This window comes from Pempheris klunzingeri, chromosome 14 (assembly GCF_042242105.1).
Source record: "Pempheris klunzingeri isolate RE-2024b chromosome 14, fPemKlu1.hap1, whole genome shotgun sequence".
NCBI lineage: Eukaryota > Metazoa > Chordata > Actinopteri > Acropomatiformes > Pempheridae > Pempheris > Pempheris klunzingeri.
The window spans coordinates 1,936,870-2,081,048 of record NC_092025.1 but is presented as its reverse complement, the minus strand read 5'-3'; the positions used below and the strand labels follow the sequence as shown (position 1 = coordinate 2,081,048).

Sequence of the window (144,179 nt, the reverse complement as noted above, 5' to 3'; positions counted from 1 at the left end):
CAAGTTACATGTGTGTTATTTCTTATGTCAGTCCTGAGTGTTGACTTTAGAAAAAGCAAAATGATTCACCTTGTAAAGTTTTTTTCAGAAAAGACGAGGCTGACTTTTCCCGACTGCCGTGACAACCACTTTATATCGTGAAGGAATTTTGCCACTTCATCAAATTGTGGTATTTCCTCTCCTGTTGTCAGAGTCAAAAGCCTGCCATTTTTATTTTCCTTCAGCTGCCCTCTCTTTTCTCTGTAAAAACCAAAGTGTTTACTTTGTTCCAGAGGAGAAAGGTGCCAAACGAGAGCTGTATGTCATGTCCTGAGTAAGCTGCGTTCGGGGGCACATCAATAGGAGACTCCTTTTGCACTGTGAGAAGGTGTCTGATGAAGACCTTTGGCCACAGCAGGACTTTGGTTTCAGGTCAGGCTGTGGACACATGCTGCCAGGAGCTGAATGGCACCCCACCCTCCTCCAGAGACATAAGGTCAGGGAGCAGCTACATCAATACACCCTCCTGACCTCCCTCCTTGACCCCTGGAGCACCTCACGTCTCCTCCGTACCTTGGCCATCAGGGCCACGAGACTCGGCAGAGCTGCATATGTTTCAGGTGTCATTTACAGAAAGACAGATAGATGACCGGACACACAGGCAGTCAGGCTTCGTCCTCGGTTTTCTTCTCAGTGGCTGCGACCCTCAGCGGGGTTGGCCTGGCTTAGGCTGACTCTTTCTTTGAAGCCTCAGGGGACCGGGCTGTAAATTAGGCTTTATTGCAGGGAAATGGATGGGTCAGGTACCTGCTGTGGCCTGTCGTTAGCCCCAAGACAGTCTTATCAGCTTAGACTCAATCTGGGCTCTCAGCTACTGCGGATTACATTTGCAGCCACTCCTGTCTGCCTCTGTGCCCCTGCTGTAGCAAAATGTCCCCTGCTGTTGGTGAGCAGAGTGTAAAGACGCATCTTCACAATGGATCCCAGTGGAGCAAAGTGAGAGAGCTGCATGGGATTATCTCGTCCCATTCAGGAGTTGTTTGTAACCTCTCAACAAGACATGCCTCCCTTGAGTGTTATTCATCCCTGTTATTTACCACAACTTTACAGGAAACAGATTAACTGCAGTAAACTAGGCTTTGATTTGATGTTCTGTGAAAGTGGGCAAAGCAAAGCACTCTAACTGCTTTTCATTGTGTGCTTTGAAGATACGAAGACACAGTTAAATCTGTAACACATATTGTTGGAAAACTGATACAATGTGACTCACAAAAGAGCCTAAAAAGCTGCCAACAAGCCCACTCGACCCCATCTGAATACTAATTTTATGATGGTCTACTAAGCTGTTTTTAAAACATAACATATCATTTTCTAAACAAAAAGTTACAGTGCTAAAACAGAGCGCAGCAATAAAAATGTGGTGAAATAATGAATTATGACATGAAATTGAAAAAAATAGTAAAGAGAATAAAACAATTAAGCTAAAAAAAACAAAAAACAAAACAAGCATCGTCAAGGATGTCAGTAAACACTGAGCCCACTTGTTGTTGGAGTGGTGCTGATAGACTGCTGGACTCTCAATGCTCCACAGAAATGGTGAATCTGCTCACAGCTGGAACACATTTAAACAAACTGTGGACAATGGGGAGACAGCTCCAGGAACATCTCTGGGAAAAGAAGATATTATACTTAGCATTGTGCTTTCTCTTTGCCATGCTTCCAAATCTAAAATTGTTAATAACACTCCAAAGTTGTGGTTTGGTTGATCGGCGCTCCTCTCGCGTCATTTCCTGTTTGTACTGAACAGTAAAGAATGTCACTTTATTATATACTAACAACCAAAAGAGCAAACCATGGACATTAGCGCATACTTTACAGTGTTAGTACAAAGTGTGCAACTGGGTCACAGATCTGGAGTTTCACCCAAAATGGCCGCCAGCACATGGTGAACATGCAGCTTCTCTGTGGCCTTGATTCTGACAATTCTGCTGTTCTCAAACGAATTCTTTGCTTCTTACGTCGTCCTTTGGGCCCCCAAAAAACTAAAAGAGAATCTGTTAATGATTTACCGAATGGAAAAGGACACTATTAATGATGAGAAACCACTACGCTAAGAACTCAGAATCATGGGTGCGTGAAAGTGTGGTGAGGGCAGAGTGTCAAATTTCAAACATTCATCAAACATATTTGCGTTTGCAGAAATTTAACAGCTCCCATTCCCATTTTGGTGTCAATGCTCAACACATTCCAGTGGAACAAAGACAAATTGAATGGACACAATAGTAAACGTCTCAGGCTTTATCCGTTCTGGTTCATTTTCTTTGGCTAAACATCTCACATGCTCACGGCAACACAGTGCCAGCCTGCTCTGCTGTGACCTTCTGTTGTACAGTCGACCTGCAGCTCAGACCAAAAGAGGAGAGCAGACTCTCCACAGTTGTTGCTGTTTATTTGGAGAGGCTTTGTCTGTTTTCCATTTTCCTCCCCTTTTTCTCTGAACAGTTGTCAGATAATGCTGCGCTGCTTTGCTCTGAATAAAGTAATAACTGGGTGAGCACGGCCTGTCACAGTGTCCGGTGCAGAGCTCTTGGCTTATAGCCATCAGGGCCGAGCTACTGTGTTTCTTGTCTGCCCATCATCTTCTCTTCACAGCTATTTGTCCGACCAGCCAGGCTGCTGGCCGTCATCCAGAACAGATGAAACTAAAGACCGAACAATATAGACAATTGAAAGAGAACAGGGACTGTAAATAATAATGAATGACACACAATTAGTGGATCATTAGGGCAAAAACATCCAGCTTTGTTTTCAGTGCGCTCTGAACTTGAAACACACGTATCAGAAAAGGCATCCTCTGAGAATGTTTTATTAGATTTTGAGAAATGGTGATACATGAATTAATTAATAGCACAGAATGAAAACATACCAAAATCTTGTTCTCATTTACTTGCAATTAAGCTGCCAGCTTTACTCACATCGGTCCCTAATGCATGCTGGAGCTGTCAGCCTACTGATGGATAGCTGTTTAAACGTGATCTTCCATAATTAGCGCAATCCAACCCACAAAAGAATTGCTGTGAAACACTTCACACTCAGCTGAAACCCAACAATCTCATTTGGTTACAGTTTGCATGTTATAAACAGCTGTCAATCAATTGTGCAACAAAAGGCATTTGAGGTAGTCTGTTGTAAACACTTTCAGCTCATCTCACACTGAAAATAAACAGCTAAATAGTCACCAAGTGCAGACTGTTTGACTTCACAGGAATATGGACATCATTTAGCAGATTTGTGGTTCAGATTGTCTCAAACAATCGAACATTTCCTATAAGAGACTAATTATTCTCACCTCCAGTTGTGGGAACAGATCAAAGACAAAAGGTGGGAATCACCGAAAACTACAGACAAAACTGAATTAAGCAAGTTATCATGACAAAGGAATGCTGTGGCGCTCTCTTTTCAGCAATCAGCTGCTTTTTGTAGTGTTTAGGACGGCTGTAAACAGCTCCGCAAAACACATCTATTCATTCAGACTGAGCCAGAAGGACTCCTCCCAGTGCAGGTTCCTGCTCCTACAGATAGATATAAATATCTCCAAGACACAACGCTGAACAACACAGATTAACATACCAGTATCATGAAAGTGACTGCTGAGTCTCACTCTGGAAAATAATGTTTTAGGGTTTAATTAAGGGCTACAAATGATTGGTTAACGCAATTTAACAAAATACTGGTGATATTTTGAACACAGAGCAGTATGTGGCAGCATGGAATGAAACTGAGTACATTTACTCAAGTACACAATCTTGAGTGCTTTATTTTATGCTACTTAATAGTTTGACTGTAATGCAGATAAACAGCTTTAGTTAATGTTTTATCACAAATGTTTTAAGCACAAGATCAGCATAACATGCTATAGATTGAACTGCCAATCAGTATTCGAAGTGTTTACAAGTTCATCCACCTACATCATTAAAATGCAGCTTATAAAATGAATGATTTAATTATTACAATAATTATCCAATCCAATAATATAGAGCAGATTTTTGTTTGCTAAGTGAGGATGACTTTTAATACATTTTGCTGATAAGTCTTTTATTCAAGTGAATATAGGACTTTTATTTATAACATCCTGTGGTCTTACCAGCTTTACTTAAAGCGACTACGATCAGTATATCTTACTCTTGTTTTTTTAAGACACGTTTTGTAACAACTGTAAGAACAGAAAAGTGTTTCAAGGATTTAGAAAACACGGCATCCCACTTCTACTTCTGCCGACTTCTCCTGTGTTACCTGTCCCGTTTTTTCTGTCTAGCCACTTTACCCAAAGACCCAGCGCTGTCTTACTTTAGTGAAGCTGACCTTGACCTGCACGGTGAATTCAACTATCAGTGTTTTAGGTGGCACAAGGATAACATTGTGCAGGTGTTTCTCTCCTCCTGAGTATGAATCATCTCACCACACACACATGCATCCACACGGATGACTGAGCCGTGCGGCTCTTCCGCTAAATGCCCCCACTGTCCTGCTCTGGAAGGACTGAGGCAGTGTGGCCGAGGACTAAAATAAAAGTCAACTCTTTCTCCCCTGACCGCCGGTGAAACCACAGGCCTTTTTGCATGCTGTATAAATGTTTTGACATGGGGAGGCCAACAGGCTTTCTCCTCTTATGCTTATTAAAATTGTAATCGTCCGTCACTAAATATGTATAACGATGAGCACCTTGAGGCAAAAAGGATGGAATTATTTGCTTATTTGACTGCTAGCGCTGAATGTGCAGCGGAAAGCCCTGTCACAGCTCAGGGGCTATTGAAATGGAGGTTGGGGATTCAAAATATACTGACCTCATATTTGACTTGTGCTGACCATAAGCAGGCATACAAATCATGGCCTGAACTAAGTCAACAAACGGATATCTGGGTTTATTTGCGTCTTACTGTGCAGTGCACTCAGAGCTGATACCTTTACTGCGTTATGGATATGCTGACCTCACACTCATCACTGCTTTCTTTAGAACATGATTGACAGCTGGGATGGAGAGAGCTAAGATGGATATAATCAGGAGGTGATTTGTACTGGTGAAATGTTGCCTGAGCTCAGTTATGCGTTGGCCTCTGGGTGCCCTGAGGGCATCTTGGCTCTTTGATGTCCCACACGCCTTCTGTTTGCCTTGGTGGGTGGGAAAAACAAAAAACCAGAGTGGGCCCTTGGGTGGCTTGGAGCAACAACACTAAGACGTTGTTGGTGTTCAAATTTCATGGGCGCTTTTTAGCAGTTATTTTTTGAAGCATACCTTTAAAATCACAGGATTCTGCATGATCGCACCGGCTGCCGCAAATTCCAGCTAAAGATTCAAAACAAGCCAGTCCTTCATTAATATATAATAACCTATAAATGGTGTGGTTTGATATATTTGACCTAACTGTATTCTGGATTATGCAGACCCTTTTAAGTCAGCCCTTTCATGGTTGAAGTCAAGACTAAGGTTTTGAATCCAGTAAAGGGTTTAGTATAAAAATATTTTGATTTGACTAGTGGAAAAAAGTGTTTTTAATGAATAATATCTCCATTATAAGCATTTTTTAATTCAAGCAGGAAAACATCAAATCTAGGTAACAGACTAGAGTGGAAAAAGTGAAAAAAGGATAAGACGTTTATTTTGTCTTGCGTCTCTCTTTCTTGACATTCTTCACTGATTAGAGTCCAAGCAGGAATCATCAAAAACGACAGTGTTTCACTGTGGCAATATCCTTAAAATCAAATTTCTTTAAATTCACCACATACCCTCGAGTCCCCCCAAACCCTGCCTGTTTTTCTGGTTAAAATCTGTCTGTCAGTTGATGGTTATTTATGGCGCCGCTGACCTGTGTGCTGGATAATTAATAATAGTCTGATTCATCCCCGTCCAAATGTACATGGCCTGCTCTGAAGGAGGACACAGCACAGCTCAGCCCAGAAAATCCCCCGTGATTTAAAGCTCCCTGAGTCTGTAGCAGCCTGCAGCTCTGTGTGGACAGAGGCAGCAGGAACACAGCCGCTCACAGAGCTCCTCCTGGAATAATTACCCCATCGCATTTCTGTCAGAGGAGACAGAGCACATATTGTATGTGACATGTCGTTATTTGTGATAATGGAAAAAAGGTTGAAGGTAGCATGTGCAGTGGTACCTGTTTAAGCCCTCCAGTCACAAATGTGACTGCATGATCTTTTTCATTTATGGAAATAAATATGTTGTTGAAGTTGTTGGCAGGTTTGGGCATGATTTCAAAGAAAAAATAGATGGTCTTAATTCAAATCTATCGTGTGTGTGTTTATATATACGCTATGCTATTCTTAAAGGGTCTACTACTGATATTATTATACTCTTCCATGTATATTTTCCTCTTGAGAAGTGTAAATTTGTTAACAGTCTCAATTATGAGGAAAATGAGACCATGCAGCGTAAAAAAAAAAAATGTGTCTAAGATTCCAGATTTCATGACGTGATTGCATTAAGCAAACTAAATCCTGTTGATGTACCTCCTATTCTGAGGGAGCTCACTGCTGAGATGTCAAACCAAAGGGAAGATCTGATCTGGATCAGTTGCTGATTTTCTATGGCATCTTCTCACATCTGGCTAGAGTTCTTTGCTATGGCAGCACATGCTTTGGTCTTGTGACCCTGATGTCTACAATGAAACCATCACAAATGCAATGAGAAGGAATTGCTTTGATGAGATAATGGCCTCAATCCATCTGGTGGATAACTCAAAGGCCACAAACGGCCCCGTGTACAAAGTACAGCCCATCCTCACTGCACTGAATGAGTCAGTTACAAGTCATGTCATATCCAAAATGGTTATCGGCGGGCCAGAGCATGATACCTTATCATGGCAGGCATGGCAGGAAATTCATCTGAGGCGAACCAATCCCGTTTGGGCAGAAGTTCCTCCAGGGTGTAACTTTGTACATGACAACCTTTTCACCTCACTTAGCCTCCCTGATGACATGGCCAAATGAGGTTTTGGATGTCTTGGCACTCTAATCCCCCAAAAATACCCTGTGGAAACTCTGAGGTCCTCACTTAGGGGAAAAGGTACAGGTACAATAAGGTCAAAGACGTGTGCACTCCTCACACTGTGGTGCTGAATAACTGTTCTTTAGAGATGTTGGTGCCAAATTTGACGTCCTGGACTTGATCTGTGTCCCCCGGTCTCCAAAAAAGATATGGATAACTAGGTCCTGACCATGTTGGCAGAAAATCTTCGACTGCAACAGCAACACAGGATTCTGCAAAGGATTGATGGGAAAGCTCATTAGCCCGTAAACACGAGGAACTGTTTCCACGGGTACAGATGGTGTGACAAGTGCACTATGCATGCATGTGAGAAGTGTGAGGCTCCTCTCCACAAAAAGAGCATCAGGTGTTTTCATGGAGAATGAAGAGTAGCCGATGAGCTGTGGTCTACTGCTTACTCAGGTTTGTTGAAACTGTTTTATGAGACTGTGAAATAAGTAGATTGTTGTCAGCGCCATATCACAAGTTTATGTCTGCCTACTCTGTCATTCTGCATGTTTCTGAAACGAAAATGTGTTCAGTTGCTCAGTTACTTCTCCAACTTGATATTTCTGTATTTGACCAGGCACTTTTTATTTTAAAAGGACAACATTGTCAAATGTTAACCTACTGACAATACAATAAAATAAAAGAAAAACATTGTTCACATTTATACTGTTAACATGTAAGTTTACTGATAATACAAAATGAATGCCTTCCTCTTACAAACACATGCTCACACATGGTATTATATTCTATTTTACTTGGTGTTGTTTTAAAGTGTCGGTTAGTTTCCATATCCTGGCTCCTGTCTGTCAGAAGTCTGTCTGTCTGTCTACTTCAGATGAGTTTGTTTCTATTATATAAGTTCAAACATTGTTTTACATGAACAGTTCTAATAAAGTTGTGAAGTAAATTCGAACCACATCTAATCTTTATATGTTTCATATGTTACTGTTGGACAAATGACATTCCAAAGTTATTAATATTTGTGCCAACTTTCAGTGTTGTTTAATCTGAAAATGTGGTAAATTCATGTCTCATTAGATTTTACTTTTGGCTAATGAAACAATTTTATTAGTTTTATCTATAAACCAACAGTCTTCATGTCCTCCCACCATCTCTAGAGGTGAAGACCCAGCTGATTTACGTTATTATGGGTGGAGATGTGATTAAAATGTCCCCATAATGACTGCATAGCTGGAATTTGTGTGTTATTTCACTGCTTTCTTAACGAGGGCCGTTATCGGCACAAGCGTAAGGATGGATCCCGGCTGACTTTAGACTTGGACGCTGTAAGTTTTGTTGCGTTTTAGGCTGTTTGGTTGTTTATTTGGCAGGTTAGTCTGTTGAACTTGGCATTAGTATGTTGTATAGCTAATGTGGCTCCCTGTTGGACACATCAACAGAGCTGACGTAGGGGCTGGTGTGTGGTGCCTTCTCCTCTGGGAGCTGATGCAATGGTTGTGGGCCTTAAAGACAGGAGGCTGAAAAGAGCAGTATGCTCATGCTGCGTATCCACAGCATGAGAAAAATAATGTGACCTGAGAGATTTTCTTTGAACATTTAACCAAAATCGTGATCTAACCCTAATCTGAGCAAAGTGCTTTTGTTGCCTAAACCCAACCACAGACAGGAGTATGGACACAAAACCGGGACTCTGCTGTCGCCATCCTGCACTTTGTGCGCACACCATGCCCTGACCACCTCTCTGCAACTCCAGCACAGTGTTTCCTTCAAAGAAACGTTGAATATAATCCAGGCAGTGATTACGATTGTCACCACAACATAACTATGAAAACAATTTAGTAAGATGCTTGCTCATGTGGGAATTCTTGAATCCTTAATTTTGTCGTTGGGTTTCTCTCTAATTAAAGTTTGGTCTAGACCTGCTCTTTATGTGAAGCGTCTTGAGATGACGCTGTTGTGAATTGGCGCTATATAAATAAAGATTGATTGATTGATTGATTGAGTAATATACAGATGAAATTTCTAGGAGACATGGTTGGAGGACATGAGGACAGATTTAATTTCCGCCTTGAAAAAGACAAAATGTGCTTCTCTCTACCCAGAAGTCACCGGGGGCTGAGCGAGGGACACCACACCCCTCTCTGACTACACACTGGCAGATCTGGTCTATATCTCAGCCACTGCTGCAGGTCACATCCAGACATGACCTCTTCTCTTTCCTGTAGCCGGTCCCCCAAACGCCATGTCAGGCGTTAGGTGATACCTCTTTCTGGTGAAGAGAAAAAATACAAATGGAAGGAAAAAAATGTTGGAGAACAGCTTCAGAGGGACCATATTAAAAAGCAGAGATGCTACAGAGTGGAAAATGTCTGGCTCTGAGGTAGGCTAGAGGTGAACTGTTTTTACAGATTGTAAAAAATTTGCTCCCCATAACCTTTTCTTCATGGGTGCTGTCATGTATCTTCAGTATTGGGACTAATAATACTGCAGCTTGTAAATAATTCTTAAAATGGTGTTGGGTTTTGTGTATTCATTGGACCCCTAACTGCCTTTTCCTTAAAGATTTAAACGTGTTCCTGATAGTTCTTACCTTTATTTATTCAGGTTTTTCTGAGCACACATGCTCTTTGCAGCAGCACTGTGCTGCACATGTTCACGCTGTGAGTCAACTTGGACTTGGAGTCAATGCCTTGCTTGAGGGCATTATGTTCAATGCTCGGTGTGGAAGGGAAGAGCTCTCCACAATGACTTAGGAGGACACTTTGGGGCTTTGCAGGCCTTCCTGTCAAAAACCCACTTGTCAAACCTTAAACTAATACCTCCATAGGAATTGATTTTTTCAATAAAAATGGCCATAATTTATCACAAAATCCGAGCTCCCATCATAAAATCTAATATTTTGAACCTTTATAACACCCTTAAACTGACTGCAGCTCCAAAAACGCATATGGTACCAATAGCTAACATTTTTCCAGTTCCAACTCCAATCTGAGTTGGCTGCATTTCTAAGTGAGGAAAGAAGGCCCGGAAATATTCCTAAAATATTCGAAAGCTTTCCAAGACATTCAGTGTTCATGATCCCTTGGATCTACAGTGCAAATCTGACGCTGGCCCCGCCTGACATTCAGCCTGAATGGACATCTCTAGAATTGTTCGTAGTGATGTTAGATTGAATCCAAATTCTTGTTTCTGTATGATGGATGTGCATTTGTGCATCGGAGCCAGGTTAATTTCTGACTAGTTAATCTACAGTGAACCAAAAGAGGTGTTCGTGAGTTGGTATACTAATGGCAGCTTCACAAAACCAATGAGGTTCCTTCAAAGAACCTGGCTTCTCATCACTAAATCTTTGACAAAAGCAGTGATGTGGGTTGCGAGTCAGAAAAAACAAAGCTAACAGAAATCAAAAACAAATGTTTGAATACTTTCCTCCATGAATTCTACTGCTCAAAAATGCCAAAGTGACATGAGGTAACCAACCTCTTCTCGGAATTCTGGGAATGCACTCAGTGCATGTAAGAAGTCTGAGTCCCATTTCACCTTTTTGATTCACTCTCACTGTTTTCATCAGCATCGCTTTTTACCTCCTCGTACTACCTAACCAGCACCAGTTAAAGTTAGCTAGTTAGCAAACATAGTCAAGAATACTGTTTCAAAAGAGCCTGATGTATTAAGAATAATGTATTCACATTGAGCCAGTGGCCAGAAACAATGAATGAGTCGTGCTAACGTTGCTTCATGCTGCTTCATGCTCCTGGTTGCATTTACCATATTAACATTATAATATGTCAGTGCTGTGTTCGCAGCTTGTTTCTGCTGCCCCCAAGTGGCCAAAATAAAGTTGTTAAAGGTTTGCAGTGTGTCAAGTGTACAACTGAACTCTTTAATATTTTACACTGATGGATTCATTTGCAACTGGTGGCCAGTTGTAGCGAGTCTAGTTTCATACAGATGGCTGATAGACTGGATATTCTCTTTGGACCCATTCTGGTACACACTCATTCCAGTTTTCTCACTTAGGGATATTTGAAATATCAGCATGCAACATAAATAATGTACAACCCTCTGACATGTCGATTGTCTTTTTTTCTCAGTGTAAGGACTAAATAGAAAGGGGCACAATGGAGGTGTAATGAAGTAGACAGAAATTGGCTGTGAAAATCTGGAACAGGAAGAAGACTATAAAACGTAGTGCCAATGGATGACCTGTTGAAAAGGCATTCACATTTTACAGGCTTTGACACTCCACTTAGAAGGCCATTGTTTGTCTGTGAGAGAAATTTATGCTCCCTTTAATGGGTTACAAAAACCATTGCTCCTACTCACAGACCAGATGTGATTAATGTTAATACACTTCATGGATGGGGACCAGCTTTAAAGAACCATGCGGGCTTGTCTCTTTGAGGCAATTTCTACAGCCTGAACCTGACCGAACCTGAACATCCCACAGATCAAAGTCTTAGCGCTTCCCAAGGTTCAAATGCACCAGGACTGGATGCTAAAACAAAGTAGCAGAAAGCCATCAAGCATTCTTATGCCCCCCCTCGACTATTCCTTTTCATGCCAAAGACCAAATGAAGTTGCATATTGACATGAGATTTTACCGCATACCACACTTATTACACTGAAGGTCCTGTTTAGAAAGCCATTCGTTATGGCACCAGGTCCTTACTGACTGTAGCTGTTTCTCAGGATTCTCTGTGTTCAGAGAGCAATGCCTGCTTCAGTTTGATCAGCCTGCTCGAGCTGCAGCCCTGTGGTGTGCTCCATGCCAGCTGTCACTGGAATGACCTCTAATTATCACTGAGCTCCAGGCTTTAATGTCCTTGTGAGTGGGTGTGTGTTTATGTGTGTGTTCCAACTCTCTCCATAGCCGAGTAAATACCCTCCAGCAAGAAGTAGCGATTCTGATCAAGGAGCACTGCTGTTGGCTGTTTGTGTGTGTGTGGGCATGCATATGTGTATACATTGTTTGCATGCCTTTGTGTGTGTGTGTGTGTGTGTGTGTGTGTGTGTGGCACATAAAAGTTAAAGGCTGCTTCATTAGTGTTTACAACAGAGCGGAAAGTAAAAAAGGTACAACATTTTCCCACCTGTAACCAAAAAGGCGGCGATGCTGTTTTAATTAAGGACTGGATATTCCGCCCTCCCACACACTGGCTGTAGGTGCGGACACACACACACGCATCCATACGCCCACACATGCCTTCCACTTGTTGACCTGCGGTGCCAGCCTGATCTCGTCATTCTAGCAGCCCATAAAGGCAGCCTGCAGTGTGGACAGCCCCTTCACACTCAAGGGTCCTTCTCAGATCTCATTACACTGTATTAAAGCTAAGCCCACCATGTGTTCCCACAGTGGAAAATCCTGCTGTTCTCATTGTATGGCTGAAAAACCATTCATTCAATCTCCCCCATTTTACGCTGATACAATCTCTCATTCCTGTTGTTCATAAAATCAGTGAGAGCGCTCCAGGAAGATGAGACACCCGCTGCTTGGATGGTGTTCCTGCACTAGCCTATATGAGCGATGAACAGGCCCAGAGGGCTTCATCTCATTGCTCACAGCAGGAGGAGCTCAGCTCATAAGGTTGAGAAACGGTTTGGAAAAAAAAGCATGTGAGATAATCTCTGAATGAAATCTCACAGGATGTGAAAAATCCAGCCGAGGCTGGCAGCACTAAATCAAGACAGAAGGGGCTTCATTAATTTGCTTTTTTGTTTTTCTCCCTGTGTCAACGCTGGTATTTTTAGAGCAAATGTGGACTGGTCCATTCAACAGCTGTGACCCACCTGGGATGAGTGTGTGCATGTATGTTTGTATGAGGGCGAATGCTGTTATTAGTTCATGGTCACCTTCCCGGCTTAGCGACCAGTGACGGCTGGGTGGGATGTGAAAGGGAGCCAGGCCACACACACCCCATACGTGGCTTCGATGTTTATGACCCTCAGTTTCATCCCCAGTTCTATGGATTACAGTCAGTGGCACCCAAACGGTCTGGTTAGTATACAATGTTAGCAGCCACATATATTGGCCTGTACAACCCCCCCTGGGAGAGCTAAAGAGCTCAGGTGGCTGATCCTCCTCACGCTGATACTGATGTGTGATCTGATACTGTGGGTTTTTGCTTTGACACTGAGCTGCACAAGGCCAAAAAATGTCAAGACAGTGTGTGTACAACCCTCCTTCTGCAGAGCGGGATCTGGGATGGGGAGCCCCAGAAACTCTGCTTCTACAAAAATAATAATAACATGCTCCTTTGTAGCTCCCTCCGTGTCGAAATCCCAGCCTGCTGCGATCACAGGGGCAAAAACGAATTCCTGTCTGGAGATGCCAGAAGCTGTTAGTCTGAGCAGCAGTGCTCACTTGCTCAGCTCGCTCCAGTCAAACCAGAGGGAGGGAAGATGAGCGTTCTTCTATACAAGGAAGTGCTGCAGCCAGACTAGCACACAGAGGGGAGGTGAACATGTCTGCAGGCTCATAGTGATTAAATCAGTGTAGGTGAACAGAGCTTAGGTTAGCAATGTAGCAATACCTGCATAATGAAAAAGGTATTCCCTTCCTTCCTACAGTCATACAACCTCTCTTTTATATATACTCTCCTTCCCCCTTTCTTTTCCCATACTTTCTTCTTCTACTTTACCAATAGTTGTTCAGCTTCTTTAGCCTCTCTGCTTCTACCCTGTTTTTTCCTCCCTATTCCTTTGTTTGAACAATGTTCCTTCCCTTTTCTCTTTCTTCTCTTCTTCTTTCCCACCTTTTTCTTTTGCCTTTCCATTCCTTCTTTCTCTCATGCTTTTCTAGCCCACTCACACTGTCATCCTTCCGTTGTTACCTCCTGTCTCCACTCTTACATCCATTCCTACCTACCTTTCTCCTGGCTTCCCTTCTTTATTCCATCCTTCCTTTTTCTTATTTTTCATGATATTTGTCACCTCTCACTTTCCCTCCACCTTTCTCTCGCCCCCCCACCCTTCTGTTCTCTTGTATGCTGTATCCGTACAGTATTTCCTTTTCCCTTCTTACTTTACTTTCCTCTGGCTTACCTTCTTTCTTCCACTCTTCTCATCTTCTTTTTCCCTTCTAGTATTGTTTATCTCTGTATTCTCCCCACCTCCAACCCCCCCTTAACTCTTCCTTCCCTCTTTCCCTCTTTTGCACCTCAGACAGTGGAAGCCACTTTGTACCTGTCTGATAAAGTGACGTGCAGGCACAGGGAGGAGGGAGTTAGAGTTGCACACTGAGCTCTATGTGCACATTGTGACAGCTCTTAAATGTAGCTGCCTCTGTAGCGACAGGCTGCTGAGCGCTTTGGTTGATGGGACACAGTTAAAGTTACAGCAGCAGATGGAAAAGCATTACAGAGAGGCATGCAGAGCTACTTCACATGCCCCCCGCCTTTGTGCAGCAGCAACATATATATTGCCGAGGTATTAAAAGCAGAGAGTCACATATATCTTGTGCTCAAACATATCCTTGGCAAACAGGAAAGGGAGGCTCATAGTTTTCCCATGTTGCACCTGGGTGAATTTTGAACTGTCCGCACTCATTCACTCCCCTTCCCTCTTCATTTGTCTTTTCCTTTTATTTTTCCTTTCTCAGCCCAATATTTGACACCTCTGAGCCGCAACAATTTCAGCTGATTTATTTCCATTAGGTGCAAAAGGGAGTCCCACCTTGAAGGATGTGCGGCACTGGGGGGGTGGCAGCTAGCGTGGTGTTACACCGCAGGCCCTTGCGGTTTGCATTGTTGTCCTGCTGCACTGACATCATTTGACATTCATACCTACCTCAGACACTGCAAAACGGCTGATCTTGTTACCATTCTGCAGGCAGAATTCAAGAAGAATAAATCCTCAGCTGTGTAAGAGTTTATAAGGCTCCCTGGATGTTATTTATCCCTGTAGCCAGAGGGAGATCCCATGTGAGTACAAGGCATTCAGGGGTTAATGTGAAATCCTCCTTATTCCCCTCATACAGGATGATTTATTCCTCTGACTTAAGTTGTAGCACATGTGTCTCGCATAGACAGAGCAGCACATCGGATATGAATGCTGCCCCTGATGCTTTGGGGCTCATTTGTTAGGGGTCCTAAGGGGTCAGAAATAATTTCTGACCCTACAATCAGCTAAGTCTGCCGGCCGTGACGCATATATAAGTTGTTGTACTCGCTGAATCCTAAAGGTTCTTTGTGTTGTGCAAACGGCTTCAACTCAAGGACCAACAGCTGGCGAGCTGTCATGCTAACAACCATCCCAGCATGCACACAGGCAGAATTTGAGAGTCATCAACTGACAAAGTGTTGCGTTAACACTGGGAACAGGCAGCAACCGGCCATTGTACAGTCATCAGATCTGTTATTTAATCAGGAGAGGGTCTGGATGTGACCGGAGGCTACAAATCTGTAAGAGTCATTAAGGTGAGCAGCAAAGGTTAGCAATCAGGATGTCAAAGCCTTGTCGAGCCTTAAAATACACCATTGTCCCTCCTGTATTTTCACCCTCCTTCACCATTGTTCATCCCCTTCTCCAGTATCCACTTGGCTTCTATTCTTAGCTCTATTGTAGCTGGGATTACGGTGACATGTTGTCTATTGTGGCTCTTACAGCAGCTACAGCATCCGTTGCCGCAGGACAGCCATCATCAGTCAGTGCAGGTTACAGGTGTCATTCCACGCACAGCACACCGGGATAATGTTACACACTGGTCTGATGAAGGTTGTTCCCAGTGTTGGATGTTTGAAGGAGAGTTTCTGTCATTGGCTGAGAAGACACTTTGTTTTTGTTCAAAGTGGTAGTGCTGCTCATTCTGGATCAAATGTGTCAGGTTGAACTTGTGACATTTATGAGATCCTCAGAGATTACAGAGGACGTGAACATGTCATTTGGTGTATAATGTTTTTGTGCTTTCTGTATGTGCACTTGAAGCTCAAACACCATCTCAGTGACCACCCAACTGTATCACAGTGAGGGGGGAGGACAATCAGGAGACACCTACACTGAAATATATGTATGAGAATATCATGTCTACTGTATATTCTTGTAATCACAATGGTTGTTTTGAAGTTACTCCAGCTGACCCCCGCCACACATCGCTCCACATATGGCAGGAAGACGATACAGAGCAGATGAGGAGAAAGCTGCAAACCCAACATGTGATTAACTTGTCTTTAAGAAGGAAAGGTATAATTTCCCACCGCGCAAAACATATCAGGGGCCAAAGTCGGGTCAATCTGTCAATCAAGTAACGTAGCCTCGATGCAGTGATCCTCACTGGGGTGATCAGGTGGAATATTTTCATACTCCAGAGCAGTTTGACCCCTTGTCCCATACTGCACACCATCTGGACTGTCTGTGTATTTGTTCACCTGTAATGTAATACTTCCCTGCAACAAACAGGTGAAGTGTTCCTCTTCCTGTTTAAGAGCCTCTGTTGTCCAGTAGGTTTATACTTTCAGAACCAACAAACAGAGCACACATCATTTCATTCTTCAGAGTTAATCAGACAGTTTTTTGAGTAATTCTTTTAAAAAGTTTGGATCTGTTAAACACATCAGAATGAGGTAGCTTAAAAGGGAGGAAGGTTTATCAGCATTAGGAATGAGTGACATTTTTGCCATTGTCTTTCCCTTGTTTGACAAAAGTATGGTTTTAAAACTAACCACTTGTTTCCCATTACTTTTTAAAATACATATAAGACCTTGTAATAATTAGCTGTGACATGATGGGATCACTTATGTTCAGTTTTCTTCCCCTTTAGAGAACATTTATTCATACTGTGCTTAGATCATCTGTCCTTTTTAGAAATGAGTGCTGACCGTAGACGTGGTAGGATGGTCCACTCATTAGTTTGTGGACTGTTGTTTGGAAGCCTCAAGTTTGGTATTTTGGCCATCGCCATTTTGTTTTTGAAACCAGAACTGACCTCTGATTGTTTAGGATTAGACATGACCTGTCTCTGATAGCAACTGAGACCATCAACCTATCAGGAAAGTGTTTACTGAGCTAATACATCAAGTGAGAAGTAGCACTTTCGTACATTGCACTTGTAAGTGCTGAGACCTAAACGGCGTCTCACGTTGTCTCACACGTGATTCTTCTTGTGGCCACAGAAATACAAGTGAAAGTTCAGCCCATTTGACGGCAGTTTTGACCAAAGTCATGCAACTTTATGCAACTGCAGTTTGCCTTGAACTGGCAGAGAATTTGCATTGTTTCCTTTTAGGAAGGACTTCCAGTTCTGATAATGTACATATGCCTCCAATAAGAGGTGGTGGGAAATGCGGGTGGGGGGCGGGAGGTGGGGTCAAAGTTGACATTGCGAAGGCCACAAAACATCAGAAGATGGAGATATGAATCTGGCAAAGTCAATATTAGTTAGATAGGGGATTTTCAGACTTCTAAAGGAGACATCTCTAGATCAATGTACCGACCCTTGGGGCTTTTAGAGTGGCCCCCTCCACCCTGCCCTGCCCTCATCCCTCCTCTCTTTGACTCTGCCTGCACTCCAGCCTCTATCTCATCCATCTCATCTGCACCAGTGCTGTTAGGCTGCTCCTGCTCGCCCAGCTGCCTGCTCAGGAATCCTCAAACCACCTTTTCTCTGAGCTCCCCCACCCCTGCCAAGCCCCATTCAGTCCACGAACAACAAATAACTTACCTTAGCTGATAGATGGCTCACTGTGAAACCCAAGATGGAAGCTTTTATCTTATCTGCAGAGCTACTGACAGCTTAACGTCATTGGAATTATAACAAAGGTGAAAAAAATTGGCACAATTGGTTAAAGACAATATTTATTCTGTGCTTGCAGATGCTAGCTGACAATACATGTTTTTTTTTTATCTTTAATTCTACATTACACAGCACTTTGAATTAGGAATAGACATAGACATACTGATCCTTTTTAATATATTGGTTATAGGAGCAAGGATGGAGTTATGTGGGCTCTTCTCCAAGTCTGCCATAAAGTTGAACTGTATGGTGGTTTCTCAATATGGTATTCTTTGAAGTCTGAAAATATTTCTTTTATTTATTAGTCCTGCTCTCAGGGCTCCAGCTTCACCATGAGCCCCAACTTTTGATGGGTTTTTTTTTTCAAAACTGCATCGAAAGCTTTAAATTCTCTCAGTTTACAGATACTGGAGCAACTCTGGGTCCCATTTATTTTCACAGTAGAGTGTATAGTCTAGGCCAGAGGTCGGCAACCTTTACTATCAAAAGGGTAATTTTTGCCCCCTCTCCCACCAAATAACATTCATCTGGAGCCGCAAAACCTATTTGACCCTTAGAATGAAGATAACACCTCGTATTAAGTTTTACATATAGTTATACTACACTGTTGCCCATATAGTTGGAATAAAATGTTTTTTTTTACCTCTTCTCATGAAATGATTGTGACAATGTGATTAATTCTTGATAAATAAAGTTTATATCTTCTCAACTTTATTGATCAAACTCTTCCAAACACATCACAGTGAAACTTAAACCACAATTAACCTTTGAAAACTCAGGCTTTAACAAGATTGGGGGTATTGAACAGTGTATATATAAAAGAACTATAGTTTGCTGCATATATGAAATTATAGAACCACAAAAAGAAATCTGTTGACATTTTATTGCCGTTTTTACCTGTTATACTAAAGGAAAACACCAAACTCTTATGATCCATTTGAGTCCTCGCCTTATTTGTGGAAAATTAATAATACAAAAAGTAGTCGACTTTGACATAAATAAAACATATAGCTGCAGCCTAATAGCTTTAAAAAGAGTAACATAAAAATAGTCCAGCTTGTATCTTCTGTTTTTTTCCTCAGCCACGTACAGCAATCAACCATCGAGCCACTTCTTGAAAGTATATTTGTTCTGAAATCGCTCTTTTTTGTTCACCTCCAGCTTGGTACTTTTCAGCAAATGCTGTGTGCTTGTTCTGGAAAAGTCTTTCAACGCTGCATTTTTTGTTGTTTGCAAATTTCTCGCCACATATCAAGCACACAGGTAAGCCAGCATCGTTGGCAGTGAAAGCAAATGAATCTGTCCATGCAGAAGTATACTCTCTGAGACTTTTCTTTTTTGGGATTTATCCATCTTTAGCTTAGCAGGGGGTCAGAAACTCAGGATCAGCCACCTGAAGGAGGCAGGGAGAGGGGCCGGATGTAGCTGTACACGAGGGATGTGATGCATATTTCAGTTGACGAAATATTAAAACACGTTTTAAAAGATCAGTATCACAGTAACACCCTGATCTCCAAAATAAGAGGTGTTCCCCTTGAAAGAAAAAATAAATATAAAAATCCCCTGTTTTTTTCCATATTATTGTATTTTTCAAAGCTAAAGGGAGCTCATGTAGAGGGGCTCCAGAGACCTCTGGTTTAGGCGAATGTGTCCAGCAGAGGTTTACTAAACAAACAGAGCACGGCTGCCTCAGATTCATCTTTTGTAAGATTCATCTTTAACGTGCTGCAACCGGAAGTTCCACCAAGAGCAGATCATCTACATGACACATAGCAGTTATGTGTGCTGAATGACTGATTTAGACCTCAAATTGAATATCCTATTGTACAGTACACAGTATAAGGTTTAGAACAGACTCACTGGTGTTAGATTCCTCTTCTGTAACATTTTTTCAACTAAAAGAGGGAAGGCTTTCTAGACACTGAACTCAAAATGTGATGAAGTAAAGCTGACAGTGGTTCCTAATTAGCTGTAACACGATCATCTTTCTGAAGTGTACCTAAGTTCCATTAATAAGGCCTTCTTATATTTGGGGTCATGCCATGAGGGTCTGACTCAAACTGGAGGCAGTGCAGTTGTATGGTCAGCATCCTAATCCCCAAGGCCAGTGAGATAAGCTCCAGCTCATAGTTTTAACAAACACCAACATACTGTGCTGTAGATGCTGTAATTGGCACTGAAAAACATCTTCACACCGTGAGTCCATTAGCTAGAGAGGAGTCCCATCAGCAGCACTCCTTACAGTACAGTACACTCCTGCCACCTCACAGTGCTTACACTACTTAATCAATGGCCTGTGGAACAAATGAAATGTATTTGTGTGCGTATGTTTTGTGAAGAGAGGTGGAAATATCATCGCCCAGGTGACAACAGTTGAAATGAGGAGGAAAGGGGGTGCCTCTGGCCACCTACAATGTTGTTTGCCTTCTTCATCGTTCTCTGTCTGTAGATACATTCCTCACTTGGTGACGTATTTCCCTACAGTTTACTGGCTGTGGTTACAGTTTTTCTGACAGCCTTTTTCTCTGTTTTTGTGTGTGAGGTGTACAAACATAATGAGCCCTGACTGTACTGTTAATGGGAGCGTTTTACTGTAGCAGGGAAAGTTGTGGGCGGGGGAGGGGTTGACCTCCGTATGGTTAGCAGGCACACGTGATCGTAACAATCAGTTTCTCAATCAATATTCTCCAGTGACACATGATCACCAACGGCAACCTGTTACTCTTCCACAGCCTTATATGTGATCAGCTGACTGGAGCCTCTCTGTTGTACTTCCTAGTACCTTATAGAAGATTTACTATAATCACTATCAATCCACTCTACTAGAACATGATCCGTGTGCACAATAAGTATGACATATGGAAATAAAGTTGAAAATGAGCAAAGTGTTCCTTTAATCTAAAATGAGTTACTCTGCTGCATGAAAATAAGCACATTTGCTTTTCTGCAGCCAGTGTCTACAGTACATTTGTCATGCAGCAACTACAGCACAAGCACCCAGTGTAGTGAGCAGCCTGTGTAGACCAACGGACAAGCAATCCACACTCTGACCACTTGAATCGGTTTCCTCATTAGAATCTAATCAGACTTTAATATGGCTCAGTGTTGTTTTACAGTGCATGTGTGACTTATGTGTGCCTAGTCGGTTAATCAGTGTACACTTACTTTAATGTACTCTTGATAGATTGAAACGATTTCGCCCCTTGCTCCGCCGCTTGCCATTTCAAAGTCATTAGACATCATTGTTATGATAACCAGGACAAAATCCTTGGAATGGCAAAGGCCGAGGGAACATTTGATTAAATGCATCAATCTCTATTTTGGAGGCCATACATGGAGTCTGTGCTTAATACATACAGATGAACAAATGAAACCTGGTGCACTGCTGGTACAAATTAAAGGGACGTTTATCCAACTTATCAATGGAACAGACGTTATTCACTGAAATAAGGTGCTTAGAATATGAGTAAATTTCAAGGTTTCAAAAATGTTATTGCTCAGCCAGATAGTTCAGTATGTGTTACATGAACGCTGGTTTATCACGCCTGAATAAGAGCTTTGTAACAGCTGCATGGCACACTGTGCACTATTTTTGATTCGGCCATTTATAACTGAAAAGTATACCTTTGGGTTAGCCACAGGCAACCCGTGTTTTCTCTGTGCGCTCTCTGACGTTGCGTGCTGTCTGTTATATGTACCACTCAGTGACATACGCTGCCTCTGCATATGCTTTGCACCGTCAGTCTGCTGATTAAAGCGTGGTCTCATCCAATCTGCTTTTCTTCAGTTAAGCCTAATATTGTGTAGGAAATTCCTGATACAGTCTTCAGTTCAACCACTGTTCCACAAAATGTACAATGTTGCCTGTTGGCATTGTATATGTAGCTTATCTCATCCTTCCGCTCCCCGCTGCTGGTGATAGGCAACGTACCAGTCTACCTTGGCACAGCAAAGCAGGAAAAGTCACAGGAAATATGGTCATATCTGTGAATGGTTCTGTTTCATTCCGTATCTTTTAGATATGCCATCAAAACTGGCTCACTGTCCTGCCTCGCAGTTGTCAGAGCATGTAAGCTAAAAGGATAGCACGCATGCAAGCTGCATATCCATCCACTAACAAGTCAAAGTCCACAGCCATGCGAGCGGCTCTGTGACACCCATACAGTACGTACAGTAAGTAAACCTCATGGCGGCGGAAAATCAGAGGATCACTAAAGTCATTAGGATTCATCCTCTGTGGATCATGAATGGCTGTCCAAAGGTACATCCTGTGGCTGTTATTTCAGTCTGGATCAAAGTGGTGGCCCAACGACAGACTGACAGACAGCACTGCCCCCCCGAGGGTTACGTTACCAGTCCTTCTGTCAGGTGTGACCAAACATCCTAAATCCCAAACAGACTCTTTAAAAGTGGGAGTGTTCCTTTAAAGATACTATACGCACGAATAGTTTGGATGTTTTACAGACTTTATGTTGTCAAAGTAATTTCTTCACATGGACAGAGCCAACAATAAGGAACACCAAAGAGCGAATGTAAAATATTTCCAGAACACAGCAATCTCCAAAAAACACAGTCATTTTCCCCTGGAGGGCTGGATGATTACACAGATTAAAGTAACACTATCAGACATCTTTAACGAAAACTACAATAACATAATAACACCCTAAAAGGACTCACTGTATGTTTTCTTAAGCTTAGTCGAGATGATATTGTCTAATATGTCTTTCTTCACATTAAAAAAGACTTTGATACTGTGTCTGATTTCAGTGTTAAACCGGTAATAAGAGTAATGTTAATGGCGTAATACCACCGTTTCATGATAGGGAGGCTGGGTATCCATTTCAAGGGCCACTAATGGACTACTGGTGTGACAGAAGAAGCTGAGGAATGTTCCAGATCTCCTTTCTGTCTACATGAGACAGAAATACACGGACACTGAACAATAGTTATACTGGCTTTAGGAAATAAAAACACCTCTTTTGCACAATGTGAGGGAATACACATCCAAAATGATCCTGGGTCCTGAGAATCGACGCTAATTTGAAAGCAGCTGTGGCTCTGGAAAGGTGGTGGAAAGGTCTAAGCGACCAAATCAGCTGGATTCCACTTACATAAAAGTTTCTTAGTATTTATTATTTTTATCATTATTGCTATTATCATATTTGCGTTGAAAGAAGTAGAGTGTCACAATCATCTGGCAGGGAACAATGGACATTTGTTTTGGTTTTAATCCGTCTACCAAGCTACACTTCAATTCTATATTCTATCAATATCTATATTCAATTCTATCAAATATAACTTTTTTTAATAAAACAAAAACTCATGTTACACAATCATTGGTGGTAAATGTGTCATAAATGCCATCGTCATTACCTAATAGTGAGCAAGAGGTATCCATGATACATCCTGCATTAATTCATGCATTAAATCATCATGAGTCACGCATTAGTTAAGCATTCCTTAAGTCAGGGGTGTCCAAACTTTTTTCACCGAGGGCCTCGTACAGAAAAACATCCAAAGGGCTGCGCCACTCACTAGAAGTGAGCTATGCTGCTAACTTTAATCCACTAGAGGTGATGTATATAGCCTCACCTCTAGTGGATTAAAGTTGGCAAAATCAATCAAATGTAGGTAAATTCTGCTTGATAACTGAATATGATTCAAGAAAAAAAAAGCCTCTCCATTAGTGCCCCCCCCCCCACCAGCACCAGCATCAGTATCAGAGAGGGAAGCTTGAAATAGTCTGTGTTAGAGCCCTGGTGCTCAAATTGACAGTCTTACCTCCACTTTCTTGTCCCTCGGCGGACACCGTAGATTCCTTTGCGCTCACCTGTCCCAGCTGGAGCTCCATCCGTCGTACCTCCACACAGCTCGTCCCATTTAAGTCCCATCATGCCAACTGCACCTGGCCCAGCTTCAAAAACATCCTCACCCGTCCTGGTGCTCTTTAGACTGCTAACATCCAGCAGCTCCTCCATAATGCAGAAGTGATCTTCATTAGTTATTAGCTGTGCTCTCATCGCACACCGCGTCTCAAACTTTCTACTCTCACTTGCTCTCTCACGTTTCCTTAATTCTGCCATGTTGGGTCACCTGTAGCACATTTCTTCTTCTATTACTCATTTTATGGAGAAGCTGCCTCGTTCAAGATCGTTACTCCACCTAGTGGTGAGACTAAGAAGTAGAACACAGTCCAGGGCAGGTTCCATGTGTGGGCCGCATTCCAATACATTTTTACAATTTCCTGCGGGCCAATGAAAATTGGACCACGGGCCGCAGTTGGCCCGCGGGCCGTAGTTTGGACACCCCTGCCTTAAGTATAAGACTTGTATCCTTCTTATAATGTGTTACCAGAGTAACATGTGTCTCTCTTTCATGTTATTTGGTGCACACAAAAACCTTCACAGTCCTGTCAAGCCCCTGATGCAAACCTGCCTTTCCCTATTTATACCAGAATATTATTAGGTCTTGAATAACAACATTTGTTTGGGTTCGTCTCCAGAGGAAGTTGGTTGGGGAAGGTCAGGGTGGTTACGGCTGTTTGTCAGTGCTGCTGCAGAGCTGGAGCCCTGGAACTGATTTCTGGAAGGGTCTTCAAAACAGAGGCCTGTCATGTTTCTTCCCCCCACTGAAAAACTAGACCACCAGGCCCTCTGGAATAACACGGAATGCCTGGAGCAAAAATAATCCTCCCCATATCACACAATAGGGGAGTATGTGGATTTTGTCTCCAGCACAGCTCTGAAAAATGTGCATATCGATAAGAGCACTGCCCTCTTTATCATAAAAAACAAGGATCCAGGCTTCGCTGAGCAGCCTCAGCCAGCTATGTCTCCTGTTGCATTCATCACACACATGCAGAGGTAACTGAAACCATACTCACTGTTCTGAGCAGCATCGTAATTATACGCACCAGCCACAACAGACATGTTATGGAAACTAATTGTTCCTCAAGGTGCTCAAGATCCAGGTACTCAATGATCAAATCCACTTTTTGTACTTGCTGTGAGTTGTGAATGTGTATGAAACTGTCCCAAAGCTAACAAATAAAGAAAATCTGAAACTAGACCCCTGACCTTGTGAGAACAACATTATGTTGTGGTAATTTTACACGTTATTAAGCCCATACTGTGTGAATTCTCTTGGCACAAGCACATGAATAAGAGTAAAAATGAAAATGGGTAAAATAGTAGAGGAAAAAAAAAGCCCCCTCATGGTCCCCAAACTGTCTCACTGTTTCCTGGCTCGTCATGGACGTGAGCCCGGAGAGAAAAGTGAATGTGCTGAGGTGATGACGAACAGGGGACTGACCCCGGTGGCAGCTGCTGTGATGTTAGATGAAATATGGATATTTTATTGACGGACCAAACTCAGGGTGGAGGCCCATCAAACACCCAGAGGCACTGGGTGTATTTATAAGAAACACTGTAAAAAAAAAAACAATGTCAAATAAATAACAGCAGCACCAAAGCCCATAATAAGTCTGTTGCCCTGGTGTATGCTGAGAGGTTTACATGCACTACATGCTATTCATCTTAGGTTGACCCTAGTTACAATAGTTGGTATGTTTTCTCCATAGCCACTTCATTTGATCCAAATTAGAAACAACTCTTTGGCAAAACTCAAAAATTAAAAAATCGTAAACTGCAAGAATAATGATGAAATAATTTTAAACTGTTGGAAAGCTACAACACACGCTGAATGAGGAACGGCATCTGTGAAGAGAGAGAGCATCCAGAGGACAAGCTCAGAAAGATCATCACAACGGTCATTAAACTGAACAGACAGCTGTGAAACACTCCATAGTTAAGGTGTGATTTATATCAGAAACAAAATGGGAATATTTTGGTCTCATATGAACCTCAGACTTCTATTTTCTGCACAAAATAAAAGATAGCTGTGCAGACCTGTTTTCCACCTGATAACCTCACCTAACGAAAGCAGCGTATCTGCTGACCACTTCATAAATCTGCTGCTTTCTTAGTCTTTTAAGCTTGATTGAGGCACCTGGTCAGCTAAACAAAGACCGAAGCTATTAGTCATTAGGACATTAACATTTGTTGCTTTGATGATTAAGCTGCTGGCTTCTTAACTATCAAACAAAGTCCAGATCCATCTGTTTATTTGAGTAGATTCTCTCAGACCACAGCCTGTATTGTTTTGTGAGGAGAAGGGTCCTGTTTCATTTTAACATGGCCTATAGTAATATGGAGCACATGTTAGCAAGTGACCACTCACACAGCTGGACAGGAAACAGAACATTTTGACAGAGCCTGTTATAAAAGTCATGGGATTAAAAACATTTTGATCAAACTCCCATAACTTAAATATCTGTGAAACAGCACATCAGGTCAGGTGCACCAGTGATAACACAGGCACGCAGCTCATTCAGTCTTTGCGCTTTGCTAATTTTCCACCCAGTCTGATAGAGATGTGTTCTTGAAGTCGACAGATGTAGGCTGGCTCTCAGAAATCTCCTCAGATTCATCAGAGTAAATGAAAGCTGGCAGCAGACGCTGAACATTTTGAGTAACTGGAACTCATGAAGTCATAAAATGGTGTGTGTGTGTGTGTGTGTGTGTGTGTGTGTGTGTGTGTGTGTGTGTGCGGGTGAGTGTGGGTGTGACATTAAGCAGAGTGATTTCTGAGTTGGATAAACTGATATGAAAGACATGAGAGACATGAGCGTTATTCCACTATACACCCAAATAGACAAAGTTGTTTTGTCATGAAACACCATTCTGTTTTACTGTCTGCAAATCCACCTTGTGATTTACTGTTGAGAATTTCTCTCAAAGCCATGTGATTCATCTGGAATGCTGTGTGTAATGTGTATACTCCTACGTACGTAAAATAAATAGCCTGTGGCAACTTAAGTGACATTTTTATAGAATCCAAATTGGTTCCAAGATTTTGTCTTTTATTCATTAAAAGCGCAGCAACATTTTTAGGGGGTGAAAACAAGCAGACTGACTCCATTTCGAATATGACAAATAGGGAGAGAAATAAATACCAAAGTGGATATGGAGCGAGCCAGCGAGGGGCTGAGCACAACAGGAGTCCACCAGTGGCATCAATTAGCAGCATGTTCCTCTGAGCCGGCCAGTGTGGCTACTGGAGAGCGCTGCATGTTGGGAATTATGTTCTTCTCATGCTGCTGGACGAACCCATTGCTCTCCTAAAGCCAATACAAAAGTACAACAGACTCTTTCCTAAAAGGTTAAAGAACTGTACTTTTGGACATTGTTCCTTTGGGTAATAACAGCATTGAGCTCACATAGTTAAAGTGGAAGCAGACAACTTATCACGATAGGTAAAGGTTGATTGCAGAGTGTACTGGCAATAGATTAATGACACCATCAGCGTTTGGACTAGTTCCCTGTAAGCCTCACTGTCACTATGCAGTTCTCCCTGGAAAATGAAGGCTGGATTTACGGTACAAAGGAAGAATGTGAACCATTGAGCAACCAAAGCAGGAAGAGGAAAGCACTTTTGCTTTCGGTGCGTCGCCATGCCCAGTAAGTAGACACTGCAGATGGTAGAACAACCAAAGTAATGGAGTAACTAACTCTAGCAGGTGAAGAGGGAGAGACATTTTTCACTTTAATTGGTGAGCAGTCAGAGAAAGAACCTTAGACAAACCCTCAGGTTAGTCAAACATATTTGGAAGCAGAGACAGTTGGCTAGTTGTCATTTGTATGTGTGCTGGGTGACACTGGAGACACTGACAGCAGCACTGGAGAGCTTTAGCTAACGTTCTCCACATGTTTCACTTAAATGATATATCTTCCTATTGTTTCTACTGAGGCCTCACACTTACAGGTTTTTTTTTTTTAGTAAGATGCATTTAGAAAATATTCAGCCCAAGTCGGACCAGAACACAAGGCATTAGGAAATAAATCTGACACACTGCCTGTTACCGGGACCTTTTGGGTTTTGAACTCTGTTGCCAATTCACTTTAGAGGTTAACACTGGCATGACAGTGACCACACATAGTTTTAATACTTCTTATTTCTCTGACTATTTCTTGCTTTGTAGACTTTGTCGAGGGTGCAATATTGTCTGCCAGCACCAGACTGGCTGACATTTATCGACTGTTACAACAGCCACAGTTTGGAAGAGAAAGAAAAGTCTGTGAGTCCATCAACAGACCAGCTTCCTGTGTCAGCGCTCACCTACTGTACTCTCTGCAGTAGGATCATCTGACCGCTTGTGTTTGCCTCTTTGGACTTCATTTCCCAAATCTCAGCAATTAGCCTGATGCAAACAATGTTATTATGAATGATGTAGGCCAAAACTACAACAACAAAAAAAGACACACCAGCATTATCTTTGAACAGCTGCAGGTTGTTGATCTTCATGTCAATAGTGACCACATGTGAATTCTCTATCCAGTACAAAGTTTATTCCAGTTAAGGGAATTCTTACCTCTGGGTTCAGCAAGTAACACAAGTGCATGAGCTCACTTGGTTTCGGGTCAAAAAACCAAAGTGACATTCTCTCACCTCCTTGCAGTGTCCTGCACTGGCAGCGAGCGGCTCAGACACTTCAGCATTAGCCACTGTTGCTATGAGGTAATGCACGATGATAAACAGATCATAAATGTGTTTGTTCCTTTTAGGACTCTGAAGATGTGGATGAGAGTGTGAGGCGTTCAGCCTTGTTGATAGTTTCATCATCATTTTAACGTTCCCCTCTGGCTCCCTGAGCGCTTTGGAGGAGTTTCGAGGCCAAGGTGAAACGCTGGGAGCTCTCCCACAATGACTAGAGCTGCTGAGTCGTGTTTCCACACAGAGCTTTGGCAAGTTTGAGAGGAAGACCAGAGACTATTTGTCAGAAATTAACATGACATGTTGATGAACGGTTTTGCTGACAATTTGACCGCCAGATACATATCTTAAACCAGCTCTCAGCTTTGGGAAGTGACGGTGGTTGGATAACACTGTCCATGAACACAGATTTAATATTTGAGAGGTGAGAATGTGTATTCAAGTGAACACCAAGAGGGAAGAAAAGACCTCAGAGACTCCGGGTGAATCAGTCACTGTTTCCAGGCGTATCAAAGCTGTTTGTGCAGCCAGGAAGAAATTCTTCCTTTCTTCACAGAAGAAAGCTTTTATCCTCCACCGAAGCCAGGAGGCTTCAGTAACTCTGCAGGCAGGAGCGTCCTACCTGCTGGGTGGATTTCTGGAAATCTGGAAAGGGATGGTTGGCCCTAGACCCCGCTCTGGAGATCTCACCTCCGCTACTTAGCGCTCAAGTGGCTCTCCTTCACACCACACACACACACACACACACACACACTCATTCCTCTCCCCTCTTCCACTTCCCCTCGCTCCTTTGTTTAACTGGTCTCACTGAGAGACAATGAACATCAGATGTGCGGAATTGCCGCTGGGATGGAAAGGCCTGGATGCACCTGTGATGTACAAGATGACACAATTACACACATGACAACGTAATTAGCACGAGGAACCCAGAGTCAACTTAACAACCTTGAAAATGTCCTCAAACTGCTGGTATGTCAGCGATTATCAGGGACAGTGGCCATGTGTGTCCCATTATCACATGACTGAGGTAGCCCAGCTAAGATGTGGCCCTGCTAATTGGTGCGAGTCCAAACAGCATCATCGCTGCCATGCTGAACATTTAGAATCTAACAGAACACTTAGGATGTAAATAAAATGTAAATAGAAAGGGAAGCAGGTCACTTAGCAGGTTAGTTAGTAGGTACAGCACTGAGATCAAATCTAATCAAGCACATCAGACAGTAAGAACCTGTTTACTTCATTATCCTACTATGTTTGTCATTAAACTGTTGGGTTTCATGATGGGTGTTCTTTGTAAACGTAGACCGATATATCTTCATAATAAGAGGACTTTTTTAACACAACACATGTTATTAATACTGCTTCAACTGAAGTGTAACACAAATGGGCAGAAAGGCAGAAACATTTAAATAAAAATGACACTGTGACCTGAGTGTGACTCATGTTTGTAATGGTTGCTATGGGAATAAAGCTGCAGAAGCAAACCCCCGTGGCCCCGTTGAGGGTTTGACAATAAACCAAACATCAATAAACCAAACCATTAAAAAATCTACACAACTGAACTGAGCCCACGTCTACTTATGGTCCCTATTTATGGTCCCTTAGATGCCTGGAGAGGTCAAACTCTTGAGTAATGATTAAAGAATTATAATTAATATAATAATAATTGATCAATGATGATTAATAAGATAAGTCTAAAGCCATGCTAGTAGCTCTGTGAGGCTGTAGTGCACAGGGGGGGTTGGAGCTAAATGTAAATGGCATCCTCATGTTTAGCAGGTATAATATTTACCATGTTCACAATCTCAGTTTAGTGACATTTGTTATTTCATTTGTTTATGTTTTTATTGTGCAGCTGACAGTTTTAGTGTCCACAGTTTAGAACAGCACTCTGGAAACACCTTCAGAGCCTGTTAAACACCCTTCAAACGTTTTAAAACCTTTAGAGAAACAGATGCTGCAGCCCTGTGACTCACTGATGCTAATACATGAGAGTGTGGACCGACCATCTGACAGAAACATCCCACTAAAGTGGCTATCATGCACTGACTACAATGAAAAGATAAACATTTGTGTCGCATTAATATGTTTTCTTCATTATTTTTGGTCTCGTTAATCGTCTCATGACCCCTCAGATTAATCAGTAGATTGCTGCCTTAAAACATCACTTCAAACCTACTCAGCACTAAACCTAACTGAGTTTCAACAAACTGGATTGATGAACTGACAACAGGGCTAACGCTCTGTGGATGAACTCTGATTCTGACATTATTCTTTACACTACTTGACCTTCAGATGTCTGTGAGCACCCACAGGTTCAACGAAACACTTCAAGAGTAACTTCAGTGTTTTTAAACCTGGGCCCTATTTCTTTATATCTTAAATCTAAATGACTTTTTGGTCCAGTAGATCACCTCAACTGGCAGATAAAAAGGCTGTAATATAATCCTTTGGGAGAAATGTGCCTCCACTAAAAGCATTTCTTTTTGCTACTCAGGTTGTTATTCTGTTAGTATCTGAAAACATTACAGAAAGGATCCCTGCAGAGATAAAACCTGGAGGATTCTTCTTGTTTAACCACAAACAGCTCTTCAAAGCCACCAGACTCCATTGACAAAAATAGTAATTTTACCTCACAGACCATGGGAGTGCTGGTCTACTGCTGCCTTGATCGGTTAGTTCGTTTGTGCCATTATGTGTTACGTAAAAGTTGTGTTGTGTCCTTTTTCCAAATACATTAAACATAATTAAATTGTTATTTTCTTAATGGAATATCATTCATCAAAAAAGTGGAAAAACTCATTCCATTGACACCTGGAGTGTTAAATATAGGTTAAATAAGTTAATAGTTAAATAGTTAAATAACAGAGATGGGTATGGTGGGAGCACGATCACGCTGAAGCAATTTTCCAATAATGGTTCGATATATGCAAACAACAAGCAGACACCAGTGGCATTACTTTTTACTCTTTTCCATGTCTTCTCATCAGATGCCATAAACTGGTGTGTAATACTTGGTAGCTGCCCAGCAGAACATTGTTGTGTGTGAAGACTGCTGCTCAGCCAGTGTTTGAGTCACGAGATCAGGGCCATGAATAAATGCATGGCTGTACCTCAAAGGCACACAGAGAGCAGGAATCATTCCCAGAAATAAGAGAGGAGAAAACATGATGTTATCCATGAAAGAACATCTATTTCCAAACATGTACACCATACAGCACAATGGCTGCTGCACAAAAGCAAAGCATCATCCGGCGAAAATCTAATCTTTCCCTTGGTGCTGTGATATGCCTTTTCTTATTGTTTCCTATTGTTCGCTGTAGGGGGACTGCTGTTAAGGCCCATTGTGTGCTGGGGGAGTATTCCCCTCTTCGTCTGTATGTCAGGTGTCAATTACGTCATTCAAACTTTCTAAAGGTAATTATAGAAAACCACAACGTCTTCAAGCACCAATTTACCCCGAAATCCTTGTACGATCACGATGACATCAGTTCTCAACAATCAGTTTTTAATTTCAAAAGGTCCATAATAAAACCGTCAAGGTCATTATGATATTATTGTTTTACCCAGAATTCTGCACTCACAGCACTCCAATCCTAATATTGATATTGCTGCAATGAAATCAGCAGGACTCTACTGCGTTTCATTAGGCTGTGCAACTGGAGCATGTGGGGAGAATAAGTCAGTCCTATAAAAGTTTGAGTTTGCTAAACGGCTGGGAAAGGTTGAGGCTCACGGTTAACAAAAGAAAACACTGGGAGTGATAGCGAGGTTTTATAGCTCAGGAAACTGAAGAGGTGACTGGGATTTCATCCAGGCAGATAGTCTTGTTTCTGAGATGGCTTAAACAGCTGAGCCGGGTCACAGCACAATGCTGACCAGCCAAGTCCGGGACCAGGACGGGTCGAGGTGAGCGGATCTACCGGGGCCTTGTCTGGGCTCTCAGACAGGACACCAGAGCTGCCGCGTCTCCCTCCGCGCTCGTAACGCAGTCCCTCAATCCCTGTATTATGACCATAATCCAGCTATAAAGAGTTACAGTCGCAGTATGAGGTCTCCACTCGCTAATGAATGAGAAAGTACTTTGTGTCTTTGTGCTGACTTTAAACCACAGAGTTGAACACCGGCCAAGGCTGATATCTGACTCCTGCCCTCCTCTTGTCCCTGTGACGAGACTTAAATGTGGGGCATTCATATCGGGACACAGGCAGTTTAATGATACATCCAACACACGGTCAGTGAGGGTCCTAAATACTGGAAGCAAAGTCAAAAGGACATTGTTTTGCTTTCTTCCTGAGAGGCAGATGAGGAGATCGACAGTAGACAGCAGCCTTAGCTTAGCACAAAGACTGTAAGAGGGGGCAAGCAGCTCAGCTGGCTCTGTCCAAAGGTACGAAAACAAGAATCATCAGTGAACATTAGTCAGCAGAACGGTAAGTCACTGGTCATATCAGTTTCATCTCTGACATGAGGAAAGTGTTATATTTTCTCTCAAAGGTCACATGATCTCACAGGGTGAGTACTCCTAATGGAACTTTGTAAAGCACTATGAGACACTCTGTTGTGATATTGGGCTATACAAATAAATTGAATTGGAAATTGAATTGAATTAGCAAGAATCCATTACTCCTGAATAAAAACAACCAACCAGAGCAGGAGCAGTCTCTAGATTAATTAATTGCTCCAGAGCTCCGTCCTGCTCGCCATCTGCAGTGATCCAAAAATCACAAGATGGCTACAGCCAAAATGCCAAACAGTGGCTACATCCATTTCTTATTAGAGTCTGTGGATAAACGTGACTGAAAGGAGGAATTTACACTTACATATAGCTTCTTTTCCTACTCCAAGGTTGTTCCCAAGTGAAGCGTGATAGTTCTTAACCTATACAGTATACCGTAACGCAGACATACCCCTCATGACTCGTCTGTATTCCATTTGTTCACAGATTTCCAAAAATAAACGTACAGCGCATGCCATTATGCCTGACATGTAGCAATGAAAGGATTACAGTAAATGAGTGACACCCACAGTAATAATGACAAGGGATCTACTGTGTGACGGAGACCAGGTAATGACAAGGGTATAGAGTATCACTGAGGCCTAGGAATGACAAGGGTACGCTGAATGACTTTGACCTGGGACTGACGGCGTGTCAGACGATACGGCTGCTGTATAAATGAGGTGCTGATGGATTCTCCTCTCTGTGCACACTGTTAATCCTACTTATGATGTTGGCTGAGATGGATTCTTCCCTTATCGCAAGACAGTCGTCAGGATTAGATGGATTGGACAATTCGGCCAGTGACTATATGAATCAATAATCAGAGTAAATGAGGGCACGGCTGTTGGGGTAAAGACAGAGAGTAAGGGTTCATTCATTACTGTCACATCGTACACATACACACATCGTGGTGTAAAGCCCAGAGGTCCAGGTTTAGACAGCCAGCGGTGCTGGTTTGGCTGGTGTGTATTTTGTGAGGTGCCTGTGATGATGAACAGTACAGCAGACTATAACATTGCAGCGGTGCTGAACTCTTTAAACTGAGCACTCAGCTCAAAATAATGAAGATGGCTTTGTGAGAAGGAAACGAGGCCTGCTTACTCTCACTCTCGGTGCCTCGGTTCTTGTTCTCGTAAACTTTAAACTACAATAATAACCTGCAAACGATCAAAGTTTTAAGCCACGCACCTGTGCAAAGGCACATGCCCTCACATGGTACGCTCCGAGCAGCTCTGGCTTCCATGATGGCACAAATGTCCTGTCTCTGGCTGTTTGAAATGACATTCCCAGAGGAGCGAGCGCCGAGTCCCTCAGACACCTGTAAGGGCTTAGCTGTGACCGCAGACAGTCTGCAGAGCTTACAGGACTGCTCTCTGTGAATCTGGAAGGAGAAAGTGCCGCAACAGATTCAGCAATAATCTGCATTATTGAAATTCTTAAGAGGACAGACAGGCAATGATATTAAAGTTTTATTGCCACGAGGAATGAGCTACAATATATTTGATAGTATTCTGCCTGAAAAAGCAGAGGAGGGATGTGAATTACAAGCTCACAGTAGGCTTCAAATGCTCAAAGTTAGTGTTTCCGGCGCCTAATGTGAACAAATTGATACATTACCTGGAGCTCTGACAACAAAGTGACACGGTAATACCAGCAGAAAGGCTGGATTTTACCCAGCTAAGTGCATAATGAGGCAAAGGAATGCAGAAGGGCTTATTTCATTAGAAAAGGGGCTTACCTCAAATTATGAAGGCACTGTAAGGTTAGTCACACGTACAGCCACACATGTACATATATGTGAGGTCTCTGGACTCTGTCTGGGCAAGTGAAGGGAAAGAGCGTCAGTTGTTGTGGCCAACTGACTGAAGCCGCTCTAGTTCAAAGTGAATAATGTCATGTTAGGAATCTGAAATAAAGCAGCATCCTGTGAAGATCTTTCGAATTTCATCTGGTCATAAGCATAAAGTTAATAGGATACTAGCCAAACATCCACAATCACTACGGTTACTCCTCTTCAAGCTGGCTAAAGTACAAATTCTTGTAGAGAGAGTAATAACACAGAGTCAAGGACATTATTTACCGCGCTGCACCTCTGCTCTCTCTGAGGTCAGTACAATATTTATTAGGCAGGAATGCAAGGTGCAGCATGTCTCTAAAACCTAAATAAAGAAGGAGTCAAGAAGAGAAAGTTCAATCTGACAAAATGAAACCGAGCTACATGTAAAAATGAAAAAACACAGAGAAGTGTAAAAGTTGAAGAGCTTGTACCTGCCAGACTGTTTCAGACAGTCCAGAGGAGGGTGCACCTGGAGTCTTTCCTCCCTCCTCTGATGAAATAGTGGTTTAATAACAACCCACAGACGTATCTGCTGTTAATGCATCATCACAGGTACAGGCCTGTGGTCCAGTCACACAGGTGTTTTCACTTATTTTACCTGGTTAGATACAGTGAGGAAAGCAGGACAGGTCTTTTCCACAGGACACATCACAACCCAGATATCTTTAGGTTTGGTGTTCATCAGAGAAAAGGAGCAAATTGATCTCATTTGATCAGTATTTAATAACTGATAGTTGCAGTGCAACATGGAGTTTGTGGTGTCCTCTCACACTGCTCTAACACCTCGACCCTTTAGTCTGCACAGAGGCCTGATCTAACTGAAAACACCTGTGTGGGTGTGCACAGGTGTCTTAGTTTAATTATTACTTCTATCATTCACTGAAACAGATACAAATTCGGTTGATAAAACAAGCTATTGTTAGTTCCTGACTTCTGCTGGGTAACCTGTCACCTCATATAACTAGCAGATGTTCAGAGAAATCTAAATCAATCTGAAAAGAGGTGAAAAACCAAACTACAGTCGCATCAACCTCTGTTGTATATTGTGTTTAGTGCCAAACAGCAAGTGCTAGCATGTTAACATGCTAAACTAAGATGGTGAACATGGTGAACATGGTGAACATTACGACTTCTCATCATCATCATCATCAGTGTGGTAACACGGTTGTTGTAAGTATGTTAGCGTGATGACATTTGGCATTTAGCACTGCGTCACAGAGCTGCTTGCATGACTGTGGACTGTTTCTGGAAGCACCTCACAGTCAAACTCAAGCACAACCGCACCGATATAAAGGGAGGCAGACCACTCTTCCAGGGGGCTACATACATCCATGCCATTGGACTGCAAGTCTTTAATAACAAAAAAACCCTCCATACAAAAGTATATGTACATGGTCACTTACTGAACTGTAAAGTAGTTTATGGAAATGATCGAATATGGTTCATCTTTTAGTTTTAAATACATTACTTCTTAACAGTCAGCAACCACAGTGCTGCATCTGAAATGTGAAGTGGGCTGCCGGTGGAGAGTCCATCTTTGTCACAGCGGGCGATACAAAGCAGCTGTCAGCGCCAGGACCCAGACACTGCTTATGATAGCAGTCTAACATTTGACAATATCAATGGCCGCGTCCCATGTGAGTGGGGAAAATAAAACTAGATCTTAATTTCCTTTGAAACGGAGCACACACACGCACACACAGTTGTGGAGAGACATAAATAATGCAATAATTGAATACCAGTGCAAGAAAGCATTCAGAACATGGGGAAACAGGACAAAATCACAGACAATGGGATCAAGACACTTGCTATTAACACTTACAGTAGAGCCTGAGTGGGACATTCCAAAAGAACATAGACACAGAGTTTAAGTTTTGGTCTACTGAGTATGAGAATCAGTAAACGTATCATTAACATTTATGTTAATATTGATGGGATACATTAAAATTGAGAAAAGAAAAAAAAAAAGGACATGGAGATGGACAGAAAAACTGCACTGTATCCCTGCCATGTACTGTAAGCGCCAACCTGCCACTCCTGTGATCCACACCTTAAGACCTGAAGAAGGAGCTCGACCCCGTGTGGAGACTGGCGGTTGGGCTGAACGGTTGCAGGGGAGGAGATGGCGTCTGTCACAGTTAGAGAGTCTCTGATTGGGCCACTGATTCCACCTCTCACCTCACTTTGTGGTAGCAAAAACCCCGTCATGCTCAAAGGTCATTGGTGGGATTACTTGAAATCTACCTGTGGTTGTGTGACAGTGGTTGCATGCTGATGTGAAGCCCCGACGCACCCACACATACATACACATCACGCCCCCCCTCCTGCGCACACCCACTGTCATGCACCCTGAATGAAGGCTCGGGAAGCATCTTATCATTTGTTTGCAGGGTCAAAGGTGTAAGTACTGGGACAGCGGGCTCTGTCACAGAAGATGATTCACTTTGATAGAAGCAGTTGCAACCACGATGTGAGATATTAATGATTCTATAATTAATAAACTCTATAAAAACTCTCCAAGGGGTGAAACAACTGATGTACTGAGACTGCACTCTGGGTGTGAATCTTAAAGGCAGTTTAGAGGCAACGTTTTATACAAGAGGTTAAGGGCTGTTATTGCAGTAAGGGCTTGAAAACAAAATGTGAGTGATGTACATTGAGTCATTTGATATTAATGGTCCCCTGGTATGGAACAACATACTACAAGGCCAAGCAATTTTGTGAATAAAAATATCTGAATAATGGTTCATTTTTCCATCCATTGTTAAAAAATACAGTAAGGGTGGCTTCAAAAATAAAAGTAAAGCTTACTGTCCCAATACTTGCACATTTAACTGTATTTCATTTAAAAGATTACTATGGAAATGTTTACAGAAGTGCAAATTGGTCTTTATTCCAGAATAGCTCCTATTATTTTTGATGCTGCGATAAGGGTGTGGAGACCCCACCCTTGTCCTCTCAGTCCCTGTCCCTGTCTTGTATTTATCCAAACCCCCTGTGCAAGTTTTTTCATGCCTCCTTCTCTCCTTAGATCCTCTGCTTCACTTATCAGAGTTTTTGCGCGGTCTGCGGAAGCTGGACATGTTCTCGCTTAGTGCATAGATGCGCCTGGAGAACTCCTCAAAGCCGGCGACGTCCAGCTCGCCCAGCACCTGTTCGTCAGACTCCACAGCTACTGCGTGGTCCACAGAGATGCAGTGGTAGTCTTCCAGCCGGGCCTCATCTGCTAGCCCTAATCCCAAGCCTATCCCCAACCCCAGGCTTAAACCAGGGGCCTCTGTGCCCATGATCTCCTCAGCTTGCTCCACAGAGCAGCGCAGCTCTGGGACCAGGCCAACGGGCAGCTGTCCTGGTACCAAAGAGCCATTCATGGCACCTGAGTGCTGACTAGTGGCCAGCGTGTCCTCACCGGTGTCCTCACCAGTGTCCTCACCAGTGTCCTCACCGGTGTCCTCACCAGTGTCCTGCACTGTAGAAGAGTTGGGTGCAACTGTGCTACTGGCCGGCTGCTCTTCAGCGTCTTCTTCTTTATCTGCTTCAGTCTCTTCGTCAATGCTTTTGCGTCTCTCCACCTCCACTGCTGTGTCTCCGCCCTCCTCCTTCTCTTCCTTCTGCTCTCCCTCTTCGTTGGCCTCTGTAGTCTTGGCTAGGTTGAGTGAGGCCATGCCTGCATCAAGGGAGGAGGAGAGGTGTTTGGTTGAAGGTGAGGGCGGTGCCAGGCCAACTGGGGCCTGCACCTCACCCATGGCTGTGTTGTAACTGGGTGGAGGACCTGGCTTGTACTTATCAGCCTCAGAGCTTGCCCTTTTCCTCAGGCCTCGGTCCGGGGAGCTGGTGTGGCAGGGATAGCCTATGTCAGAGGCAGCAGACACACCGAGCTGAGCCTTTGTTGGCACTGGGATGGAAGTAGAGACATGGTGGCGGTCACTGTGAGGAACAAAGAGAAAGAGAGAGAGAGGGACACTGAATGAGGGAGGACATAAGTAAAAGCAACAACGATCAAACTACTTCTATGCGTGGTATCAAGATTCAAGATTTAGACTGGGACGTCCTGAGGGGTTGAATAAGACACCAAGACGCCATTTGGAGCTGGTTCTCCATTGATCTCATTGACACCTCTCCACCCAAAGTGGATGCTCCTTTCCCCTGATCTAGGAGAGAGACAGCTGCAGCTCTTTGTAAATCACGCCACCTTACAACATTCAGAAAACATTTGTGCAGCCTTTGAGACTCCACTCATGTTCTGCTGGCTGGAAGCACGCAGCAGGCGTCCACCCAAGTATGTCAGAATTTTCCTCTATAACAGATAACAGACCCGGGATCTGGGACACCCCGCCTTGCCCCAGCACTGGAGCCATAAATTTACTTAAATGGGGGCCTCACTGCTTCTTCCGATAGACAAGGCCAAGATCCCCGGACGACTTATCTGCCTGCTTAACGTGACCATTCCTCTTTCTCGGGAGCCGAGGCACTGCACTGTTGGGGGTCAAAGGTGAAGCAGGGCCTCCTTGTGCTCTCTAGAGATTCACATGTGTTGGACAAAGCAAACAAATCTCTGCTTGTTCAGTTGGACATGCAGTCATAATAGATGTCCTTGTAGATTTTCTCCTGTCGCTTGGCCCTTGGCAAAGGTTTCAGCATCAGTGACATGAGTGCTGTTGACATTTGTATTTACTGTGTACTGGCTCGCTGTCTAATGGACAGTTCCACCACCAAACACATGACAGCTTGTAAAAAGTGCCTTGAACTTGACCCATGCAGACACCCTGCAGAGGTGGTCCTGACAGGGTTCACAAGCAGGACATTCTAAGAGTGGGGAAGCCTGTCTAGTTTTAAGAGAAACTTGTCAAACTTCAAAGCGCCTGTGATACAGTAAATGAGAACCATCCACGGTATGAAGGTACAGTGTGTAACCGCTTATGGTAACAACCTGTAAATACTGTACCTTGTGGCTAACATTTAAGCTAATTGGAGGCATACAGATGTAAAATGTTGGATGGTCAACCAAGGTCAGGCTTAAAAAAACAAAGGCACGGGGTAATGGCCTGATGCTGTGAGGGTGTTCCTGTGAAGTGGGTAGAACAGGAGAGGGACTGTGCTTTACTTGGCAGTGCGAGTCCATCAAAACACATCATTTAATACAACTGGTTTTAGCTTGCCCACCTAACGAGCACATGGTTAATTCTGCAGAAGAGCATTTTCGTGCAAAATGGAAACAATGTGCTCTTTAACACCTAATTTTCTGGGGAGACAAATGAGGAAGAATGGACAGAAAGAAGCTAAATGATTTGCCATCTCAAATACTTATCGGTGACTTTCCAAATGAAACCATCATGTGCTCTTTGGAAGCTAGTCCAAAAATTCAAAACCTGATTCGGTAGACAGGAAGAAAGACAGATGTCATGAGAAGTCAATTATCATTTAGGTAAGTGGAAAATGTGGTTCAGACTCTTTGAAACATAATACAGGTTTGGAAATCGGAGAGGACCGGCATTGAGCGAAAAGTTTAAGGTTTCCATGCATCATTTATAACAAGCTAATAAGTGACTACTACGTTTTTAACTGGAATGAGTGATGTCCTTAGGCTGATTAGATGGCTTTGATTTTAATTTTCATCAGCCATTTTCTTCCATTCCTCCCTCCAGCTGGCTTTCTCATATATTCCATTTGGCCTGATTTTAGCTGGCCATCTACGCCACAAACAAATGTATTATTGACACTGGCATAAAATCACATGGTCATAACGTCATCAAGTCTTTTTTATAATGAGGAATTGTGCATGTGGACCATGTTATTTTGTGTGGTTTCCAGGTTAGGTCTACATTTGTTCTATTATTTGTGTCAAGTAGCAGCGTATGAGTAACAGAGGAGACTGGGTTTGCCCATGAGGAATTCAGCCAAGCGAACCACTAGTAGTCATAACAATTTTTTCTTGAAACATTTTAACGGTTATACTGATGACATGTTTTTTAATGCGGGCAATTAGGCTACACATGTACGGCCCTGTGAGCATATATGCTGAAGTTTGCTGGGAAGACGGAACTTCTGAAACACATTTCCTAAAGTTGTTTGGAAAACCTGGAACTTGTGCAGTGTTGTCTACTATATGAACATGGCCAAATGCTTACATCTCATGAACTGTGTGTCACATTATTGGTACAACAATGAGTAAGATTTTTCATATACATAAACATTTATTCTGCTTCCGTTGTGAAATGCCCCTCACCTTGCATCAATCATTCTTACAAGTAGTCCTTAAACTGCTTTTTGAAAAAAGGTGGCAATGTGTGTCCGACAATCGGCCCACCACTTTCAGAGAGTCCAGAATGAAATATCTCAACATCCATTGTACAGGCTGCCATTATCAGGGCTCTACGCTAACGTTTTACCCAAGGAGGACATGTGCTCCTAAACAAATCGCACACAAAGTAACTTAGGATCACAGTGAGAAGTGTTCAGGCAACAGAGTTTATTAACAAATTGCTTTTTATTATTTAATTGGGCACTGAGCTGGGCAATATGGCTTATGAATAATGTGTCTTTATTTTTAGGCTATGCCACGATATAGGATATAGATCCCTATAAAAGGTAAACAAAAGGCTAAATAGTTATAGTTTTATAATAATAAATATATAATAACAACTATAATTACATTTTTCAGTGACAATAGTAACTAGACAGTAAACTAGGTTAGCACCACTGGTAGAAAGTAACTAAGCACATTTACTCATGTCTGTACACTGTACTTGAAATTGCATGAGAAGAGACTTCATACTTTTTACTCCACTACATCTCTATGACAGCTTTAGTTACTTTTCAGATTATTTCTCACACTCTTCCTTTCCAGTGAAAAACCATCTGCATCTCCAGATGTGATTTTGAATGTTTCTTATAAACTGAAGACTGATGTGTTCCTTTCCGAGCTGAGAAAATTCTCCTCCTTCTTAAGATAAGTAAACTATAAGTAACCCTCAGCTGGAAAATGCATTTCCCCCGTGAAAACTTTTAGAAATGTGGGGTTCTCACAGACATATAAAGTAGTAAATATTAGCTCAAGCTTTAACACCTACTGCAGGAAAATGCAACATACACATGAATGCAGCAGTAATATTAATCATATGTAATAGTAAAACACTGACAGGAACATTTTACTGCACTATGACCACTAAGTACATTTTGCCATGACATTTAAACATAATACTGGCAAAGTTTTACCTTAGTCAGGTGAATGCAGAGTGCAGAACTCTTACTTATACAGTATCAGTAGTAAACTAATGGACCTGAATACTTCTTCCATCTCTGGTCAGAACACCCACAGCCTGAATGCACCTGTGTGTTACCTTGTAGATAACCTGTGTTTGGAGAATTAGCAGTGGAGGGAAAAAACGCTTGTGGTAGGTTGTAATCTTTACTCACACGCTGTGCTTGTAAATTATTTTTCTGATTTGCACATATCTATTTTTAGGGACAAATGCGAGCGAAATACTTGCACTGTAGAGCCCTAATTATATTTGGAACGTATATTCATGGATCCAGAGGATCAACTCTAATATTTTGGTGGTCCCCTGACCTTTCCTGAGGTGCCACCATGACATTAACATTTGTGGGTTTCACATGAAATGTCACAACAACTTCTCGGCGCATTACCATGAACCTTGCCAAACACACTCAGGATGATCTGTTATGACTTTGTTAATCCAATAACTTTTCAGCTGGTGCCATCATCAGTTAAAATTTAAAATGTGTTGTATACTTTGGTTTATGACCATCAACCTCAGTGGTACACAGTAAACATTATGTCATCATCAGCACCTTGTCACTGTGAACTTGTTGAGACAATATTCACTCTTGATTTGTTGCCGGGAAACCCTGAACCATGACACATACATAAACTGACGACCACCCGCTAGATGAAGAAGCCCACTAGAAGTTGTTATTGTGCATGTAATGATGCTATTGACCACATCTTTAGCATCTCCTCATCTCCTCTATATTTCTAACTTTCCATTGCAATGGCTTGAGCTTTGGGATGCCACTACTGCAGCAACAATAATTGTATGAATAATAATAACAATAAAGAAGAAGATTAAAATACTCCATTCAATTGATCCATATGAGGAAAGTGCCCCCTGAATGGACACATTAGTAAGGAGGAGAATTCTACGACAGTGGGCTCACATTTCAAAATTTCTGAGCAGCTGGGACTTCGTCTAAGGCATTCATGACAAGCAAAGTGAATTCATGACAGCAGCTCAACATACCATACAGATGGGAAAAAGGCCTGCCTCATCCTTAATGTATGATACGCAGCTGTGTAGTTCCCTCCATGGGTAGCCTACATTACCCACCTACGGTAAGTCTCATTGCGTCCCAGTCTCTCTGACGACAATTTCACTGCACACTACAAACGCTGCTAAGAGGCCTCTGCCTAAATCATCAAGCAGAAAACTTGCAAGCAACATGCCAAGCCAGAAATAGCCTTCACTCCTCCAAAGCTTTTTGCCTGCTCTCTTCCTTTCCACTGCTGATGTCAAACCTGGCATATTTCAGGCCGACTCAGGAATTCAGTAAGCTAGACCTTTCCACTGTCCAAACCCCCAACAGGCTTCGCAACATGCTCCTGTTCATATCCAAATCCTGTGAAGGATCCATCATTTACGGCCAAAACAAACAAAGGCAGATAAGATTGGGTTGTCTGATGTGGTTTAGAGAAATCCCCGTGAAACTACAAGATTACAACCACAACATTACTAAAAATTTGATGTGCAATATGGTGAAAGCCAAGTTTTCTTTTTGCCTCTTTTGTCTAGCCTTTGAAGACAGGGAATCACCACAGCACAGCATGTGCAACACGATCAACAAGCTGACAATATGCACACCCTCACAGCATCTGATATATTACATCTATTACAATGGTAATGATGTTTGTGTAACAAAATACAACACTGATATAAAAGTTAATGCATTGCAAATATGTAATATGTCAAGCCTATATGTGTTGCTCCTGTTTTATGATGGTTAGTGTTGCAATAGCATAGTATAATACTGTCCACTCAGCACTTTGGCTACATTTTTGGTACTTTACAAAGGGTGTAGCAGGAAGGGACTATATTATCCCATTGAGAAAAGGTTTCATTCAGGGTGGAACTCTACACCAGCACACTTTAGTGAACTGGACACATACGTTTCAAGAGTTCACTCAAAGAAATGGTTAATGGGCAGTCATCTCTGTCAGCGCTAAAAATCAACTGCTCTTTACTGTCCTCTTATTGCTACCTTGCTAGTTTGTCTCTATGTACCTGCATGTGTGTCTTTTGTACCTGTGCTTCTGCTTTGCATCTTCAAATTAGTGGTGAATAATGCAGCACAATGCTGTTGTATTTTGTTCATACTTCTATTAACATTAATATTACTCATTTCACTGCTTTGCATGTCTTGTATCATGTGCTACTGTGTTGTATGTTTTATTTGTACCTCAAAATGTAGTATAATAGTATGCTGCGAGACGTTTTCTTTATGTTTTATTCCCTTATTATTATTGCTCCACATGCTTAAATGATATCAATAACTTATGGAACATCAATATTATATTCTTTTTCAGGAGTCCTTCTTAGGATTTTGTCACATCTGACTACAGATGAAAAATAGCCTTTTGGTTATCTTTTGCACATTTGCAGCATTGTTTTTAATGTGCTTATCTCTGATAAATACACCTGTAATAATAAAATAAATAAGATACTGTCTGGGGCAGTGAGCTTAGCTTAGCATAAAGCACCTCTGAAGCTTACTAATATAAGCACCATATCTTGTTTGCTTAATTGGCACAAAAAACAAACTGTAAAAACAAAAAGTTATATCGCTTCTGAGCACAATGACTCCCTGTTCTGTTTTCATTCTTTATGCTAAGCTAAGCTAACCAGTGGGCCACATTATTTGGCTGAACAAACTTAGGTTGCTCTTGTCATCTGTTTAAAAAAGCTAGTGATGAGCTGTATTGTACTGTACACTATTCTTGTAGGGTGTGTGGATCACATTCATACATACACATGATATTTCCAGCTTCAGTCCACATGCCATTTCCTGTATGATCAATTCTGTAGCACATCGTCTGCTCCTTGCTAACAGACAGTATTTTTGTGTCATTCCTGTGTACTATCATTATGAGCACAGTACTTCAAGTTCCTTCAACTTGACGCATTAGTTTGGTTGGATTACGTCACCGGGACACATTGATATGTATGTACTCATACATTCATACTGAAGACTACTACTACTAATCAGCTGTAAAACATTGCTGAGGTCAAAAAAAGTACTTAATATATAGTACAAAGTACGTTCTAATAACATTGGCTACCATGTTATAGTAACTTTGTTAGAATAATGATGGACTATCACAGGAACATAGAAGAAGAAAATATTCTTGGTTCATCCAAATGTTTATGTTAGAGAAATATATTTTAGATGATATCCTTTTATATTTCACTGATGAGACTGCAGCTGTCTAAATATCACAACCCTTTGTATACATCATGTAACACAAGGGGACTACCGTGGTTTTGCTAACTTTTCACTCACTATGGGGTCTTTGGGGAGGCTCACATCCTCCAGCTGCAGTGCTGCATTGATCTGGCCAGGCCCTCTGCCACACCTTGACTCCCCTCGTGTACATAGTCCTGCTTCCAGGCATCGGAGCAGGATTAGAGCCCTGTGAAGCTCTGCCAGGCCCTCAACGGATGTGGAGCGGCAAATGGAAGCATGTTGAACGCGTTTGCTTTGATCTCAGCAGACTGTACAGTTTACAAAGAGTTGGTTTCTGGTACTGTCTCTGTCTGCCCCTTGGTAACAGATTCACCATTTTTCCGCTGTTCCTTATCCTTCAGCAGGATTTTAAAAAAAAACTATCCTGGACATTTTTCACCAAAGCGGGACTGTATATATTATGACATGTTATGATATGTTTCGGAGACAGTACTGTTTGGAAATGTATAAAGATATTATCAGCAGCTCACCAAAGGAGCATCATATAGCCCACTGTGAAAAACTGACATACTTTGTACTACACACTTTTACACTCTTACATGCACTCTGCTTTTCTTCAGTTTTTCCACCCAGTCTGTATAAAATGTCCAAGATGAGACCACTATGCATAGTGTGGGTCTTGGCACTTTGGGAAAGCTTCTCCCTACAGACTGGATGCATGCTGAATTAGTTCTACACGGAGGGAGGAACTATTTCCAAATCTGTTCTGGAAACGGTGCCCTCGGTCATATCCTTCATCACATCATCCCTGTTTGGATGCGTGTAGGGAAGAAAGAGGTGGCAAGGAGGGGTGGAAGAAGCAGATTAGCCTCTCTCGCAGCCTCTCTCACACAGTCTATAAGATAATCACCTGCAGCTGCCATGTAGCTTTATTCATGCATCCATATTTCATAAGTTGGGTCCCAGCACTGGAAACTGTAACTGAATTTAGGCTTTTTCAAACAAGGTGGAAAGGAAGACTGGAACTGATACGGGAAGGAAATCATGCAACAGTGTGTGGAGAAAAATCTGTGCATAACCTCCTCATTACAGGGCATTGTGAAAGAGTCACCTCCCCATCCTTGCTGAAGTTACGCTGAAAGTGCAACATTGATGATTTTATGTGAGGAGGGCCAGTTTAACCACTGTATCTAAGCTTTAGTATACTTTTATCACAGTTTTTACCTCTTAATTGTTTCACAGAAAGTTTGATATTATTTCCTCATCATGCTCTTTTTGTCTAAATGATACAATTTTGCAAATACATCCTGACTTAAATTTCATCCATTCATCATTATGCTGAAACTTTCAGTGCAGTGTGTCTTGCTTGTCTGAATGTCGCTTTTCAACATAGGGACAGATCTCTATCACAGCGGATAGTTGAATGAATAAACTATTTCTTTATGGTATTGCTAAATCTATTGCCTTAGCAGCAGAGCTCTATATTGCATGACAGCGCAAATGACTGATTTAAGTGTGTTTTTAAAGCTCAGTGCTGCTTGAGCTGATGAGAAAGGCAGCCTCTTGCTTTTCAGCTGATGACTACTGACTCAGTACAGGGCAGCTTTTGTTCCTGTCCCTGTGGTCTCGTTGTCATTCAGGAGTGTGACTGCGGCAAGCCACTGTAGAACTTTTACACTTCCACCTCCACGTCTTAAAAACCTTCCATGTAGGCGTACACACACATAAGTGTACAAACATACACACACACCAGCACACATAGCTTCAGGGTTAGTGGACCCATGCTTTCATCTCATCTATCTTTGGGCCCTTCCACTTCCCATTAAGAAGGGGGGGCTGATTTGAGAGCTCAGGCTTTTCATGGCTTCTTTCCTTTCAAAACAAAAGATTATTCAATTAATGTGTGTAATACACATTTTCCCCTTTGCTGACCCTGGGAGAGGAGTATAGATCAAAGACAGCTTTCTCTTTTATAGGGCAGTGGAGCTGAAGTCTGGCGCAGACCAATTCCCAGGTTTTAGTGAAGGGTTACTTACAGGCCATAAGACTGGTGAATGACATAGGCAGAGATCTAAGCATTCCACTTCACCGAGACGAAGTGGCTGCTGCAAATCTCATCAAACACTGCAGTTTTGTACTGAATCATACGAAGGGGAGGTGTATAGCATTCTGAACTTTTAAATAACAAAGCCATCTGATTTCAAATATTAATGTATTAGGACCTTTACTACAGACCAATATTGTTGGTGTCTACTAATCTACTTTTGCTAAAAGTTTATGAGAATAACTTGAAGGAGCGTGAAAGCCCTCGAGAGTAATACATAGAGCAAGTGAATAGATTCTGAAGCATAAAATCTATTAGTTTAGGGATACTTACCAGGGAACCTGTCAAGGACCATTATTACTATTATTTTTACAAATAATTTCCCATTAGTCCTCAACAACCCAAAGGATTGTATGTATGATGACAAATCCAGGATATATATTTCCATTATTACTATTCTTTTAGAGTTAGTTAAGTAAGATAGTTAAGATAGTTTAAAGCACGGCGGCTTCTGTCAAGCAATTGAACGCGTCTCGCCTTGCTGCAGAAACAGACCAGGGAACGAATCCTTTGTCAGGGTGCCAAGAGATACAGCTGACACTGAATGTCATGAGTCTAAAAAAAAAAGGCAACTGCCAGAGAAAATCTTTCCGGCCACTGAAAGTGCTTCAAATCTGTTGTTGTCAGTCGTCTTATAATTGGGCCAGTGTTATGTTGTCTCTTAAGGTGGTGGGTGATTAGACCACAGAATGAATAGATGCTGTTTTGATGAAGGTAACGAGCATCGTGATGAACAAAATAGTGACATACAGTGACAAAAATTATCGAAGAAAAGTATGAAGCTATTCTGATTATTTCAAAGAATGTAGAAATATAGATATTTTACTTTGACACACATACTTTTATACATCTTTCTGGATTCAGTGATATGAAGAAACATTTGAGGTGTAAAGTGTCTCTCTGATTCTCACCATCGGACCAGCAGGCCATGTTCCAGGAAGTTCTTCAAGTTGGGTAGTGTCTGCTGCAAGTCTGGGGTGGTCAAGCCATGTTGATATCTCAGCTGCAAGAAAGGGGAATACAGACTGTATCATTAACCTCAAACAACCTACCGCATCGTACATCCTACAACCCTACATATAGTGTGTGGTGGGCTAGCACTACTGAGAATCAATTAGACACGTATGCACATTCTCCGTGTTTGGATGTCGTTCAGAGAACAAAGAAATACCACCTACAGAAAAGGTCTGAAGTCTACATTCTTTCACCATGACACATTTCTACTCTCCCCATCAGACTATTACTCATCTGGACACACAATAGGCATCCTTCCCTGATAACAGGCATGTGCGCTAATATGTAAGGTGTGTGGACAGACAGGGGATGAGATGCGGGTGGTAAAAAAAAACCAAGCTCGCTGGTAAAACATCTGGATGAAATGGGGCAAAGCAAGCACATTAGAAACCCCATTACATTCTCACATGATCTCCTCCTCTCCCTTCAGTAGACTTCTAAATTTGGCCTTGAATATTCCCTCCCTTGTACCACAGTGCTTTATTTCATGATGATAGAATCAAATCCAGTGAAGAAAAAAAATCAACAAGGCCACCTTGAAGCTCCAGCTCTGGTGCCAGAAAGATCTGCTCCAACAGTTAAGCGATGTCACAGCAAGCCAACTCTTGTCCCGGAGAGTTTATTTAACCTATATTAGTGAACAGCAGAGGAGCATCATGCCGCACGTCCAGCGTATCTCTCGGAGGCCCCTCTGTCACACACACCGACTGCACCAGCTGACATCTGTTTTGTTTCCACTCGGGTGCCACAGCAACCACGCAGATTTTTACATACACACTTGTGGTGAAGAGTTGAAGAGCACATGATCCTGACACAGCACTCACCCTGGATAACATACCGCTTTTTCATATATGAGCACATAATGAATCAGTGACATGGTGATAAAGGAATCTCAAAGAAATATATCTTTGAGCCTCAGAAGGCAACGGTCACATGTCCTTGTTTTTCCATTTGTGAGATTTGAGACAGTTTAGGAGGAGAGAAATGGTTTTCAGGATGTCAGCAGCACTCACAACACATCAGTATCTGTTTTCTTGTGACAAATGCTAGAACACTGATTCAGAACCCTGACGTAGTAACATAATGGCTCTTGTACAGCTTGATTAAGGGCTAGAGGAGTGCCATAGTGGGGGTGCAGTATGTGTGTCAAATTTCTACTCAGCATAAAACAGCTAAACCTCGTTCTGTCTGCACAGCTACCAGATTAATGTGTAAACTGTGTGGTATAAACGGTGCAGTGTGTGTATGACATGTACTCAAGTATTCACGTGTCTGTATCAAAGCTCCACTATGTTTGTGCATGTGTGTGTTCTGGCCTCAAGTGGTCTATGTCTGTTAGGGGAGCCACAGAAACAACAGTCATGACAGTATCAGAGGAGGCCTTTATCAAAAGGAGCTCATACTGAGGGAGTCAGACAAGGGGTGTCGCCTCGAAACCCAGCTGGTGATGGTAGGGTCCAGAACTTAGTAGAACAACATAGAGATCTATTCATGGCTCAGTAAACCTCAGGGTCTGACCAAATGACGGCGTTGCGCTGTCCACAGGGTCGGCTGAACGGAATTGGGTTTGAAACAGTAGGCCAAGATCAATAACACCACCAGTTTAGAAACAGAAAGAGCATAGCAACTTCGAGTAGGGGGGCTTGCTTGTTCTGTGGCCAGATGCTAAAAAGATGGAAATCCCAATCTCATGGAAATGTCACAGCTATGGTCTAAAGAGCATGAATCAGAGATTGTGAATTACATATGTGCAAAGAACAAATATTCTGGCTTCATCAAAGGTGCACAGCGTTTGTTGGTTTTACTGCACTACACTGTGCTGCGTTTGCTGGACACACTGTTAGAAGACGCAACAAAACGCTGTCTTTCTATTACTCGGCCTGAGCTCCGAAGCGTGTGTGATAACCACACCGCGTGTCTGACGGGAGCCCTTTGTCAAATTACACGCCTGTATGTCTGAGAGTGTATGGGAGAGAAAGAGAGCACGAGTGTGCTTTAGTATGTGTGTCTCCTATTGTTTTTCTTACGTGAAAAGATCTGGATATGAGCGAAGACAAGAGAGTGATGGGTGACATCACCGGCTTGCTCCGGGCGCACTTCATTACTTGTGGGTGATTCAAAAATGGGAGGAAGTTGGTGGGAAGCACATGTGTGGATGTTTAATATTTCTGTGATGAATGTGACCGGTCCAAGATTCTTCATAATGTATGCCTCCGACAAGCCAACAAAGACGAATTCATAACACCACCAGTCCACATGTTCACTCTGGTAGGCTTTTGCCAAATCTCTGCCAGTGGGCACCAACAACACTTGAGCTAAGTGTCTGGTTGGCAGCCGTGCAGAGCCACCAGCACTGGATGACTGCTGCTTCACACTGTCTTTGTAATGAGATATGTTAAACACATTCATACAGTTTGGAAGACTGAATACTGCAGTCCTTCAGCTGACTCACCGCTCAGCTAGCCAGACTCTATCAATATTAATAAACCAGTCTGGCCCTCCCTGGTGGAAGCTGCATTAAGTTTCTCCTCAAAGTGCACTGTTGTTGTGTGTGTGTGTGTGTGTGTTGCTCGTGGCCTTCGTACTGGGAAGGCATATATCCTGGATGCTGGCTGTGGAATATGCGACCATCCACCCCCTTCCTTTTTTTTCTGCTCACTTGAGACAAGCAGAAAAACATCAGCGGTGTGGCCGTGTCACCTGGCCGAAAAGAGAATGTTGTAAAAGAGGCAGAAATGTGTGAGGCAGCTTCATGGCGTGAAGCTGGGTGTCATTTCCAATTGCCGGCGCCATGAAAGCTTTGACTACACAATGGAAACAAACAGCTGAGCAGGAAAGTTTAGATTCTGCTCTGTAAACCCAAGCTGGTCTTTGGGAGTGTGTTGTAACTGATATGAGGCAATATGTTGAAATTGACGTGAGGTAAAAAACAGAACAAATTGATTTCTGCGGCACACAATGGTGATGAAAATTTGTGCATAATTTCCACAAGTCCACAACTCAGTAAAATGAGTATGTTGGAGAATTTTTAAACATACATGCCAACAAAAAACAATCTCTGAGTGTTTCTAAGTCAACAACTCCAGACCAGATCACAGAAATGTTCAGAATCAATCCATTTGAGACAGCTTGTCATTTCTAGTTTCCCTTTCATACATCATCGTGATGAATGCTGGTGCAGCCCTTTGCATGCCTCTGCGTGTGTGTATGGAAGAGTGCTTTCAGGCTGGCCACGGGGTTCTTTGTAATGGGGCTAACCAGATCGTGGTGAGAAATTCTCAGGGCCCATTGAGGACGGTTGAAAAGCGAGAGGAGTTAGAGGGGAGGAGGTGGAGTGGGGGCACCCACTGGGGCCCTTTCACACGATGACATAGTGAAACAGATCTGGCCAAGTCTCCTCGTCGCCGCTCACACCTTTGTGCCTGGACACTCCCTTCCCTGTTTACTTATTCAACAAAACCCACTCAGGGCTCTGAAAACCATGCAGCTAGTGTAGCAGGTAATCAGTTAGTGTGACTGCCAGGTTTGGTATGACTGTGTGTGTGCAAGTTTGGAGGATGAGAGCAACTGAACTATCACCTCTGAGAATTTGGGGACTCATCCTCATCCATCTCACAGATAAAGTAACAGCCCAAAGAATGCTGCAGTGTATACAGACCCAACCTGCCAATCCACTCGAGCAGTGACCACACATAAACACACTCAAACTGACTAGAGCTGGCGGGAACCAGTCAGTTTACAGTACATGCCACCCATCATTTGGCAAAACCTGCTTGTTTGCCCTGAGCTCTGTACAGCTGCTAAACAAACACAGCGTGGCCTATGCCACGTATTACCGTTTCCCAGAGTTTGTCAGTACTAATCACCCTCGAGTCAGACAATGAATGTGGGCGGGCTGCAGAGAATTTTGAGGTTGATTGCTGATGATGTGGTGTAGGAGGGTGGCCCAGGTAATAATGCACACCTCCTCCCTCCCTGGCTTTTATGCTATGAGGTCACCGTAGGAGCCTCTTGTCAACACAGACATCTCAGCAGTTCAACCGGTACACGCTATTAGCATAGTCTGACAAGTGGTCTTCCATCGTCACTGGAGATGGGCAGCGGAGGAAGTCTGGGACGCAGGATATTTTCATCAAGAGCGTTGCGTTTCAGGTGTCAAGAGGTTTAAAGTCTCCAAATCAAATTCTGGAGTATCCTGTGCATGTCTGACCTGCATCACAGAGAATTACCCTTTGATTTATAATCAGCAGGCTTGTGTCCACTGGGGTAAAAATAGAAATGGTTATTTTACAGAGTACATAGGTTTTACATACTCCCTGGGGAAGATAATCAGGGAGCTCATTAGGTCATATGACAGCTTGTTATAGAGGGGCTAACCAGGTGTTCCTCCCTCCACCATCCCTGCGGTCAAACTGTGGACTGGATACTTCAGCAGAGACCATGGGGCTGACACAGATATTAGTCTCCATAGACTATAGACCTCATATGTAGAGACGTGGAGCTATGGGAGATAACCTGCCACTAACAATATTTCAGGGCTGTGCCTCTTCTGGTCAAGATGACTGATCAGACTGAACAGCTTACATAGCAGTGAATAAAAAACAAGCTGTAAAAACAAATAATATCACAAGAGCTGATTGATACTGCGGCAAAGCAAAATATCCCGCAACAAATTAAGTCCATTAACTAATTGCAAGTGTGTAATGAAGCAATTCCTGTCACTTTTATCACATTTTATCATTATCACCAGGAAATGTTATGAGGTGTGTGTGCTGTGTTAATTATCAAGCCGAAGCTAACAGTGCTTGAGTGACCTATACGCCAAACAAAGTGGTCACTCAAACCAGTTACTGCAGTTCAAACAAAACAGACATTATGAATTTGAAAAAAAAGTGAAAACTGTGTTCAACTTCGTGTGTTGGAGTGATACGGGTGGTACCATTCATGGGCGATTCCCAAATTCACAAAAGTTTTAATACGTGCAATTTCAAGTGAGACATGCAATAAAATGGTCAATAACCAACAGTTCCTTGGCTTGTGAGAGCGGCTTTTGGGCATCTATAGTATCCTCTGGAACTGTTTGGCTGCTGCATGAAAACCACAAACCCCACACAAAGTTCATGTTTTATTCACAATTAAGCTCAAGCTATCAACTCTAGCCAAGAATTTGTCTGCAGATGATTCCTTCACACTAGACTGCAAGTGCCAACTTTCCTTGTGGCAGCAGGTGATGTTTTACTCCTTTCATTATAGTGGTCATTAAATTTGTGTATGTATGTTCTTGTGTCTTGTAATCCTCTCATTATCTCTCTTTGTTTTCATATAACCAACTCACACAGTGGCATGTCAATCCAATTACTTTTAGTTTTTGTTTACAGCTCTGCGAGCCACACACAAGCTCAAGACATCTTTTTTTTATTTTTGCCAACAGATTTGTTGTTGCCAACTTTTCAAGTCTAGCCTTGAGGAAATAAACACCTCATTCACCTCAGTGAGCTGATATGGTGCAAACGTTAGAACACTGTATTTACATGTACTGAGACTTCTATATGATCTATTGTTTTGACGTTTCAATAAACAGTTTGACCCGTCCAGAAGAATGGCGTTATCTTTCGCAGCCAAGCTGCAAAGCCAGACCTCATACGTTTTTGTGTTATACAGAATATTTATTTTAACAGAAAACCTCCAATATAACAGAACTATGCTTGACTATTACTTTGAGCATGAGGAGAAAAGCCATTCTTGATTTGTTTGCCTTGCAGCTGACCCAAAACTTGACCAAGAGGCTCATGCACACCTTCAGTTTCTTGTAGTGAGAGGGGCCTGGGAGGAAATGGCTAAATGCAAGAGAAGAGAAAGCTCCCGAACACTGGCATGAACTTTTTTGCAAGGCTCGCTTGCAGTTAACCCAGTAAGTGAAAACTAGGTAGTTACCACTGCAACTGCTCTTTAACATTTCACTTGAACTGTACCTCTCCCTTTGTAGTGGTAGTAGCAATGAGCAATGGCCAATAAGGAATTAAATACTTGAATACTGGAGATAATTAATAAAATTGGCTTTAAATCATGGGTTTGAGGAAGAATCATTAAGAAATCCAGTTCCCCTTAAACTCAGAACAAGAGTGAAAAAAGGCAGCCATTAGTTAGGTTCATGTCTTCTCTCTGGCCGCTGTAAGAGAAATGCCAGGAACCAATTTCCTAAGACATTATTTATTAACATGAAGGTTGAAAACTTACTTAAAACACACACGGAAACATTTACTGAAACACATGTAGCCAAAACAGTAATGATAGGGGGTGAACATTCTAGGTTAAAACATAAATACAGAAAGAGACTTTGTGGAACCACTAATGCTGTCCATTGTTATATGTAAAGGGTAGATGTGTGCATTTCAAGCAAAAATACTAGTCACTGTATTTTAACGACTATTAGAAAATCATGGCCCATCCATAGTAAAGGTCTCTGTTGAAATTAGAAATATGGTGTGAGAACATGCTTTCTGTTGTATCAGCTTTTTCTTTAAAGTATTTTTCTCTACAACTTTGTTTGAATCCCCCACTGAGAAGCTCTTTCTAGCTCACTGGTGGATTTGAAATGGTTGATTATGCTTGCTACAGTGCGGTGCTTCTGTGATTCCGCCCATCTGGCTTATCGTGAGCACATAATAAAACTCACTCTGTACAGCCCTCACTCATCCACTAAATAAATTACAGTGCCCTGGATGCATACAAAATGGCCGAGACAAAATGGCTGCAGATGGAAGCTGTGACACGAAGTGAAAGAATGATTGGAACAATGTTTTACGGGAGAACGAGAACATGAGAATAATATGTTAATTCTTTTCATTTCATGTTCATGTGTATTTATGGCTATCCTTTGCTGTTGTTCTCTGACCTGTTGTTTTTAGATTATATACTTGCAGCTTTGTACTAGACAATGATAGATAAAACCTCACATGGTGCAATGGGAGCTCAAAAACCTCAACAATCATGTGGTACAGCGTGGAATATGAAATCCAACTTGATTAATCACTGCAGCCTTTCATGTGTCTCAATAAATATACAGAGCAGGGCTGAAAAGTTGTTTGAGTCTGGCTAGAGTCATATAATTCATTCGCAACAGAAATTCACTTCCCTTAAACTCTGAGCAGTTTTCTGGCCTTGAGTACGTGCCACGGTCATCATCATCCAGTCTTTAAGCCAAACTTGGAATCTGGATTCATAAACACCACAAGCGTTTGCTTACCACAGAAAATACCTTCCCACATATTTAGAGTGGGAAGAATCCCTGCTGTCTCATACGTGACTTGCAAAATGATTTCTTTATTTTTGATGCTAAATTTTGAGTTAGGATTACAATTATTATTTTTTAACTGTCTCGTTCTTCTATTATCTGAAATTAGCTACATTATAGATGTTGATGGCTAGGGAGGGGACCAAATGGTCATAGAAATTATTGTTTATCCAAATCTCCTCCCTCAAGTGTTCCAAAGGGCAAATGGAAAGAGAAAGGAAGGATCAACAAAGTATTACATTATTACGTCTGCTATGTGTGGAGTTGTCTAAAAACAGCAAGATGAATTCAATCCAAAATAAATACTTGGAAGAATAAAAAAAAAAAAAAAAGCTGTAGCTGTGTAGTCCACCAGTGACACAAGATTTCCATCGCCAGCAGTGTGTGTGCTTTGCACTGATTGGTCAGAAGTCTTTCAAGTCATTATCAGATTTACTGTCAAAATTACAGGAATGGTGACTGCTTGATAAACCTGTCAATTCCAGAAATGTGTCAACACAAGAGATTAAAAATAATAATAGACGCCAGCAGTCCAGGGTTTTTCAAATAAATTAATTACACACTAATTAAATCAACCATCTTGACAATAACCTTGATTGTTTATGATGGATGTTAAATTCCAACACAACTATTTTTATATAGGAACTTTTAGTGGTTGTTGGAAAAACAGATAAAGAAAGAAACTTTCATACTGTAGTAATCAAAGCCCATTCTTCTGCTGAGCAGCCCTCAGTGTAAACAAGGAAATGTATGAGCAACAGCAAGAACTTTCAAAGGCACAAGCCTAGACTGAGATGGAGCTAATGGTTAACAGCTCTTTGAAAGGATGTAACAGGACTGTGTCTGTGTATCAGCCTCTATCATCTAAAGGTGTGCAGCTCAGGTTAGAGGCCTGTAATCTACAGCACATAAAATATTCACCACTGTCTTGCACAGGCAGGTGAGCAAGATAATTACAGCACAGCTAAAATTAAACATCCAGTAAAAGAATGTTATTTGGTTTTTATGTTCCAAGTTAGACAGGATGTTCTAAAAGAAAAGAAAAGAAAATTTGGTGACATTGCTGGTGAACTATCCTCCCAAACCTTTAATACCATTTTGTGTTACAGGCGGGAAAACTCAACATATGTGCAAGGCTGAAAGCCTTTCCCTTTCATAAACATATCCCCGCCTCTAGACAACGACATAGATAGTAGAGCAGTATGCTTAAGATTACGATGTTTGACTAAGTTATTAACTTTAGCAGCTGCATTATCACTGTAAGAACTAAAGTAAACCACTCTTGTGTCCATGTGAACTGTCTCGCTGCATAGTTCATACTATATGTTTAGGTACTTCCTAGACAGGGTGAAATGTAATATTCTTTGTACTTCCTGTCTCTGTTGCCATTTCAAACAAGCGTGTAATAAAACAGTTTTTAATATTGCATACTTTAAGCTCTTCCACTTCATTTAACATCCTTTAACTCTACTCTCCATCCTTTCTGTCTGCTACACACTGGTAATGTAATACAGGTGTGGTGTATTCACTGTGCCGAGTCCCATTCAAATGCAGCCCTAATTCAAACCAGATTCTTCCGTCGCATTGCTTGTTGTTACACTTTGCTGAGTATCATATTGCCACCAAATTCAGTCAACAGATTTACATAATTAGGCTGTGAGAGATGAATAGGAAATTCAGTTAGGGAGACCACCGGTGGCAAGAGACCAATGTTAGTCTCCTCTGACCCCAATCACTGCAGGGAGGGTCAGAGGTGGGTACTGCCATGCCTCCACTCTTAATGAAATCCCTTCATGATGTGGTTATTTAGTCTGTGTATGGGCTGGTCAGTGGAAGCCAATGAGTGTTGTGTCCTACAGTGACACCTATTGGAAGAGCAGCCATCCTCATGGATCATTCTGCTCCTCGGGGCTAATGACCCCACCACTGTAACACTGGAGCCAGGCTATTGCAGTCAAGTAATCCAACACCCACACGGGCTGACCCTGTTTGTGAAGTCACAACGCTGAGGTCAACTTCCTGTTAGCAGTATTGGCATGCAGCACCATCATCAATCCTCCATGGCAGCTCTCACAGGGACTCCTGGTGCCTGGGTGAGGCTCTCTTAGGAGAATATGCTAATTCAATACTTTGTAGTTTCAAATTCAAAGCATACGGAGCTTGTTCTTCAGGGAAGCCACAAACGTTTGTGGTCTGAATGTTGAATGGTGCCAAACAGAGAAGGGCAAGAGATGTGTGATGGGTGACTGGAGGCAAATGGAGGATAGTCTGAAGTGAGCACAGGTCTCATGTCCTCTCCTCAGCAAGGAGAGATACATTAGTGGAGGAAAGTGATCTTGAACAAACAACAAACTTTGCCCTAGTTGTAGTATGCCTTGAATAAATAAGGCTGACGAATATAGTCATTAAAACATTTAATTTTAGCCAAAGACTGATCACACTCATTTTATTATTTGGAATAAAAGTGTTGTGGTATTTTACAAGGGAAATCTTTTTTTATATGTGTGTTGCGTTTCCACAAGGCCCCTAGGAAAACAGTAGGCCAGAGAGGAGGATGAATATATGGTTTGTGGGCAGGTGCCTATCCTGGCTTCATGCTGCCCGCAATTTCTCTCCCTTCCACTCCTTGTGAATGGGCATATTATTTTCTTTTCGTTTCCTCTTTATTTTGTGGATTGCTTTGCGACTGAGATTTTCTATTAGTATTACCACAGGATTTGGGGTCACATGGAGAGCCTGGGCTGGCAAACTGTGTACATTCCTCTTCATCTGTCGGAGTTACTACCTTTCAAATGTATTGCTTTCAAAGTCATGGCTGTTGAGAGCTACTAATCCAAATGTCTGCTTACTTTAGCCGTCTATTTTAACAAGTCAAAAGTGTGAGTGAGCCATAACAAGAAATGAAGAATGATATAATAACTGATGTGGGACTCAGCTTGGATGTTTCTTGCTATTCCCCACTAAACAACAGCAAACATTTCCATCTGACAAATAACATCATAAACCCCTTTCAGTTTACTTCATACAAACAGTTTGTCAAGTATGAACACACTCTTGATGACAGTAAAATGATCATGTCGGGCCTACAGTACAACTGACTGGCCAACTACTTGCCCTATCAAAACAGTAACCAGAGAGCCCCAGATTAAAGCTCAGAGATCCAATATTTCAGAGTTCAAAGGGATTTCCAGTCAGACCCTGCTGCTATTCTACCAGGATAAAATATGCAGTATCAAACTGCTCTGTGGAGGTATTTGGGTTGCTGAGGATAAAAGGTATACATTGTAAAATGAGAGGTCTTTCATATATCCATGGTGAAGGAGTTAGCAATGTGTATCATCTGCAATATGCATTTGTTTATTGACTGTACTATTTATGCAGACAGGGCAAACTGCAGATTTGAGCAGTTTTTGTTTTTGTGTGTATCTCCATGTAGACTCTTCAGGATAAGGTTATGAACATATTAAACATTAGCAGGTCCCCTAGTTGTAAGCTGACAGATCAACCATGCCTGAGCTCCTACAGAACAGATCAGAGATTGTGGTCAGCTATCCAATAGCCACGGGCAAAGACAAAGTCCACATTATGCTTTAGAAAAAACTATTATATGAGAATATTACACAGAGAAAGTACAGCTTATGTGAAATATGATATAAAAAGTAAGCACAATTTCACATTTAGAAACTGGGATTTCAGTGATGCAAACAGTGACTTTACACTGTAAGATGGCTGAGTGCTATTCTGCCTGTTAAAGGGAACTAATAGCTGGGGTTACCATTAAGGATATGGTGACAATGTATAGACAATGGATGGATGGATAGTAATAAACACATTAAGCCAAGTAAACTTGCTGTTGTCCAGTCACAGGAGTCACCCGGTTAATTTTAAGCAAATTATGCTGTCAAATGCAGCAGTGATGAGAAGGGATAAAAGGGATGAAAAATTCAAAATCAGCATAATGGTACAATAAACAAAAGAAAATAAAAAGTCTTCTCTTTCTTTTGCATTGGCTCCAGGTTTCAAATTGAAAATGCCACGGTATGGGAAGAGTGTAGGCCGTGTCCGGTTTACTTTGGAGAGCCTAGAGCATTCTCTGGTCATCTGGGTTTGTTCAACTGTGACCCTGCATAGTGTTAAGGATGTTAAAACATCTTTTTTTTTTTGGCACTGCCAATACGCTGCAGTGTTTGGAACTGAAACAGTCATAGCCCAGTACATCAAAAATTTCTCATAACGAATGGCTGATTTGAATCTGGGACTTGTCCATGGAAGATTACAAAGACAAAATCTACTGTCTACAATATTTGATTTTGCTGTGTGTTTGCTGCATTATTTGTTTTAAATAAGATAAACAGGTGTAATCTGTGAGAAGACTGGTGGTTTGCAGCTCGTAATGCGCTCAGACTGAGTACTGTCCACAGTTCAACCCCCTCAACTTTGTGCTTGGTAATAACAGCTCACAGCTCGTAATTTGTTTGCCTATGATACGATGATTAGATTCATCTGCAACACTTCCTCTCCAGGTGCTGCTAGCCCCCATGTGCCACAGCGAGACTAAAATTATGCCGTAATATATTTTGATACGATAAGCATAATAAAAACATTCCTTCCCATTTAAATTTCTTCAAAATCCCCGTGCAGTCAAATGATAATAACCCATAACACTACTTTCTCCTAATACAGATGTATGTTATGAAGGTCCACTTTGTGTGTTTCACTTCTCTCCAAACTGCAGAGGTTTTGATAATAAATAAATACCTAAATGGCTACATAGATTCCTCTAAAATGTGACCTTATTCTCAAGGAACCATATTCGATTAGGACTTGAAGAGAGAGGCAGAGGAGGAATGATGAACAAGTAACAAATAGCTATTGTGTGGTCACGTTTATTTTCCCCCACACTTTTGGTGGCCAACTATGTGGATTGTTCCATTAATTCAGCATGAGGGAAAGAGTGTGAGGTTGAATGTGTGGTTTCTAACTCTCTAATGAGCTGGAAGAGGGCCACTGCAGAATTGAATTCAAGGTTAAAGTGAAATACTGGTCAGTCCAGCTCTCTCGCAACAGCCAGTTCATATGAACCAACTATTACCAACTGCATGCAGCTTCAGAGAAAACAGCTGCTTAACAGTACATGATCTGTCATCTCATCAGTAACATAAAAACACAAAAAATGTTATGACAAAATAAAACCAAAACAACTGTTCACACAGCACCTCTCATCCATTGGATTTATTGATCAGTGTATGGCTAGTCTGCGTAGACTGGCTGAGGTTGTCAAGGGGAGAGATCCTTGTCAACAGGGATGGCGAAGATGAATTAAAAAAACACTGCTGACAGGTGAAAGTCTCCGCCTGCTTGTTTCCCAAAAGAGTAACTATGCGCTCCAAACTGCTCCAAACTGCTCTGGCTGTTATAATGGTTGTGAGGCCAAGGCTCCAAACACATAAAAGCCAAACACATGCGCTGACATAATGTAATTACAGCATGTGCATTTGTGTTTATATTTGTACTTGGGTGCATACTTAGCTACGGCAGGGTGCCGTTGCGGTGGACAGCGTCCTAATTACTCTGAAAAGTATGGGCCAACAAAGTGGTTGAGACATGTTTCAACCTAAAAATGGGGTCCGTTTCCATGGGAACAACGACAACAGTATTGGCAATAACTTGTCCATTAAAACTTTAGTGATGCCTGCTTTGCGTCATAATGGTTGAGAAACAACCTGGAGCGCAACAACAAACACAAGAGTTGAGTCAAACTGAATCTAAATATATGACTAAGCTCACATTTCACTGGAACTTAGCAGAGATTTTCCTGTGAAGTTAAATCCAACGAACTACTACCTCATTAACATATAAATAATTTTATAAATGCCCAACATATATTAGACAGCTTTCCATGCTACTGTTGATTTTGTGATGCATATGAAAATGTATGGTCAAATCTTGTGTATTTTAAACCGTCTAGGTCCGGGTATGTTCGTGCATCTTGTCTCAAGGTCACGTGAACAAAGTCTTCATACATACAGCTAATATCTTCTAATTACATATAGTTATTTTGAGTCAGAGAAAACAACTCATCCCAATCATTTTCAAGAGTTAAGAAAGAGAACCACCTTGCAGCCTCTGTTTTTTGAAGCTGGTGTTTATTTAACAGCTGTTTTCATGAGCCACTTTTCTCCAATAACTGTAAAACGATTATTTGGCCTCTGGGACAACAGGCCTGGGCTCATCGCAGACGCTTCATTAATAAAGACAAAGCTGTGGCTGGATGGTATAGATGATGACATGACAGCGGGGACACCCCACCTATATCCTCTCTTCCTGGCAGAGTAATGGAGGCTGACATTGGGGGTGATAAAGAGACACAAGCCTAATGAGGTGAGACTTTATTTGCTGGAGAGGAGTGTTGCAGCGACTGACATTCAGAGAAAGAGACTAATGCGGAGATTAATATGACAAAACCAAATTAGGGGAAAGAGACATTGACTCTGTTAACTTGATGAGTGTCACTGAAAGAAGCCTGTGGTCCAGAACCACTGCGTTTATTCAGATGAAAAGCTGCCGATTGCCCAGAGTCAAAGAGCTGTAATGAAATCCACATGGCAGCAGGAACAGCTCTGGATAAAAGGACTAACACAGAGCCAGGATGGCTGAAATTTTTTCAAATACTGACCAGATGGGGCCAGCATTGTTTTATTCTAAAAGCTGTTTAATGTCACTGAGCTGCAGTAAGGCCTGCGCTCATGAATGAATACCTCCACTCCCAAACAACCATATGACAGCACAACGGGTTTGATGAATTAACAAGAAAAACAAGTTTTTCTGAGGTTGCTGACATAAAATATACTTGGTCTCTGCCCCGTCCATTCCTATGACAACTTGGTGGAGGCCCCAGGAGCTAATCTTGGCCAGTCCAACAAAAAGTCCACAAGCAGAGCGAATTCTTTCGTTTGTATGCCTTGGTCCAGTTTCCCTCTACTTTACTGAGAGAAAAACAGAATGGATCCAAAAACTGCAGATATTTTAACACACAATGACATAACTATGATCAAAGGGAGAGATATAACCTCCAGTGAAGAAAAAATGGCTTGCTCAACCTGAAAAAGACAGTCTGGTAGTTTTTTTTCTCTTTCCTTTCATCTACTGAGCAGTTAGTTTCCTTCTAACCTAAGCCAACATTTTTAGATATTACCATAGAAACATGGCTGTTGAAGTGGAGCTGAGATAGAGGAGATATCTGTAAGTGAAGGGATTTTAGAGAGGCCTTGGTGCTCAAGTAGAGTGGTAGAGCATGAAGCGAGACAACGGTAGAGCAGACTCCAAACAATCAGGTCTCAGCTACAAATTCCAACCAGCTGGAAACTGCAGACGCACTATTAAGTAAATGATGGAGCAGAGCAGCCAACACTTTCCAAACACCCAGAATCACAGCAAAGCCCTCGTTTTCAGAGCATTTTGTCCACAGTCTGACGTGTGGGAAGAAGATATGCTGAGACGATGATCATAACATGATCTTGAACTTGATTGGAAAAGATGGTACATGAAAGCAAATGAATCATGCCACTTGATCATCTCTAGACCCGGACCTATTTATCCTGCTATTATAAAATATACTATTACTATACTACTACAATTTCCACCCCGTCCTATGACGTCTTTGCCCTCATCAATCTCTGCAAATAACATAACATTTTGGCTTGACCTGCCAACCTAGAGACACCGAACATCGGTCAAGGCTTAAATAACCAACAAAAACTGAGTACTTTGACACATATGAAGTACTCTCCAATCACTCACCCCCTTTCTCTGACACATATACACACAGACACAGGATTAACATTTACTTTCACCCTTATATTTAGTGGAACTGGCTCCTATGGTACCTCTTTGCGGTGATGGACAAACCTGGAACTGCCAACCACAAAATGTGGAAATTCAATTAGACGAATTTAAGTGTTTCATAAAGTCATAGGTGGCTGTCCAGAGGAATTCCCATAAAACCCTGGAGCTCAGGCATAATCGCAGCGCGCTGACGGCCTCACTACGCATCCACACCCAAATCTGGAAACCACAGAACAGTGACATACACTTACAACTGCGGTCTGAGACCTGCTTATAAATCACAACTTCTGGCCGTCGGCAAGATGACAGACAACAAAGACCACTCTCTGAATTGTACTGGTCAGGACTGAAGCATCAATCACTTCAGCTCTTCTCTCTTATCAAAAGCAGAGCCTGCAGGGTAGTGTTAAGGCTTTGCAAGCACAGCACCTCGGATACACAACTGCCTCTCCACAACCTCCCTTATACAGAAGTATATGGTAAATATCAGTTTATGGAAAAGGGTGCTCCTTCTTCTGGTTGTAAAAAGGGTCCCACCAACATCTCATTCTGGCCAAGAAGTGGCACTGGATACAAGCTGTAGCTACCAACAAAAATGTGTGATGGAAAACAGGGACCACACAGTAAGGTTATGAAAACCCATGGGCATAGAGAGGTGTTCTGTAAGGCCTGGGTTTGGTTAATAGATAGCTTGAACAAGGAGTCTCAGAAAACCACAGGACAACCAAACCACTGGAAGCTTTTTTCCCCACAGGCTGTTTCTTCAGGGCAGAAAAGCAGTTCTTATCTAAATGTAATTTCTCAGTAGTGTTTCTTCCTGTAATAGTGCAGGGAGCTGGACAAGTTTCTCCTCACACATCTCTTGCTTGGCCTGGGCCAAGACACATAAACCACGGAATACTCCCAAATCAGGTTTCAAAACATTTATCAGTTCAGAATGGCAGTAGTAATTATTGCTACTTCTGATTATGAAAATTGGAGGACATATACAGTACGTGTTCTGCAATTAAAGGACAGCTGACGATAATTCACATCTAATTGGTAATAATTAAATGCAAACAAACACCCTTTTATACCAATCGTAGTCTAATAGTGTCAGTCCAATACATACAGCCAACAGTCCAAATGAGATACAAGAGCGCTGTAGGCTTCCGACTACAACCTTTTGACAGATCTAATCTTAAATCCAGCACCATTAAAACAGTGAATTCCCTCTTCTCTACTCCTCTTTGCATCAATCACCGGGGGGGGGGGGGGGGGGCAGACAGCCATCGGCCTACTGTCTCTGCTCCTGTCAGGCTGTTAACAATCTCACAATACAACTCGCAATTTAACCCACTTATAACCTGCCAAAAATAATTTCTTGCTTGAAATGGGATAAATACAGTACACTAATGAAGTGCTTTTTACTGTCAGCGGAGTACAGAGATCTTGTTAAAAGTGGCACCTTAATGGCGTTCAAATGCAAAACACATTGTCAGGCACAGGGTCTATAACTTATCCTCTATTAGATGTAAGGGGATGATTATCCAACATTTGTACAGCATGTGGCCATGTGGGAAATGACGCTTGGAGCATACAGATTCGGGCTATTCTTCACCGGTCTAAAGCAAAAACAGACATGTTTATGGCTGGGCCTAAAAGAGAACTTCACTTGGTGCCTCATTTTTTCTTTCCACCTTCCTGTTAAGGGTGAAAGTGAGGTATATTACATTGACTTGGCACTACGTTTTCTGGTGCCTGTCCTGCCCATTATGCGTTTTATCATATCAATCCCTGTAAAATGGAAAACGGATGTGGCTGTTATGGAAGGATGAAGACAATGAGTGGCAGCAGGCCGTTGAAATGGCCTGATTACTTCCAGGCTGTGTCTGTCTTAGGGTTGAGATGGTGGCAGAGCCTGGGGAACCGTGGTCCAGGGTTCAGATAAACAAACAGCGTACAGTGGGTTACATTATGATTTCTGAACATTGAGGAGTCTGTTTGTTGAGATGAGGTTTCTGCAGAGGTGGCTGGACAGAAGAATGACTGCTGTTGTTTAAGGGGGACAGTGGAGATGTAATCGCCTGTTTTTCTTTCTTTTTTTTTCAGGACCGTTCTCTGGAACGCACCGAGAACTGAGTCACGAACCACAAGCCTCAGCAGGGCAAGGAGAGAAAGACCAACAGGCTTCTGAGGGGAAACCTGGAATAGTTCTGTCTAAAAGTGTTCCAGTTCTCAGAAAGACCCTGCTGAGAAATCGGCTGAAGCTGTAATTTCTGCTCTCATTCGAGGGAATTCAAGTAATAGATGAGTGAAAAAATGGCGATAAATGCTGCAGATATGAGCAGATAGAGAGAGAGCAGAACTTTTCTCCTGGGAGGAATGCTTTGGATCAAATAATGGATCCTTGTCAGTGATCTTTTTTCCCATAAAGAAGTAGGCTCAGGGTAAGGGGTCTGACACATTAAAGCTATCACTGCTATTTCAATTCAATCCCGTCTGGCATAATATGGTTAGAATTTGAATATGATTGATGGAAAGTTTGCAAAACATGTGGCAAAAGAAACTGAGATTGGAGATCTGTGCATTTACAACTATCTACTATATATCACAATAGGATTTTGATATCCTACATTTAACTGTTACACAATCACTCAATGTACACAGTCGTTTCTGATTCACAGGCTTGTGGACCGACAGAGAGTAAACACACAATTGCTTTCAGGAATGTCAACTGTGGAAAAATTGAGATCATGTGCAAATATGGTACGCCCATTGTTTCACTAGAGGGAATCAAGTAAATTTACAATACCCAGTTGTAGATATTGTACCATCTCCAACATCCGCATCAGAGAAGAAAAGAGATAAAGTAATAGGTAAGGATAGTTTACTTTGAGGGAATTTTAACTGCCTTGACAATTTGGTGGAGATGGAGCGGAGTTATGAGGTTGAAGGGAGCTGTGTAATGTTCACTTTTTGCACGTCTTTGGTTGGGTCATATGGTTTTTATCCAAGCACAATTACGTGAGCTAATATCCAGAAAGGGCTATGCCAAGACTATGTCGCATCTCTTTTGACTGGGGTCATTAGGTTTGTCATAGAGCTGAAGGACGTCATGGCAACTTTCGAATATCTGTAATTGTCAAAGAAGAAATGGATGAGATAAGAGTGAGCAGAAGAGAAGAGGAGGCGGACGGGTTTGCTTACAGTCACCTCACCATTACACATACAGTACATTTCCATATTCCTTTTAGATAGCAAACAGAGACTGCTCTCCAGCCAGCTCATTTTTCAGTTACACGTCATTCAGACTTATGGTTAACCTCAGTTTCAGTGGTGTCAGTAGAGGAAAATTACAATTTCTCTCGTTACACTGTATTCAGATCAACTGTTGTACAGTTGAAAGTAGGGAAACCTTCTGTACAGTTTGCATTGGGGCACACTGGCCTTTTGATAACACCATGTAACCACTGTAACATTCTGAGTCCAAATGTGGCCCTCGCTGAATGTAACCATGCATTTCCTATTAATGTGAGATGTTCAACACAGCCATTACACATGAATATAATGCTAAATGCTCCCTTGTTTACAATTAGAATTGAATTGATCTGTATGTATTGACCTGCTACATGTCAATACTCAGTAATGCAGAAAATAAAGGCAGCACACCATTCTGTATCTACCACTTCCATGAGCAGACTGTAACCCAATGGGAAACACTACCTCTTGTTTATTATTAATGTAATTTTCAAGAAAAAGTTATTCTTGCTGGAACCTACAACTTTTCCAAATAGCTTCACCAAGAATACCTCCAGCCAAACAGCTCCTGTTCCGCTTTCTGCCACCTCCACTAACCACTAAACACATTAGGCTCACCCATGAGTCATAGTCGTGTTTTATGAAGCCACAGTTGCCACTCTTAATGGCAACAGACGCTCTGACGTATGCACCAGACCACCAGAATGGCACTTTGGCTGCAGATCATGTTGTTATAGACTTGGAAGGTGGGAGACTGCTGGCAACTTTCCCCAGTAGACAGAAATAAAGGTGAACCCGGAGGTGACCTGGTTGGGCCACAACAGATTTGCTGTGTTTTAATTCCCAATACTAGGTTTCCTGTGCCTGAGGCCCACAAAATATGATACGCCAAGCTTAGTGACTGAGAACTAATTGTTGTACCCACCTCCTCCTCCTAAAAACGTAGAGATTTTCTGTAGCATCCGTTGTCATCTAATCAGCCCCACATGGCAATTTCACAACAACATACACAGAGAGAAAGTGAATGCAATGCATGCCCTGCCTCCAGACAAAAGGCTGCTGGTTTTCAGCTACACAAACTTGACTAATTTGTCTTTGTGAATGGAGGAATGGCAGGTTTAACATTTGTGAACCCCTGTGGATGTGCACTTCAGGCCAAGTTACATACCTGTGGCCAACTACTTTAAGCAAAAGAAGCGGCCAGATGCCATTCAGTTAAGCTACGAGAAAATCGCATTCTCTGTAAATCACGTTCTGGTATGGGTTCAACTGGGCCCACAGAGAATATATGCATCTTAACAAAAATGTCTCCACATAAACATGAGAGACTTGCTCAGGCGTTGCAGATTTTGCAATGTTTACTGATTGCACAAGAAATAAGAGGGAGCTGGAGAGAATGGCTGGGTTTCAGCCCAGACATTCCTTGAAGCCTTTCTTAACTTCACCTTGTCAAAGGAATTAACTTGAAGTGACAACATGGGGGTGTGTTATCACCACACATCCAGGGTGTTCCAGGGTGCTCCAAGAAGCCTCCCCATCCTCGCTCCTGGCCTCATGACACAAGGCCTATAAAAGCAAACTTCTCCCTCTGCTACATCAAAGCAGGGTCAACCTGCTGTGGCCCTGATCCTTCGTCAGCTTTCCTGTTTCACTTTCAAACACAGCCACGCAAGGCAATTCAATAAGAGATGGACGGCTAATGTCTCCCACCAAGGCTCTAGTCAGTCAGCAAACCAGCCAATCAGCCAGTCAGTCGGGTCTGCTCTGAAACCAGACCTCTGCTTTGTATCACAGAGCCAGACATCGACCAAGCTGTGCAGTGGCTGCACGACACACCTGGCTCAACCAAGGGGAGACCATTAAAAGGCACAGAGAAGAAAAAACTGTCTACTGCAACTCAGAGTTATTATAGTTTTGTATTTTTCACTAGTTTTTATTCTTTATTTTGTTTTTAATTTTTGCTTTCAATTCAGTTTAGTTTTTATTTTTCAAAAATGCTATGTGATATGGACAAATGTGTCTGAAATAAAGTTATGATGATGATATTAGTGTCAGTATTTGTTTTTATTAGTTGTTTTTTTTTCTAGTCCTGTAGACATTCCAGTTGCAGCAATGCCTCATCAGGCTGGTGACGTTGACACATTTGACCAAATGACAAGTGTAAGACAAGTGTTTTATTGACTATAATAACGTTACTACAATTGAAATGCTATCTGTGGCTAAATCATATTAGCAGGAGAAAATCCAGGCTCCATTTGTGGGGGTCAACAAGACAACCCTTTCCAAATAAAAGCTGCAATAAATTCACAAGAACCATACAGCAGAGCAGGAGTGAAACAAAGTCTCACTGATTAAGAGGTTTTAGAATGACATGGTTAAGGAATCTTATTAGATTTACAAGGAGAGGCTACATGTAGCATGGAGGAGTTCTGTTGCTTCATGCTTTTGCCAACTTTAGCTTTTAGCTCCAAAATATGAACATGTGTGATGTGAGATCCAACAAACTCAAAGATCAGACTCAGAGGGGTACACAGTCTAATGCGGTGTGCAGAAATAAGCTGAACTGGGATGGGGAAGCACTGTTTGCGGTGGGTTCCACTTTATCAACTGTGACATGTTTACCACTTCTTCAGCTTTGAAACAATGGCTTATTATCACTATCATATGGAGTTGGACTGCTCATGTGGCACCGCTCTATCGCTGTGGAGTCAACCTGATAACTCATCCTTAACGTGGTCGTAGTCAGGCACACATGGAATGCATAAGACAGGACTTTAAATGAAAGCTGAAATTTCATCCTGTAAAAATACCGATGCCCTACCAAGCTGTTAAAAGTAGTGAATGTTAGCTTTAGTGAAAATAAGAAAAAGAAGTATGGTCCTCCAGGTGACCTTTCATCTTTACGCTATCCCAACTTATGGTACTATGAGCAATTCATTTATTCCTATGTGCATGTGCTACATTTAGTTAGCTGCGCACCCTTTCAGTCACTAAGATTCACAGAAACACCCCAACACAGATGTTACATGTTCACAAATACTAGACAGAGGTATGTTGGCATTTATCAATTTATTCCATAGATTGCTCTAACAAAGTTATCGAGCCCTCCTCACATGTGCCCACCTGTGTTACAGCTGATGGTCTACATCTGCTTTCAAAGCTCTACATTTCAATCTTTCTGCATTAGTTTTCATGGACATCGGTGAAAACGTCCATCTGTCTGGATCTCTTTTTTCATCTGCTGTGGAGCTCATTCCTTTGAAGCAAAATTTATATACTCTGGTGTTTTTTAAGGCAGACATTTTTAGACGAGTTAAACCTTTGACTTAAAGAATATATTCTAGTCTTGAACAACAGAAAAGGCATCTCTCCATGCAAAAGTATCAACAGTCTAATTAAACTCTCAGCAAGAAGGAGTATGCAGTGCTATGTGTGATGGCACCACATGGTTATGGTTCATGAAACAGAAATATCAGAATGCTTAGTTCATGATATGCGTCTTTAATAAAAAAAGATTATGGGTGAGGGTTGTGTGAGTTGAAAGGTAGGAATATGTATTGAGATGACTGTGTGCCAGATATTACATGTGAAAAACATTAAATAGTGTCAACTCTCACATCTCTCTATGGTGCATATATACAGTGCAGATATGTGCAGTTCATATTAAAGTTTAGAAGCAAAAAAACCTATATTTTATTTGAATATTACACCATCACAATAAGATACTATTTTCAATGGTTTAACAAGCTACGATAGTTTACTGATTGTTCATATGTGTACATTTTATCTATAATTTTGCCATCCTGATTGTCCATCACGTAATTTTACTCTGTTGGTCTATTCTGTGCACACAGCTTTCTGTTCTGTCCTGTGGGATGGGTCCCTCCTGTTACTTCCTCAAGGTTCTTACATTTTTTTTTTCCATTTGAAGGAATTTTTGGGGAGTTATTTTTCGCTGTGGGCCTGTGGATAGACGGTGTCAAATAAATATACTGTAGAGATCGTGAAGCCCCCTGTGGCATATCTGTGATTTGTGATATAGTACTGTGTAAATAAAACGGAACTGACTTGACTTAATGGAATGAATGTCTGATAAGATTTTGGCAATACTCAACAATGTGCACTGAGCTAACAATGTACAATATAGTACCAACCGTGAATAATGGCTTCCATTTTGGAATCATTGCACTGATATTACTTGGAACTATATCCAGAGAGACTTTTTCCAAAACACAACAGGCCACTGTGTCTTTCCATTTGGTGGTTTCAGAGAGCACTTATTTTCACTTGCTGTCCAAAATGTTTTGCTTATCTGGCTTATTTTCTTACTCTTAGACTCCAGTGGGAAGATGGCAGACATGGATATTGGCTATCAGCTTGTGGTCTTGCATTAGAACTAAAAGCTCCCAAAGTGCAGTGGTTTGAAGTCAGCCACCTGCTATTGCTAATTGCCCCATCTAATTCAGTGAAGAGGCCCTTCATTCCCGCCTGCATGGGGAGGAAAACAGGGAATGGAATGCCAATTGTTTAAAGTTAGTGCTAAATGTCTGAGATGAGTGGAGGGAGTAACCCAGGTCAACACATTAGGTGTACTTTAATAAGCACGGATAGGTCAAGAGTTCAACCCTCCCTTGAGGTGTTTGTCTTCTGGAGAGTTGGAGAGGGAAAGAGAGTGAGAGTGAGAGAGTGAGAGAGTGAGAGAGTGAGAGAGAGTGAGAGAGTGAGAGTGAGAGAGTGAGAGAGTGAGAGAGAGTGAGAGAGAGAGAGAGAGAGAGAGTGAGAATCCAATTTAGTGCATCAATGCAACTTGTGTCCCAAATGTCAATTGATGGACCTCCATATAACCATGCCACTGGCATGACTAAAAACACATCAGCACTAGGCGACACATTACGATGAACACGGGCACTGTAACAGTGCAAACATCATCCTACTGAAAGCATGTATACCTGTGTGTGCACAACAGGTTCCTATGCACTGAGTAAGAGAGGCAGCAAATTAATGCAAGAAGCAAGAGAAACACTTTAGGATGGCCGATATACAGTATTAACTTTAAACAACTGACTGTTGTTTCACCACCACAGTGCCTTAATCAGAGAATATCCAGGTTCAAAAACGTTTCGACTTGAGACTTAGTAATGTAATTAATAAATGTTCTTTTCTCAGACGTTTACATTGACACATTACAAGCAAACATTAGTGCACTATATGTGCGTGTAGATTACCTGGGCAATATTCTTGTTGAGTAAGTAGACACCATATTCAAAATGAAACCGCTCTCCTCTGGGGTACAAAGGAAATCTGTGAAAGAAGAAGAAACAACGCGTTACACAGGAACAGGTGATTTACTCCATTTGATTCATCAGACTTTAGAAACAAACGTGCTCAGGCTCTCCAAACACACAACTAAGCACAGTCAAGCTTACAACAACATTATATCCATACTGTGTATCGCAATATGTGGTCTATCCATGAGAAAATGTCAATAAAGAACGGTGGGATTAAAGGGGGCTTCCATTCTCATTTATTCATTTTACTTTGAGGGATTCAGACTACTGTTGCTCTGCGGCTCTGCAACAGGCAATTGATTCTTCCTGTCAGTCAAAGTGGCTGTTCATGTAGCCAGCAGTGTTTACAGTCAGTAACACTTGCAAATGGTTGAGGAAGCTGGATCTGCGTCTATGATCCCACCCCACACACGCCACCTCCGTACCTTGTTAAACCTAAATATCAAACAGGAGCGGAGGCGTCCAAACAGCCTGCCCATGTGCCTCTGAATGGGAACAAAGAACTTTCCCTTTCAGCATGGTGGGAAAGTCCCATCAGTGCCAGTCAGATGTCTCACTTAGGACTACACAGGCAGTGGTCATGAAGGATGGGGAGGATAGCCCTAGGTAATGGGGTAGGGTAAAGTGGGCTGTATGCTGACATCCAGAGTGGTAAAATTCTCCTTACTAGGACTTAAAGACACATTTATCCCTTCCTGTCACTATGTGCTCATGTCTGCCCATCTCTCACTGAGGCAGACAGAGTATTTTGGCAAACCACTTCCATGAATTGAGCAGAGCTTTGGTCTGAAAGAACACACACAACACACTCCTGTTTGCATCAAAACACTTGTGGCGACCTTTGTTATCTGCATTCATATCTTAACCCTGTCTAAACTTTATCTCTAAATGCTTCACCTTAACCTTCAGAGTAATCCCACTATTAACCTCTCACCCAAACAGCCAACAGTGCTCTTCCAGAAGTGGGAGGAAAATCTTTCTCTCACTGCTCATTTCTGCACATGAAATTGACATCTGGTCTTTGTAAAAACAAAAATCCAAAAACACACACGTGAGATGTGTGCAGTTAGCATATAAACAGCTGTTCCTTTTTTGTTGCAATAGTTGTTGCTGCCAATGTCGAAGGGAAATATTATTGTAAAGATAAGTCTTTCAATCTGAAAACGAATTAATAAAGCTAGTGTTATTGTCTGAGGCCATATGGGGGAGGCCCACGTCAAAACAACAGCACAGAAATGTGTTTGGAGCAGCAGTTTGATGCATGTCAGTGTGTCGGTGTACTGTAGGTGTGCATACAAGGGTATTCTGATTGGCTGTGTTATCATAAAGACAATGTGATTACTAATAGAAAAAACAAAATTAATAATGTAGGCTCTTCAATGGGAGCCTCAAAACAGACTCAAAATGTGGCACAAACACTTCTAAAGGGTTTTTAAAAAGTGACTAATATACCATCCCATGAGATAAGACAGTGCTGCCAGAAGCAGCTGATGTATTCTGATGTGTGAGTCCCGTACAGTATGTGCAGGCATGTGTTGAATGCTTTGCACATGGGTGTATGTGCATGATGAGTATGCACTGGTGAGTATGAGCATCCGGCTTACTCTGTGTGTGTGTGTGTGTGTGTGTGTGTGTGTGTGTGTGTGTGTGTGTGTGTGTGTGTGTGTGTGTGTGTGTGTGTGTGTGTGTGTGTGTGTGTGTGTGTGTGTGTGTGTGTGTGTGTACCCCGGGGACTGGGTCATGCTCTTTTGTTAATCCTGTGTGAGAGCAGATATGGTGCTCTTCAGCGCCTCTTACTATGACCTGTAGGTGCCTGAGGCAATGGGAGAATAAAGCAGAAAATACAGCGTTGGCACTTCACTGGCCTCCACTGTCAACTTAGATCACGTTAACAGCGCTGTAACCCTGCAGGTTAATGTATTGATTCAGACGACCCTGTGGTATTTTGAAGGTTAGATTTAATTCAGATGCTATTAGAGACAAATCTGATGACATTTATGTTTCAGCATTTCAGCTGTAAAAGCATTTTCTCTTAATAACATGAACACGTCCAAGGATTTTCATCATGACATCTTTATTTCTTTTATTTGGCTCCACTTCATTTCTTGCAAGTTTTGCTTTCTCCTGCTCATATTGGAGTCTGTTGGGAGATTTCAGAAAATATTTTGACCTAATGCTCATTGTAAACACCTCCTCACTCACACATTACACTGCAACTCTGGGAAGTTAAAGAAGTAAACCCTTAACAGATGGAGATCCTCCTAGCCACAGAAATTCTCTCACTCTGCAGCCTGAGGGCCACACAGCGGCCCACTTTTTGGTCCTCCATATCCCCAACATGCAGCCTGGGCCCAAGGGAGAAAGTGACATGCCACAGGTCATATCTCAGCAATAGGAAATAACTACCAGAGAGGGGAAGAAAAACAAAAAAGGCATTCCCCTCGCATCGCTGGCATTTCCAATATCACTTCCCCACATACAGATAGGATTTGTTTGCTGATGAACACCCGTGTGAAGGAAAACAGAGCCACTTCCAACACACACACGCAAACACATGAACACACACAGGCTCCGTCACAGCAAAGTGATTAATGACCGCTGTCCACTGTGTCTGAAATCACACTGGAGAGACTCCGGTTCACCAAACCCCAGGAATTCCTCCCGGGGACGTCCAGTAAAGTTAAATATATCATTACACAGCAGCGGGGAGGATCGAGGGAGGAAGTCTGAGGACAGAGGGAAGGGAGGAGGCACCAAAAGAGTATGTGATTCAGTTAGCACATTTTATTATTTTATATTCTATCTAATCTGACCAGCTTTGTCCCACTGAGATTGTGACTTATCAAAAGAGACCATAACAAGAAAGTGCTCAAAGCAAGAATAAAAGAAGTAGACAAAAAAACAATGAAAAAAGTCAATATATGAAGTCACATGAATTAAACATAAAGCAACTGCTAATAATTTATTTTGCAGTCCTAAAAAGTCCCTTTTTTCCAGTTTTTATCTAACTCAGTTCTGAGCTACGAACAGACATCAGGTCTGCTACAGCAGTAGAAGTGTATGAGGTGCATGTCTGGGAGAGACATAAGGAAGGACAGGGAGACAGAATGCCATTTTAAATCACTTAGCCAGCGGCTGCAGCATAACTGAAGCTATCCTCTACACTAAACAGGATGAAATAAATTACAGTCCTGTAGAAATATGTTGGCTAAAATCAGTCTGTCTGTCAATCAGGATGAAGGGCCCAGAATAAACAGACGCAAACCAGAAAGATTCCCTCACAGGCTGGAGGAGTACTGCTCCTAGCACTAATTGTGCTCCCACACTGGCTCGCACTGTAAGAATTCGTTTGTGTTTTTTTAAATGAGGTTGTGCTTTTTTCACCTCTTGCACCTCGCGCACAATGCCGTTGGTTCTTTTGTTTAATTTTGTTGTACAAATAAATCAAATCAAATCATCTTTATCTCAGCAGTCCTCCTCAGATTTCTTCACTTTCCTTAATCAAGCCGTTTCTTCCATCAGCACATCCCTCTCCTGCTCCCCTCAGTGGCAGCTCTGTTGAAGGGTCATGTCCGCCACACTAACACAGCAAACTGAATATGACAGGCACCGTAATCAACAAACCCACTCACTTTAGCGTCCATTTAAAAGACTGATTACTGAAACATGAAATCTGCTTTCATTTAGCTAATATTCAACTGTGCGCACTGGACAAAAAGATGAAAAAGAAATGACAGTGAGTTGAGAGCAGAAGTAAATCTGTCACTTTTCCCCTCCCTCTCGTAAAAAATGCCCCTCTCTTTTCTTCTCATCTACCCCTCAGAGCAATCTCACCACAGGATAGTTAACGTGCAATTGCCGGCTCTGTGTGTAGACACAAAAATATGTAATTAATAAGTGTGGAGCCATGACATTGTAAAAAGAATGCTGCATCCCACAGGAAAGTCCCCTGTCTTTATGAGTGAGAACATATATATATATGCCCTTGGCCTGCCAGCTCTTTAACAGCAGGGTCGACACACAGACAACCTCAAAATATAAAAGGAAGGACTCTTGTTAAAAGGAGGAAACAACCAATAAACATACAGCTACAATGATGAGATGAAATAATAGGACCTTTTTTTGCTTTCTTCCTGTCTATTTCTTATTCTAAAACACTACTTGCCCTTTTCCTTTATTCCCGTCGAGGGATCTTTTAATAGCAGGATGAGTTGTAATTCTTTCATCTTCGAGTGATCGACCACCACGGCTGTCTACACTGTCTGCCTGGACCGCAGTTGGGGGCCCCCCAGCAGGTGTCAGCAGCACATGATGTCTTTTATAGCCTCCGGTTAAATGGCCACATTTGTGGGCTGTTTGTGCAAAGAGAAAAGGTGAGCTTACTACAGCCCACAGACTCTCGTTAAAGCTTTGTGTATGGATTTTTCTTTGTACATACAACTCATTTCAAACTGACACTGGTTTGTGGAGTTTGACAACAATGAGAGAGCCAACCTGGAGGGCACTGAGTCCATCTGAACTCTGTTTTTTTTGTGTTAAACTCCATAAGAGAACAAAGGCCACAAGGTCATTAGGTGCTTCTTGTACAAGAGTATTTAAGCATGTTGTAGTATATTGGACTCCTCTCTCTCTTCCCTCTTGGGTCCATTATATTACACGTAGGAGTATAAAAGGAGGACACAGCTATGCAGGTGGGTGGTCGTGCTCAGCTTTATCATGGTTCATGAGAATACGGTGGGAAGAGTCCTAGTGACTGGCTGACCTGCTGTAATATATACACAGGCTGAGGTCTGCACATGTGTTGGCTTGCCTGTTTAGACATCCTAATTAATACTCCAAATGTGCAGAACAACAGTTCTGGCTCAGATGTTGGACACAAGGCTTGGCCAGTGCTTACACCCCTGCTTTAATGGTGGGGGTGGGGTGGGGTGGGGGGGTGCTTGTGAGTTTCACAATGTCTTTAATGTGCAATTTCAGACAGCATGGGACCATAAATCATCTGGGCCTGCTTTTTTTAAAAAAACACCTGCCTTGCAACTGTCAAGGCTCTAATGGCAGTGGTTACTATATAAATCACAGCGAGCTGTAATTTTCAATATCTGAGAAATCATTACACTGAGCATCTGTCAGTGAATGCTGTTTTAATGACCACTGCTGCACTTAAGACCCCAGTATAACCATTTCGCCATCTTCGTCTATGCTGTTAAAACACCTCCTGAGTGATGTGGCGGTTCCTCGCTCTGTCGTGCTGGGTTTTCATCACGGCTCTTAAGAATATCCAGGAGTCCACTGACCCTCGCTCCCAACCCCTGCACTCTCATTTTTATTTTCCTTTCCTTTTGTTTTCTTCCGTTGTTTTAATCACAAGGAGAGGGGGAGGAGGGGCTCAATCTGAGCAGCACCCTACACAGTATGCACTAGCCGAAAACTTAAGCCAAAGTAGATCATCACTTCATTCCAAATGCAACTTTAAAAGAAATGTTGTGCAATCTGACCCTGAATCAAAAGATCACAACACCTATATAGGATTAATAATACAACACCATGGCAGTCTCAGGTCAACACCAATTTTCATGATCATAGCTGTGCTAACAAGACTGAGAGTCTACAGCCATGCTAGCTGCTCAGTGAGACTCAGTGAGACTGACATCTGACTGACTGACTATCTTAGTTTAGCATGTTAGCATGCTGACATTTGCTAATTGGCAAATAAACACAAAACACTGCTATGGCTAAAGATAATGTCATTTGTTTTGCAGGTATTTAGTTACAAAGTGAAGGACTGGACCAATTAAAATCTGACGATGGCACTAAATGACAAGTTCAAGAAATCACCAAAGTTACTACAATTCAACCCGAGTGGGGCGTGAATGGTTGTGTACAAAATCTGATGGCAATCAGTCTGATAGCTTTGAGACATTTCACTTTAAACAACAAATGTCAACCTCATGGTGGAGCTACTGGTAAGCAGAGGGATCACCAAAGTCAATAGGGTTAATCCTCTGGGCCCCATTAATGTCTGTATAACACTCCATCTAATAGTTGTGGAGATATCTGGACAAAGTGGTGGACGTATCAACCTGCCAACCAACTACTGGCTAAAAAGAGAGCAAGAACTGACAGTGATGTAAACACGGCTAAAAGATTCTTTTTTTCTCTCCATCTATGAACAAGAAAACAATACGATAGAAGTTCTCAGCTAGCTGGGCCACTCCCTTCAACCTACAGCATACCTCAGAAAGCCATTCAGCACAGATGCTTCTTGTTATCTTTTTAATGAAGTATGGACAAAGACTGCCCGAATAGGCTGCGCAACAGCAGGGCTCCAAGATGAAGGGCTGCTTATGCATCTAACCTGCCAACCTCGAAGAGATTCCTTAACTTCTTCAGAGCTATTATAAACACACCATTCCTGCTATTGTCCTTGAGTGATTTAGCAGGAAACCTCAAAGGACAAGTAAACAGTCTGTCCAGTCCCAGTGTACCTTTGTAGTTGACATCCAGACCTAAATAATGAGCTATTTGTTGGAATTTGATTCAAGCTCTCTGGCTCCCAAGGTAATCACCTCCTCCTTTATCTCCATGAAGAAAACAGTAACCACGACCCAACATGTGGATATCACACCACATAAGAAACACCATTTATTCTATAGATCTTTCAGTGGAATGTGTAACTTTTTAAAATTGAATTTATCTTTATTTTAAGAGTGTGATGAAACAATGAAGGCAACACATTTAAAAGGAGGAGAATGTTGATAAGGTGCCAAAATGCAATCGCACAGATCTACATGTAACATGTATACATTGCAACATATATACACACTTCAAACTCTGTTTTGAAAAGTGCTGTATGAATAAAGTTTTACTTTTTTACGTTTTTTTTTTACTTGGTTTTATAGATACCTACTCGGCATAAGACAGAAAGAGTGTCTAAGCATGTAAACTTGGGTGAACTAACCCTTTAACTTTTGGTACTTAATCACCATAAATAGAAGAATAGAACTGAAAAGCTTGACTTTCGTGTGCATGTACACCTTCCTGTTCTTTTCAGCAGGATGTTTAACCAGCCCTGCAGCCTCACTCTGCTTCCCCCTGCCATTGCTGTGAAGGACAGAGTAGTCTGGGTGCAGGACCCCCTCTCCTGAGCACATGGTCCATGTTAAGAGACATGAAACTGCTGAAGCCCCGGAACAATAACCTCTTTTCTTGAACCTCACAGGTTGCTCTCATCTTATGCTGGCCTCCATCCCTGGCATACACATTCACTAGCTCCACCAACAGTTTATTTTGTGTTTGAACCAAGCCATAATGTGTAAATCCCACTTACATCCATTTTTCCTTTAGTGGACGATAAATTAAAAAAAAAAAAAAAAAAAACCCAACAAGATTTGCCTCAGTACTTTGGGCGAACCACTATATGAGGCAGTGCTTGCTTTTTAATGGCTGGGCTCTGGTCTCAATCAGACACTAGACATCTGGATTGCATCTCCCTAGTTCTCCCCCAAGCAATCAGAAACACTGGAACTGGGCTCTCCACAGGACAAAATGTGGGCTCAACATGTCGTTAGAGTCCACTGATTTCAGAGAAGGTCTCTGACAGCGAGGATGATGATGTTGTGATCCCAAAACGCCAAGTCATAGACGGTGCCAAACAGATCAGCCATATCCAGACTTTACTGTCAAGCAGTCTTACAGGGCCAGTTCAAACTCTGGCCTACGCCAAAGTGCTGGAGGGTAACACAGTTCAGATCAACACATGCCATGACTGCTTTTCCTGTGGCTACACACTATGAAATAAGGCAGCTATTACATTACCCTGAAGTGGAAAGGAATAAAGTGATATTAGCCAAAATCAAATCTGAAATATATTCAAAATATGGGACATATAGTTTTCAGTTTTTCTTGCTTAACTACACTCAGGGCTCTGAGAAATAAGGGTAGGCAGCTACTGAAATCTGGATCCACGCTGAACACTGCTGCAGAAAGAGGATGCTGAGTCTTACTTAACCCTTGTATGGTGTTCGGGTTTGTGGACCCAATTTCATCCGCTTTCATGTTCTTTATCAAAAGAAAAATGATACGATTCATAATTTTTTCAAACTCAGACTCATCAATATGAGCCAAGGCCAATGAGTGTGAGTTTGTATCATTTTGCTCTTGATAAAAAAAATGAAAACGGGTCCCATAGACCCGAACACCATACAAGGGTTAAAGGATGCATGGATCATCTCAAAAGACCATAAAGATTCATCACATTGCAAATGCGGGGTTAGGACAATTACCATTTAACAGGGGCCTACAGTGCAACATGCAGCTACAACAACATAAGGTTCCTATGTGCGCTCCATTATAATTGTGCCTGCTAATCCAACCACGCTCTGAGAAACTGATCCCATGCCACCTCACTTATCACCATTGGCTGCCTCTTTCCGACACTTTAATCACCCATTTTTGTACACTTTTAGAGCTCAGCTAGTTGCTTTCCATCTCCCCACACATCATTTTGCTGTGTGTCTGCAGCCCGCTGGGACCTTGGGGTCATAAACGTGTGTGTGTGGGGGATGCGGGGTGGAAGTTTGCTGGTAGGTTTGGTCTCACTCAGGGACACCTAAGGGTGATGCTTGACTGTCGTGTCCACTCAGCTTACAAGTTTATTTTTTGTTGCTCAGTGCTGGTGTAAATATCCTGCATAGTGGGACTGGAACTGGGTAAAGCGACTCCCAGTGAGCCTCTCCAGCTGTGGTCATGACGTAGTTACCCAGACAGAGAGATGGTCGCTCAATCACTGTGCTGTCTGATAACTTTAACGGACATTCTTTCTGCCAGCTGGTTGTCTTCTTAAATATGACACACATAGATGTGAAAGTGTCAGTGCTTATTTACACATTATTCCCATGTGTCTCCACCGAGGAAGAGCAGTCACTGGACTGAGAGCCCAGCACAAAGCCATACTGGTAAACACAGGAATTCTTTATACCTACAGTTTTACACCCACAGATGGCAAATGTCTGCCATGTTGCTCTATGAGCAGCTAAACACTGAACAAATGAAATTGTGTGAACAGAAACAAAAGAATGGTGAGGCTATGCAGTGCTTTTATAATGACCTGATTTAACATCCCCATGTGGTCTGCATGTCTTCTCCTACCAATTTAAATAATTTGCTATAATGAGCCTACTCCAGGTTTCAATCGACCCCTAACTCGCTCCTTTACAGCCACCTGAAAAACACAGCAGACTGCTCACCATATTTCACACATACAGAGGCCCATGAGTGCTTCCAAAATGCCCATATTAGTTAAGACCACAAATTATAAACAGTCCATAGAAAATGAGCAAAACTTCTTCACATAAAAAGTCATTAAAAATAAAAAACAACAAGAAAAGGGACTGAAATATTCTGCGGTTATCAACCAAGGTCATGTAAAGTAAAGAAGAGTAAAGAGCTGACGAGTGCAAGCATAACTCAGGACTTTCATCTGTGTTCTCCTCCAACTCTAAGGGAGCAATTATATTCACCCACATCCATGGCTACACTGCTGTTTATAGCATAATCTTCCTAATCACTCTCCCTCTCAGTCTTGAGGGGGGGGTCTTGCATGTGTGGAATGTCAATATGCAAGTAAGATGCATACCTGGGCATGTGTGTCCCAAGCGTGCAATTACCTGTTATAACGCAGTGGGGTTTTTCTTGTGACTTGATGCATAGTTACAAGACCATAACATAGACAAATAATAATTTCATTACATTGGCCCTTGCAGTAATTACAGTGCCTGTACAACTCGTGACTTACCCAAATGGCCCTGACACAGCCCCAGGTGAGCGTGGATTGAGTTTATCACTTGCGTCTGTCTATGGCAACAATTCAATCATGAATAGTTCTTGACTCAACAAAAAGAATAGAATGCTGTGATGATAGGAAACAAAGTGGTTACGGCCTTAGAGTGTGATAGAGACACTGGCACTAAATGGGCACTCTGTGATTCACAGTCTCAGTAGAGCTTCATCGTGGATTCTCTGAACAACTGAGTAAAGGTGAATTTGTTAACATGGGCAAAACATCACAGCTTTTCATAGTATTTCATATTTTGATCTGTAACTGAATCCAGAAGTCAAGCCTCACAAGTCAACATGTCAAGGGTGACGGGTTCAGTGACTTTCAAGGACCTCATGATCATTTCCCCTTCAAACATTTAAATCAGAAATAAAAGAAAGAACTGGGCACTGCACCTAATTATATTAACGAGTGAAGGTCGGGTAGGCAAGCATGGTTGTGGGTGACAAAGCACTTTCCAAATAATGCACAGTGCATGAGAGCACATTGGATGCCCTTGATATTTTATCCGATCCAAATCCTCTTGGAATTGATCCGTTTTTGCTTAAAGACCACCAGCTAATGGAAGACAAGACACTGTTGTACGATGCAGCTGAGGGGTGTGGTAAGGACAAATACGATCCATGCAGTTGTTACTGCAGTCACTATTACTTATCCAAGTCCAAGAAGACAGACACTCTGACCAAGACATGTAGCTGAATAATGGACAGTTGGTGTATCAGGTCACACGTGTCTGTCACTATCTCTGCCAACATATGAACAAACACACACTCTCACACAGAGATGTCCAGCCCCCTCGGAGGTGGTAGATTTACTTTTTTTTTTTTTTTTTTTTTTTTTTTTTTTTTTTAAATCGAGAAGTTACTCAGTAGATGGTAAGATCAATCTGTGTTCTTAAAAATATGCACTTCATACATGTCGGTGGACATTATTATTATTTTTGGACAGCTTTCTATTATAGTTTTTGAGAGGTCTTGACAATCTTAAGGTGCATTCTGAAGGTTTCTGGACTACTTTAGCAATTTACAACCAGCATAAAAAAGCAGAGGATGTGGATCAAGATGCTCAGATTAGTAAAGCATTATAAGCCTCTCTAGAGCTAAGTTACAAATATACATATATGGTACTACTCTGTATTGATCACCTGGAATCCTAAATATAGGGCCTAGAGAATGACGAGGCATTTGATGTGGCTCTTATGGTCTGAAAGATTACTAAAAGTGTTATAAACTTGGTGGAACTAAAAGAACAGTGTGATCATTAAGGGGTGATAATGACCTAAAATAAGCATTCGACAAGTATTCTAGGTCTTTTTATTAACAACGTTAATCACTTAACAAATGTGAAACACTTTTTGAATCTTGACTGCTGCAGCTGGAAATTGGCACAAGCTGAAATTAGTCATTAATGTCCCTCTCATTTAACAGTCATTCTTTTCCTGCGAGTATTCAAATTAGGTCCAACATTTTGCACAGTAGCTGCTCTGGAGGCTAAAAGCAAGACTTTTTTGTGAAAACAACAATGTCTTTTCAACAGGTACATATTAAATTGAAAAAAATTGTGTATCAAAAGTGTATTTCTGCCATAGGCTGCGCGTTTCAGCAATAAAGCTGAAAAAACAATAACAAAGTTATCCGGATGCGGCAATGCAGCAGCCGCAGCCGCTTTCGAACTTCACTACAGTTTTGTTTTAATAGTTTTTTGGATAAAAGGACACGTGAAAGCTGTGGTCTCACGCCTCTAGTTTCTCCTTGTGTTTCTTGTGTTTTCTCTTCCCTGGTATCTAATGTTCTTGTTTCTCTCTGTGTATCTCGGTTTCTGTCTGAAGTGGGTGCGGTGCTTCATTCATCTACACTTAAAACCTGTATGCAGTCAGAAGACTGTGAAATAAAGATAAAAATAAATACATTTGCACGTTAGATGCCATATGCTGTGGAGGTGTTAAGTTTTTAGTGCATATGAGAAATAATTGCCTTCTAAGCCGATATCTGATTTTAGAGGCCTTGATGGTTTTGAAACTGCTGCTTTGACTATGGCCTGGGTTTTGTCATTATTTCTGTAAGTACATAGGAGAAATCTGCCTTTCAGGCTGGCAGGTGGTTTTGATGGCCTTGATGGTTTATTGCAAATCTGTATTCAAAGTTGAAAAGTTGCTTTTAAACAACAGTAAACAATATAATTCGTGTTGATTCCACATCAACTCAGTGACTTTGCATGTAAAAAAGCCATTGATACAAGCGTCAGCATTAAGAAGAGTTAGCCTACTTACTCTCTCTCCTTCTCAGTGAGTCTGTCAGTGATGGTGTCCTTGATGGAGGAGCGAGAACCCTTGTGGATCACCGGATACCTAAGAGGGACCTGCAGGAAGCACGAGATCATCAAGACCAGGTGCGATGTGTAACCCAGGGCGACTGCCACGCTCCCATCATCCTTTGCTACAGGACACAAAGTAAAAAGAGATTCCATTAATCACACATTAGAAAGAGTTCTGTTGAACAGACGGGAGATGTTGTTAATCCATCAATGGGCTTTTAAGGTGATCTGCATAAACACACCAGAGTCTCTACGCCTAAAATCTAATGCAAATTTAATTCAAAACAGATGCATCTCAATCACCCAAAAGTCAGTATTGCATTACATTAAGAATTTCAAAGCATAGAGTCAGCAATATCTTTATTGTTTGGAATGTACTTTCATTACATTGAAAAATAAATTGTTTACATAAATCATGTCCACATCTTGTGAATCCAAACAAAACCATAGAAACATCCAACCAAAGACAGCTTGGTGACCAAGTATTCACAGGAAGAAGAGTAGTTCATTCATGTGGGAATGTGTTTTGAAAATGTGGCTCAGCACACACAGTACCAAATAACACTGGCTGCAATGGGATACCCATTTTCATTCTGATATGTGCTTGAGAAGCAAAAGCATCACGTTTAACTATCCCCTCTGAGCCCAAATAACTTGAAGGCTGGAAAACTGGATGCCTCTGTGAACATTTCAGAGAGGGAAAGACAGAGCAAACCATCTCGCTTTAAGTAACAGAAATGGTTTCAAGACAACACGCTAAGTGGTTTCACATTCTCAAACAGCAGCAGGACACTGCTTGAGGCAAAGACCTAAAATCACTGTGGTTTTTATCTTCATGCTTGGAAATAATGGACTATGGCAATAGAGAATGGTCGACACAGTAATACAGAGAGCCTGCTTTGTATTATTATTATTATTATCATTATCATTACTAAAATAACTGGGGGTGAACACTGGCCTGGCCACTGGTGTTTTTGGATGATGCTACATACTAACAGGAATATTAGGTCAACTCAGTGACATGCAGCTATAAAGGGGCACCTTAGGGTGCAAGAGGAGAGTGCTGATATCTTGTCAGTCTAAGTTGACAAGGAAAGCTTAGTTAAATGTAAAACATTGTAGGTCCTCAGCAGAGTGCCTCCCTGCTCCACTTTGACCCCTGGTGGGATTAGGACTGGGACTAACCCTGACCCTGGTCTCTAATGTGGAACATCCTCCCCTGTAGGCCTTTTTAAAACGGACTTGGACACACATCCAGACAGTTCTAGACTTGATGGTGTTTTCTCTGGGGCAGACCTCACACAAATGAGAGCAAGGGTCAACAATAGGATGAAATGGAGGGGTAAAATGCATGCCTCTCTGTCTGTCCTTACTGACTTTTTGCACTTGTCTGTTTAAAATGGTCATGGCGGTTATGTTAGAGTGTGAGTATTAATGGCTACGTGAGAGCTCTTCTCTACATTTCACAAACCACAAGCCACCTGACCACGAGGGAAAGGGTAGTTAGCAGTGAATGCTTTATGATGTTTTCTGTTAGGCCTTCGGTCCTCTGCCACAGCACATGCTCAGTGGTTTACTCACTGCTAGGTGTCCACCTATGCAGGACTGGGAGGCAGAAGCAGACACAGGCCTCCACCTTATGGGAACAAGTGATTGCTGCAAACACAAATGGGCTGGCTGTCACTACTGCGCACGTCTCTGCGCTCTTAAGAGATGTGAACAGGTGGGGTGTGACAGCAGGGAGCGGAGGAGATTGGAGTGGTATTTCTGAATTATGGGTTCAGAGGCCTGCTGGGTCTCACCAGCTGTGAGGAAGGGGAGCTGGAGAATGTTGAGTGGACAGTGGCCAGTGTGTTCTCACTGTTAGACAAATGCTGCAGACCAAAGTTAACCATTCATTACCCATTCAGTCCAGGCCCTCTTCAATTCATCTGAGCTATTGCCAGGTCATGAAGTCATCAAGTTTCTCTTGCTGTGACAGCAAATCCCATTTATCACAACACATACGGCGTGACCCTTACTCTAACCTACCACACCAACATGATAACAAGGGCTTTGTGCCTGAGACTGCCTGCTGACAAAACTTTTTTTCGGTGTTGTATTGCCTAATACTGTGTCTTTGATATTAAATCATGTGGTTTTGTGACTGTGTCTCATTGGGGTGGCAGAACCAGACACAAAAGCATCATGAGAAAAGACTTTCTAAGACTGTGGTAGTGCTGAACAACTTCTCCATCTACAGCCAACAAGAAGTCAGAGAGGCTCAAAAAGTGTTCAACAGAAGGATGCAAACCAGCCTAGTTCCTAATCGCTCTGCTCTCTCTGCCTGGCTCCCAACTTTTTATTTTCTTAAAGAGTCCAATTCTTTCTTCTTTATCTTATTTAGTGGGATCAGTGTGGCACTATGCATATTTTTTTTAAATTAATTATTGTGTCTCTCTTTTTACTGTATGGACGACAAATGAACTGATGCAAACTATGTCAAGAAGAGAAAAACATAACATAAATGCACCCAGGAAGGTTTGTGTGCATGTGTGTCTGTTCATTTGAACTCAAAGACTGTCTTTGCAGCAGGGACATGATTATGCTCTCAACAATAATGTGCTCAATCATTGTCAACAGTATAGAGGAAAGAGGACTAGTCAGAGGAAAGAGGAATGTCACTGGCAGTAAAAGTACTGACTCCATAATGATGATACAATTATGTCATTATGTATTTTTCGCATTAAAAGGACATACCTGTAATTATGAAATTGTCATTTTTGCATGTTAATGACTGTAATATCTTAGCATAGTAATGCCAGCTTGCCATCTACAGATGCCAAAGTTATGATATCATAGATTCTCTATCTATGTGAACATCGCCTTTAAATTGTAAAATGTTAAATTGCTTTGCTTCAAACATCTACATTCAACTACATGCATTAGAGCTACAACAAAACATTTGTTCAGCACACCTTCTTTCAACTTATCTTTCTGAAACCCTGAAACACACAAGCCAGCACATTATTACCTTGAAAGTCTTCGGAGTTCGGCAGCTTCACCCCGCAGATGACATAATCTGACTGATTGGCCTGTGGATTTCAACAAGACGTTTTATCTTTAAGACAACAGAAACAGACCTAGACAGGATGAAAACCTGCGTAGGATGAAACACCAGCTTTGCTACTGACAGAGGACAGAATCGTCCCATTATTGTCTAGTGGTGTCAGGATCAGAAAACATCTAGTTCCTATGCCTAATGTTTTCAACAGAAAGGTGATTATCTTCTAAAATTGCAGTGGAAATAACATTCATTAGACATTACTTTGGAATGAAAAGGGAGAACTGTTGCACACATAACTATCTGAACCATTTCTGCTTTTATCAAAGCCTTGGGCTTGTAACCAGATAATTCTTTGCAGTTGCCTTGTCAACAATGTGCAGTGCAGCAGTGTAGCATCAGGTCCCACTCACCACATCAATGGGGTAGATGTAGGAAAGCTCAGAGAGGAGCTGACGACAGCGGAAGGTGAGCTGGGCGTTGGACTTGAGGAACTGCTCTCTGGGGAGACAGAACCAGACACAAGGACGACACAATTAGTAAACAGCTGGCAGAGGGAGACAAAGGCTGCCGTTAAGCGTGGTGGACACATGGAGTGGTAAGGCAAAGGAGGGACAGAGAAAGAGCAGAGATGTGATCAGAAGGGAAGGACTGTAGCTTCAAAAGATAGGAGCAAAGTGGAAGGGAGCGGTGGAAATTATCCTGGCTGTATACTGCTCCACGGGGACCCGCTGTGAGGCATAAAGGTAATTTAAGTTAGGGAAAATATAAAAGATTCATGACGAACAAAGAGGAGAGTTTATTTGTCCAGCATAATGATGCGTGATAGCATCGTAACGTTGGTCGGAGGAAAAGCTTGGGCCAATCTGCTTTTGTCTAGGCCTTGTATGCATCAGAGCTAAGTGACTCATTGGTGAGTCATCTGCAGTTTAACTATGAAAACTGTAGAAGTCTTTTCCTTACTGTTACAAGTACCTGGTATGGCAACACTGTCTGAGAGTGCAGATTTGTTTTTTTCTTGACATTTCCTATACCAATAACAAATGTAAAAAAAATTCTCAACTCAACTCAACATTCCAACTACAATAATATAATATCAGTGAGGGGGCTATGTGGTGAGTGCAGCTGATAAAAGGTTAAAACTGCACTGCAGCGTAAGAGGTGGATTCAAATCAAGTCTAGTAATTCATATATCTATTACATCCCTGCAGCTGAAAATAATAAGCTTTGCATAGAAAAGAGTAAATAAAACATGACACTTCCAGGATCTATGCCCGGTCACTGTGTTCCTGTCCGTGCTCATGTCCAAGTGTGTGTGTGTGTGTGTGTGTGTGTGTGTGTGTGTGTGTGTGTGTGTGCGTGTGCGTGTGCGTGTGCGTGTGCGTGTGCGTGCGTGTGCGTGTGCGTGTGCGTGCGTGTGTCTCGTTGGGTGTCCGCTACATTACTTAGACCACTACTTGTGGCTAATAGCCCATCATTTCATGCAGATGAAAAAGGATTTTGGAGAGAAAATGGTTATTGAATTTGATACACTCTCCAATCCATGCTCCTTGCCTTTCATTTGAATTTCCTATTTCGCTTTGCTTGTGGTTAGCAGTCTCTTATCATTTCCCTTTCCAAGTGTGTGGCTGCTTTGTACAAGTGAGAGAGGAGACAGACTGTTACGCAATGATCCTTTGATCTAACATCACTCATCTGTCCAGCAGCCTTGCTTTATCTAACTGGTTAAGACCAAGGCAAGCACTTTGCTAACACCTTTTCTAAAACTTGCAAATTCATGTTTCTCCCCACTGCCCTTCTTAATATATGCTCACAAACAAAATATGCATTTAACTGGCATAAGTATGCAAATAAACATAATCCTGGCACATAAACAGTGGTTGGGGATGAATTCTGATTCTTTACTTGCGTAAAAGTCCTGTGTAAAAGTATGTAACTTTTATCAGCAGATGTAGTTAAATGAATAGTCCAACATTTTGGGATTTTTTAGCAGCTGGAGAGTTAAATATGAAGCTCAGTGCACCTTTCACATCAGTCCATTAAATGTAATGCAGCAACCAGCAGCACCTTAGATTAGCACAAAGAGTTACCTTCACGCTGGCTCAGTCTGAAGGTAACAAAATCTGCCTACCAGCACCTCTAAAGCTCACTAAATAACACATTCACCGTTTGTGTAATCCAACAAAGATAAAAGTGTAAAAAAATGACAATGCACTATTTGACATCACGTGCATCAATATTTCTTGGCTATGACCATTAACCTCTACTCCGGTTGCCCTGGCAATTGCTCAGAGCCAAGAAACAGTCCGACACAGAATCACTTGTAAAACAGTGAATTGTCGCAGTTAATTAGTGTGTTTTTAGGAATTTGTTACCATTTGACGGAGCCAGGTTTATCTGTTCCCTATGCTAAGCTAACTCGCTGCTAGCCTTATATTTAACGGACAAATACGAAAGCGGTATCAATCTTCTCATCTAACTAAAGTTTGAAAAGTAAAAGTATTCATTCTACTGGATAATAATTCTTAATACTTGTGTATCGACCCACCCATCAACCACTGTTGACCATGGAAGGGGCCTTCTAACACCTCGGAAATCTAAACAGGCAAAGGTACGTAATCTTATATTTTCAAAAGGCACACACTCAACAACTGCACCTACTACAAGTAAAGACAGCCTGACGCCTTTTAACCCCCGCTTTGTGATATAAGCTGTTCAACAGCAGCTGTGAAATATTAAACAAGAATGGGGAAAGTTGAAGAAAGTGTGCATGCTCAGTATAACCTTTCCCTAGCTAAAAGTTAGAAAATAAGTTAAATAAAAAGAGACATTTCCATGAAAAAGATCAACGACACAGACATTTCCAAGGAATGGATGTTAGGCAGATGTACAAGTGTCGGTGTTAATTTCCTGTTTGCTGGGTCTGCTGGGTCTCTTGGCCTCTGTTGGCCTTCCCGGGGCTCTGGTTTACCCTCTGTGACTGCCAGGTACCTCAGACAAACAAAGCTGTATCCAGGGTCGGCACCCGCCACACACGTCTCCCCGCAGGCCAAGGCAAACACAGGCCAATAGACTTTTAGCGCAATGTGCAAACTCTCAGTTGAAAACACATAAATAGGCAGCGCCAGCCGCAAAAACATCCCCTTGTTTTGAAAGAGCATGGTGGGAGGCAGGGCACAGGGTGTAGTCTTATCACACTTCACATTGGGTCACATCACTCAGTGGGCAAATGCCTGGGTAATGTCTAGCTGACGGTGATAAATGCTTTTAAAAAGTGTACTTTCTGTGCAGAAATAAAGCAATAGCTAATTACAGGGTCACACATACCTCTTGGCGGTGCATTCCTTCTGCAGCTTGGTTAAGGATTCTTTCTCCTCCTTCAGACTCTCATGCTGAGCGGAGAACGCTTCCTCTGGCAGAGACAGAAAGAAAGAAAAAAATAAGTAAATGATCAGGTGTGTGAGTTCTGTTCTGCTGCATCTGAACAGCCAGGTGGGTTTGTGTTTGGTTGGCTGCCATCCACTGTTAAACTTAAGCAAGATCAAACAGCTCTTTTGATCAGGCCAAAACCATTTCCTTTTGACACCACATAAAACCAAACAACATGTGTATGCAAATTACAGGATTTGTCAGACTCTGTAAATACAGAGCTGGGCAAATAAATAAAATCAGACAGATAAAGGACAGGGATGCTACAGCTTGTAGAAGTTGTGTAACTGCAATATTGGCGCGCTCACAAAAACTCAGTGTAGCGCATAAAGCGGAAAGAGGCAAAGTATAATTTAGGGTCCTTACAGAATACATCTCTAATTTGAGTTCATACAGCATCACATATGGTGGAATGGAAGACAAATTCAACAGAAATATGACTTATAACTCCACATGATTTCAGTACACAAGACGTTTAAGCATTTCATGCACATTAACACAAAAAACATATATATTAAAACTATCATTTGCAGCAATATTACATATGACCCCCACTGTACATAAATATGCAGACAAAGCAGTTATTCAAAAGAGCCAAACCACATGTTTACTCCATATCTTTCTCCGATATTTTTTCCCCCACACTCCAGAATAAACAGGAGAAAGTGTTTGCTTATTTAGGGCTCCCTCTTTGTTTGAGGCAGAGAAAGGCAAAGGCATGTGCATGTGCCTTGTGGTAATTATTAAAACATTTGGATTGCCGTCCTAATGAAAAGCTCAAGGGTCTAAAAAGGACTGTGAGACCGACCATCAGGTACAACAGCTAAAGGACTGTGGCCGTCGTGTCAGTCCGTGAGGACCAAGAGAGAGCTGGGCCACAAAGCAAAGCTCTTCATGCCAAAAATCACATACTGTATTACTTTATGCTCAGACGGAATATAAACATTGGTAATGAGGTTTCTCCCCAGGGCGGCTCGCCTCACTCTTTGTGACAAGGGAAAGAGCTCGGCCACGTAGGACTGTGGTGTAAAGTCACTGCTCCTCCACAATCGGACGAACCAAGAAAGGTGGCTTGGTCTAATAACAGGATACTTTTCAGGTGCCAAAGTCTGTTTACAGGTCTTGGGGAGTAATAGTGCATAGTTACATTTACACTATTTTGTGGCTCCAGAGGGAGCGGCTCAAAGTCTGATAAATTGCCTGTCGGCGTCGATTGGGGCTGATGATTGAGAATGAAAAAGTGTGGGGGTGAGGAGTTACAAAGAAGTGAGTTTACCAGACGTCTGCAGCCCGCTCCTCATCTCTGCTTGAGGTTCTACCGTGATCGAGTTGCATTGTGGGTAATGCCAGGTGCCAGTGTCAGGTTTTGACAAGGAAAAGCGTGTGCTCTAATTCTGCTGCATTGATTTTGTTTTGTTAATTAAATGTCCATCATGAGGCAGGCAATGTCTTAAAAGTGTAATGCTAAATCAGTTGAGTACTCTTTTAAGGATAATAATATAATTCATGCTGATTCTTCCATCAGTAATTGCTTATTGATTCTAAAAATTGTTTCTAATTTTGGCAACAAGAAAAGAATCCAAAAGTATGTTGAAAGCAGAAACGTTTTTGAGCAATTAAGACAAGTCACACGTGTGATCACAAGACCTGCTTTTTATCACATACTTCCACTCTCATCCATGCTGCTCCAAATGGATATCATAAGGGTAGAAGAGGAGATACCTTGACGGAGGGAGGGAGAGAATAAATGTGCTCACAAGTATCTCCATCAGATTAGCAAGGCAGGCAGATAGTACCAGACAGAGATCAGAACAGGCCTCTGTTCTGAGTGATGACATGAAAACATACTTTAGCGTGGACTGACAGTGTCGACCTGTATTGCACCTCTTGCTTTCATGTAACGCCCAGCTCTTTCATATCTGTCCTATCCATCCATCTTATCGTCCTTTCATCCTCTAACCTGTTCCATTTTCTATCACATACAGGGAAACAGCAGCAAAAACCACGGCCGCATACATGCAGCCGTCTTGCTGTCTGCGTGTTGATACATCGTCTTTCTACTGGTGGTGGGTGTAGGATCCAAAATGTGGCGTGGCAAGTCCCACTTACTGGTGAATCTGATGTTGGAAAATCTGATTCTGACAATAAATCAGTCAAGGAGCTTTTCTGATTTTGGACATGAGACAATGTGCAGTAGGATACTTCTGGCAGCAGACAGCAACAACGCTGGACTAGTTTAAACTTACAGGAAAAACTGACTTCCCATTATTTCCTGCATACAGGTCCTGTTGTATGTAATGCAAAATGTGCAAAAGCTGCTCTCTTGTCAAAATGTATTTTCCCTCTGTAGTACTTTTATTCAGTACCTGATGAAAGTCTTTTAAAGTCTACAAAGAAAACATTTCTTTAACCAAATTGAACAAAATACAACTGATCACTAAAGCCACTGAGAAACGGTCATAAATCACACAGCAAAAGTCTTGGAGAGAAAATCCCACACAGAAAATCTTTAAAAGGTGCATGTACTCTGATTCACATAAAAAACTGTAGAGGATTTTACAGTCCATTAAACAGCAATGTGTCCATGCAGCATTCACCATAGCTGTATAAAATGATGAAAACAAGGGCTATAGTATCGAGTGAGCAGCAGTGCATCTCGTCACCCTAAGGTACCACAACCAAAGAAATAAGCTAAGAAGCACTGTCAAACACTTTCAATACTGTCTTACTAATGTCTGGGAAAAACTGCATTATGGAAGCCCAGTGATTATGAATATGTTGGGGAGACCATATTGAATGCTGCTTGTTGAAAACATGATCCATCACAAGAGCCTTTATTATTAAACCAAGGCTAGTCATGCTATATGAGGAAAAGCTTTGGCTGTGGCATGAGTGGGGTGTCAGGGGGGTTAACAAAAAAGCAGGAAAAACATAGAAAGACATCCTGGTGAGTGATTACGCAGAGTGTTGGACTGCAGCACCTGTCAACCCTTATCCTCAGTCAAGATGGCAGTCAACTGAGGGATGGAAGTGTGTAAATCTGAGCTGCTGCTAAAGGAGCCCTAATGATGATAGCTTCAATATGAGACCTTTTCTCTGAGGTGACAAATACCTCCACACACCACACCTTCACAAAACTCCGTTCCTTCCACTTGAGAAACCCAACCACTGACATTTATTGGTCGGGAGCCCCGGCTGTGTTACAGAGCGTGAGAATAACTACCGTTACTAAGTACAATAAACGCCGTTCACAGACCTGATTTATGTCGTCTGCTAAAGGTGGAAGGAGGGAAATTAGACAGGAGGAAATTGTGACAAGAGTGTGACCCCACCATAACCAAAGCCATTAATTCTGGGGGCAGGAAAGAAAGACTCTCAATTTAAATTCGCAGCCGTAAAGAAGTAAAAAACTGTGGCCATACTCGTGTACTCTGTTATGGACTGTGTGAAAGACATGCAGTGGGCTTAGCATCAGTATGTGTGTATTTGCAGGAGTGAAAAACAACAGCTTTTCTCACTGCCATTACTGTAAATCAACAGGCATTGAACAGCTAGTTGTTAACCTGTCATCAGGACGATACCAACTGCTGATGTTTTTCACTGCTTACTATGATAACACTGTCCAAGACACACACATGAACAAAGATGAGCACAGAATAGGCATCAGCAAGCCTGCACTGCTAATCTAATAGTCACTTTACATGTGAGCCAGCAGATAAAGATGAGATGAAAGTCTGGTGTCCACATATTTGTAGACACACACACACCTGCAGAACCTCGACTGTATGTTTGGGTTTTGCAGGCCCAGTGTTTTGAGACAGGCCGTTTCCTGGGAATCACAAGTTGATAAGAGTTATTTGCTAATGGGCCCTATGACTGTGTGCGAGAGATGGAAGACCACACAGCCAGGTAGAGATCCTAAAGAGCGTGGCGATGATTGGAGATTAACAGTCCATACGGGATGCCCTCTGGGGATATAGTGCATAGCAATGCACTGACATATACTGTTAAACTGTCAATAAAGCTTAGAAAGAAATCTGTATCCAATAAGCACTGGAATGTGTGAAAATTCAACAAATCAAACGCTCGCTTCTAATTGAAACAACATTCACATTAAATAGGTATATAAATTATCAGTCCTTTGCCACCAGCTTGTCTGAGGAGCAGTCTATATGATTAAATGGAACTCATTTTGCTTGTGTGTGTTTTGACAGACGAGCCAATAGAGTCTCCTGACGAAAGTTTCAAAGTGAAATTTAAGTTACAATTGATAAAAGCATGTGACTCCAAAATGAAAGATGAGATCAGAATAAACAAACACATTGTGGTGCCAATCTAAATATAATCAGACACAAAATCAGCTGCTGTATGAAATACTGTAAACACCTGTCTCCCAGAGTATCCTGTCTGTAATTAATGCAGGGTTTTTTCCGATTGTGAAACAAATGAATGTGTGCAGGCTGATTGGAAGAGTTAAACAACAAGCTGGAAGTACAGAATGGCTCAGCAGCATATGGCTTTTGGCTTTTGAGTTATGAGTCTGGGAAAAAACAACAAGATTTTCAGCACAGCCCTGTTCAGCTACAGCATTTCAATTTATCCTAAAATACCTTTTCCCTCTTTAACCAGCTGAAGGAATTTCTTCTTCTGTTTCTTAATAAGCACTTGTCCAGTGTGGAAAAAAGCTGCCAATGAGCTACAGAGATGGAGAGCAGCGAGTTCTTTTGGCTGTAGACGGAGTGGTGACAGGTAAAGAGGCAAAGGATTAACAGACATTTTTTTTTAGAATCGCAGCACAAAGGAAATTTCTCCCTGAACCCCTCTTAGTGCTGTCTTTTTGTGCAAGTGTGTGTGTGTGTGTGTGTGTGTGTGTGTAGACTGCAAGCTAATTACCAGCCACTAACTCAGGTCGGTGGCTTAGTGAGTTGCCCTGCCCTTTGGCCAAACAGCGTGCTGATCTTACTAACACAAGGTTCCTATAGAGAGCACCTGGCCTACTTTAGGACCAACACCAGCTCTGACTGTAGAACTGAGATATCTAGTCAGCGCATAAAATGCAGTTTGGAAAGCTGGACATAAACTTGTTAAATCTCCAACATACAACGATGAGGGCGCAGCCACTGGCTGTTAATTCTCATTCAACAGTGCAAGTTCAGATGCAGTAAAGCCATTAACATACTCACTGTTCAATGCAGCAGGTGCATGTTGCTAATATTAAACCTGAGAAAAGAAAAACTGCAAGTTCATGTGGCACAGCCATCCAAAAGTACACTAAAATTACAATGTACAACTTGTGGATACATGCTATCACTAAAAAGTAATTAGTATTAAGTATACCTGCATATGTGTCTGGGTTTATGTGTGTGTGTGTGTGTGTGTGTGTGTGTGTGTACATTTGTGAACCCAAGCTTGACTAACAGTGCCTTTTCATGAGCCTTTCTTTTCCTATGAACAGTAACAGGCAGTAGTACAACCCTCCTCAGCTCTCAGACATCAGAGTCAAGACCTGTAGACTTTACAGGGTTAAATGACACCACTGTACCAACACTGTTGCTTTAGTGGCTTGGCACAGGCTGCAAAAACCACAGGAATGGCTCTATATACTGTACATTATGTGTGTGTGTGTGTGTGTGTGTGTGTGTGTGTGTTGAGTGACTCCAATCCTCTGACTGGGAGTGTGACAGAGGTTTCCTGTATGTGACAACACTCCTACTGTACTCTAAAGTGAGCGCTCACATGGCCTACCTGCTGCTGTCAAACAGCATGGAAACCATGACCAGTGTGCTCAAAATTTCCTGTAGTTTCCTGTACAACAAAATGGCAAATTTGTCATTGAAAATGACAACTGAATATATAGATTAATATGTGCATCCATCAGCTTTGGTATGTGCTATCTGATTGGTGATACAATAACATGGAAAACATTGAATAATACTGAAGACATTCATTTTGGGTCTCTTAACTATAGAGAGATGCAACACAGCCATGTTTGCAAGGGGTGTCTTACTTTGAATTTGGAAAATCTATTAATTCCAGAGAGGTTATTTACAGAATCATTCTTACTAACAAAAGTGAAAAATGTCCCTATTAGGCCTGTGATATGTGTAATACAGACAAAATGATGGCCGAACATTGTCATAACAACATTCTCTATTCTTTTTACAATGAGTGATGAGCTGCCGCTGATTAACAGCAGCTCACCACTCATGGTGAAAAGAGCAGATTAGGATGTTAGTGAAATTTGCTGCATGTGTTTTTATCATTGCGTTAAGTCTGCTTACACAAGCTGCTGGATTTGAGTCATGCAGCTTCATCTGAGACAACAAAATGAGTTGCAGCACGACCGTCTGGTCATCTCATGTGATGCTTGTGCAACACTAAATGTCCAGTGCCTTTCATCACTATTACCAGAGTGTTCATATTAGCTTTAGCAATCATTTTTTAGGGTATAAACACTGATCTAGTGTACATACATCAACTTTGGCTTTAAAGTGTAAACAGTATCCACACTGTATATTAATTAGGGCCTGAGCACCAAGCGGTGCGAGGACCCTATTGAAATGCAAGGAAATGCATCCGAAATGAATTGCAATTTTGGGGGCCTAAACATGCATGAAAACTCATGAAACTTTGCACACATATCAGTCGTGGCGAAAAATTACGTATTTTATGGGTCTGGTAAATGGGTGTGGCAAAATGGCTCCATAGCGCCCCCTAATTTCAAGCCCCAGAACTGTGTTTTATGTACATGTACGAAATTTGGAGGGCACATGTATCTCTTCAAGATGTAAAACCCAAGAGGAAGTCAGCCATATTGCATTTTTTGGCAATTTACAGGTGTCATAAATGAACAAACTAGTCTCTCTACAAAACTTTAACGGTTTGGCCGTGGCGAGCTGTCAAACTTCAGCGTCTCGCCATGAAACAGGAAGTTGTTAATAACTTCACTGAACATGATCCAATCAGCATTAAACTTGACATGCTTGATAAGACTCCCGCCCTGAAGACGTCTACATGTCAATATTCATTCACAGTCATAGCGCCACCTGGTGGCGACAGGAAATGCTATGTTTTACGCTATGATGGCTCAAGACCAGCCAGTTGATCAGATCCACTTCAAATTTGGTCAGGGAAGCCTCAAGACGTTGATGTTGGTCCGTAGTGAAAACTGTGAGTTTTCGTCAAAAGGTGTTGCCGTGGCGAATTTCGACGCTGTAACTCCACTCTACAAGGTCCTATCTTCACCAAATACTGTTTGATGACTGTCAGGCTCTGAAGACATGTACAGGCCAATTTTGAACCATTGTCATAGCGCCACCTAGTGGCAAGAGGAAGTGCATGTTTTATTCTCGGACGTCTCTCTCTCACCAGGTTAACCACAGCCAACTCAAATTTGGTCCAAACATTCCCAAGACTTGGATGATGCAAAGTTGTGAACCTCTTGAGGTTTCGTCAAACACGGTCATCGTGGCGGCGCCTCGTTTGCCATGAAACAGGAAGTTAGTTTTGAAGGGCTAAACATGTTTGAAAACTCACCAAATTTGGCACACGTGTCAGGAGGCCTAAAATGAGTAATCTGATTTGGTTCATGGGTTTGGGTGGGGCAAAATGGCTCTACGGCGCCCCCTACAAAACTTTGACAAACTAGCCCCAGGGCTACACTTTACCTACATGTACAAAATTCGATATGCATATGAAGCATGATGAGACCTATAAAAAAGTCTCTTGGTGCCATGACCTAAACCCAACAGGAAGTCAGCCATTTTGAATTAAGTGTCAAAATTCAATCAACTTTCTGCGATTTACAGGGGACGTCAATGAACGAACTACATGAAGTAAATGAACGGCGAATTTCGATCCTTCATCCTCCATGAAGATTTCAAAGAGCTGTTACTCGACTGTACAAGATCCTATCTTTACCAAATCTAACACGTCTGATGACAGTCCAACCATCTACAGAACAATTTTCAACTACACTCATTGCGCCACCTGGTGGTGACAGGAAGTGATACGTTCTATTCTCTGAGTGTCCATCCCAGCAAGTTAGCCACAGCCACTTCAAATTCAGTCTAAACTGATGCTAACTTATGAAGCTCTTGAGGTTTCGCAAAACGCAGTCACCGTGGCGACGCCGCGTTCGCCATGAAACAGGAAATTGCTGTAACTTCAGTGTACATTATCCAATCTGTTTCAAACTTGTCATGCTTAATAAGAGTCCCAACCTGAAGACATCTACATGCCAATTAGCGACCACGTTTTCACGTTATAGTCAACACTTCATATGCTGAAATATAGGACGTGATTAGTGGCTGTTCTCTAGCGCCACATAGGGGACACAGGAAGTGACATATAACTCCTTCATGCACTGTCACGCATGGAAAGGTCAGTGTCTGGTAACAGGACGCAGCCGGCACACACCCCGAAGTGCATGAAAGTGTGAGGGCCCTTCAACGCCGCTCGCAGCTTTAATTTAGATTGGAATAGAAGAGCACTGTTCACTCCTGAAGCCAGCAATCAGTAGGCCTGAAATAAGTGATTATTGTCTGTTTAAATTAATCCATTGAACAATTAATAACACGTCACCATACTACATCAACAAAGCATTGAGATCAGTCCATAAACCCTGTCCAATCCTCCACTTCAGCACTAAAGCATGTGTTATGGTTTTATATTCAAATTAGTCCAAGTGCACCTGTTGTATGTGCAACATTCACTTTACCTTTCCTCTGAAGTTGTGCCCGCTCCTTCTGCCGCAGATCTATCTCCCTGCCAAGCGCCTTCCTCTGCCGCTGCAGTTCGCTACGCAGAACGGCTATACGCAGCTGCATGCACTCCCGCTCTTTCTTCTGTTCAAAGCAAACAGAGGAAAATGATATGGAGAGAAAACAGAGAAAGAAATGAAAGATGAAAGAAAATATTTAGCATGTGGTCACAGCAAATTCTGAGCGCTTATTACCCGTCATAAAGACTCCTAAATTCCTACAAGCTCCCTCAAAAACAAGCCATGTTTTCACAGGCTGATCCCACGTTGCATTGATTTGATGTACATCTACTGAATATATATACTGAGCAACACTCGCTGTCAATAATTCAGAATCCACTGTCAACAACTGATGACAATAAAGGTGGAGAATGATTTGGCTATTGAAAACATTTCGCTGAGCCCTGAGATCAGTGTTACGGCTAAAAAGGTTTAGTAATGACCCCCAAGTCATGGGAACGGCTGGCTGCGAGTTAACTGGTGTGAAGTTCTGGCTGTTAGCATGCAAGCAGCTGCTGTAACAAGATGTAAGGAGGCTGAGGGCGCTATTTTTGTGGTGGCGCAACGACTTATTATGCATGCTTGTTCACTAGCATGGCTTACTTAGAAACCTAATGATGAAATCGTGATAGAGCCATAATCATACTTATTAGTCACACCAGTGCCTGGTATGACAACTCAATATTTCTACAGTACGGAAAAGATGTGTGTTCTTGTATGTGTCATTGGTGATTACTATTTTTCATCAAAACAATCCACCAAACAGTTTCTGGTTCCTCTCTGCACCCAAGTGACACAACAACTCATGTCGATCGTAAAAGGCCCTCCACGCAGCAGGTTAACCCACACACTTATTTTATAAAATCAGATCTTTTTTCTCTGGACTTGTTAATTCTGTTGCACATGTGAAAGCTGAGCAACTTACACCTTTAAAAGGTACTTTCAAAGCAGACATTTTGACTTATCACAGCACTTAAAGCATATAAGTAATTAATGATAGCTGCATTCCTTTACAGTAAGTGTAGTACTTTCAGGCCTGATATTGTGCATGCTGGCTCACCGAGACAGGCAATGATCAAGTGTGCCCACTCACCATTCACTAAATAAAGTTTTTTTTAAACTTTAAACTGCGAGTAATGCAGTATTACTATAGTTTAGCAGTATAGTATAGCAGTAACACGCAGAAAACCATAGCACACACAAACGTGTGGATGTACACAAACCCTCAAACTTTGTCTGCCTTTGTCTCTATACCCACAACTCTCAGCTGGCGTCTCTCTCACCACATGTTCCCAGACCAGCAGCATCATCAGAGTGCAGGTCATTAGTCAACATCTTGCCCTCTCTATAGGGTGTCCCTTCATCAGGCCTCATGTCTCTATCTGGTTGAGGGGGAGCATGCAGTGGGCTAACCAAATAATGAGGAACAGCACTGGAGCTTCATGGACTGATGGATGTGGATGTGGTATACAGCAGATGAAGGGGAGAGATTGGAAGTTAACAGACAACATACAATGAAAAATGATAACTTGGGATGAACAGATAGGGCAACTTCAAAACATGCAACGAGAGATTTAAGAGGCGACTTCTAGGGACCATGTGGATGATGACTGGGAAACGTATATGTAATAAGAGTTGGAAGAGAAAAACGTGGAGACACAAGAGAATGACATGGATAATATGGAGCTGGGAGGGAGTGAGTTTGTTGGCAGAATTACAGGGATTCAGCCTTGTTATTCAGCCTGCAGTTTGCAAGGAGGGACAGGGGCATCTCACACACTCACACATGTATTTAGATAGTGATCGTGGCCTGGATCAGAGGAAACACAGATATGCTTCTTTTTGAAGACTTCTGAGGGCTTTGTGGTGAAAACAGAGAGGGGTATCAGTCGCAGAGAGAAGACTGATAGAGCCTCCAATGTGTCGCACCCTGATGCTTGCATGTTAACCACCACTGGCTTTGGCACGAACCAAGAGCCTCCTACACTTTCACTGAGCGCATAGTTGACAAGTGGGTCACAGCCATGTCAGTGCGAGTGTGTGTGTGTGTGTGTGTGTGTGTGTGTGTGTGTGTGTGTGTGTGTGTGTGTGTGTGTGTGTGTGTGTGTGTGTGTGTGTGTGTGTGTGTGTGTGTGTGTGTGTGTGTGTGTGTGTTAGACTGTATCCCACCACCAGGGCCTGTCTGAACATCAAACAGCAGTGGGTCAGCTGAGTAAATAAGCAGCAGGCGTGGGGGGAGCATGTTGTAACCCAGCAGATTAATGGCAGAGTGTGGGTGAGAGGGTGAAAGGGCCATGCGCTAGGGTTGGTGGCCTCCACTCTGTCCCCCTTTGATCTATGCTCACTATGACGCGCATAGAGGGATAGTATAGACCTCTCCAAAGGCAAAGAGGGAAACCCTTAGAAGAGCCACACAATGCTCCACTCACTCCAAGTTGCTGGGTTTTACAGAAAGGTAGAGGACGAGGATTATGTGATTTATTAGCTGATGTGAGCTCTGAAAAGGGTTTTAAGGAATGTTTCACTGAGGGGAAAATATCAGAGACGAGTTTTTGAAAGGGATCCTTTGTGGCAAAAGAATGGAGCCTCAATGTTTTTGTGGGAAGGCTTGAGAAGGCTATAGTGGAGCTAATTTAATAGGTGGGGTGAAGGTCTGGGGAGAGGAACATAAAAAAATCAGCCATATCAAAAGCCGATGGAGAGCATGATGGAAAGCAACAGCTGTAACAGCTGTCTAAAGAGGCACTCTAAAGACACATTCAGAACTTTTCAATTTGGTATCTGCGCTAAAGCACATACACAAAACACACACTCCCGTAGATTTGAAACATTGGGTGGACACAAAAATATTCCAGGTGCCCAAAATGAAATTCAGCATGTAAGGTATGTAATCCTGTGACAAGAACAATGGTTTTTCCAGAGGCAAGTCTAGCTGGAGGATGAAAACACAGAGGTGTCACTGCCTTGGGGCTTTTACAACAAGAGAGGGGAAGCTTTTGAAGTGAATGTTTACCGTAAACACTATGTCAAACCTGGGATCAGCGCTCAGTTTTCACAGCTGTGGGGCTGCCAATTCCAAAAATGTTAAATATGCTTTCTTGCTTTTGCTGTGGATCCCAGTCGAGGACATGACAGGAGGTGGAAACACAAACAGTGGATTTTGGTCAAAGCATTATCATTTAGGCAGGCGGGATGTTGCTCTTTTTCCACTTATCAGTTGAGCCATCAACACAAAACGAGCTGCTCAAAGGGTATAATTACATCCCACATTACTTTACATTACAATTACATTTGGGGATTTAGGTGATACAGCCTCTTAAATCCTGTAAAGTATTTAGCACAATACAGTCTGCTGAGGTTTATTATTAGTGGAGAAACCAAAGGGCCTTTTATCGCTGATCACAGCAATTACTGCCCTCTGGTGTTAATTAACTTTCTTTGAAAACACAACATAAACTGATGATACAACAACTGCTACTGAAAATAAGCAAATAACACCACTCCTGATTAAAAGGTAAGTTGCTGATGAGTTGGAAAATTCTGCCAATCAGTGACCGTGCTCACCCGCTCTGTGCAGGTCGCTGTCGTCCTTAGCTTTTCCTCGATCTCCTTCCCGATCCTCTGCACTGTCACTTGGGTCTGCTTGATGGCTCTCTGGGCTGTGTGAAGCCTGTGTGAAGCAGGAGAACACAAAGTCACCGTGCACATCTTTGTTCGTCACCACACACTGGACCACATGAACGACACCATGTTGAAACCATGTTTCCAAGTGGCCACTAAATTGATCACTGTTATGACTATGTCAGCAATTCATTTCATTTAGCTTGGACGTTTACACTGGCTGTTTGGAGAGCATCATGAGAATTATAACTGGCCCCATGTGGAAGAGTCATTGTGCAGTGTGTTTGTTAGCCCTCATTGTTTCTTTTTCTGATTTACTGAGGCTGTCCTTCATTGTTCTGACTCACCTAAACTAGAATAAAAGTCTAAAGTTCATTAGACCAGAATGATCATGTTTTAAAACACCACAGACCACAAATATCAAAACAAAAGTTGAATCACTATTATTTTCTAATAATCTAACCACAAAGTGAGATCAAACATGGTGTGATAGACCTGAACCCATCAGTCCCAGAAACTGAGGTCAACCGTTCAAAGGCCAACTAATTAATTGAAACCATGAAGATGGAGGCTTTGTTCCAAATACCATGTCACTGTCATCACTGAAATAGGGAACAGCAACATCAGCACACAAATGACAAGCCAGTGCATTATTTAGACCATCAATCACAGGGTTAATTAACTTCCAAGTATGCTTTCTTCAAGTCCAGAGCTCCACCCCCATCCCCCACCCAACACAACCCATCTACAGACCGCAGGCCCACATGGTGGGAATGAGTTAGAGCACAGACAAAAGAGGGAACAGGCAATTAGCAGTCATAATGCCAGACTGGTGTTAGATCATCCACTTCTTACAAAATGTCTCAACACCATTCATGTTCCATCAGAGTTAGGCTGCACAGTAATGTCTACAGTAATCGGCAGAGAATGGCTTAAGTGTCTGAACCGTGAATAAAGATGCAATGAGGAGGCCTGTTCGAAAAAGTCTGAAGCTTCGAAGCTTCAATCATATTATTGACATTTGAATTTTAAAATACACAATATTTATGGATTTGTTTGTTTGTTCATTCTGTTTCAACCAGTGAGAACAATCCCAGCTCCCTGGCTGGAGCCAATACCAGCTGACTTTGGGCAAGAGGCAGGGTACATCCTGGACTGGTCACCAGTCAATCACAGATCACACATAGAGACAGACAACCATTCACACTCACACCTACAGGCAATTTAGAGTCACCAATTAACCCGCATGTCTTTGGACTGTGGGAGGAAGCCAAAGTACGTAGAGAGAACCCACGCAAGCACTGGGAGAACATGCAATCATAGACAAACATCCAAAGCTTCGTTCCAATTGAGTCTTCAAATGTTGAAAACATACATTTGTTACAGCCCTAGTGATTAGCTCTTCTTGTTAGCATATTTCTTTGTCTCCTAAAGCTAACCCTGTGGTTTGGGTCATATGGGTGATGTCAATAGGGTTTTCTTTTAGGCATTTGCTTCTTCAAGTCTTCAAGAAATTGCCTCTTGAGTGGGTTTAGTGTAAGAGGCTCCTTTTAACAGGCTCCCAGCTTGGTGGGGTCATTTCACAAATCCAGGCTTTTTTGTTATGAAACTCACACAGTGACCTCTGGATATAACTGCCTCTTTCTGGCAACCAATCCAGAGAAAATTGTTTCTGTGGCAATGTAAATAGAACTTTGGGGAGGAGTCCTACAGGAAAATTATTTCATATTTTCTGCCCACAGTTTTTAATCTGTCTGAGGTGACAGCGATAGCAGTTGGAGATAGTCCTTCAGAACATCAGGGCAAATCTGTTTTGACAGCTTCATCTGTTCATCTGTTTAGGTGATTGCGATGGTAGAATCTGATATCACCTTTTCCCCCAGGTGAGAATAGTTATCTCCTCTCCTTTTCACGCATGTCTGCCCCCTTATCATTCGCTCTTGGCCAAACGCCTGCCCATCAAGCTCTATCACAGCCTATGGACCAGCAGGGGGGAAAGTGTCCACAGAATGCCTTCTCACGAGCCATGGCAACTTTCCTTTTGCGAGGCATGAGATGTAACTTACAACTCTGTTGGGGGGGGATCTGCCGGAAGTTATGACTGAGCCTGTGCACTCAACCCTTGATGCCGATTAACATCAGAAAAACAATAACATTTTCTCCTTTGACGGTGGGACGAGATCCTGCAGGGGTGTCAGATGAAACCTCTACTTTTGAAACGTTCAGATTTTTTGATAAACATGAACGACCTTGTAGAAAATCTTTAATAGGGGCTTCTAAGTACAGTAAACATATATAAAGTTGAAATGGTGAATGTTAAGATTTACAATCAAGTAAAGTAAATGGATAAAACGGATGACCTCTTGAAGTCCTTTCAGTGCAGTTGGAGGCCAGCAGCCTCTGACTCAGGTCTCCTGTTTTCTGTTCATTTACCTTTACTGATTACCTTGAAATAAATATTTGCCATGGTTTACATGCTGTGTTGTGATCCAGTATCCGCAATTTCTGCAATCAGGGCTGAGGGGGGAAAATCAGCAAATGCAGATGTGTCATCTGACTCACAAAGATAAGCCAGAGAAAGGCCTGGGAGCTGAGGAAGACACCAGCGTTGTTCTTCTGAGAGAATCTAAAGGGGAAAGATCAAGTTGCTGATTTTTTCTGCTCAAACCTTCTATTAAAAGAAACCCTTGCAGGTAAGAAAAATATGGGGACATCAAGTAACATCTAAGGAGTCATGTAGCAACTGCTACATTTTCCAAGTATTGATTTTATATTGGGAGGAAATTACGATTAATCACATGTCCACTTAAGTGTACATCATGCATCACTAGCCAGATTCCAACTAGATATATCTTTATAAAATTTGGGTTGAAAAAAAAAAGAAGCTCAAATCTTGTTTTTCATGCCTAAAGATGAATAAAAACACTTCAAAAACATTTTTTTTTAAATCCTGACTGAGGTTATCATAATTCATGCATGAAAGGGTTAAGATCACCTTCCAATAACTGACAGCATATTTTTGCTAGAACTAATTTGACTCCACTACAAAACTTTGTGTGGGAGACTGAGAAAAGAGATCGGATCTAGCAAACTAGACAAGGAATACTGTACACATGTTGCCTTCCTATCAGAAACTGGCATTCAAATTGAATGGTTCAAACTAAGCAGATAATTACAATGGCTGCTTACCCTTACCAAAGCAGTATTGTAAATGTACTGAACATCGTGTGGCCTGGACAGTCTTTCAGCTGTCAAACAAACCTGGGTCTGAGGAAACAAGCAAGAACTAATGACTGTAGTGAATTCATTTCCAGAAACCGTTTTTCAAACACCACAGGGTGAATAAGGCAGCTGATTAAGCTATTCAAAACAAGCTCCGAGACATTTTGTGACAACAAATTGAGGTTAATGTCCAACTATCACACCTCTGGCAGGGACAAAACAGACAGCAGCACAGGAGGAAAATCACAACAAACAACACTACTAAGTTCTGTCTGTATCTCACTGCTAAAGAATGTCAACATACACATTTAACCACTTGCTGTTCACCTCACTTCGCCATTGTCTCTATCTTCTTGGAATGGAAGATAAGATTACTGTAGTTTCTTTGGCAAGCCCGCATACGTACTTTTTTTGATGGGATCTGCCGAGTTCCTATAAGCCATGGTAACATGACAACTACAGCAGAACTGCAGAGAAGTCAAAGAGATACTGAGAAAATGTACTTTTGGTCTCAAGAGGGTCAAAAAGGGCTCACGTACTCTTCAGATAATTACAGAAGTTTGGAACCCGGGTCAGGGTAAGCTCCTTGCCCTTGTCTTAGACCAAAAATCTCAAACTGTTAGTCATGGTTACTTAAGCATCCTGCTCTGGTAGGCCCAATAACAAACAATGAAGAGGATTATCTACAAAGTAGTGATTTATGTACAAAAACCTCATACAAATTTCATTAGTCAAAGCCTTGCTTGAGAAGCCAAAAAACACAAGACAAAAGTAGAGATAGGGATTAGAAGTTTTAAGCTGGAGTATAATTTTAGAGGTAGGAGAAATGAATCCCACAAGGCCAGCACTGAAGAAGCTGTAACACTGGAGACCGTGAGGGGAAAATAAGAGAAAGGGAAAGAATTGGGAGGGTAGTGAGAATGGAAAGCAGATAAGCTGGGAAAAAGACATGCCTGAGGTCTTAACTGAGGGAATGTAATCACAGTTTGAAAAAAATGTGCATAAAAAAACATTTTTGGAGGACGAACAGTGTATCTGAAGGGGGGGTTGCAGGCCTACCAAAAACAACCCTAGACCTCTTCTATAAGCATTAGTTTGATTCTGCACAAGCCCACTCCTGAGGTGTGTAATGAAAACAAAAGCATCCGCGTCCATATATACACGGTGATTTAAAGCTTGAGCAGTCAGTTTGTTTCTGTAGAAGGGTTGCTTCTGGTTAAGACTCCAGGGCAGGCCGTGGAGTCAGATCCAGCTGTCTGGTTAACGCAGCAGAACAACAAACGTCCTGTGGCTGAGAGCGTCTAGCCAGCAGGTGAGTAGACCTCAGGGGCTGCTGCAGGAAAGTATTATCACATCAATAGGCTCTGGGGCCTGAGAGACCCACCACAGAGCTCCCCCATCACTGTGCACTGCTTCTGTTGACGCGTACTGTACATACATGTATACTCCACATAGGAACATACAAAATCAAATCAGGGAACACAGGCAACATATGGCTGTGATCACGGGAGGACGGGTAGTTTCCCCTTTAGGCTCAAGGAGTTTGAGACAGGTTTATCCTGCAACGGCACAGCGCTGAACTGTGAAAGTGGTGCCCTATGAATGATGTCTGCCATGTGTCAACAACGGTTTTGTTGTCATTATAAATACTATCTGACATCGAAAAGTAAGTGCATACAGCTTTGCTTTCAGAGAACTATGAGTAACAAGGGGGCCACTCAAGTACTTCCTCTTACACACCACTTCAATGTGACGTTCAAGTACACATTTGGCCATAAAAGATGGCCTCTAACCACTATAAACTGGATCAGTAAACCACTCTGTCACTCTTTGTGCCTCCCCTCTTTGTTAATATCCAACTAGTCAGTCATGTGATGACAGTAAGTCAATCCTACCACCAGTTTTATAAGGGTTTCCACCCTCTCTTAGTGCTCACACATCCAACCTTTCCCTAGTAAGACTGAGGAGTGTACTTGGGTGGTTGAGAAATGTCTGAATATGTATTAAAATTGTCTACTAAAGAAAAAACAACTTTGTTGAACAGCTGATTCATCTTCATCACTGTCCTCTTGTCTTTCTTTCTACCCCGACAGGGGCCCAGCCCTATATAGCACGTGGCTCAGCCTCTATAACAGCCTAGAAGGCTCTCTACAATAGACAAGAGTTTGCTGATTGATGATCTGTACTCTCCCTCTTCATCTCCCCATCTGAGACGCGTTGTGTTTGCTAGCCCAAATCACCATGCTACTCACACAGGCGATGGCTGCTGTCAACCGGAGCCAGGCTGAAAAGCAGCCTGTGAATCTGCTGACAAATTACTGTCATTAATCAAGACCAGTGCCTTCTTAGCAAAGCAGCTCTCATCTTTTACCATTAAAGCACTGCAGTAAGAAAGACACTTTGCACTGGGCCAAAGCAGGGGGCGAGACACTGTTGGTGTCCCCCTGCGGACATGCATTAGTGCTGTTTGAGGGGAAAAAAAGACATTTACTCAAAATCCTTTGGAAGAGGCACGATAAAAACTAGATGACCAAAGGACTATTTTACGTGATGAAAAAGTCAATGCATGGTGCAGTGCCAGCAGCAGATAAACGCTGCTGCTATTCATCATTTATGAATGTGCACAAGAACACGAGTGAGCCAGTAACAAGCAGCACCACCTAAATGCTTCAGAAAGTGTAAGTACTCTGAGGCAGAGCACTGAGGGTCAGAAGCTGAGTGGTATAAATGGTTATGTACCAGGTGGGATACAGTATCTGACGAATCTCTCTACAGTACATGATCATAAACCACGTGCATATGAGTGCACTGAGCCAAGGAAAAACTCTGACAGGGGTGAGGAGCTGCAGGCAGAGCATCGTGTGGGAAGAGAGGGGATCAATGTAACTGTGTTAAACTCAACAGAGTCCCACTGGGTGTGGATAGAAGAGGATGTGGAAGAAAGCTGCAATAATAGAAGAAGCAAGAGCAGAGGTCATAAAAGTTATGATTCAAACTGGGCTTTCTCTCCTGCTTGCTGCTAGGGAGGCAATGGTATCCTCTCATATAAGCATAAACCATGACCACGTCTGGATGGGGTAGCACTATTAAAGCTCAGCCACATTTGGCACAAGTCCACAGCAAAGGTGTGTGACGCATTTATGTCCCTCATATTTAATTCTTATAGAGGAAAATGTCAGTGGAAGCCTTCATAATGCTCATAATGACAGGATCCTTTTCTTATTTTAGAAGTGTTCAACTTGAACCTTTGGGATAGATATCCATTTAGTTAAAACTGGGTGTAATTATGTTGTTGTGTGATGAGGCCACGGTTAACAGCGGGTTTCCCTCCGGGGAAGCCCTGGTGATGCTGAAAGTAGTGTTTACATTCTAACACATCTAAATATAAATGGGAAACAACAAGGCTATGTTTGTCAACAGATGCCAGAACTGCCTTGTGTCGTCTGATGTCCTTTCCTACTGTACTAGGGTTCCCCCTCTAACAAGCAACTCACTCAGCAAATCTCTGTCTCCCTCTTGTGGTGTAAATTTGTATTGCGACCATTTTTCACAGTCAACATCATCAGTATTTAAATTCTAATCATAATCTGATGCTGGCAAAACAATAAGGTTCATCACTGGGATAGGCCGCCATCTTGTCCAAAAATACAGTGTCGATGATGGGCTTCTTGATTTATATTGATTTGGGGGCCGGCAGAACCTCCTTGATAATGGGTCAAAATGTTAGCTTTCCTGTGGCACCATCTGCTGGACTACAAATGCCAAAGACAAATATGTAATACGTAATAGCAGGAAATCTAATCACATGACTAATTATGTAAAGTAAGTAAGTAGGTAAGTAAGTAAATTACACTGTAAAAAATCTTTTTAAGTATTCCAAATCCACTGCACATGAGAGAAAAGACTCCAGAGGCCATGCAGGTAGGTTGCTGCGTTAAAATGATGTAATACATTTGATGAAAGCTAAGGCCTGTTGATAAGATAATATGATGTAGTGCTGCTAAATGGCATGAATCTTACCTGAGCAAAGAGAAAACGCTGTAGGAGTTCCTGACTGAACTCTGGTCAACCTGAAGCAGACTGTTTTTCTTGCGCTCCGAATGATCCTGTAACAACCACATGTCAGTGTTTCGGTGCAGAAGCCAAAGAGCGCCCAAACAAAGCTAATGAGATTAGGACTGGGTATTCCATTATGATGCTGAAACTCTGGAAAATAGACAAAATGCTGCACCTTATGATCAAAGTCAGCTGCATAGTAGCCATCATTCAATCCAAATATGATCTCATTTGGATTCCGAGATCGAATCTGTGGACAGAGCAAAGCAGTAGGGCTCATTGTAGAGACAGAGATGGAAAGAACAAAAGACAGTGGGCATCTGGATGTACATGATAATGTATCTGTTCATGAGCCTTGAAAATAGTTTCACTGTGAAAGAATAGGAATGACATTGGGGTCTTTTACTGCATTTTACAATTGCTTTGGCTCAATAGAGTCTCAATGTCCAAAACCTTTAATGCAAAGTGCCAAATTGCTGAACTCACACACATAATTCGAAACTCAAATTATTAGCATATTAGCACAAGTTTCAACAGAATTGTAAGCGTACAGATTACTGACATGTGTCGTCAAACATTTCTTCTCCTTTTAACAGCAGTACTGCGGTGAGCAGCATTGCAACATAAGAGCTAATTACTTCACCACCAGTGTGATACAGTTGAAATATTTGGGGAAAAGGGAATTAATGGAAAAGAACTGAAGAGGAAAGGTAATGTCTTGCCTTTTGATTACTGTGTCTGTTATAGTAGTGAAAACTATTGTTAACAGTAATGTTATATGTTGTCCAGCATATCAGCTGACTGTATTTTTGATGATTAAACTTAGTGATTGAAATGAAGTGACTTTGTAGTTCTTACACAACAGAAACAGGAAACAGTATTCAACAGTGACGCAGTGAAGTACAAGCACAATCATCGTGTTACCTTGTAAGAATGTGTGGCTTACTGCAGTGTAAATCACATTACAGTTAAACAATGTATTCACTAAATAATATGAATATTCTCAAAAGTCCTTCATACTCATTGCACTTTTCTCCATCACTATTTGCAATTTCCATTGTCATGAGTGTGACTGCTGACCTGTTGTCCTGTGTATCTGAGGCCATCCAGGTTGACCTTCCACTCTATGAGGAGCTGGTACTGTTCCTCTTGTCCTCCCCAGATCCTCACCACGAAGCAAGACACTGAGGTGTCCAGAAGGTCCGGCAGCATGCCAAAGTCCAGGCTTCGCCAAGTTGGATTCTGAAACACACACACGGAGATCAGCACTCACTTGGTGAGGATAATCACCACTGAGAGTGCATACGATACTGGCATGACGGCTGATATAACTTAATAACTTATTTATTCAATAAAGTAATGTTCAAACTTGAACTTAAACTTAAGCTACTGTTCATGTCAGACAAGTAAACACAATGCAAGTGTGTCTGGTACCTCTGTCAGGTCCAATGCCATAATGAGATTCCCATCCACTGTAAAGTAATTGAATCATCCTGTTCTGTATTAACCTTAAAGTCTGATCCCTACTGCAGTTCGTTCTCTGTCCTTGAACTTCTAGACTGACAGCACCAAGTTCAGCTCTAGAAAATGCTGCAGCCATTTACATCATTCAATTATGTACCATTTCCCTCCATCAGAGAGAAAAGCTCTTGCTCTATGGGCCCCTTTCAAGGACAGGCACAATAGGAATGTCAAAAGCAGAAGTACAGTGCACGGGGTGGTGGGGGTTAGAAAACAAAATGAGGGAGAGTCAGTAGCGGAAGCAAAGGGACACAGCCGTTAGAATGAAAACAGGAAGAGCAACAGGAAACATTTCCCTTAAAAAACGATGACAGGAAGGAGAGAGAATACTAAAGAATGAATGTCAGCAAGGATGTTAAATTCAGCAGGAGGAAGTTGGAGAGATGACAGGAGTCATGACTCCTGCGGTGCATTATAGAGTCTGTCTGCCCAGGATACTAAACAGTATGCCTGGAAAGCAGCTTAGGTCAGCTCATGACTCGGCAGCAAGCCCAACAGTAATGGCTTGCTATCCTTGGCTGCTTCTATAGCTTTGTGCAGAAGTGCATCTGCCACGCCAATAAGAGTGGGAAGAGCCAAAGAATCATGTAGTAATATACAGCTGGCCCATTTACACAACTCACTGATGCTTACAGACCAAGAGAGAAAATTGGGAGAAAAAAGGGAACAGCACATATTATATTTAACTCATCTTGATGCCAGTCTGACATTTTAATCAGTGAAGCATGTTTCACAGCATGTCACTGCAACTTTGATGTTTGAAAACCAGTTTATATTGACGAACAAGCTCAGAGGTGGCTAAATGTCAGACTGGCAGGAAGGCAGCAGGTATAAATGCCAGCCTTGGCATCAGTAAAATACAAGAGTACTGTCTTCCTTCATCATGGCACTGCACATAACGACCAGTATACTAACACACACTGCAACAGCAAGGTGCAGGTAATGACCCTATCCCAGGAGGCAGACATGAAAAGCTTGAAGGTTTAATTATACTCACCAGCGAGTCTCGTATGACTTCACTCTTGTAAAAATCTAAGAAGACATAAAAAAAAAAGCTGATTAAAAGAAGGTAGAACGCACTCATGCACAATCGACTTTGTGTCAATCTGCCCTAAAATACTTTTCACAAAAGCTCAGCCAGCTTCTACTGGACAGCAGGTACACAAGATTGTAGTGACAGTATCTGGAGTAAACTCCTGAAGCTGCTCCACACACAGCGAGGACACCACTGTGACTTTATTGGATTATTGGCTCGTTCTGATTCACAGCTGGGAGCCGTGCATTTAAAAAAACTACCTGAATGGATAACCTTTAAATAAATAGTTCCACAGGGTCCACCAAGTCAGTCACTAGTCCAATGTCCATAGAGTGTTAACATTTTCAGCTTAGGGAGACATATTTTGTGTTTGTAGATACTAGAATTAGTGCACAAAACCATTGCAAAAGTATATCATTTCTATTTTAGGGTGGAATATCCTATTGCAGACAATTGGCTTGAGATTTCTATTTAATTACTCAGTCATCACAAACCATCTAATGGCAATTATTTTTCATATTTGTCAGGGCCACATTAGCTACTCTTACCATGTAGCAGTCTACATTAGTTCATATGAGGAGGAAAGTCCTCCTTTTAGGGAAAACATGGCGCAGAGACACATAATGTGTGTCACAAACCTTCCCAAGTACTATATGTGAGATTGTAGAAAACAGACCAAGCAGCATTACCCACTGTCAGCGCTCACACAGAGGACTGACAGGGTGGAGGGTGTGTGGAAGGGCTGACAATGACCTCTGGATATGCGGTCTCCTATACAGAGGTGGAGGGTGAAGTAAGTGTCCAGCAGTGGGGAACCATTCTTGTTGACAATGTTTCTGGCTGCAATGCTCCGGAGATGACGCAATCGTCTCTGTTTGGCAGGAGAAAGAGAGAGAGAGAGAGAGAGTGGGGAAAGAATGAGAACAATTAACAGACATCAGAGCTGTTGTATTCAGTTTCACCCTCATCATGTGCTCGTCATTGGCAAATAGTATCTAAGCTGCTCTGAAGATGCAGAATCCTAACTGGGTACAGAGATCAATAAAATATCACATTTATATATATATATATATATATGTCCGTGTATATATACACACACGGACTAAAATAGCCGTTATTTCCCATACACAGAGGCAACACCGACTGTGTGCGTTTGCTTGATGTCAGCAGTTCAAATAATAGAGGCATGGCATCCCCATGGTAGCCAGTTAACTCGACAGGCATGGCCAGCTGTGACAGTCACATGAGAAATGTGTTGACTTTTTTTTGCCTATAAATGATTTGTCACAGAAACTACAAATCACAATGAGCCAACTATGGAACAGCAATCTCTTATAAAATGGCTTAGCACACAAAACAAAAGCCAGCATACCAGTGATACATACAGTTGAGACAATTAATAAGATAAGATAACATAACATAACATAACATAAGAGATACAGAGTGGCATTTGGCAAGTTCCCGCTTCGGTCAAACACGTCACCACAGCGCAGCTTCTGTTGACCAGCAGGCCCGGCCTCTCTCCTGCAGCCATCCTGAGACTAAATCTAAGTCATGGGATTCCCTATAAGATTAAGGGCCTCAGAAACAAAAACCTCGATTGTTCTGTAAAGGACGTTTAACCCCCTCTCTTAAAAATGTCAGTGAATGGACTAGTGTGTGGACCACAGGCGTAGAGAAATGGCTGTATGTACACTTGAGTAGTATGAAACTACTGTGCTGTGTTGGATTGAGCTGGAAATAAAACTCGACCAATATTAGATCCCTTATTATAGGTTACAAGCTCAGACAAAGATCAAAGTCAGGAGCACTACTACTAAGCCACGCGTCATAATGTGATCAAAAAAGTGTGGTGGTTGTATGCGACACAGGGATTAGTGTGACAAAAGCGATTAGCTGGTCACAAGCCTGCTGCTGAACATCTGTAATTCAAACATCCCATTTCCTTGAAAACCAGACATGACAAACTAAATCAGAGCTCTGGCTTAAAACACTTAGTCAAACAGAGCTGTACATGAAGGCAAAATTAAACTGTGTATCTTTAAACTGTAAACTTTCTACCGACTGCTGCATTCCTCTAACCTTCTGTTCTTGTTTGTTCCCATTAGGCCCCAAGCTGTGAGTGTCTCTTCTGTTCCCTTTCTGTCTCTCTTTCTTTCTTTCTATCTGTCTGTCTGTCTGTCTGTCTGTCTGTCTGCGTATAGAAGACAAGGTTGTGTGGCTCAGGTCTGACTTGACGACACCTGAAGTTGCTCCATGTGCATCACAATTTGTATATACTGTGATTTTGTTGGTCTGTTCTGTACACGCCACTTCTATTCCATCTTGTCCATCCTGACGTGGGAGAGGGATCGCTCCTCTGGTGCTCCTCTGAGTTTTCTTCTCCATTTTTTCCCTGTCAAAGGGTTTTGGTGATCTGAATCTGAAAACAGATTATAAAGCCCCCCAAGGCCAGTGGTGATTTGTGATTTTACGCTGTATAATTAAAGTTTCACCTGATTGGACTTAACTTGAGGAATGAAATAGCAACTGTAAATAAATAAGACAACTACCTTTGTTTTAATATTACACAAACAACTGTAAAAAATTAAGCTTAAGAGAATAAAATATCAAAATACTTTGACACATCATAAAACAAATTAACCTCTACATTGCTTTTTTTTATTACTATTTTTATTTATATTACTATTTCAAACTAACATTTGTGATTGATACACAGTATAATTATTACAAATTATTACATTATTTATACAAAAAATGATTAGGGTTGTGAGTATGTGTCCTGTCCTCTGAAATCGCAAACACTTGTCCTAAAACATTCCTATTACTTTGATATGTACGCATACAAGTATCTGGTTGACTATGCTGTTATATTTAATATTAGATGTATGTGCAGAAGTTACAAGCACTCAGCAAAAACTCCCACATGAATCATCTCTCCTGAGTTCAGCTCTCAGTGTGTCTTCTGTTACTGCGAGCCAGCAGAACAATGTTACTCAGACAATGTTTTGTTATGGAGCTACAGAAGGGTGTGGGAAAATACACGATCAAATTCACTCAGTGACTTCAGGATAGTTTTACATTGATAAAATGTACATGCCCCCTGTATGTACAGTACCTGTATGCTCTTATACTATCCACGTGGTCACAGGTCAATGATGTGTGAGCACACCAAAGAGTTACAGATTGAAATGCTGAGGAATGTTTAAAGGGTCAGTACACCCAAAACACAAAAGGACATGTTTTCTACTCACCTATACTGTTGTGAGATCCCTGCCTCTGAGTGACTGCTGCAAAGCCAATACAATGGAACACATCCAGACACCACTAACTTTTGTAAATGCGGTAAACTGGTCTATTTAATTATATTGTTTCCTTAGTTAATGTTATAAGCATGTGAAACACTAATAACTACATGTCAGATATTCACATGTTACCCTTGAAAAAATGTAATAATAATAATATGTTTTTAATCTGAATAATATTGGTACATGTTTACTCTGTTTATTGGACAGAACTACTGACACAGTTTGGATTGACATCCACACCAAACATATTATGTAAATGTCCGTATAACACAATCATACACTTAAGCAAGGGACAAGGATCAAAGAGTTGGATTTGCTGCTGAAAAGATAAATTAAATTGCAGGCACAACAGAAATGATTACATTCCCAGCATCAATATGTATTCTGCTTGGTATCACTTACTATACGGAGAAGTTCATGCTGAGGAAAGCTGAGTCAGTGACACCCACATTAAAAACCACCAACAATATGCAACACCCAGCAGGACAGCTTGACGAAAACATGTTGCTGCTTGTACAAGGGATTTTCCTCTAATGAAGTCGGACTCACAGTTTCACAGTTAACTAAAGCAAACTCATTTCTGCATGTTTGCTGTGAATGTGGAGCGACATACTGTGAGGCAACTTTGATTCCTGATGTGGACCGAAGTGGTTCGTGGCTGAAGTCTGCCTCTGCTGCAAATAGCTGCTTAGCTCACGGGATGCTTTGTGCTGCTTTTGGATGTTTTGTCGTAAAGCAGCATCATATTCATATGATTCTCAGCCTAACACGGGCAGCCTGTTTCTCATCAAAGTCAGTGTCTAGTTTCTGTGAGACCTTGCTGGACCAATGTTACAGTCTGAGGTGTGTAGCACTAATGAATGAACTGTCAACTGACAACTTTTTACATGTTGTTGAATGAATGAATGAATGAATGGCTACATTTTTGCGGCTCACAAAGATTTTCTCAACTAAAAATAGTTTATACTGTGGACATTTTTCAAATAAAATAAAAAAATATCTAAATGAGACTATACAACGTGACAGTCATGACATATGCTTCACCTGCGTGCTGACATAACGCCAAGTTACCATTAGCAGTAGCATACTGGCTTCGTGCACTAACCCTAACCTGTTTAGACCTATATACACAATGAAAATAGGACACCAGCCTGAAAGGCCAGGGGCTCAACAATGCCTAACGCTAGCCTAACTGGTTTTAGTGTATCTGGGCTGTCAGTCCAGCTCTATCAGTTTCAAGTAAGCTAGCTAACTGCAAGCTAGCGGTTGCTAGCTAACTAGCTAGCCTGACAGGCCTGCCGTGTGCTCCAGGCAGCAGTTGAAACTGACGTTGTACACAGTAGGGCGGCTCGGTCCAAGTTTCCCTAACTTCATTTGATAGCAGTTCATACAGACGTGAGCTCCGAGGCTGTGCATTTACCTGCTGGGACGTGAGCTCTACATGTAAGGCTCGAGAGGATGAAGCTCCAGAGTTGGTGACAGAGGCGGCGGGGATGGTGAGAGCCCGACCGGTGATGGAGTTCATCCTCCTGTCGGCATCTAGCGGGTCCCCCTCATTCAACAAAACATCCCACCCACGACATCCAGGACCCTTGGCTTAAAGTTTACGAAGCTCCAGGCCACCACCAGAGACATGCAGACGCGGTTGTTTGTGGTGGTTGCGCGCTACAACAGCTGTCAGCTAACCTACGGGACGTAAACAAAGTACAGGCTCCTCTGCTGCACTTGGTTCGGAAATCCGTCTCCGGTTGGGAGGCGCGACACCCTGGCTGCTGATTGGCCAAAACTCACGTATGTCACGTAAAGGCGGTGCCTGCTGCTGAAAACGCGCGTTCCTATTGGTCGGATGATCTGTTTATCTTCCAGGATGGAAGGTGTCCGTTGAAATCTGTCAAAGCTGCAAAATATGAGGAAGTTGTATAGCGCAGCGTGACATGCAGGTGACAGTTAAACGGTGACATCCAGGCCATTTCACACGTACATCTCCATTAGAGCTATTACAAAACTGACGACAATACGTCAGATTTGTGTTACACTGGCTATCACACTGGTCAACCTTATGTCACCGATCTGTAAGTACTAACACATGAGGCCATGAACTAACAGCAGCAGCCTCAGCAGCGTCTGATCAATAATGTAAGAATTTTGCTCTCCTCTATTTGGAGTACTTTCTGTGCACTAGACCACAGTAACGTTAAATGATTCCTCGTCTAGCAGCTAGGGAGAAGGAAAAGCACTGCAGGAGGCTCCTGGATCCCAGGAATAGAAAGAGTTATGAGAGTCTTGTGTAAAAGTAGTAATACCTCAGTGTAAAAATACTCCATAACAAGTCACAGTCATGCAATTAAAATTATACTGCATTTAAAAGTATGTAATTATTAACTAAGTATTAGCAGCAAAAACTTGAAAGTACTTTAGACCCCTTTCAGCGTTTCTTAATATTATCATTATTTCTATTGCATTCACTTGTGTGCAGCACTGTAATAGTCAATTAGACAGTAACTTCTCACAGTTAAAGGCGTTGGGGAAATATCTGTGACAGTGTATCATATTTTATACACTGATCATATGATATGTGCAAAAATGTGTATCTGCAATTCAACATAGATACAAATATCAAATAACTAGTGTTTTAAAAGTACAATATTTCTGTCTGAAATGTAGAAGTATTGAATATGCAGCATGATGTGAAAATACTCATGTACAAGTACCGCAAGATTACAGTACTCGAGTCGATCTACTTCACTTTCCATTACAACTAGATCCCCAACTTCTCTCCATCTGAGCAGCAGCAGTCTACTATATTATGCACTATATGTACACACTGTGCAGTACTATATGACAGATGCATGTAAGCCTCTCACCCTGACTGCAGAATGTAAAGCAACCATGGGGGGGCAGCACCAGCCCCAGAGAGGAGTTCTGTTTGCACAGGGTCATTGGACTTGACAAAACCTATTGATTACGTTCAGTTTTCAGAAATAGCCAGTCTTGTGTATCTGAAACAGACCCTGCATGGTTTGGGAAATGGTTTGCTGGAGTTTATTAAAACATTTTCTTATCAACGTTGCCCGGTTTCCATTTTCTACTATTTCTTACTTATCCCCAACATTTTAGTGGGAAACATTATGCTTTTTACTCCATTAAAACGTATTTTACAGCAATAGTTACTGGATATTTTTTAGATGTTTCATGCAAAACATAATCAATGAGGCGTGCTGTATATCAAACCACCCATTACTTTATAAAGTAGTTAAACTGGTTCCAACTAGTCCAACAACAAAAAATAAAAAATAAATAAAAATGCTGTTTGCACGTTAATGCATCAATATCCTAATACAAACAGGTGAAATGGATACTCCTGTGCTTTTTAGTAAAATCTTCAGTGCAGGACTTTCACTTGTAGTGTTTTTTTACACTGTGGTTTTACTTGAGGAATCTGGGTACACTATCAGTATTAAGTCAAATGAAAAGATAAAACATTAGAAATGAGTCAACGTGATGGGTCAAATGTGTGCAAAAACAAGACACAAAGAGCACATCTCCTTCTGAAAATATACAAAAGTTTAATTTAAATATTAGCAGACAGATGATGCCATTCATCACGTAGACAGGTCTCGCTGTTTATTCCTTGCAAATTTATTGCACCTGAATCACAGTGCTCTTTACAAGAAGTCACAATGGTGAAACCAGAGGAAATTATTCTTCAAATGACCATCTTGTAATTTACCACCCATCAACATGACACAAACATTGGCCCACTTATTCTGATGATTCCCTCGATATATTCTATACTCACATACTCTTATTTAAAAGTACTCGTGACACACTAAGACCAGTATAATCCCTTCCTTTTTAATTATCACCCATGACGTAGTTACAAAGAGATCCACAGTACACTGGAATCATCAAACATCAGGATTTCCACCCACAAAACATCATTGTCTCTAACTGCAGCTCAAAACCTTCCAAAACACTTGAAGATACAGGACAACACTGTTTTTTTTTTTGTTGTTGTTGCATAGACAACACACCCATCCACACCTGGATGGACAACAAAGGGAAATCAAACCAAGCAGCACAATGGCTGTTTTAGAAAATTCTCTATCAAAAGGCATTTTTTTAAGACCTCAGAAGGTAATCAGCGATACAAAAAGTGCATCAGAAATATTCATTGAGGGGGAAGCACTAAAACAGGCTTTTTTTCCTCTCTACAGAATACAATTAATACTTTATGGCATTATACAATCACAGGCACACAATGTACATGTGCATTCACAATAGAAATCCACCCCGTTGAATTCCTTCACTCTCGGCTTCTGTACAGTAGAAATACATGCATCTGTGGGGACAACATAGTTCTTTGGCTCAATCAATCTTTGGGCTTGTTATCCCGATAATAAAGTGGTACCTTTCAGTTGCATTGTTTGTGCATTTAGCATGTAATAGGATCTTATAGAGCTTAGTGAGAATTATATGGATGCATGAGGGAAAGAAAACATTGGCACATCATCTTAATCCTACATGTTACCTCCCAGCTCCATCTAGTGGAGCATACTCCCTCTGCACTAATACGTTAGTCCAAACTAGATGCCTTCACTGAGGAAGGAAAACAGAAACAGCAAAGGCACACTTTTTAAAGTGCGATTTGGTTTAACTTTGTCGAACGCGGACGGTTTAACCCAATAAGAGCAGCATGGAGAGGTGGCTATTCTCAGGTCTGTCATTTCCCATGTCTGTGTGTGTGTGTGTGTGTGTGTGACGATGCAGAGAGCACAGGTCTCTTTAGCCAATGTGCTCATGTGCAGAGTCTGCAGTCCAGAGATAATTCAAACCAGGCACCAAGAGTGGACGGGGACAGGGTCGGGAGGGGGGCGGGGGGATCTGAAGATGCTGCCACAGTTCAGAGCTTCAACATGGCCTCCCTGTCCTTTCATTGGATGTACAGTACATCACTCTCTTTCAGGCCAAAACGGGTCTTGTACTTGTCAAAGAGGCACTGGAGGGACTTGATGTACATTGCATGGTACAGATCCACCATCTCCTCAGTTGGATCCTCAATTTTTGGCACTGTGATTGGCTCCCCAACTGTAACAGAGCAGAAAACAAAGAGCTAAAACCACCAGTGACAACAATGAATGTTCAATTAAGCAAGGACTTTGTTCTTCAGAGTTGGTTGGTTGCTGTCCTGTAACAAACTGTACTAAAACAGCAGAGCACTGTGGGAAGATACCCCTAACCTGTGCAAATACTAGCAGACAAACTTGCCTATAGTGGTAATAGGCTTGCAATATGGCACAATGCCCCAGGAGTCGCCGAAGAAGAGGCCACATCCATGGAAAAGGCACGGGGCAAAGCCTATGATCTTCTGTAACCTCTTTTGAAGAGTTCTCCAGTAGGTACCCTCCTCAAAGATCACCTGCTTGTAGGCATCGTTCTCTCCAAAGGAATACACTGGCACCAGGTCAGACCTGAGGAAACACACAAGAGGAACTCAACCACTGTACCCTGAATGCACATTTAGAAAAAGCACTGCTACTGTGGGACAATGCCAAGCAGCATGCGTCTATACAGAAACAGATTTTAAACAACTAAATCAACAAAAACATCCAAAAATAAGCAGAACAATGTATTCAATATATAAAAAAAGATAAGTGCCTAGTGGTGGAAACCTAATAAATGTAAAACAATAATAACACCTCTTGTTAAAAAGACAGAAAGCCTTTTTAACAAGGCAGTGGTCACATTCTAAGGCTCACTTTGCCACACTATAACCACCATACAGGTCTGGCTGATTTATATTTAATATCCACGGCTCTACATGAGGACTGGCCAACTCAGTTTGCTAGACTGTTGGCCATCAGAAAAAAAAATTCCAAAAGTTGCTTTTGCAACGTGCCAGTTATCATGAATCAGTTTAGCTTAGTGGTCACGTAAGCAGACTGTTGTAGTTTCCAGTTGTGAAATCACAAACATTTTGGAGTGAGTCTATATTCAGCATTACTGTTGGTATACAGCCATGTTTTTGTCTTGGCTAAATATAACCTTTATGAAAGGGTTTATGTAGTGAGGAAACCTAATGAATTTATATACCTTAAATCTACCTAAAACCTTCTTCTATAACACGTACCGTCTGAAATATGGATTTAGAGCCACCAGAAAATTCTGTGCATTGTAAACTTTGGACAAGGTGCCAGAAATTAAGGCCTTTTTTTAATATATATATATAATTGCATGCTCCTAAACAATCTCTATCAAATAGAGATGATGATGAAACCAGCTGAATGAGCATCAAAACCAAGACAAAGTGACCTCAGTGTGCACCCCAGGCTTATCTGAGCAGGAATGCTAACCTCATTGTTATGAATGAAGCTCTGCATAACTGCGTGTCTTTTCTACCAAGCCCAAAGGGTCTTTGGACAAGGTGTACCCTGTGGTCCACAGCTATATTTGAGAAAGAATCAGGCGTGTTTGGACAGACCAGGTCCACTTTCCTTTATAGTATGTTCTGTTATAGTGATCAATGCACGGCTCAATGCCAGCTCACACACTCGGACCCTTCCAAAAGGGTACTGCATGACACGAGCAACTCCAAGATTTATAAAGGACAACACTGCATATTCATAAAAGATTTGGCAATGCACTCTGAGCTAATTTCTACCTTTCAGCGAGTAACGATGGAGGGTTTACTCATTCCAATGAGTCACTACAGCCCTGTGAACAGCATTTTCATGCTCAAAACAGTTTTGGACAAGGCTGTGTTTTGTCGCAGTGACTGCACGTGTCTGAATGTTGTGTGCAGCCAGCTCACCCTTTCTGTAGAGCCAGCCTCACAAAGCCTTTGCGGTTCTTCAGGGTAACACAATTAATGCCTGGAGCACACTGCAGAGATTCCGCTGCTCCTCCGACAACAATGACCACAGCATTTCCCGTCCCGTTACGTGACAGCAGGTAGTCGATGGAGTTCTTGTTCACTGGACAGATACCTGAGAGGTGTGGAAAGATGATTAAACAAGGCTTACCAATGAACCATTCCGAAACGACAATAACCTATAGTAACCCAAGAGTGTATGTACAGTATCTATGGGCAAAGATGAAGCCTGAAAAACAAACAGTCCCCCAGGACAGAACAGTTAAAGCTCTATCAATCACTGAGATCAGCAGATCCAAGTAAACAGAAGCTACTTCAGCTGTGCAATAGGACAAAGGTCCACTCTTCTATCGATAGCCAACGGTTTATCAACCTTAGATATTTCCAAGACTCCATGGCTTCTCAGACCATCTCACCTCCAGACATCAGGTAGTCCCTGAGGACTGGCAAGCGGAAGTTTCCTGCCAGGGTTGCCAGGGAGGGCTTGATGCCCGGGAATTTCTTGGAGAAGCCTGTGGCCTCAGTCCCAAAGTTGCAGAAAGCCCCGAAACAGAAGATGCCATGGGGGTGGTAGCCAAATATGTAGTTCCGGCTGGGCAGCAGGTTGTGGGTTTTAATTAGCTGGAGGACAATAGCACAAAGAGGACCAGAGTGAGGTCGATTTCCACACGAGGGGCACACTGTTAGAAATGTTAGTGACCAGTGTGGCTAAAAGGCTTGAGAACAGAAGTAGTTTCTACACAGTATAAACTACAGTATACACTGATCTCATAAACTGCTTCCTGCCTGTTTGATTTTATTCCTCTCGCTTTGTTTTGTATAAAACTCTTTGTAACATTGTTTTTCAGATGTGTACTGTAATATTGATCCTTGACAGTGTGAACATGCAATTAACTTGTAGCACTGTAGTATGAATTTGGGACAGAGCTAATGTTTTAGTAGAACTGGGACATTCTTATCAGCTGGTGCCCAACATGATTCTCGTCTATCTGCTCATGCACAGTCATAAAATAATGACCCAGCACACATGTAGAGAACCTGCTCAGGCTGTGAACAGTAAAGTCGGCTTTAAACAGTCAGCATTATCTAAACCCCTTGGTTTCATGACAAAGTTATAAAACTACATAATCTCATGAGAAACTTTAACAGTGCTCTGATCAGCACTGTAGACTTAGATCCATCACAATGTGTACACAGAGCCCCCTTAGTAGCCGGTCAAACACAACAGTTGCATAACGACGTTAGCAAAGGAGATCACATTCATGATAGTACCACAGGACTCCACCTGGCTGGCATGGCACATGTAAGGGGTTAGAGATGTCCACAGTATTTACCACCTTGTATAGTTAGGAGACAGTGAAGAGACGGAGGCAAGACAAAGATTCAGTGCTCACTGTAAAAAACTATTAACATTACAGAAGAGTCTTTGTTACTAGTGCAGAGGCAGACTTGCACAGACGTCCATGTAACCGTTTTCATAACAGTCACACTCAGACTTCTTACAGTCCTCACTTTGATCTTAAAGTTGGTGCGGACTTTGACCGGCTGGCTTCCAACGCATAAATGATCGTCCTATGTTCATGACAGATAGAGAGAATGCGTGCCCTACAATCAATCAATGTCCCTGCAGATATATTCTGAGCTATTGGGTAGTAAAGTATCACCTAATGCACCTTTATTCAACTCTGTTACAAGAAATCAACTCCGACACAGACTGTGTTATTAGCTAATAACACTGACAGAGAGCAAGAAATGACACTGGCTAATTCATGTCTTGCAGCAATATTTTAGTTTGTTAAAACAGAGAGAAAGATAGAGCCAGCTGAGACTGGATGACAAAATGATGATCTCATCAGTTTGATCAGACAAACGGCTACATGGTACACACAGAACGGGTCAATGAGACGAACAAAGTTCAGCTGCAAAGAGTAGAGACATTCCTCCTCCTGGAGTTAGGCAGCCCTGTTTTTCCTTATTCCCTCTGTACAGTGGATTAACTCATCAACACCTGGGCAGACCATTTCTCCCTAAAATTATTGTATCCACTGAAACATAGTCAGTAGTTAATGTTTTCTTTGACAGCACAACAGCATATTAACTGACAAAATGATGGAAGCATACGAGCTGTGTTTCATTAGCACCGTGAGGAGTGAGGGTCAAACTAAATCCACTTCAACAACAGACAGGAACACACATTAAATCTGACATTCAATCCTGGGTTTTTTTGGAATGGATTAACTGATTTACATGACCGCGCTTACAGGTTTGAGAGCAATATTGCAAAAACAGTATCCAGTGTCTGTTTAAGAGCACCAGCACCTCCATGACCTGTCGTTTCATTTATGAAATATTGGATAAATGTCCATCACTTTATCACCACGTTCTATCACCAAACAACATCAAATGTGTTAAATTTACCCGACTAACAGTTTACATCGATACAAATCAGAGAAAAGCCTCCAATCATCTTTTTGGAGAAACAGGAACCAGAGAGTCTTAATATTTTTGCTGACAAAATGATCAGCACATTCAGCTGATCAGTAAAATCCTATGACTACTGGCTGAATCATCCGCAATGTGGCAGAGGACACACATTCTACCTCCAAACTCACTCAAACCTTGACCTCTGCCTCTACTGTACACCGCCTACACCGTGTGTGTGTGTGTGTGTGTGAGAGACAGTTTGTGACAACACCTCTATCCTCTCACCTAAACGAAGCAGTGGGGAATAACTGAGGGCAAGCCTAGCTTAGCACTTCTCTATCAGCTAGGACAAAGTCTAAAAATCCACACCAACGTCAAGTCCTCATCATAATCTACACAGGACAAGGCACAGCTTGGAGCCCACAGCTGATACCCAATCCACCCCTGATAAGCTTATCTACAATGCCAAACCTGCACAAATCAATGATCCAGCCCATTCAATCAGAGAACTTTGTGCGTGTGACAGCAACAAAATGCACAAAGCAGCCGTGTTTTCATATTTTCATTTCCTGACTGGTTGAAATCCTGAGCTGGGGTTGGATATTAACGATGGTCCACCAAGAAACCCACTAGGCTACGTACCCTAACTGGGAAGTAGTCCCGGAAATACGTCCACACTGTCCAGCTCCTCACCCAAGAGGACCTCCTGCCACCTGAGGAGAGCATGACAGATCACAAATCACTTTATTACAACAAAACTAGAGCTGCAACAACAATTATTTTCATTAGAGAATAGCGATTCATCGGTTTATTTCTTGATTATTCTGTGAATTTATCAATTAGTTTGTTTACAAGATGTCAGACAAATCTTAACATCTGAGCAGCTGAAGCCTGTGAGTTTCATGTTTGCTTGATAAATTACTTAAACCACCAGTTGTGAAATTTGTTGCTAGTTAATTTTCTGTTGATCACTATTAAAAAAGCTCTCTACAGTAGCACTACGCCTCCATGTAAATGCTGTACAACGAGACGGGCTACAGAAGAACTAAAGCTGACAAACATCCTCTAAACATAATGCAGTCATTGTGCTAATCATCACACCCAGTGCTAGAGGTGCAGTCATGTGCTGTCACAATACAATTAATGTGAACGATGAATTATCGATCAATCCAATTACATTCCAACACCATTTTACAGAAACATCAGACCGGTGGCTTCTGATTTATCGTGCCTATGCATTTCATCATCAGACCCGTGAGTTTTCCCTCATATGGGGTTCTATACTGAACTGTAGTAACTGTGCTAAGAATGTAACCATGATTTTTTAATTGACATCTTTAATGTCTTGCCTTGCTTCGGGGTGTTCCAGTCAACAATGAGCCAGGCGGTGTACAAGGCAGCAATAAGCCAGCAGTCAGTGCAGAACATGTAGATCAGCAGCAGAGTGCAGGCAACACCTGGAGGGGTGGAGGAGACGGTCCAATCAAACAGCTGAACAGGAACAACAGCCTTAGATACAGACAATGAGCTCAAATGATATAAGGGCTAAAATATTCTGTTAAAGGCCAGGAGAGGAATCAGGAGTCCGAAACAAGTATGTGTGCCGCTCAGAGATCTGCCCTCCTTGTTGTGAGACTAATGAGACTACAGGCTAATTCTTGGGGTTTCTTTGCTTTCTTATGGCTTAACTGAAACCTTCACATACACACAAACGCACACTCACCCAGTGCCAAGAAGCTGATGACCCACTGCAGCACAGAGATGACCTGCAGATGTTTTTCCATCTTCGATGTGCCCGGCCAGAGTGCAGATGGCAGGTCCTGCAGGGCAGAGAGGATGCTGGAGCCGGTGCCTGGAGACAAAAGGAGCAAGGTAAGACGGGAAGAAGAGAGCGTTAAAGGGAAAGTTTTATCCAAGCTGTCAAACATACGTGTGACTGAACTATTGAAGCGAGTTACAGAAGCTTTACCATGAAGAGAGGAGACTTTGATTCATCAAAGTTAACCTTAAAAAGAGGTTACTGATTGCCTAGATGACTGTGTCAATCAACACAACCCAGCAGCCCTACATCAATATACATTTGAGCCAAGCCACAGCCTCAGCTACTCACCAGCTCTTTTCAGTCCCCGGCCCATAAACGTGAAGCCACACAGCTACATGTGAAGAGACTGTGTGCAAAGCAGGAGCATAAAGCAGCGGACACATTAAGAGCGACTAAAGCTAGTCAAGCTCATACTGCTGAGAGCCAATGAGAAGGAGGATCTCCCCTCCAAGAAAACACTGTCGTCTAATCCCATCGGTGCACACTGAAAATAACCCAGCACAGAGCTGCTGGTGGTATTACCTGTAAACTATGATGCTATGACTCCTTAAAGGCTATCACAGCTTGGATCAGAGCCAGTGACCGATGGAGGGCGACAGAGTTGGCCAGGATACGGCTGGTGATGGCTAAATCTGCCCACTTAAAGTGCATGCTCTCCACTGTGAGCCAGATCAAACTGAACACCAGACAGAGAGGCACAAAAACACCATCAGATGAGGCAGGTGGGCCATGTGCAGGTTCAAAATACCTGCTGTAATCATTTTCTAGCTGCGCCACTGGACTCATCTCCAGCTGCACAGTCGACATCAAGTCTATCTAACAAAACCTGTGTGTCCATATGTGCCCTTAAAGAGTCACAGCTGGCCGTGAAGATCCGTTCATAAAGCGATTTCAAGGGACAAAATGTGCAGCCCTTGTTTGGTGTAAAAATGACTTCTAAAGTCCATCTGAAGATAACACGAGGCCTCAGCAGGCTGACTGAGACAAACTGAGCGTGAATCTTTAGTTTTTTCAGAGTAAAAGTCTCGACAGTGTTGAAACCATCCTGAAGCGCTGAGGGACAGTAACACATACTGGGAACTTCATACTAAAAAGAGTGGAACTTGAGGTTTTCTCCACTTGAATTTGTGTTATTTGGGTGAATATTTGTAGAAACCGTGCTTCCATATCTTCTCCTGCCATTGTAACAGGTATTGACAGGTTCGTGAGTGGTCACCATGATATTTGCAGATGTCTGAATGTCTGAGCCGACACAGTGAAACATCAGTGAAATGGAGACATTCATCAGCACGGCAGACCTTGGCCAAGTCCGCATTATGAAACAATGGTGTGCAATTTCTTAACCAGAATAACATTTCCAGTTTAAGAAAACACCAGTTCACATCTTGGAGAGTCACAAATAATTCTTCTTTCAGCCTAAATGTCATTTCAACTGCAAACCTCTAGATGTGCACAACAAGCTGCACACAGCGTTTGTTAGTGAGGGCAGCATAAACCTTTAGCCAGCACAAATCAAATACTGCAATAATGATATTCAAGAATAAATGTCTCCTTGTTAACTCGTTTTAATCTCCTGTAGGCTCACCTAGAACATGCAGTGTCTTTATAGTAAACAACAGTGATTATATGCTTTTTAAAATCACAAGGCTTTTTTAAAAACAGTCCGTTCTGATGATGCAGCTCCATATTTTAAAAATGTTCTGCTGTATTTCTGCAGTTTTCCTCCCAATATTATTTCTGATATAATAATGCTATCTTGAAATATAAACATGGTGTGTGTGACACTGTCTCCAGCAGCTCTTACAAAGTGCTTTCCACACAATAAAAGACAGTATGGAAGGTGAAAACTGTGTGTGTGTGTGTGTGTGTGTGTGTGTGTGTGTTTCATCGTGCCCCCTGACCTCTTCCAGGAGGGGACTCCTAATTTGTTTGACCACTTGTGTTTGTTTGCCTGCTGTAGCCTTCGTTTCAAGCCAAAGAGGAAACCTTCTCACCTTTGAGGACGCCAGAGTACGCAGCGAGGATGGTCTTCATACTGGGGGCTGGCTGGGTGGTGAGGGATAAGAAGATGATCTCAGATGTCAGGACGGTGGGGGTCCTCTGTCCTCTGTCCTACAGCTCCTCTGTCCCCTCTGCCTTCAACTGCGGCGAGCTGCAGCTCCGAGCGGGCATTTAATGAGCGCGGGGAGGAGCCACGGACGCGGAGACAGGAGCGCTCAGATGTTTCAGTAATGTGCCAAGGAGCGTGGCTGTGGGGGGTGTCCTGCTGTCTGTGGTCAGCCACAAGTGAGCCTGCAGGTGGGGATCAGTCGGGATACTGCGCCTCACTCTGTATTTATGGGGGCGGTCACGTGGGCCAACTGGGAAAAACACCGAGCATGGATTGACCATTAATCCTGCTTCACCCCCCCCCAGCAGGTGAAAGCCTGAATCTTTGGCTTTTCAAATCAAATGGCACATTTCTACAGTCACGTTGTCTGCTCTTCACCCTGTTAGATCCCTGAATGTTTTTTTCATGATCTGATGATTAACATGCAGAGTGCTGAACGGGTCCCACTCTATGGAAGCCTGTAGAGGTCTATGTTCAAATTCCCATGTAAACCTGAAAATGTAAATCCAGAGGAGTAGTATAATTCTCCTTAGGTGTAGCCTGATGTGTCATTTGAATAAAAATTCTCTGACCATATTAAAATGAAAATGGAAAAGCTGTCATAGTCAACAGTCAACAGTCATACACCTCTGTACAGCAGACAATATTTACATGCTTACAAGTCTAGTTTGAAAATGAAAACACAATATAATCAATGCAGCCTAACAAGTGTAAAGCTAGTGTTTAGAGTTTGTATTCATTTTAAAATACAGGCTTCCATTCCACTGGCTGCTTTATCTGTATTTACCCATGAGGATAGACACTGACTGACACTTCATTTTATCATGATGTTATGTGTCACATAGTTGATCTAGTGTATAAAAGAATAGACATTTTTGTTATTTCTAAGTTTTGTTCTCATTCTATTCAATTGAATTCTTACATGCTCTTTACCTGTAGTTTGTTTTCAATAGTCAGGTAACACCCAAATATAATTTCAGGCTTTATGTAATACTGTGCTTTGACATTGAATTCACATATTCACCATAAAGGTTATACTGTTTTCAGTTTCAGCTTCAACATTCCTATTAATTTCTATATGGAAGAATTTATTTAGCACTCAATTTATAATATGTTTAACTCTTACATAATGAACAGATAGCAGCATTCGCAGCCTTACACAATACAAGTTACAGCTGCCCATCCGATGGCCTCATGAAGCCTTATTTCACTGCCAATGCAACAAATATCGTTCTCCTCTGTGTCGGGATGACTGCTGTATGTCAGAGCAACGCTATTTGATTGACACAAAAAATAATTTCTTCTTTCTTCTTTATTTCTTCCTAAACAGTCAGCATTTCCCTCATGTAACATTTGAGAGATGTTGCAATGATACTGAATGTGCCAGTCGCCTCCCTGTGACACTCACTGAGCCAGGACCTGCTGACGCTGGACACAGGACTAGAGTACAGTGTCTTCATGGGCTTTTATCAATGCATAAGAAGCATTTTACTGATTGAGCTGGTCAAGATGGAGCCGCTCTTGCTTCCTTTATTTACAGTCAGGTACTTTAACCAAGTGGTTCCCAACCGAGGGCCCTTCCAAAGGGTCACGAGAGAAATCTGAGGGGTCCTAAGGTGAAGAAAGCAGAAATTTGGTATTTGAAATTTTTGTTTTTTTGTCTAATTTCTAATCTTTGTGTTGTGAAACATTTTGTTTAGTTATAAATGAAACGATATGAGAGGCTTAAAGGGGAAACGTGTCTTTGGTGGAACCACCAGCCAGAATGGTCAGGAACTACCAGTTTAATCTTCAGCTCTGCTTTGTGTTTTTAATCTTATCATATGTTTTTAATGTTGAATCTTAATTTGAAAAGTATCTAGCTGTCAAAATAAATGTAGTGGAGTAAAAAGACGCTTCCTTCTGAAATGTAATGAAGTAGAAGCTGAAAGTAGAAGAAAATGGTGAAGTATAAGTACCTAAAAACTGTACTTAATTACAGTACTTGAGTAAATGTGCTTAGATATTCTCTTCCGCTGGTTATGATTAATTCAGCTTTGATAATTATCAACTTGACCTCTAAGAATCTTAAGTCAAGTGTAAATCTACAGAAACAGAAGTCCTGCTGACTCAAAAAGGACCCAGTAGAACTGTGACTTCTCACCACACCTAAAACTAAAAGAAGAAATACACAGTCGGATCCAAGTTTGTGTGTTCACGTGATGGCGAGCCCGTGGCCTCGCACCAAATCACTTTATCAAATTAAATATTATAGCCTGTCTCAACTGGGAAAATCTTTTGAACTTTGTATTTGATGCCATTCACCCAAAATGTTGAACTGATAGCGCAAATGAAATGGGACCAGGCCCAAGGATCATAACTGTTTCTGGATGAAATCAGTCATACAGTCCTTGACATGAGGCTGATGTTGAGAAATGTCAACATCTAACAATTTGGGACATCGGTGATATAATTGGGCAATTTTGCATAGCAATCTCAGCAGGCCATCTCTAAGAGCCTCTGTGTTTCTGGCTAGTTTTTTCTGGTTCCGATGGTTATTTTGGCATTTATTGTTCTTTATAGTCCAGTTCTGTCATGACGGGATGAGTTCAAGTGTCCAAGTCTAGATTTTTAATTTTCTTTTCAGCAATCATGCCATGTTTTAATTTATTGTGTACATTGTGTGTTTATTCATGTTGCTCCACCTTCTTATATAATCCACGATGTGTACAATCTACTGTATCTGTACAGCAGATACCAAATCATGGCAGATATGACTTTGTTATCGTGCACACTTCCCTTCTGCATTTGTTTTACTGAAGGACTCAATAAGCAGGTGCACTTATATAACATTTCATTTGTTTAAACTCTGTGATGCATCAAAAAATATTATATATATGAATGATAATAATATATATATATTACACCGCTGTTGTCGTGTATGTTTGTAACGACCCGGGGGACCGGAAATCCATCTATGTTTTGTTGTCTTTTAAAAAAAGCCAAGATAACATATGACCCAAATGGCTGGGTGAACACAGGGCCATGATTCTTTTGTACTTTGACCATTGTCTTCAAAAATAAGTCAATAATATTGTCACCCTGACCTCACAATTATCACCTGTGCAGCAGCGTTGTCCACACAGAAGACCTCCATGGGACACTCCCATCACAATAATGCCCTTACTATCACAAAGCTTTGTTGTCCAGTCTTATTATCGTGTTGTGATTGCAGCTCTGCAGGATACGAAACATGAAGACTGATGCAGACAAAATGTCAGTATTGAGTATATGAATATATTGTACACACACACTTATCACTGGTTTACTGGTGACTGGTTTCAGCTGGTTCAGAGTCACATTTACTCTTTGTCAACTTAAAATATGTTTGTCCCTTTTGCATCACAGTACTCCTGTAAGTTTTTCTTTTAGTCAGCATTTTATTCAGCCTAACACACACACACACACACACACACACACACACACAAATCTGGTCCAGACTGTGTTGAAAGGATCGGGCATTGTCCAATCTGACTGTCATTTCATTTGGAAATATCAGGACTCTGCCATCTCATATAAAAAGTGTCTGCCAAAGTTCACAGACAGTCTTATCATTTGGAGCGTGCCCCAAAACCAGACACTCAACTTTTAATGTGGGACTTAGAACTAATAAAACAATAAATGGGACATGTATTCATATTTTTTGAAAGTCTTTGATCTACATATGATCTATTACCCTGGTTTAGTCCATGTCAAACACACTCATTTCATATCAAGTTTGATGAGAATGGACTTTTTAGTCGGTAATCAAAACAACTTTGACAATGTAAACTCATTAATAAATTATTGGATGTTGATTCCATGTTTAAAAAGGCTTGAGATCTTGTCATAAATTGCAAGGCAGATATCAAAGGCATACCTTAACATTTTGGAGAGAAGTTTATTGGCTTTCTTACCAAGAGTTGAAAGAGAAGATCGATACCACTCCTGCACATGATTTACTTTACTTTACTTAAAGTGCCAGTACGTTAAATTAGAGGTCCTGCACTCAAAACCCTACAGAAATAAAGGTACATGATAAATATCATCAACAAAATGTACTCAGTGAAGTACCTCTTCTGTGACTGATCCATAGCATATATATATAGCATATATAGATTATGAATAGCATTTGGAATTAGTTTTAAAAACCTTATATACAGTCAGGTAGTTTATTCCAGTGGTTTCCAACCTATGGGTACGTGTGCCCTCCAAAGGGCCACAAGATAAATCTGAGGGTTGTTAAATGATTTATGGAGGGGAAAAGAAAAAATAACAAAGTTCTGGTATACAAATTTGTGTGGAGTGGAGTAAAAGTACATACTTCCCTCTGAAATGTAGTGGAGTAGAAGTATAAAGTAGAAGAAAATGGGACAATTTGAGCAAAGTACGGTACAGTGCAAACATTTTGGGCAGGTGTGAAGAAATGACAGTAAGAACACTGTTTATTTATATCAATTCACAGAATGCAAAATGAGCAAACAGAAGAAAAAGAAAAATCTAACCTGAAAAATCTGACCTCCCTTTGCCTTCAAAACAGCATCAGTTCTTCCAGGTACACTTGCACACAGTTTTTGAAGGAACTCGGCAGGTCGGTTGTTCCAAACCTCTTGGAGAACTAACCTCAGATCTTCTGTGGATGTCGGCTGCCTCAGATCCTTCTGTGTCTTCATTCAGTCCCAGACAGACTGGATGATGTTGAGCTCAGGGCTCTGTGGGGGCCACACCATCACTTCCAGGACTCCTTGTTCTTCTTCCTAACAACATTGGCTGTATGTTTGGGGTCGTTGTCATGCTGCAGAATACATGTGGGGCCAATCAGACGCCTCCCTGATGGTACTGATGATGGATTAGTATCTGCCTGTATTTCTCAGCATTGAGGACATCATTAACTCTGACCTAATCCCAACTCCATCTGCAGAAATGCAGCTCCAAACTTGTAAGGAACCTCCACCAAGTGCACCTAGAAGAACTGGTGCTCTTTAGAAGGTAAAGGGTGGTCACACCAAATACTGATTTGATTTAGATTTTTCTTCTGTTCTCTCACTTTGCACTTTGTAAATCAATAATTTATATTTTTGAAAGCATTCTTTACAGCATGTCTTCACACCTGCCTAAAACTTCTGCACAGTACTGTTCATGTGCCTCAGAATGTAAGTATAGTACTTGAGATGTGAAAAAAATCTCGTAAGCACATCATAGAAACAAAAGAAACAAAATGTGAGTGATGTGAAGAAGATTTTTATTGACCATAGTTTTTGGAAAGATACCAAATCATGAAATTAATGGTGTTTTATGACAGTACTTCCAAGTGATGCAATCCAAATACAGCCCATGACTCTGTTTGAGAAAGTGTCAGGTCTTGCACAAAATTCAAAACCACAGAAAGATGCCACAACTGGGAGATTAAGTGAGGAAAACTTGGCTTGTGTCATTAGTTTCCCACACAGCCTGGACAGTGTGAATAAATTATTTGATTTTAATTAACAGGCCAGTTGAGAGCAGAGTCAGACTTACAGAGCCAATTAAAGGCACAATTATCTGAGCCTGCAGCACCAGAGCTTTACAAATAAATAGGCCTCCAAATCCTTTCCATCATCAGTCCCCTTTAGACAAAGTTCAGGTGCATGTCCTCATCCACTCCATAGTTGCCTTTGTGCTCCTCAAACAGATCGCTGAGCTCGTCCATGTAGAGCTGGTGGAGGGCATCGAGTTCCTTGGCCGTTGGCTTCTCATTCCTCTCCACCCTAATTGGCCGCCCAACTGCAGAGAGGTGACAAGGTGAAGGACAACATTCTCAGAGTGTACTTTATGATTTGCAATATGGTCTGTTTGATGTGGCTGCAGGCCTGTTTATCTAAAACATGATGGCATTATGGCTGCAAGCCAACCAGTTCTGGAGGGCTGTGGTGTGAGTCAGTGACTGTCGCTAAGTGTGGCTGCAGCAGACTGTGCCACATCTCTGTCCTGCTCTTTATTTTATCTGACTGATGTAACTCACGTTTACTGAATCTCTCTTTGCCAACTCAGTGGCATTAGATGCTTCTGCCAAAATCTACAGCTGGTTGGGAAATACACAAGTGCACATAATGTAGCCCAGGTTCTTGCCTGTCAGACAAAGTTTAAATATACAGCAAGACTGTAACCTGCTGCATGGACTGTACTTCCCTGAGAGTGACATTAAAGCTGTACACTCACCAACTGTGTTGATGGGTCTTCTGTAGGGCATGAGACCAAAGGAGTACTGGAAAATGCCACGTGCATGAAAGAGAGGCAGGGAGATGCCCATGATTCTTTGCAGCTTCTCCTGCATCCATCGAAGCCACGTCCCTCTTTGGTTTTCCACTTGATCAAACACTTCATTCTCTCCAAAGGAGAAGACCGGCACCAGATGAGCACTAAAAAAAAAAGCAAACACTTTTAATGAAAAGGTTGATTTACATCATCTTTTTCATTCTAAACTGATCTCATAACAGCCTATGTGCTTTCCCAGGAAATTCCATGTGAGGATCTTGAATGAGCCTCTGTTTCAAGAGGACACACTCAAGCCACGAGAAACCTAAAATGAATAGATTAGCACAATCCTTTCAATAAGCCATAAAACCTCGGAGAATTAGCTGTATTTAACAGGAAATGTCCTCATGTCCCCCAGGGTTGTTTGCTCTTACCCATGCTCCATTGCCATTTTGATGAAGCCTTTCTTGTTGGCCAAAAGTACATTGTAGGTCCCAGGATGGGCATCAAGAGCCTCAGGGGCCCCCCCGACAGCTATTACAACAGCGTTACCGCTACCCCTGTGGCTGAGCGGATAGACGGCACTGTCTTTGTCTGAAGGAATCAGACCTACAATGTTGCAACAGAAAATATGAAGTGAGCAAAATACTGTGCAATGATCCAAATAAGTCAAATAATACATTAGAACCTGTAACACACAGTATACTGATGCTATCATAAATAAATATGAAGTCTTTACTCAGTCTGTGTACTCAGTTGACTTAAAGATGCAGTTGAACGGGCAGACTGACTGAGAATGATTCAAACGTCTGTGTCCCACACCTGCACACATGATGTAGTCTCTGAAGAAGGGGGCTCTGAACCAAAGGGGCAACATGAGCAGGTAGCTGGTGAGGCCAGGAAACAGCTGTCTGAAGCCCGTGGCATAGGTGCAGAAGTTAGTGAAGGCTCCCGCCACCAGCACGCCATGGGGATGGAAGCCCAGCACGTAGTTGTGCCTGGGGTCCAGGTCAGCCGTCTTCACAAGCTGGGGGGAGAAAATAAAGCATCAATGTCCATTTATGGATCCAAATATGGATCCAGAATCATGTAGGTTAATGTTATGTTTCAATTGAAATCATCTGATCCCTCCTAAAAGAGGTGAAGGTGCTGCATCGTGGTGGCCCAGCTGGCTGCAACTCAAACATGTGTCTCGATATCCCAGTTTGAACCCTGTCTTTGCCCTCTGAACCCTCCCACATCCTGTGTGTCTGTGGCCTCTGCAAACCGCCCCAACACATCCAGTCCTGCTGAAGGATCCACTTCACTTCCTACACCTTGTCACGCTATAGTTGGTGGTTACTTTTCAGATTCCGGTTTTACATAAAAACATATGGTAAAACCAGAAAACACTCACTGATTTGTTGCATTGACTTGTGCTAACAGACTAATGTTTCCATACTTTCATCAAAATGATTTTGACTCCTTTGTCTGTTTGCACAATTAACTGTTGCAAATCAACCAGTGGGCCTCACCCCCCCCCCCCTTCTCTGTTGACTGACAAACACCCGGGGCCAGTATCTGATGCCATTTGTTTGTTAACGAGCACAGATGCCAAAAACATGCTTCCATGTTTACATTTAGTGTTTTTCTGATTGGTTGGTGAAGACATTCCAGTGTTAGACGAGCCATTTGGGCATTTAATCCTCGGAGGTGCGGCTATATTTCAGCGTCAGTGTCAGAATTAATAATTCTCGATCATCGACTGTAGACTAGATAAGACTAGATAAAGTATAGCGGTGTTTGGTGCCTCCACCAGCCCAGAGCAGGGAGGGACGAGATAGCGAGAGGCACAAGAGGTCACTGTCATGCGCCGTAGTTTGTTTTTCAACATATGGCGAACCTCTTGTAGAAAAACAAATGTGTTCTGCTCACTGTTTGCTTGTGTGTGTGAGACTAGTATGTCAGGGCCCAGCTGCCCCCGGGGCAACATTCACACTCAGTACCTTTCGCTTTGGTTAAAAATGGTGTGGTACCCAATCAGTTGTAGAATGTAGGAGTAGGTCCTGATACTGGACCTTCACAAAGCTGGTGTGTTGTTTGGTGCCACTCTGTTTGTATATGGGTGCTGCTGCCGGGGGCCTCACAGAGTTAATCATTGGCTCCAGTTCCTCTAATGAGGACGGTAGCCGTTTATAAACTAGAGAAGAGTCCACTAGTGACCAAACACAGTCCTCCTGCAAGCTTCTCACCACGACATAATCTGTGTTGGCAGCTATGCCTGCCAAGGTCTTTAGTTTTAGTAAATAAAGCCTAAAGCCCAATGACCAAGTAACTAGTTTTGGTGTGGATCTGGATCCAGATGATAGATCCAGGCTTTTTTAAAGGATCTTCTACTGTAGTTTGGGATTTTTTTTTTAATTTTCACAATGCTTCCTTGAACCACTAAACTTTTTTTTAATATTTCTACCTAAACCAATTGTCTGCCATTTTAAAAGTTTTTTTCACTGCTACAACTAATTTCATTCAGTTTTACAGATTTGGTAACCTGCATTAAAGAATTTAGTTGACCCTGAAAAAAACTGTCCTACAGTGGCAGCCATGGTAACAAGGAGCTATTGTGACATCTCCAATTGCCCCAATCAGAAACTTCCCAAAGGACAAACTGCTGCCTCATACTTGTCAAGGTTTTTCTGCTAAAAGTCATTTTTGAATTATGAAAGTAATTTTTCCATCTGCTGTACAACCTTACCATTTAATGCCAATGAATTTAAGTCTGTCGGGTTTAGACGACCCTTCTGTTGTCTAATATTTGATATCTTTGTCAAACTTATGCTTCATTGTTTTTGGCCAGCAGCGTAGCTTGTGTCGTGGGTGGTATAGTTGGGGTTAATTGTAACGCTGTGTTACAACTGACCATCTAAATGTTGTCCAACTCAGCAACGACCTCAAAATGTTGAGTGTTTTGTGTTCAGTTTAATTGTCTATTTATACTCTACTCATTACTCATATTTTGTGACATAATGCAGCAGTTACAGCTGTTGCCTGGAGACCGAGGGTTCAACTCCCACTTTCTCCTCTGACCCTTCTCTAAAATGTAAAAAAGTGTTTTTCCAAATATGTCCAAGCACATTGTTGATTGCGGTAATAAAGGTAGGTAGCACAACATCAACATTTATACATGATTCAGTGGTCATGAGTCCGACTCACTTGAAATGTAAAGGCCTATATTATGTATGCATGACGTAAAGGCAGTACCCTCTGAATGGATTCAGTTGTTCTCCAAAGTAACCTCAGTGTGTATGTTTCTGTAGATCCAGACCCAAAGGCAACTTCAACATGTCTGAACTGTCTTTTCATATCAGTAAGATTCTTCATTTAGAGGACTGTAGAGTCTCGTTAATCCTTTAATCCTTTAGTTACTGATGAATCTGCATCATCACCCTGCCTGTGTCGTGTCTCCTTAGAAACCAAGCAAGCTCACGTCAGCTGGTGAGTTTTTAGTGACGATGTGTCATTAGAGACGGTGGGAAAAGACACACCAATGAAACTAATTGGGCTCTCTGCAGGACAACGCTTCTCTTTACCCTTACATTGACTCTTTGTTTCAGACTTAATGTGGCATAAAGTCAGATGGTACTGCAAATGATTCACTTTGAACTTAATACGTGAGATTGTCTTTGCTCTTGGAAATAACTTTCGTCTATCTTTACAGGGAACAAAAAGTAGAAACAATATTCAACTGGCTGCACACAAGATCTCTCAGCAGACACTGACACGACAACCAGCTCCAATAACTCTCACATTAGCTGCAATAAAATACACACCCTGATCAGTGCCTCTTATTTATTCATTATTTAAACCACATAAAGTGCTCAGGTCCAACAGAGGACCTTAGTTTCATTGCCATCCCCTGTATATTTTCTCAAAATGTATCCACTCAACTATAAAGAAGATATATATAATGCTGTTTGCCACGACTGTGGGCAGAATATCATGAACCCATCTAACAGAATTCAGTACTGAAGCTCAACAAGAAGCTTAGAACTCGTCGGTCTTACTGAAACAAACTGGGTCAGAGAGGTGTTGATTTTTCTCTTGTACCCATTTCTTCTAGTCAGTCATTCCTATGCCTCCTCCATCTCTTTAATCATTTTAACAAAGTACTTTTTATTGTTTTATTATTATTTAAAACCATATAATTATTTTTTAACTTAACTCAAGTATATAGTTACTGTTATTGTAGTATTATTATCACCATATTGCTAATTTATTAGTCACACTCCTATTGTCAGTGCAACGTTAGTATGTTGGTTGCTGTTTGTGTTGTCTCTCTCTCTCTCTCTGTGTCTCTCTCTCTCTCTCTCTCTCTGTCCAACCTCCACCCAACACGGACCCTGACAGAACCCCCCCCCCACATTGATCCTGGGTCTGTTCCAGGTTTCTTCCTGTTAAAGGGGAGTTCTTCCTCCACTGTGTCCTAATCTAATATCTGATGCTGCTCATGTGAGGATTCTTGAATCCTTAATGTTGAATTCCTGAATCATTGGGTCTCTCTCTAATTAAAGATATTAAAGCTCTTTATGGAAAGTGTCTTGAGATAACGCTGTTGTGAATTGGCACTATATAAATAAAGATTGATAGATGGATTGATTGATTACTTCTGTACCGGTCTTGTCCTGTCTTTTATTATTATATGGTGCTGCTCTAGTTATGCTCACTGCTGTACCTGCCTTAGCTTAGCCTGTCTAGGCTTTTATCATTATACCATTTTTGATTTTATTGCTCATGTATTTCCCCCCTTGTTCTGACCTCCTTTTCTATGTAAAAGCAAATGGTAAACTCAGTTCGCCTGTTCCCTTATATCTGGTGAAACGAAGGGTCCTGCGTGTGTGAAAATTCAGCCTGTAAGTGATTTACACACACAATTTTCAATATGTTGAGGACATCAACAATCACAAATTAGATATCAGATAGATATGTGTCTATTTTGTATGGATAAATAGACAAAAATGGTTAGCAGCTACCATTAATTTAATGTATGCAGGGCATTTGAACTTGTTGTTGCACTGTGTCTTATCGTCACAGTCCAAAGTGTAAGTCTTGCCCCAGGACAAGATGTTAGACCCGTGTAATGTGGTGGATGTTGTCCAGTTATTTTTCACAGTTTCAAAAAGTGGCATCAAACAACATCAAACTCTGCTGCTGACTGTGATGTCAAACACATCATAAAAGCACCTTTAGCCGTGTGTGCACACCACTCATGCATGCCCACAAGGGGGACACAACAGGCTGCAGGAGAGAGGCCTGTGCTGAGCAGCCAGTGCTTGGTGGGATCAGAGGCAGTGTGAAACGTTCATGTTGTCACATTGAAACCACTGCTAACTTATCTGAAGTATAGATGCTATAGACTAATTTCCAATCCAATTGAATAAAGTGAGTTAGCTTTGAGGAACCCTGTGCGGTGCTGATAATCAGATACCTGTGTCTGCTGTGCCCTGGATCACTGTTTGATATTTCATGTTCACCTCATTTATTGGGTCTTTTTCAGTGCGGCGGCGTGTTCACGGTTTAAAGACATAGCTGTAACAAACTGGTAATCCATTTTCAGTTGGAATAACAGCCCTCTGTACTTCTACTCAATGCCTCTGAACACTGAAACATGTATGGTTTTCAGTACATGTGGTGAGCAGCCAGAGTAAATCTGTGAAAAACCTCCAGGACACTGCTCTGCTACAAGATTAGAGAAACTGATAATGGGGAAACGTTACATGAGCGCAATGAATTTCACTACCAGCACCTCTGAAGCTTCTTAATGAACATGTTATATCTTGTTTGTTTTATCCACACAAAAACCGAAGTGGAAAAACAACAAGTTGTGGATTTTACAGGAGGTCATGTGTGGTCATGACTTCCTGGAGTTGACTCACCACCTAATTTTGCAAGGAAACTCTAAGAAGTCACCGCTCTTGGCTAAAATACAGTCCAACACATAACTGTAGAGAAGAGCAAAGTGAGCAGCAACGTGTTTAGCTTGTTTTTGAAATGGAAACGGCATCTGGTCCTGCATCATGTCCACACCCCGATCCTTTAGTGTACTATTTTAGAGCCCATTAGTTTAGTATTGATAGCGAATTTCAGTCACACTGCACATAGACGCAGCCTGCATCACTGTTTAATCAGACAACAAAAAGCTTCAGTGTAGGATTTGTACATATACTGTACATGACCGTAGGCAGCACAGGGGCGTCATCCATCAGTGGGACATGTGCTGCCAAGGACAGAGATAACTGCTCGTGTGTAGCTGCAGATCAAAGATTAGATACAATGAACTGGCAGATGTTGTGATGTCCTATTCTCTGACCTCCAGAGGTAAATCCCACCCCACCTTCCATGGACTTTAGGGCTGCTTAGTGGTGGGGATGTGCATAGACAGGATACACAGTGACTGAACTGAAGGCCATATACAACATCTGTCTGTATGCTGTCTCTCACCTTGACAGGGAAGTAATCCCGCATGTGTTCCCAAAGTTTGAGGCCACACAAGAAGGGCAGCCTGCGTCCTCCACGCGCTGGAGTGTCATAGTCAATGAACCACCAGACAGCGTACAGCACGCTGATCAGCCAGAAGCGAGTGAACAGCAGGTAAAAGAACAGGAGGATGCAGGTGGGTGCTGAGGAGAGAACGTTTTCGTGTAGTGAGCAGCAGCGTACAAACTGTAAACATGTGCATTATATAACCAGCCATTCTGAACTGCATGACAAACACAAACACGTTGTAAGACTGGTGACTTGAAGATCATGTGTCTGGCTGGAGTTTGCTACTTTATGTTCGGTTGGCATCTGCCTCAATAGCATTCAGCTCTGGTGCGGATCATATGTGGTTTTGGTGGTTGCTAATAGGAGAGCCATGCCGGGGGGGTGGTTGTGTTCGCTTGACGTCAGTACAGTTCATTAATTTCACGATGATGCAACAGTTTTCATTCTTAGCTCCGGTATCATTGGTTTTTCTCCCAGTCCTCAGTGTCCGGCTGCCAAACTTCCACTCAGAAACAATTCCACACCTGCAGTATACCTTTAAATGATCATTGTCCAGTTATGTCCAGGTATGTGTGTTCAAAAATTAAAATTGTTCTGTTTTATGTGTACTGCTTTTGCATTAGAGCTAAAATGCACAAATGCACATCTATTATTCTAGTATTCCATTTTTCACTGATTTTGTCCCATATCTTGCATTGTCTGTCTTAAGTTGTTCGTCAAAACTCATTATTGTTGCTGCTTATATTGTAAAATACATCTGTACTCATTAATGGGCCTTTCCTGGTTAAATAATGGTTCAATAAATCTGAAGACACACTGGTGTGAGGCTGATCTTTACTGTTTATTACCATAATAATGCGTAAACTACCAACTATGACAAGCTGACCTCGTGGGACACACCTCCACCAACTCAGCTGCGACTGAGAGTTTGAAAAGACGTCACTGGGCAAGCAGGGAGGTAGAAGCAAACATATAGAAGTAATGATTAATGGTTGAAAGTAGTAGTACAAATGGAAACTTGACCAATCCCAGGATACTATTAGTAACACGATCAGAGTGTGAACAGTTCCAAGATCACGATGTAATATAGGAAAAGAATGTCCTGTTTAGCTCCGACAACAGTTCTCTGTGTTTCAGATTCACTCACACTAGGTAGTAGGTTTCAACACCTACTGTAAAGAAACAAAGAATAACTGTAGATCTGTCCTTCATGAACCGTACCATCCCATTAATACTCCATCATTTCCACACGTTTCCAGTGGACATACATGCGACACATGCACACTCACCCAGGCCAAGGAAGGAGTAGACCCACTGCAGCACCGCGGCCGTCTGCAGCCTCCTGCTCATGGGCATGTCCAAGGGGGCAAAATCAATCTTCATGTTTTCCACGGTAAAAGAGAGACAAAGCGAGGTGCTGCAGTGGCGACAGTGGCGAGGAAGAATTAGAATGAGTGAAGTGGGTCCAAAGTCTGCCCTTCTCACCTCTCCACCATCACCTCCTGTTGACAGTCTTATCTCAGCAGCTCAATAAGGTTTGATTTGTCAGTCCATATCTACCACATCTGACTTTTGACCCTGCAGAGAAGGAGCTGCTACACACACACAGCACAGCACTCAAACAGGAATGAACAACCATAAGTCAGAATGTCAGAGGCCTTCTTTATGTTGCTGTCACTGTTTTTTTTAACTTCCTGAACTGCATGTAAGGCAGCCAGTGGTTAGCAGGACTGTCCCTGTAATGTTGTAAAGGCAGCCCCATCTGGTTGAGCCACAGTGTAACTGCATCTCAGGCTGATACAGACAGTGATAGAGGTCCTTTATAGAAGTGCAACACATTGGATCTACCACATACCATCATCGTCAGTCATGAAATTATTGTTGAGCATAGTTTACAGCAAAGTGCACTTATAGTTCTGAAAGCCACATAACCAAGCTCATAATCCGTGTGTGTGGGACGATCCCAAAGGTTATCAGAGGTGTTGAGGAAGAGAAGAAAAGATAGCAGGAGACAGTGGAGGGGCCGTCCATGCCTTGTGTCACAAGTGAAGACAGCAGCAGACGCTCAGAGGAATGTAGAAGCTTACATTAGCTCTGTCTTTGTCTTCCTCATTAGCTTGTGTTAGGCCCAACGCGTACGACTGCCATTCCATTTTGTTTTGCCCT

General features: G+C 42.0%; 3 protein-coding genes across 4 annotated transcripts; all 3 read right to left on the bottom strand.

Moving 5' to 3' along the window:
• Positions 1–35,797: 35,797 nt before the first annotated feature.
• Positions 35,798–117,722, bottom strand: uvrag (UV radiation resistance associated gene). 2 transcript variants are annotated; one of them, XM_070843836.1, is made up of 16 exons: positions 117,436–117,722; positions 113,461–113,578; positions 112,669–112,703; positions 111,231–111,392; positions 110,326–110,400; positions 110,115–110,200; positions 102,816–102,921; positions 99,210–99,336; positions 90,389–90,473; positions 87,475–87,562; positions 87,032–87,092; positions 83,975–84,140; positions 71,808–71,883; positions 48,101–48,192; positions 38,379–38,533; positions 35,798–38,273 (listed from the first exon to the last, which is right to left on the bottom strand). In XM_070843836.1, exons 1-16 carry the CDS (start codon positions 117,538–117,540, stop codon positions 37,648–37,650), a joined length of 2,163 nt encoding a protein of 720 aa, XP_070699937.1. In that variant the 5' UTR covers positions 117,541–117,722; the 3' UTR covers positions 35,798–37,647. The 2 variants fall into 2 exon arrangements, with proteins under 2 accessions (XP_070699937.1, XP_070699936.1); XM_070843835.1 differs by having other exon boundaries at positions 35,798–38,533.
• Positions 117,723–120,754: 3,032 nt separating this feature from the next.
• Positions 120,755–129,384, bottom strand: dgat2 (diacylglycerol O-acyltransferase 2). Its single transcript, XM_070843324.1, has 8 exons — positions 129,127–129,384; positions 127,034–127,162; positions 126,660–126,767; positions 125,953–126,023; positions 123,303–123,507; positions 122,827–123,001; positions 121,284–121,486; positions 120,755–121,103 (listed from the first exon to the last, which is right to left on the bottom strand). Exons 1-8 carry the CDS (start codon positions 129,164–129,166, stop codon positions 120,949–120,951), a joined length of 1,086 nt encoding a protein of 361 aa, XP_070699425.1. The 5' UTR covers positions 129,167–129,384; the 3' UTR covers positions 120,755–120,948.
• Positions 129,385–134,649: 5,265 nt separating this feature from the next.
• mogat2 (monoacylglycerol O-acyltransferase 2) lies at positions 134,650–143,449 on the bottom strand. The gene is made up of 6 exons (XM_070843761.1): positions 143,303–143,449; positions 141,969–142,147; positions 136,317–136,521; positions 135,929–136,103; positions 135,459–135,658; positions 134,650–135,023 (listed from the first exon to the last, which is right to left on the bottom strand). The coding sequence occupies exons 1-6, from the start codon at positions 143,394–143,396 to the stop codon at positions 134,869–134,871; spliced, it is 1,008 nt and encodes a 335-aa protein (XP_070699862.1). The 5' UTR covers positions 143,397–143,449; the 3' UTR covers positions 134,650–134,868.
• Between the last annotated feature and the right edge of the window lie 730 nt (positions 143,450–144,179).

Coding starts and splice junctions, on each gene's coding strand:
- uvrag (XM_070843835.1), bottom strand. CDS start 117,540: ATGAACTCCATCACCGGTCGGGCTCTCACCATCCCCGCCGCCTCTGTC. Junction 99,337..102,815: donor CAGCGACCTGCACAGAGCGG/GTGAGCACGGTC, acceptor TGCTTTGAACAG/AAGAAAGAGCGGGAGTGCAT. Junction 87,563..90,388: donor AAGGAATGCACCGCCAAGAG/GTATGTGTGACC, acceptor CTGTCTCCCCAG/AGAGCAGTTCCTCAAGTCCA.
- dgat2 (XM_070843324.1), bottom strand. CDS start 129,166: ATGAAGACCATCCTCGCTGCGTACTCTGGCGTCCTCAAAG. Junction 123,002..123,302: donor GGACTACCTGATGTCTGGAG/GTGAGATGGTCT, acceptor CACACCTCTCAG/GTATCTGTCCAGTGAACAAG. Junction 121,487..122,826: donor AGGCTGGCTCTACAGAAAGG/GTGAGCTGGCTG, acceptor GTGTTTCCTCAG/GTCTGACCTGGTGCCAGTGT.
- mogat2 (XM_070843761.1), bottom strand. CDS start 143,396: ATGAAGATTGATTTTGCCCCCTTGGACATGCCCATGAGCAGGAGGCTG. Junction 142,148..143,302: donor CTACTCCTTCCTTGGCCTGG/GTGAGTGTGCAT, acceptor TTCTCTCCTCAG/CACCCACCTGCATCCTCCTG. Junction 135,659..135,928: donor AAAATGGCAATGGAGCATGG/GTAAGAGCAAAC, acceptor TTTTTTTTTTAG/TGCTCATCTGGTGCCGGTCT.